Here is a 144,179-nt window from a genome sequence, read left to right as displayed (position 1 = left end):
AACGTATGCAAAGTCAGCTCCCTCGGTTTAAGAGCAACCGGAGAAACTACAACCCATTCCGCTGGTGTTAATATCACCCCAACAATGGCCCTGAAGTACCCCCAAGTCATCTCCAGGCTATCTGGATCCAGTTAGAAGTCACTGCCAGAGTTCAGAAAGGTGTGTGTGTGTGTGTGTGTGTGTGTGTGTGTGTGTGTATCTTTCTTCATTCCTGCAGTATCACGTCATCAGTATTACGACGGTACCACATCACCTTAGAGTCTGCGCACTGAAGCAGTCTTCCTGGTGGTACTCTCTTGTCCTCCCTTAACCATCGTCCTGTTTAAGGAATTGCATCGTGCACATCTCCTTCCCAAAGAGATGTGTTTCCTATCGCAACAAACCATTCTCATCAGCAGCACCCTTAGTCACCCTTCACCCCCTCTAGCTCCTCCTGTGTACACAATAATATTGCGGTTATATAGTAATATTATTGTTTATTATGTCTCCATCCTTTTAAGGGGTGGGAGTTTGTTCATCACAGTACACAGAAATCACAGAATAGCATCAGGCACCATGCTGACATTTGGGATATATTGGCAAAGTATGCTTCTAAGGTCACAAGGCTTAAACGTCCCTGGGTATTGGCACTCTTGGCTCCTTAGCATGGACACTTAACTGCTTTTCTAGTTTATTGTGAATGTTCTTGTGTGTGTGTGTGTGTGAGAGAGAGAGAGAGAGAGAGAGAGAGAGAGAGAGAGAGAGAGAGAAAGAGAGAGACAGAGAGACAGAGAGAGAAGGAGAGAGAGAGAGAGAGAACAGCTTCTGTGGAGTCACTTTTGTCCTTACACCTCTACAGAGGTTTTGGAAACACAACTTAAACTGTCAGGAATGTGTGCCAAGCACCTTTACCCGCTGACCCATCCTGCCTGTACCAACTGTGAATGATTTCACACAATAAAATAGATTAAGAAACTTGACGTCTTCTCTCAAGCTGGTGCAAAGCTAATGGTTCAAAGGGTGAAAGTGCGTTTCTGAACACCCTGCTGTTTTCACAATCCCTAAGAGAGGCTGAAGACACCCAGTATTGAGCTCATTTGCTGCTCTTGCATAGGGCTCGGGTTCAGTCCCGAGCGCCCACAATGGGCAGTTCGCAATGACCTGTAATACCAGCTCCAGAGCCTCCATGGGCACTTGAATGCACGTGCATCCACCCATACACAGATGAAATACTTTCATAAATACTTTCATGAGCAAACCCTTCTCAGATTTCTACCCCCCCACACGCACACACTTGTGGGAGGGGAGCTATGTTCTCTTTTCTTCTATAGTGTTTGTCCAATATTACATACCATTTATTAATTTTAACATTTGTCAATTGCTTTTAATCAAAATAAAAGTTGTCCGTAGCATATGGTCAAAGACCTTTTGTTGTTGTCATGCAGACTACGTCTTCTGGATAGGGGGCATTTGAATTCCCCTGAATGATGGGCCAGTGAACATAGTTTCATTCAGGTAGGTTTTCTTGTGTCCTCTAATACATACAGAGAATCCAAATGAACTGATTAACCTTACTGAGTTAAATGTAAGACATTGGACTCCTCGGGGAGTTAAATGAAATCATGTAACTAAATTATTGACTATTACTAACACTTAAACAACTGTAAACTCCATCAAGAGTGACAAATTCTTCCAGGATATATTTCTAGCACTGTCTCCTGAGTTCTGAGATTTCAGAGTCTCAGACTGAGTAAGTTTTTTCCAAATGTGTCACCTCCATAAGCTCACAGATCCGGGTTTCTCATGCCATCTTTGTACTTCTTTCTTGTCTGTAAGAACTTCCTGTGATGGACAGACTAGGAGATCACACTGTTCACTTTATGTTCCTTCCAGGTCAGGAAAAGCAGCAAAAGCCTAGCTAAGTCATAGCATCTGATTGTTTTCTTATATCTCTAGTAAAAATGGAATCTGTTGTTTCTTCTCATTCAATGCACAGACAAGATTCCATCTCAGAACTGATTTGGAAGAGCTGTCACGGATGCCTGGCCCTTCAGAAGAAACTAACAGTTTTAGAACAAGATTTCAAAGTATCACTTTAGCATTCTCACAAACCTGACAACAGGAGACCAGCTTCCTGTGGGACAGTTGCTGACCTTCCAAGGAATTCAGATATAGAATTATGTACAAGGCACCCAGTGCTTTATAAAATACTGGTGCAGTAGAATGTAGAAGGAAATATAAGTGGAAAGTGTCATGTATGCTAAAAGGACACAGAACTAAAAACTGTAATGGATATTCTTTATCATCAACTTGTCTAGGATTACAGTCACCTAAAAGACACACCTCTCTGGGTATGTCTATAAAGGGGTTTCAGATGAGGTTTACCCAAAAAAGAAAGAGCCACCCTTGAATGTGGTTTTCAGTATCCCCATGGGTCAGTCCAGACATCATGAAACAGGGAAAGGAGAAAACAGAGAGTTTAGCATCATTTTCATTTCTTTGCTTTCTGACTCCAGACACAATGTGACCAGCTGCCTCACATACATGCCTTCATAATTAGATTCACTCTTCCCGGAACCCACCAGGATGGACTGTTGCCTCAAGCTCTGAGTCAAAAGCAATCTTCCTTCCTTGAATTGGCTTTGAAGGGAAAGTTTGTCACAGCAAGAAGAAAAACAACGAACACAATAATCAACAAACAATATAATTATTTTAAAAAAAGATTAAGTTCCAACATTTAGTTCTGGGAGGCGGTTATGGGGATCTCAAATGCATCCTATTTTCTTAGGCAACTCTCCAATTTAACATAACCTCACCCAATAGAAACAAGTCATGATGAGATGAGACAGATATATCTTGAGGGATCCAGGGTTGGAGGGTCATCAGAAAGGGCTGAACCAAGAACTGGAATGTTTTCAGGATACCAGGAAGCATTCTATTTATTTCCTGTCTCTATTCAGAATCCCTCTGCTTATCTCTCCATGACTACTTGCTTTCTTTAACTCTCAAGGTGCCTAAGATGGCTACCTTGGAGCTGCCTGGTTTGCATTGCACTCTGAGATGTGCAGCCCCTGAAGAGACTAACAACGATGCCTCTCAATTCAAATTCCAGACTCCTGTGCCTGTCAACTATGTTCCAGTCTAGCGTGACTGACCCAGGAGAGACGCACGGTATGATTGTGTTTCATCATGAGACATTGCAATTTGGGGGGGGTTACAAAAGCCCTTTTATAAAGCCATTTTAAAACAAACCAAACCAAAAGGTTTACAAAAGAAAAGAGAAAGATACAGAAAAAAATAACTTCCTTCATATGTCCCCAAAAAGAGAAAAAAAGAAGGGGGACAATGACAACATACTCAACAACAAGGGGTTCTTTTCCTTACTTTATTTTTAATACAAAATACAAGCAAAGGATACACATACTTAAAACAAAGTTCAGAAGACAGCAGTCCTGGAAATCCTTCAATCAGAGCAAAGCAGGGGTATCTTTTGTTTATGTAGATGCATACAACTGCGATATGTAAAAATGAAGTATCACATTAGACCATCACACAAATCTACCAATGCATGTTGCATCTATAATTCACAAACATGGTCAACAAAATCATGTTCACTCCAACTTGGTTTCATTTAAAGAAAAAACTTTAACTGAAGTTGTTACATTCAAATGTTTAACTTCCTTAGTACCAGACACACTTACAATTTTATAAGTACATAATTAGCCAAAGATGGTCTACTCTACAGGCTCATCCCAAACTTATAAAGCTTTGAGAAACTTTTCAATACTATACTTGTGACCTCTTACCTCATGACAGCACAGAAATACAACAATTTTCAAGTCTAGTTAAGAATTCTGGAGTTCCCAGAGATCTACAGGGATAACACCAACTGGCAAACCAAGCAATAGTGGAGAGACTACATTAATAGCCCCTCCTTGATGATAAAGTTGATGACTACCTTATATGCCATCCTAGAACCTTCATCCAGTGACTGATAGAAGCAGAGACAGATACCCACAGCTAAACTCTGAACTGAACTCCTGGAACCCAGTGACAGAGATGGAGGAGTGATGAGCAAAGGGGTCAAGACCGTGCTAGTGAAACCCACAAAGACAGCTGACCGGATAAGGGGGGAGCTCTTGAACCCCAGACTGATGGCTGAGGGGCTAACAGGGGACTGATCCAGACTCCATGAATGTAGTGTCAGTGAGGAGGCATCAGAAATCTCTGGGGCCTTGGGTAGCAGATCAGTGTTACCATGGCATACAAATGAACTTTGGGAGCCCATGCCACATAAAGGGATGCTCTCTCAGCCTGGACACATGGGGAAGGGCTTAGGTCCTTCCCTGGATGAAATGACAGACTCTGGAGATCCCCCCAAGGAGGGCCTCACCCTCCCTGGGGAATGATATGCAGATTGGGTGGGAGGCTTGGGGGGGCTGGTGGAGGGACAAGGGAGGAGGGGTGGGAAAGGGAGCTGGAATTGACATGTGAAGCATTCATGTTTCTAATTTAAATAAAAACATATATTGAGGAAAAAACAAAAACAACAACAAAAAAATAATTCTGGAGTTCCAGATTCTTCACTATGAATGTCCCAGTTCTAGAAAAGTATGTCTTCTCGTGGACCTCTTGCCTTCATTTTGACATTAAAGAAGGCTTGAACTATCTCCCCTTCCCTCTAATTCAGAGGTTCTCAACCTTCCTAAAATGCTGTCACCTTTTAATATATTTCCTCATATTGTGATGACCCCTGACCACAAAATTATTTTTGTTGCTACTTCATAACTGTGATTTTGCTACTGCCCTGAATTGTAATATAAATACATGCTTTGTGATGGTCTGAGGTGACCCATGTGAAAGGATCATTCAACCCCCAAGGGGGTCGTGACCCACAGGCTGAGCTAGCCTGTCAAGGAAGAGACTCTGAAAACCAGTGTGTGGTCACACCTTCCCCATTCGTTAGAAAGAAGGACACAGAAAGAATGAAACGGCAAACTGACGTGAAGACCGCAGTCATGGTGGAAAACGTGGCGGCACACAAGATGGAATCATGAACTCACGCTAGGAGTTTAGAGCGAGATTGCAATGTGACACATTATCCAGAAGGCATCAAAGAGGTGGCCGAAACTGCTGGTACTGTGTGGATAAAATACAAGAAGTTCAAGACAGCAAAATGAAATGTAATTGAATCAAATGTTTTCTCAGAATATGACCTATGACTGGGAGATTGAATTTTCTCCTTGCATATTAAAGAACCTTGTGGTAAAGAAAAACAATTAAGACAGCCTTGCAAAGCACGTAATTGTTAGTTCTCTTTCCAAGTTTAAATTGAAAGATGATTTTGGGTTCAATGAATAACAAAATTTAATGAACCATCTTTTGAATGAGTTAAGTGTAAATTAACCAGAAATACTCATGCTTGGCAACCATCTCCTCTATAAAGTAATTTCATTTTGTCAGGGTGTTGCTAATTTAAACAAGATGAGCTACCCCACACATGGTAATCTTGCATTGCTAGCAGATTCTTCTCCAATGGCATCATAATTTCCAAGAGACATTCCAGAAGACAGACACACGAGAGTGACAGAACTTCAACATGCCCCACAGCCATAGCTCATCAAGAGCATTCTAGCACTTCTACTCTGTCACTGAGAATGTAGATTCTACAAGGAATAAAATAGTAGTGACGATGTTGGGGAGGCAAACTGTGATGAACTGGAAGACCTGTTCTTGGAATCACCAGTTCTCCTCTGCAGTGTTCTCAGACATCTGGATTCATCGCATTATCTTTACTGCTGTGCTTCCTTGGAGGAAACTCACACCCGCATTGCCTTTTGCGTCATGTGAAATGGCCACTAATGGGGATGATGACAGCAAACGAGATTAAGTAATCCCGTCGAGTGAGAACAAATGTTGCTGGAGCTGATGACCATTTCTCCAGGTGCTGGCGTTTAGTGAAGCCGTGACGATAAGTTGCATGAACGCATCCTTTGCTAAAAGCCACAGGAAAGCAGATGAAGAAAATCAACAGACAAGTAGGTATTGAGTGCTTCTGGTATACACAGTGCACAACTGTCTTAGCTAGGGTTATTATTGCCATGAAAAGGTACAGTGATGACCACAGAAATACCTAGAAAGGAAACCATTTAATTGGGACTGACTTACAGTTTCAGAGGTTTAGTCCATTATCTTCATGGCTGAGCAACATGGCAGCATGCAGGCAGACGTGGTGCTGGAGAAGATGCTGAGAGCTCTACATCTTCATTTTTCTGGAAATGGAAAGTGAACTGTGAGCCATTAGGCATAACTTGAGAGTTTGAGACCTCAAAGGCCACTCCTGCCTTCAAAGCCTACATTTCCTACAGCAAAGCCACACCTACTCCAACAAGGCCACGCCTCCTTATAGTGCCATACCCTATGGACCAAGTATTCAAACTCCTGAGTCTATGGGAGTCATAGCTATTCAAACCACCTCAACAACAGACTCTTTAAGGCATTGGCAAAATGGCACCTAAGAGAAGCCACAAGTGTGAAAAAATACGAAGAGAAAAAGGAGGTGGAGAAGGAAAAGGAGGAGGAGGAGGAGGAGGAGGAGGAGGAGGAGGAGGAGGAAGAGGAGGAGGACCACCACCACCACCTCTGGCTGTGTTCACCAATGAATGTTAAGAATAGAATTTATTGAGGGGATCAGACAGGCTTGTTAGTATTCTAGGACTGAGTTAAGAATCTACACAGGCATAGCCTCATCTAGTCCTGACAATCTATCAGTGTATTGGTGTTGTTCTCTATGCTTTATTTTGCTAACAATGGCAGCATGCATTTCTCTCCCCTCAGTTCTTTCTCCACCGAAGTTTAGTCGTTTCAAGCTCAGAAGTTCTAAGACTTGTGGAAAAACCCAAAGTACATGGAAGGCACCAGCAAATCACAGCTGAGGCAGTGACAATGGGGTCCAAGGTCTCCTAAAATTCAAGAGTATGTTAATTAGGGTTTCTGTTGCTGTGGAGAGACACTATGACCACTGAAACTCTTGTAAAGGATAACATCTAATTGGGGCTGGCTTACAATTCAGAGTTTTGGTTCTTTATTATCTTGACAGACATAGCAGTGTGTAGGCAAACATGGGGCTGGAAAAGGAGCTGAGAATCCTACATCCTGATCTGTAGGCAACAGGAAGTGAACTGAGTGTAGCTTGAGCAAAGGAAACCTCAAAGCCCACTCCCAAAGTGGCGTGCTTCCTCCAACAAGACCATACCTACCCCAATAAAGCCTTATAGTGCCGTTCCCTATGAGCTTATGGAGGCAACTACATTCAAACTACCGCAAAGTGTGACTTTCCTGCAATCACAACAGTGAAGCCTTCCTGATACTTTAGCTCTTATGGGCTTACTGGGCTGGTGTGCTGCTCAAGTGGAGCTATGACTTTGAATGCCTGGGGAGGACATGGGTTAGTGCAATCTCCCTTGATGGACACGGACAATGTCAGAGTCGGGCATATGAGGAGCAGGCAGGTCCCCAGGCAGGATCCCAGAACTCTGGCTTTTGTGCACATAAGAGAAGGAGCTCTAATCCCTCAGACACTCCTCTGCCTCCATGAGGATGCTGTGAGGGTTAATCTTGATTACCAACTTGTTGGGCTATAGAATCACTGTGGAAACAAATCTCTAAGCATGGCTATGAGGGACTACTGTACTGGGTTAACTGAGATGGGGAGGCCCACCCTGTATGTGAACGGAACCATCCCGTAGACTGAGGTAAAAAGTGGAGAGTGGGGCTGAGGAGATGGTTCAGCAGTTAAGAGCACTCACTGCACTCGCAGAAGACACAATGTGAGCTCCCAGTACCCACATGGTGGCTCACAGCTTTACACAAGTCCAGTTGCAGGGGAGCTGAGGCCCTCTTCTGACTCTCAAGAGCACCAGGCTTGCATGTGGTGCACACAGAACATAAAACAGATGCATCTGAAAAATATTTTAAGGTAGAAAGTAGAGCACAAGCATTGATCTCTCCTCCTTCCTGACTCTGGACATGATGTGTCATACCTTCCTCCAGTGACAAATTTCATCTCCTGGAACTGTAAGCTAAAATAAATCTTCCCTCCCTCCCTTCTTTAACTTGCCTTTGTTGGCCTACTGAGTCAAGCAATAAATAAGACAAGCAACTAATACTGATGAGGCCTTCTGATAACTGGTGAAAAATATAATTACCACAAAAAAGACTGGCCATGAGTCAGGTAAGACAGGGCCAACTAGTCCCCGGAGAGCAAGCAGCGCTTTGTAACCCTTCGCAGCTCCATTCATGCTGGCTTCCACACGGTTGCTATTGTTTCCCTCTTTAGTTCTCCCCAAACACCAACTGCTCACTGTTCCCCTTCCTCAGAAACATGTCAGAGAAAAAAGATGAGTTATGTGTTGCCACCTGTGTCTCTGAATCTTCTTTCATGGTGATGAAGTTGGAGGTATACCTCAGGTGCAGGTGAAATTTATTTCTTCTTGCTGTTCCCCAAATGGAAATCTCTGTTGATCTCTCTCTCTCTCTCTCTCTCTCTCTCTCTCTCTCTCTCTCTCTCTCTCTCTCTCTCTCTCTCTCTCTCTCTCTCTCTCTCTGTGTGTGTGTGTGTGTGTGTGTGTGTGTGTGTGCGTGCGCGCGCGCGCGTGTGCATGCGCATGTGCGTGTTCATTTTACAATTAAGGAAAGCATTGTTGCCCTCCCTGTCGGATGAGTTGCTAATTACAAAGGAGAGTCTTGATCTCCAGTCTCCTGTCCTCTAAAATGGCTCTTTCTATCTTCCTATGGCCTCACCCAAACATATAAAAGAGGAACAGAAGGTAACAGTATTTTCTTAAAGCAGAGACAAGGGTACTTAGTCAACGCTGAAGGATATTAGTGTAAGATTCTTGGCCCATAGAATAAGATCTACCTGTTATAACCAGAGGATGGATGATGGTCAGGATTGCAATAGAAAAAAAGAAAACAAATTCTGGATTTACTCGTAGCTTCTTTTTATAGTATGCCCTTAAATCTCTGTGTCTTTCAGTCTCATGCCCCATATTATTAAAAGACAAGATGTGAGATCACAGCTCCCACACGCAGCTCTCATGCTAATTAATCACTAGCACATGGTGTCACTTGAATGGAGACCTTCTGCTTGTCACAGCCTTTACGGCACTGCCACAGTCGTGTGGAGTCCATGCCGCTGCCCTTCCTTATAGTCTTGAGTTCTTTCACAAGCCCTAGAACTTCTGAGTTTAAAATGACTGACCTCGCCGGGCGTTGGTGGCGCAGGCCTTTAATCCCAGTGCTCAATTTATCCAAAGACCTTAGTTTGTCTCAACTGACCTGTCCGTAGGTCCGTTTTTTGTTCTCTAAAGAGGAACTGAGAAACAGCTCAGTCAAACAAGGAGTGAAAGAGAGAGAGCAGGAGTGGAGAAGAGTTCACAGAGGAGCATTGAGGTCGGAAAAATGCGACTTCGGCTTTCCTCTCTGAAGAAGCCACGTTTGTAGCGCACTCTTGGTGTGCAGCTACGATGGGCAGATTTGCAGCCTCCACCAACTCTTAAGTCTAAGCATGGGGTAAATACAGCTCATGAAGCAAAAAAACAACACAGCCAACCCACTCCCATTTATTAACGTAATGTGTGAACCCCATTGGCTTCCCCGCCTGTCTGAAGCTCACCTACCTCACTGCCTGCTGCAGAAGCTCCTGGAAACTCATGCAAGTTAACCTTATCACTCAGCGCAGCATGCCATTCAGGGTCAGCTATGCCCGCAAGCCAGTTCTGAGTGCCAGTCCCACAGAGGCTAAGATGCCGTGGACAAGGGCAGTATCAGGAGAGGATTTCGATTTTCTGGATTCTCAAGTGTTCAAAGCCGCTTCTTTCTGAAGATGCTGAGGTATCAATATTTAAAATTAATCATGGTTCTTAAAAGCTATCCACCCTTATCATTTACACAAAACACATTCAAATATTTCCAATAATAACAAGTATTCACTTCACTGGCTTCAGAACACTCTAACTTTAAATAATAAAATATGCCAAAAAAGATGTGGAATAGAAGCTATTATGATTTTTGTCTCTTTTGGTTTTTTCTAACTTGCCATGAAAAATATAAGAATTATTAGTAAAATATGATCATTCAAGCTAGTCTGGCTTGTAAAGCACTAGCATTATTCTTTTTGAGGGAAAAATGTTCTTTTAGAAAGAAAAAACAGCAAGGATTAATAAAAGAAGTATATAATCAAACCGGTTTGGCCTCTGATTGAAGGAAGTTTCTCTGGGTGACTTCAGGACCCAAATTACTAACTCAGCACATTTCCATGCTGTCTCCTCTGAACGGCACATTCATTTCCTTTTGGCGATTTCTGGGTCTGTGGGTGGACTAACTTCCCAGGGAAGGGGCCAGGACCAGTGTTCACCATCTTCCTTCTCTATCTTTATTGTTTGCACAAAATGTTGCTTTGTGCTTTGTTATGCTTCTCTGCCAAGAAGGCTTCTGTTTATTCAGTTTTCCTTTTAAATGCCCAACGGTTTAAATGAAGGAAGTCTCCATTGAGAGAAAATGTGCACAGTGGGGTTTATAACACAAGGAAACTGGGGTGGGAAGAGCCCAAAGAGTTGGACATCTAATTCTGGTATGAGTACTGAAGTTGGTCGTCTAATGTACCCCATGAGTAGTGAGGTTGGTCATTTAATGTACAGCATGAGTACTGAGGCTGGATGTCTAATTCTGGTATGAGTACTGAAGTTGGTCGTCTAATGTACCCCATGAGTAGTGAGATTTCATGTCTAATGTACCGTAGGAGTACTGAGGTCGGTCATTTAATGTACAGCATGAGTACTGAGGCTGGATGTCTAATTATGGTATGAGTGCTGAGGTTGGTCGTCTAATGTACCCCATGAGTACTGATAGTAATAGAATGCTGACAGACAGGGTTTGTGTGGAACATATCATTTTGATTGCTTTTGTCATGCAATGTGACATGACCGATATATTAATCAGCTCTCCGTATGAATCAAGCTTTATCCTATAATATATTGCAAATCTCAAATACACAGAGTGAAGTTTTCTCTAAGAACTATTTATCATTCAAAATCCATGCCTCTCAGGACATACCTAAGCCTTTTTGTTTATTTTTAATGTGCATTTTAAATAGTTATCCATTAAAAACAACCCCATATGTTTGTAATATAATTTTCAAGAACCAACAACTCCTTAGCTGTTTGAAGCTCTTTATTCTAATTCACAATGACACTGGTTCGTGCAGCAATATAAAACCTAACTTTAACTGTCATGTATTAATGAGTAAAAATAAAAATAAATTAGGTTCTTCTGGTTTTCATAGTTTCCTCCAACTCCTCAAAGAGCAATTAAGGGGTCACTGAGCCCTGTTTCTTTGAATTTGTGAGACTATATTTTGCCTCTAAAATATTCTGTAATATTGTTGTGACATTAAACTAGAAATAAAAACGTAATTGCGTACTGAGTTCTCGGCTAGGTGTCATGCTGAACTTCTCTTCAGCAGGTCTTAGGAGCGGCTCACCTCCATTTTCTTTGCTGTGTATGGACATTAACATCCAGCTAAGCAGCAAGCGCTGAATGCTGTCAGCTAAGGAACTGTGCAGAGCCAGTTCCTAGTGCTGTACATAAGGCATAAGTTTCAAGGCAGCCTTACTGTCATAGATTGTTATTAATAGATACTTGTATTTAAATAGTACATAGTGAAAATATAAGTATGAATGTGCAAACGTTGAGAAAATATGAGAGATATCACTGTGGGCTATTTCCTTATAGAATTATTAATAACATTTAAGCAGACAAAAATACCTAGAAATCATTCCCTTGACATAGTTCTAATGCCCAGGTTTCTGATAGAGTAACGAGATTATGGGGTGGTGGTGAGTGTGTTCTCTGAACTATAAGCACATTGACAATAGAAAAGTCTTGTAAGATTTATGGGAATTTAGCATAAACACAGGTAGAGATCACATTTATATATAAGGTATTGCTCCAATTTATGCACAGACATTTATATCATTTCCTTGCCTTGTCTACTGTCTATAATACAATAGTGAACATGAAAATGCAAATCTTATCAGGAAAGTGATTTCTTTTATGTTTGCTTGTTTGTTTTGTTGTTTTGGGGAGACAAGGTTTCCCTGTGTAGCCCTGGCTGTCCTAAAACTTACTCTGTAGACCAGGCTGGTCTCGAACGTACAGAAATGTGCCTGCTTCTGCCTCCTAAGTGCTGGGATCAAGGACATGTGCCACCACTACCTGGCACAAGATGGTGACTTCTGTTCTGTCTGTGTTCAGAAGAAGAAGTGCTAGACCCCAGTGGCTACACCTATAATCTACACTTCTCCCAGCTGGTAGGAAAGCTCCATTTTCTCTATATCCTTCCACGGTTTTCCCCTTTTGTAGGGTGTAATAGCTATACTTACAATATGAGGTGGCATCTCATAGGGATTTTATTTTGCATCCCCTGAAAATAATGTTTTAATAAATTGTGTGTGTGTGTGTGTGTGTGTGTGTGTGTGTGTGTGTGTGTGTGTGTGTGTGTGTGGAGGAGGTCAGAACTGGTTCTCTCCTTCCACTGTGGGAGTCCCTGAGTCTGAACTCAGGTTATCAGTCTTGGCAGCAAGCCCCTTTCCACAATGAGTCATTTCACTGGCTGCAGTTTTCAACTCGATTGTTTTCTGCTATTGAGTTGTAAGAATTCTTTATAAATACCTCATCAGATATATGAATTGCAAATGTTTTCTCCCGTTTGGGGTTGCCTTTTCATTTTCTTAATTGTTTCCCAGTAAAGGAGTTTTCATTCAATGTAGTCCTATTTATTTTAGTTTCTGGTGTGATATTGCTAAGGATTATTGCAAGACCAATGTCAAGGAGATTTTCTTTTATGTTCTCTTCTGGAATTGTCATTATGCAAGGTCTCATATTTAGGATGCTATCAATTTTTGAGTTGACTTTTGCATGGGTAGTAGAGTTTCACCTTCTTTTCCATGTGGGAATCCAGTTTCTTCTCTACACAATTTCTTTGGGGGCAGGAGTGGAGACAGGGTCACTCTGTGTAATCATGGATGTCCTGGAACTCACTCTGTAGACCAGGCTGGTCTAGAACTCAGGAGATCCACCTGCCTCTGCCTCCCGAGTGCTGGGATTAGAGGTGCATGTCACCACCTCCCAGGCTTCTACACCATTTCTTTACTCCTTTCTTTCATGTTGGTGTTGTTCTGAGGGATTTCTCCTTGTTTCTTCATCTTTTTTGAGGCAGAGTCTCAATCTGTAGCATAGGCTCGCCTGGAATTCTCTATATAGCCCCATTTGTCACCAACTCATTACGAGCTTCTCTTTTGGGTTTCCCAAGTGCTAAGAATCCAGACATGAGCCACCATTTCCAGCTTCTCAGCACCATTTACTGAAGATCTAGCTGTTCCCATTATGTCTTCTTGGTGACCTTGTTAAATACCAGTTGACATTATTGCTTTTGTGTTACTACCATATTGTTTTAAATGCCATGGAATCTTAGATAAGTTTGTCTTCTTAGAATTGTTTTAAGTATCTGGAGTACCTTGGATTAGTATACATTTCATGGTATTTGCTCTATGTCTCTCAAGAATGATAAAGAGATTTTTATGGGGATTGTATTGACTCTGCATGTTGCTGTTGGCAGTAGGGACATTTTCATACTATCAATTCTGATCCAGATAACTTATCATTTATTTGTGTCTTCTTCAATTTCTTCTATCAGTATTTAGTAGTTTTTCAGTGAACAAATTTTTCACCTTCTTGATTAGGTTTGATTTCTAGTTGTTTTATGCTATTGCTAAATAGAATGATTTTCTTAGTTTCCTTAACAGTTGGTTTATTGCTAATATTAGCAGTTATACTACTGGTTTTGTATGAGAATGTTTATATACTCAAGCTTTGCTGAATTTATCTGTTGGCTCTATTCTTTTTGTTGTTGTTGTTGGATCACTTTGGTGTTGCCAACATACAAGCTCATGGTCATCTACAAATATTGCCTAGCATTTTGTTTTCTTCTCTGATTTCCCACCTTGAAATCTTAGTTGGTGGGGAGAGAAGGCATTTTATATTAGCTCTTTGTTATTAGAAATGGTTTAATTTCAGCTGTAGGGTTTTTCCTAATAGATGTCCTTTATTAGTTGAGGAATTTTCCTTTGTAATCAAACTGCTAAGAGTTATCATCCAGAAATGATACTGAGGGGATGGAGAAATGCCTCGGTGATTAAGAGCTCTTGCTATCCCTCAGAGGATCGAGATTTAAACCAAAGCACCTAAATTATGGATCACAAACATCTGTCTCTCCAGTTCCAGGGAGTCTGACACCTTTTTCTGGCCTCCATAGGCTCCAAGCACTCTTGTGGTACACATGCAGACAAAACACTGATACACATAAAATAAAAATTGAAAAAGAAATGATACAGAGCTCTGTTAAATGTTTGTTTTTCATCATCAAATCGAGATAATCATGTGGATTTTCTCTTTCATTCTGATACTGTGATGCATCACATTAACTTATTTGAATATATTAAACCAGCCTTGCGTGCCTGTAAATGGAGTTCTTAATTGGTCTAGATAATAAAAGGCCAGAGTCAGATATAGAAGGAAATGCTGAGCGATCGGCGAGGAGTAAGCTACAGCACACCTCACCTCCTAAGTGTCTCAGCAGACAAGAGATCAATTTTTGTTTCTCCCTACTTATATCCTGTTTCTGCCCAGCTACCTGAACTTCCTGTCTGTCTGTACAGACCTCTAGAACTCTATGATTAGCTGCTAGTAAGCTCCATTCTCTGACCCCCAGACTATCTTTATTAGTTCAAGCAAGATATCACCACACAGCCGGTAGATTGTTGTGCATGCCTTTATTTCCAGCACTCAGGAGGCAGAGGCAGGTGGATCTTTGTGAGTTCAAGGCCAGCCCAGTCTACAAAGCCACACAGAGAAACCCTGTATTGAAACATTTTTAAAAAAAGATATCACCACATATGCCAGTGTTTTGATCATTATGTATGCTCTTTGTGACATGGTTTGGTATTTTATTGAGGATTTCACACCAATTATCATCAAAGAAATTAATATATAGACACTAATCACCATGTTACTGAATAATCAATGGATCGAAGACAAAATGCAAAGGGAAATTAAAGATACCTTGAAATAAATGATCTGGAAATAAGACATATCAAAACAACCTATGGAATATAGTCAAGGAAATTCTGAGACATTTTTAGCCATGAGAGTCTGTATTAAGAGCTGGAGAGATGGCTCAGCCATTAAAGGCTAGGCTCATAACCAAAAATATAAGAGAGTCTGTATTAAAAGAGAGAGAGAGAAAAAGATGAGCCTGGCACATAGTAATAATAAGAGAACTCAGGGGATAGAGTGGGAGGGTTACAAGTTCACACCCAGCTTCAACTACACAGCAAAGACAGGCTAGCCTGGGCTACAAGTGATCCTGTCCCCCAAAGAATCAAAAGAAAAATATTTAAATAAATAGCCTAGGACTGTGCTTTTGTAACTAGAAAAAAAGCACAAAAGCCAAAGTTAGAAGGAGGAAACAATAACAATCATAGCAAAAATAAAGCAAATAAGAGAACCCACAGGGGAAACATAAATAAGTGAGTTCTTTGAAGATAATAAATAAAATCAGCAATCCCATAGCTTAACTTAGAGAGGGAAGAGAGAAGAACCAAATAAATAAAATTAGATATAAAGTAGAGACATTATAACAGATGCCTCAGAAATAAAATGAACCATAAGAGACTATTGTGAACAATCATGCCAATGAGTTGGATAACCAAGAAGAAACAGACACATTTCTAGAAAATGCTAACATTGAATTGGAAGAAACAGAAAACTTGAGGAGACAAGTAACAAATAAAGAGACTGAAGAAGTAATTAAAACCTTCCACCACCACCAACAAAGTCCAGGGCCAGATGGCTTCGTGGCTTTCATTCTAACAAACATACCAAGAATTATTACCAATACTTCTTAAATTTTTCCAAAAATATATAGCTAAAGGGAACATTTCCAAGTGCATTTTATTAAGCCATCATCTTGATGCCCAAGCCAGAGCAAGAAAAAAATTATAACTCATGCATTTAAAAATAGTTAAACATTTTTGTATTAGTATTTTGTGAGTGAAGCAAGCAGAAGAAATGCACATGGATCCAGTGCCTCTCCGTATTTCAAATAAGAACACATTTGGGGGAAATGAATACCTATAAAAGTATTTAAAAATTAAACAAAAATCTGTGTTTGAATGGCTACCACAATTACCATTTTGCTAAGGTCTTAAATGTTAAGAATCTGATTTTCTCTCTTTGCCACATCTACTGCAAGAATAAAGACCATTCTTAGAAGTCCCACTGTCGACATTCCAGAAAATGTCCACAGCAAAATTACTGTGGAGGGCCCCAGGGGAGCCCTCTGGAGTGGCTTTAATCACATTAATGTAGAGTTGAGTCTCCTTGCAAAGAGAAAGAAGAGGCCCCAGGTTGACAAATGGTGGAGAAACAGACACTGGCCCCTTTTGCACCAACTGCAGCCATGTTCAGAATATGATCAAGGGTGTTACATGGGGCTTCTGCTACAAGATGACGGCTGCGTGAGCTCACTTCCCCATCAACATTCAGGAGAGTGGCTCTGGGGTTGAAAATCAAAATCTCTTGTATAAAATTTACATCCACAGGATTCAGATGAGGGTGGGTGTTGCTTGATCTGTTTCTCAAGCCCAGAAGAATGAATTAATCCATGAAGGAAATGATATTGAACTTGCCTTAAATTCAACAGCTTTGACATAGCAAGCTACAACAATTAAAAATAAGGATATCAAAAAGGTTTTGGATGGCAACCTATGTGTCTTAAAAGGCAACAGTGCAGCAGGATAATAAATAAGACTTGCATTACCCAGCTCTAGAAACAAGATCCTCAGTTGTAATTACAACTTAGGATGTCTTTGGGGTCAATAAAAGACTTCTACTGAAACACAGATCTGCTTTTCATTGTTCTGGGCAATAATATCTGTTATGAGACTAGTTTCCAACAATAGAAGAACTGGAGTGTTCAGATCACCTATGCAATTTCAGTTCTTTCTACTTCATGTGTTCTACTGAAAGTTGTCTAACAATTTTTTTGTTTTGCTTTGTTTGCTAGATATAGTGTTGAAGCCATTCTCTTCAGTCTCACTACATGAGGTCACATGCTCAAGAATTGCTGTTAATTACAGTTAATAAGAATGAATAATATTTATTTTCAATAGTCTTGCTTGTAGCTACCAAATCTTGATATTTAGCTCACATTTAAATGCTATTTTTTTGTTCATCTAAACTTCAGAAACAATATGTACAATAAAGTTATTTAAAAAGAAAAAACATCTTCCCTTTCTCGTAGATCACTATGTTCAGCCCAGGCCACAGTTATTCTATACTGAATATGTGCCACTCATGTACTGTGTACCAGGCTGTGTGCTAAGCTGTAAGAAAATAAGATGGACAAGAACCGATACAAATGATATACCAATCAAACAAATAGCCACTAAGAATAATGGAGTCTGTGGAGAAATTTCCAAGACTTTGGAATCCTGCAAGTGGGAATTACTCATTTGTTTTGTTTATTCTCCTCTCATACATTACAAAAAGATCAGTTTCCCCTCCCTCCACTCCTCCCAGCCTCTGCCTCCCCCAAGTCCTCCCTCCCCCACATCCACTCCTTTTCCCTTCCAAAAACAACAGGTCTCCTAGGGATGCTTTCTGAGCACAGCATAACAACTTACAATAAGATTATGCACAAACCCTAGTATCCAGACTGGTCGAGGCAACCCAGGAGGAAAATAATAAGCAAAGAGTCAGGGACACTCCCTACTCCCACTATTAGGAGCCCCACAAGAACACCAAGCTACACAGACATAACGTAGATGCAAAGGATGTAGCTCAGACACATACAGGCTCCTTGGTTGTTACTTCAGTCTCCCTGAGCCCTATGAGTCTGCTCAGTTGATTCTTTGAACTGTGCTCCTGTGGTGTCCTTGACCCCTCTGGCTCCTACAATTCTTCCTCTCCCTCCTCTGCCAGGTTCTCTGAGATCCACCTAAGGTTTGGCTGTGGGTCTCTGCATCTGCATCTGCTCCCATCAGTTACTGGAGAAGCCTCTATGATGACGAATGGCCTAGGCACCAATCTATGAGGATAGCAGAGTATCATTAGGAATCATTTCACTGGGTTTTGTTTTGTTTTGTTTTGCCAGTAGAATTTGGTCCTATCTGAGGTTTCTGGGATATCCAGCCTCTTGTTCCTGGCCATCCAGGCAGTGTCGGGGGTGGGCTCCTTCTCGTGGGGTGGGCCTTAATTTGGGCCAGTCATTGGTTGGCTATCCCCACAAGTTCTGACCCACCTTTACCTCCAATTCATCGTGCATGCAAGACAGGTTGTAGGTCAGACATTGTGTGGCTGCATTGGTGTCTCGGCCACTGCGCCTTGCCTGATTGCAGAAGATGACCAGGGGTTTTCCTTAGGGTCACCCTCTTAGATTCCAGGGATTTTCCACCACACTAGGTTTCCATATCACTCCCTAAGTGCCCCCCAAGTTAGTACTCACTCCACCGCCCCCTGTGCCTTATCCTTCCTGTTCCCACCCTACCCATTCCCAGTCAACTCACAAAATCTATTCCATTTTCCCTTCCAAAAGAGATCCAGGAGTCTCCACTTGAGTCCTCCTTATTACCTAACTTCTCTGGGACTGTGGATTGTAGCCTGACTACTCTTTACATAACAGCTAATGTTATAAGTGAGTACAGACCATATTTGTCTTTCTAGGTCTGACTTATCTCACTCAGGACAACCGTATCTAGTTCTATCCATTTGCCTATAAATTTCATGGTGTCGTTTTTTTAACAGCTGATTCATACTCCATTGTGTAAATGAAACACATCGACTACCCACTCTTCTGTTGAGGGACATCTAGGTTGTTTCCAGTTTTCTATTATGAATGATGCTGCTATGAACATGATTAAGCGAGTGTCCTTGTAATAGGATGGAGGCTCTTTTGGGCAAATGCTCAAGAGTAGTATAGCTGAGTCTTGACGTAGATCAATTCCCATTTTTCTGAAGAACCGCCATATTGATTTCCATAGTGGCTGTACAACTTTGCACTCCCACCAGCAATGCAAGAGTGTTCCCTTTGTTCCATATCCTCTCCAGCATGAGCTGTCACTTGTGTTTTTGATGTTAGCCATGCTGAGAGGTGTAAGGTAGGATCTCAGAGTCCTTTTAATTTGCACTTCCTGATAGCTAAGGATGTTGAACATTTCTTTAAGTGTTTCTCAGTCGTTTGAGATTTCTCTGTTGAGAATTTTCTGTTTAAATCTATACCCCATTTTTTAATTTGATTATTTGGTTAGTTGATGTCTAGTTTCTTGAGTTTTTTATATGTATTTTGGACATTAGCACTCTGTCAGTTGTTGTAGAGATGGTAAAAATACTTTCCTTTTGTCCTATTGATGGTGTTCTTTGCCTTACAGAAACTTTCAGTTTCATAAGGTTCCATTTATTGTTGATCTTATTGCCTGCATCATCCGTGCTCTGTATAGCAAATTGACTCCTGTGTCAACAAGTTCAAAGCTGTTCCCCACTTTCTCTTCTATCCTGTGCAGTGTATCTGACTTTATTTTAAGATCCATTTGGACTTGAGCTTTGTGCAGGATGACAAATATGGGTCAATTTACATTCTTCTGCATTCCAACGTCCAGTTAGGCTAGTACCATTTGTTGAAGATGCTTTTTTTTCATTGTGTAGTTCTGAATTCTTTATCAAAAAAATCAGATGTCCATAGACTTGTGTACTATGTCAGGGTCTTCAATTCCATTCCAATGATCAGAATGTCTGTTTTTATGCCAATGCCACGCACTTGTTATTACTATAGCTCTATATAGTACAGCTTGAAATCAGGAATGGTGATGCCTCTGAAAGTTCTTTCATTGGTCAGGATTGTTTTAGCTATCCTGGGTTTTTCTATATGAAGTTAAGAATTTTCCTTTAAAGGTCTGTAGAGAATTGTGTTGGAATGTTGATAGGGATTGAGTTTAATCTTTAGATTGCTTTTGATAAGATGACAATTTTTACTACATTAGCCCTACTACTGATCCATGAGCATGGGAGATCTTTCCATCTTCTGATAGCTTCTTCAATATCTCTGTAAAGACTTGAAGTTTTGATCATACAAGCCTTTCACTTGCTTGGCTAGTTATCCTCAAGATGTTTTATATTATTCATGGCTACTGTAAATGGTGTTTTTTTCCTAATTTCTTCCACAGCCTGTTTATCATCTGTATATAGGAGGACTACTGATTTCTGTGAATTAATCTTGTATCCAGACACATCTCTGAAGGTGCTTATCAGCTGTAGGAGTTCCCTGGTAGAATTCTTGAGGTTGTTTATGGATATTGTCATATATCTGCAAATAATGATAATTTGACTTCTTCCTCTCCAATCTGTATATCCTTGATTTCCTTCAGTTGTCTTATTTCTCCAGCTAGGACTTCAAGTACTATATTGAGTAGAAATGGAAAGTATACAGCCTTGTTCCTGGTTTTAGTGGAATTGTTTTGAGTTCCTTTCCATTTAATTGATGTTGGCTATAGGCTCACTGTAAATTGCCTTTATTTTGTTTAGATATGTCACTTTTATCGCTAATCTCTCTGAGACTTTTACCAAGAAGTTGTGTTAAAATTTTGTCAAAGGCCCTTTCAGTATCTAATGAGATGATCGTGGTTTTTTTCCTTTCAGTTTGTGGAAATTACTTGGTGGATTATATTGACTGATTTTCATATATTGAACCATACCTGCATCTCTAGGATGGACCCTACTTGATCATAGTGAATGGTCTTTTTTATGTATCCTTAGATTCTGTTTGTGAGTTTTTTATCAAGTATTTTTGCATCTATGTTTATGAGAGAAATTTGCCTGTAATTCTCTTTCTTTGTTGAGTCTTTGTATGGTTTGTGTATCGAGGTGACTGTGGCCTCCAGAAATGACTTTGGTAATGTTCCTTCTGTGTCTAATTGTGAACTAATTTGAGGAATACTGGCATTAGCTGTTCTTTGAAAGTCTGGTAGAATACTGCACTAAAGCCATCTTCTTTGGGTGATGGGGTTGGGAGAGTTTTAACAACTGTTTCTATTTCACTAGAGGTAAATATGTGTCTTCATGTTTCTCTAGATTTCCTTGGTGTCTGTTGTTATGTCCCCCTTTTCGTTTCTGATTTTGTTAGTTTGGATATTCTCTCTGTGTCTTTTAGTTTGGATAAGGGTTTGTCTGTCTTGTTGATTTTCTCAAAGAACCAACTCTTTGCTTCATTTATTCTTTGTATTGTTCCTATTTTATTGATTTCAGCCCAGAGTTTGATTATTTCCTGCCATTTACTCCTCTTGGATGTGTTTTCTTCTTTTTGTTATAGAGTTTTCAGGTGTGCTGTTAAGTTGCTAGTATGAGATCTCTCCAACTTCTTTATGTTGTTTATATTAGTTTAGAAATCCAGATTGAATCTATGCTGGTCTTATTGATGCAGGGGGTTATTTCAATTTTCTTGTATCTGTTGAGGCTTGCTTTGTGAACAAGTATGTGCTGAGAAGAAGGTGTGTGCTTTGTGTTTGGGTGAAATGTTCCATAGTTATCAGTTAGGTCCATTTGGTTCCTAACATCTTCTAGCTCCAGTATTTCTCTGTTTAGGTTTGTTTGGATGAACTTTTCATTGGTGAGAGTGATATATTGAAGTCTCCCACTATTAATGTGTCAGGGTAAATGTGTGTTGTAAACTTTAGTAATGTTTCTTTTTTGCAAACATGGGTGCCCTTGTATGTGGAGCATCAATGTTAAAAATAGAAATGGCATCTTCCTGGATTTTTCCTTTGATGAGTATGAAGTGTTCTTCCCTGTCTGTTTTGATTAATTTTCATTTGAAGTATGTTTTGTTAGGTATTAAAATGACTATACCAACTTTCTTCTTAGGTTCATTTCATTTGAAAATATTTCCAACCCTTTATTCTGAGTTAATGTCTATCTTTGATGTTGAGGTGGTTCTTGTGTGCAGAAGAAGGATGAATCCTGTTTTCACATTCATTCTGTTAGTCTGTGTCTTTTTATTGGGGAATTGAGTTCACTGATATTGGGAGATATCAATAACCAATGATTGTTAATTCCTGTTATTTTAGTGGTGGTGCTAGAGGTTGTGTGTGTGTGTGTGTGTGTGTGTGTGTGTGTGTGTGTATTCCTTCTTTTGTTTTTGCTGGTGTGAGTTTATTTATTTCCAGTGATTTCATGTTTGTAGTTAACCTCCTTGGGTTGGAGTTTTCTTTCTTGAATCTTCTATAGGGCTGGATTTGTAGAAAGGTGTTTGAGTTTGACTTTATCATGGAATATCATGTTTTCTTTGTCTAAGGTGATTGAAATTTTGGGAGGGTATAATACTCTTGGCTGTCATCTGTGGTCTTTTCAAGTGTGCAGGATATCTACCTAAGCACTTCCGGCTTTTAGAGTTTCCATCGGGAAGTGAGGTATAATTCTAATATATCTGCCTTTGTATGTTACTTGCCCTTTTCCCCTGGCAGCTTTTAATATTCTTCTTCATTCAGTATGTTTAGTGCTTTGATTGTTATGTGACGAGGAGACTTTTTTTTCTGGTTCAATCTATTTGGTGTTCTGCATGCTTCTTATACATTTTTAGACATATCCTTCTTTAGGTTAGGAAATTTTTCTTCTATAATCTTATTGAAAATATTTTGAGTCTTTGGGCTGGGATTCTTCTCCTTCTATTCCTATTATTCCTAGGTTTGGCCTTTTCATATGTGTCAGATTTCTTTAATGTTTCATGTCAGGAACTTTTCAGATTTAACATTTTCTTTGACCAATGTACCTGTTTTTCGATTATTTCTTCAGTGCCTGTGATCTCTCTTCCATCTCTATTATTCTGCTGGTAATGCTTGTGTCTGTAGTTCCTTTCTCTTACTTAGACTTTCCATTTCGAGAAACCCCTTAGTTTGTGTTTTCTTTATTGCTTCTATTTCCTTTTTCATATCTTGAAAACTTCCATTCATTTTCTTCAACTATTTGTCTTTTCTTGGCTATCTTGGTGGGATTTATTCATTTTCTTCAACTTTTTGCTTGGATGTTCCTCAATTTTTGAAGGGATTTATTCACTTCATCTTTAAGGACCTCACTCATCTTCATAAAGATGGTTTTAAGGTCCTTTTCTTGTGCTTTGGCTGTGTTGTAATATCCAGAGCTTTCTATAGCAGGATAACTGGCCTCTGGTAATTGTCAGTCAATGACATATTGCCTTGGTTGTCATTGACTGCATTCTTATGATGGTGTCCAAGAATCTGGGTTGGGGTGATTATAAGTCTGGGTAACAATTTCTGAGTTTGTCTTTGTTGGATGAGTGGTTTGATTCTTGGTGTCTGTTGCCTCTCTGGTCTCCTGGCTGCTATGGCCTGCACTTGAGCAGGGGATGTCTGCTTGAGTTGGGTGCAGGGACATGGCAGCACAGGTGGGGGCTACGGAGGGAAGTGGTGGCAATGGGTTTGATCTTTGGGAACTGAACCAAGTGAGAGTTCTGTGAATAGGCAGCTTACCTGTTCTTCTATCAGGCATGGCCTTGGGAATTAATCCTGACTGGACCTTTAGAAAGCCTTTCTGGGGGAAACTGCTATTTCAATTGAAACCTAATCTTAATTTTCCTCTGGTAAAACTTTCTTTTTATTCTACAGTGTTGGTTTTATCTAGATACATAAATACTTAGAATAAAGACACTCTTCTGGATTTGCAGCTAAATTAAGTCAGAAAACTGGTGTCTGACAAATTCAGTGGGAGGCATGTGTGGAACACGGAAGAGAAAGAACAGAGGTAGTTCAGAGGAAGCGAGAACAGGGTCTTCTGACTGATTAGTAATGTGAGGTGGGGGGGGGGCTGGGGAAATGATGCAGTAGATAAAATGCCTGTGTGGTACAAGCTTGGGGGTCTGAGTGTGGATGCCCAGCATCATAAAAGTCCAGTGTAGATGGAGTTTCTGTTCCTCCTGGTCCCACAGCAGTTTAGCCCCAAATAAACACACAGAGACTTATAATAATTATAAATTATTTAACCAATGTTAGGCTTCTTATCAGTCCACTTCTATTAATCTGTGTATCTCCATGCAGTTTTGGCTTACCAGAGAATGCTCTAGCGTGTTACTCTTTCAGTGGCTACATGGAGTCTCTCTGGCAACTTTCTGCCTTCCTCCTTCCAGAATTCTCCTTGCCTGGTAGCCCCGCCTATGCCTCTTGTCTGGATACTGGCCAATCAGTGTTTTATTCATCAGCTAATAACAGAAACACATCTACAGAAGAACATACCCCATCAATCTAGGGATGGTAGCACTGAGGACGCAGAGACAGGACGATTCCCTGGAATTTGCTAGTCAGACATTCAACCAAATTGGTACATGTTCAAAATAGTCAGAAACCTTGTATTGAAAAAAATAGTCAGAGGGAAAAAATTAGGAAGACACGACATTGGCCTCTGTCCTACACATGCATGAACAGATGAACACATGGACACATCATGAAATAAAAGAAACATGAAATGAGGAAAAGGGACCTTTCCTCACTCAAGTGTTTCTAGTTTGAATGAAAACACCAAGAAATAAGAGTATTGTGTATTGAGATATAGCACATTCAAAATTAGAGGTCTATGTACTGAAGATTACCAACTTAGGTTTAAAGATGCTGAATTTGAAGTGGTTGTGAAATATTAAAATAAAAATGTCAAGAAGTCAGCAAGATAGTGGCGTTTCATGAGAAGCCTGGTCTGTAAGTGTCAATCTGGAATAATCCTAGTGAAAGTCACATGACAGTGTAACACTGTAAAGGGGGAGATTGGAAGGCTTGAGATAGACAGAGCTCAGGGGCGTATGAGGCTTGACCATTTAATAGAATAGGAGAACGTACCTAAGACTGAGAAGCAGCTGACCAAAGAACAGCAGCTGATAGTGTGTTCTGATGTGATACAGAATGGGAAAGAATGGCTTAAGGAAAGAATGGCTTATTTGTTGGATAGTTACGTGGAAGTACTGTCTTCCACAATGATTAGACATAGTAACCGCTGGTAGGATCAGCAGAATCCTGGAGTACAAGCGCAAAAAGAACTCAAAAAGCCAAGGAGGGAAGATACCAAACACTGTGCTACACAACTCTTTCAAAAGTCAGGGTGTTGTAGGGAAAAAAACAAGAAGTGCTTTGCTGCTCCTCCAAGGACCATAGAGTCCAGTCATTTAACACAGGAGGGGTGACAATGTGCATATTGCTTGCACACAGGTAGAAGGCGTGATGTGCACACTGTTTACACACAGGTTATATGAGGATATGAGACCACCATGAGCCCAGACTCTCTCTCCTTTTGTGCCTTTAATGACACAACTGCCTGTGTCAGGGACCCTGTGACACAGAATTAGAGAGCACTTGAAACAGGAGCCAACACATTCTGTTTTAAAATTTAAATATAATTATATAATTTTCTCTTTCCTCCTCCCCAACTCCTCCCATGTATTGCTCTCTCTCAAATTCATGGCTTCTGGCTTCTTTTGCTTTAACTCTTGTGATATATATATATATATATTCCTGAATGATGTCTAATTATAATCTTCTCAATCTGCAAAATGTACTTGTATGCACACAACCTCAGGGCTGACCATTTTATATTAGACAACTAACTGGGCACTCTCTCCTGGGAAAGACTTTTTCTCCTGCTCTCCCAACACGTTCTTTAAGCTTATAGTGCCCAAAACTATATGAACTTAAAGGGGTTTACCACCCCATCTAATTTCAGTTGACACACCCCAGCCAGCATCTCTAGAGCATCTTGAAAGACCCAGCGTCAAGCCTGTCCTCTTAACAAAATTCGAGAAAATGAATGTCCTGTGCTGTAGCTCTGCCGGGCTTGTGTGGATAATTCAGGAAAAGCAAATATAACTAACAGGGAGAATGCATCCAGAGAGAAATGTCAAACCAGAAGGGGCAATAAAAGACAGAGTGCTCTCTCAGCAATAGATGGGTAAGGTAACATGAAGAAGGGGGGGGGGGGACAGGAGCAACTTCCAAGCCACGTTGTGCCGTCTCTTCTACAATGACCAAGAGCAAAGAGCGATAACTGTGAGCAAAGTCAGGCTTTAAAGACACGCTGCCAGAACAGGAGCCGAGAATGGCTAGATGTGTATATGCAGGAAGCTGTGGGTTTAGCTGGATTACCAGAAATGAGCACGATGGAGGGACATCTGTCTGTAGGAAACAGCAATCCCAGCCTGCACCTTTGGAAGCATGCGAATGAACAGATCAGCGTGGCCTTGGCCTTTGTGCTTGCCACAGCTCTGTGACTCTAGTAGCCTGTAGTCATGGGAGATTTTGGTTTTTAAGTGTAAAATGTGTTGAAGTCAGCCTGGGCAGACACAGTGAAAGTTCAATCCCCAGAATCCATGAACAACAACAAAAAAAGCCATACAGGGCTCTGCACCTGCATTCCTGGGACTGGAAAGGTGGAGATGGGGACCCTGGCCAGCGAGGCTAGCCTAACTGGAAAGTTCCAGGCCAAGGAGAGACGCTGCCTCAAAAAACTAAGATGAATGGCTCCCAAGGAACAACACTCAAAGTGCGGGCCTCTAGCCCCAGCACGGATGAGCAGACTTATGCACTCGTACCCATATGCATGTGTGCCCACAAGAATTCACACGCACACATGCGCAGACATGCACGCACACACACACTCACATGCATACACCCACACACACATGCACGCATGTGCACACAACAAGAATGTATAAGTTCATTGCACAATGGTTAAGTCAGATAACTGAAACACGCTTCTTGTCACTACCAGGGCACTTTACGTTAGTGAAGGTTTACATGGAAATCTGATGGGCTCTTCACTGGAGAAACTTGCCGATTCAGAAACTGGACAGAAATATCACATCTGAGCTCGAAGATGGATGGCTTTTAGAAGAAACTGAAGAGCAAACAAACAAAGCCCTTCAATAGCAGAAGACACCGAGAAATCCATTGTGTTCCAGTGAGAACAAAAAGAAAGTGGCTGTTTGTAAAGTATAAGAGGGTAGGCCCAGTTAAAAAATTATAGAACAAAACACTAGGTTATTATTAATATGATCTTGTTTGTCCCTTGAGAAAGAACTAAATTGACATCCATCTTCCATGCAATCGATGCTGTGTTGGGGGGGGCTTTTAGATATTTTCTCACAAGAAAGAAAAACATAATTCTTCAATATGAAGAATCTATATTTTAAAGGGTATTATATAATTATTTAATTATATAATATTATATAATCTACACTCATAGCTGTAGTAATGTACTTCAAGGGTTGGTTGATTTTGAGAGTATGTACATATTTTATATTTTTAAATGAAAAGAAAACTGTTTTCAGTGCTGTGGGCAGAACCCAAGGCCTAGTGTGTTCTGGCAAGTGCTGTACCCCAGCCACTGCCCCTGCCGTACTTGATGGACTGGAAGTAAACTCAAGCACCGGCAGGCTGACTAATGGAGGCCCCGGTCCCGTGACACACAGAGATCTGAAACTTAGAAAGCTTTCCCTTATATTCAACATTTACTCTAAGTTTACACATGTGAAAACATCTGTAATGTCTACAAAATTCCCAGGTGTTTGAACCATTAATAAATGAAAATGTTTGCTGAATTTCATGCCCTGGGGCAAGACATAAAATTTATGCTCATTTTCGGGAAAAAAAACCAAAGAATTTCTTCATAAGTAAGTCATGCATTTTGAAAATAAAAGAATATGCACAATTCATGAATTGTGGAACAAAGCAGAATTTGTGATCGTGAACTACACCATTCAAATAATGCTTTTAGCTTCATCACATGCTGTTAAATTGGGCATTTTGTTGCTCTGAGTTTAAAGAATATGTCTTTGATCAAAAAATTTTAAATGCTATGTTCTTGTTTCAGTTTGTCAAAATAACATTTCAGAAATGTCTCTAACCCCTTCCAGAATAAATAGCCAAATACTATTATGCACACACATAAGCCACACTAAATATTTGTGTCATACAACACCTTCTTCAGGACAATTAACTCTGAGTGATGTTTTAAATGGATTTTTGACATTTAACTGTTTTTGATCATTTATTTAGATTTGACTGCAACCAGGTTTATAATACACTTACCTTTCATATTTTCAAAGAAATGTTTTACTAGATTGTCTAATTACCAAAATTATCCACAACTTAAGATCCTAGACGATTAATTCCATATCTTGACTAAGGTAGCCAGTTTTGAATAAACAAACCCTAGTGTTTTTACATTACTATTTAATTAAAAACATCCTCAAATGAAAGACGTTTTCATCAATCAAAGGTTAAATGTTCATTTACATCTTTTGTCTCAGTGTGTTTAGCTACATGTTTAGCTAAATAATGAATAGGTATCCATTGCAGAATTAAATTTTGCTACAGGGTGGTCTTGATACGAGGCACAGCCAGGAAGCTAATGCTTAGTTTCCAAAACACCTAGTGCACACAAAAGGAATTAACTTGATAGCTGTGTGGGCTTCAGTTCTTGGAGCTTATCACGTCTTCCATATTTTAGTAATTATCTCCATAGTTAAGGTATTATATTTTCTCATATGTGTATGTAGGGTTGCGATACGAATTTAGTTCACTTAATTGATGTAATCATTAATTACTGAATCATCTCAGCTTCAATCATTCTGTTTATGAGGTGGTTTCATGATGTAGACTGTTTTTCATTATTTTATAATTAAGTGCCACTTCTACAACCCTCTGGTCTCATCAGTTGGCCCTTTCAAACTACATCAAATGAAGAAAAATGTGTTAGCGAATTACAGCTGCTTGACTAGTTCAGGTATCCTAGAAAGTTGACGTTACTGCAGTAAAATCTGTCATGTGTGCGCTCTATAAACCATGGTTTAAGTCACTACCCCTAAATCAGGCCATTTCCTTTCAGTCAGCATGAGTTGATATGACACTGGTTTAAGAGACAGCCACCCCAGGAAGCCCACAGCCTTAAACAGGTGCCAAGCGTTCACTGACACTGACCCCAGTCAATCTGCACAGCAAATCAGTTCAGCAAGAGCGTCAGCGGGGCATTGAAGACGCAAAAGCTTGTGGGGGAAGGCTGATCGGACGCTGGAGTGAAAAAGGCAGGCCGTGGCAGCTGCAGCTGCGTCATGATCAGTCCTGAGAACCAGCTGAGGAACTGAGTGAGTCAGCTGTCCATGAGGACGTTCATGTAGTGTCACCTGCCAGCCAGCTACCTGTGAGGACGTTCATGTAGTGCCACCTGCCAGCAGGTGCTGCTGTCCTCGGAATTTTAGATGCAGCAATATTTTTTGCAGCTGGATTTGATACACATGGAGTAAAATAAAAACCGATCAATTGGATAATCAAAATTAGTTTATGCGAATGAAATTGCAGTCGTCCACACCCACACAGTAAGTGGCATGGGGATGAAGACATGAAGCGCAGATAGATGATCAGCGTACCATTTTGGGCAATTTATAAATGACACACTTTAAAATGAGTCTTTCTCTCATTCCTACATTCATCTCTGAGTTCCTTTTTTATGAAGTCAGTATGCTTTTCCTTAGACCCGAGCATGCCAACTTTCCATTGCTGATGTGGTCAAAGTTTTTCCAAAATGCTCTCGTTCTTTATGGCCTGTATGCCATTGCTTTCTAAAAACTGTGCCTGACTTTTCCAGTGCCGCCAAGTTGCACAGATGTGGAAGATCAGGGGCCTTCAGGATTTGGCCTTGGCCATAATCCACCACCATGACTGAGGCAGGCACTGTTGCTGGATGCGTAATGGATGTCAACACTGCTTTACAGGAAGTACCGAAGACCGCCCGCATCCACGATGGCATAGCACATGGCATAAGTATGGCTGCCAAAGCCTTCCACAAGAGTCTAGCCCATCTTTGTGTGTTTGCTTACGATTGTAATGAGCCCACGTACGTCAAGTTGGCTGAGGTGCTCTGTGCTGAGCACCAAATCAACCTTATTAAAGTTGTTGACAAGAAGGCACTGGAGGAATGGGTAGGCTTCAACATTTGATTGAGAGGGAGAGCTGTGAAAAATGGCTGCTTGCAGTTGTGTAGTGGTTAAGGACTATGGCAAAGAATCGCAGGCCAAGGATGTCACCGAAGAGTCCTTCAAATGCAAGAAATGAATAAATAAGCTTTTGGCTCACAAAAATAAATGTGCCTGTCTATCCTCATTCTCCAGACCCTACAAATGTACAACCAATATTTGTAACTTCTCTACCGTAAGAATGCTATTCTAGAAAATTTCCACCACTTATAAACATGGAGCAAGGAACAGACATGTCAACAGAGAGCAGATGATAAATACTCACATTTTCCTCTAGAATTCGAATTTTGTTTGGAATGAAGATTTAAATGAAGGGGTGACGTGAAATGGTTTGTGGCATACAAAAATGATTTTAGTTGCCATGGACATAAAGGAGTAGAGTTGAGAAACAGAAACTAAAAGCATGGAGAATGTAGGACATTTCAAAGCTATTGAGAAAGGGGAACCCAGGTTGGGATACTCAGCTAAGTAAGTGTAGGAACATAAATTTGAACTGCAGATCCCACATAAATGGTCAGCAGTGGCAGTAGGAGCTTGTAGCCAAGAAGCAATGATAACAGGTAGGCCCATGGAGTTCCCTAGCCAGCTAAGACCAATCTTATTGCCAAGCCCTGGGTCATAATAAGGGAGCATGTTCCAAAAGAGTCAATTAAACAGGTGTCCTCAGGAATGGCACCCAAGGTTGACCTCTAGTCTATAATCCAGGGCACACACACATGCATATCTACACCTATGTTCATTTGTACACATGTGAGCACACACATGAACACACTTGTAATAAATAGGTATAAGCACTCCTTCAGTTATGTACCTAGATAATGGTCATTGACATATTTAAAAGCCACTGCATGAAAGCTCAGAGGGATTCTTCATAGTGAGTGAGTTAGTGTAGCAGCAAAGCCACTACAAATCTTATAATTGTAAAAAAAATGAAATGTTCATATGCTTTGTTTCCTGATATAATAGGAACCAAGCATGAAGCAATCTTGCAAAAATTCATATCAAGGTTCCAGTCAAGATGACTCAACCCATAAAGGTATTGATTGCTAAGCCTGACAACCTGAGTTTGATCACCAGAACCCGTGTCATGGAAGGAGAGACCAGACACTCAAAAGTTGTCCCCTTACCTCTACATATGCACCACTACATGCATGAAAACACATGGCCATCACACACACACACACACACACACACACACACACCAAGTTTCTGGGCTGATGATTAGAAGGACAGAGTTTCTATTCATGAAAGTTGAGGTTGTCTGTGGAGGAGCAGACTTAGAAGGGAGGATAGAAAATTTTGTTTGGACTGCACTGGACTTGAAAGACTAGCTGGCTATCTGCATGGAAACATCCAGTCAGCATCCTAAGAAGAGAAGACAGAATTGCTGAAAGGAAAACTCGGTTTTAAAGGGATTGGTCAAGTGTGTCAACGAAAGAATAAAATGAAAACACAAGTAATATATGTATATATATATATGTGTGTGTGTGTGTGTGTGTGTGTGTGCTATGTATGTGTTTGTATATGTATATATATATGTTACATCCCTAGCTAAAATTATATATTTTATATGAAATTACATTTATAATGAAATAAATTTGTAATAAGAGAAATGTATACATAATTATATATAATCGATTCTGTGTATTTTATGTAGAGAAAGGAAGAATATTGAAGTTTATCCACTTTTTTTTGGCGCAAGTTCAGTATGACAGACTAAACCCATTGGTTCCTCCTCTCTTGTTCCTCGGATCCTATTCAAATAATAAACACCAACATAAAGAGGGAGAGGTCGGCACAGGACAAAGAAACAGGAGAAGGGAGCTTATCGCTGGATGAACTGCATTGGTTTTGAGAGTGGAAAGCAAGTGGAGTTTGTGGAAGAGTAGCAGAGGACACCCCCAGAATAAATAGTGGTGTGGGCTAAGACAAGGGGGGAGAGGTATACCTCCCAGGACGAGGGTAGAGCCATCGACCTGCGGATATCAGGTACGGTGGGCAGCAAAATATAACAGCTCAGATCACTCCATTATCAGCCCCAGATTCCAAACATGGAGCTTCTACGACTAGTGTTTTCCCTGATGGATTTTGGTCTTGTTTTGACCTCCTTTTCTTCTAGCATCCTTCCATTCTGCACTGGGAATTCTACTCTGTGCCCTTTATATTGGAAGCTCATAATCTGCTTTACGATGTTCATGAGAGGATTCACGGTTTAAAATGTGCCAAGTGTTTGTAAAGGAAATTTTGGACTTTTAATTGTTGTTGGGCTCACTATAGACTCTAGGTACTTTTAAACACATTTTGCATTATGAGAAGGCCATGTGCATCCAGCAGACAGGGGTATGAGATCGTAGCTCTAATGTGAAGTATCCCACAGGTCTATGTGTCTGGACACTTGGTCCCAAGCTAGTGGTGCTATTTGGAAGGCTGTGAAATTCTTAGGTGGTAGACTTTCCCTATGGGAAGCATGCAGTACAATATTAATAAAAGAAACCTTTCTGTGAAAGAGCCACTCGGGAGGGGCTTAGGGTCCTCACATAGGACTCAGGAAAGTTCTAACTCTGGGAGACAACTTCGTGATAGACAGTTTCAGAAGCAAGTGACCTTACAGAAGATTAAGTCACACAGTAAGCCTTGATGCAGAAAGCTGGAAATTTTTCAGAATAAGCTACATCTTCTTTGATAAATAAGAGTAAATGTGGGGCTGGAGAGAAGGCTCATTGGCTAAGGGCACCTGATGCTCTTTCAGAGGATCTAAGCCCCATTCCCAGCACTTGCATCACTAACAATAGGCTACAACTCTAGTTCCAAAGGACCTGGAACACTCCTTTGGCCCCCTCGAACACTGTACACATGTGGTACCCAGACACAGATCAGGCAAATCATCAATATGCATAAATGGATCTTTTTTAATTGAAATGAATTACCCACAGGCTTGGTGACTAGAGCTGTCATCAGATGGATGTGTGTGTGTGTGTGTGTGTGTGTGTGTGTGTGTGTGTGTGTGTGCGCGCTCAAATGACTTAAGTCAAGAAAATTCAAGCAATGCATCTGGAATAGAACTGTCTTAGTAGTAAAGAAAATAATCCTTCATTAGAGGTGATTCTGCATTCACCAGAAAAAAATTTACGACACACTTGATAGAACCAAACAGCCCCAACTGATTTATTTAGTTACGCATTTATAGCTTAAAAGTGACACTGGCAATAATGAAATTTATGGTAATGAAACGTCAAGCACACAACATCATAAAAGTCACACTTGGAAATCTGTCTTGATTATTTTGTTTCTTATAGTTGTAGGGGTTGGGAGTGCAAGGTTGGGGTCTCAGCATGTTGTTTCTGAGGAAGGCCCTTTCCAGGACATAGACAGCTGCCATTTCCCTTAGGAGGGAAAAAAGTAAGAAAGCCTTCTGGCTGTCCCTCATTCAGGGAGACTTTTTTGTAATTTGCCGCCACACTTTAACAAGTTGCATTAATCCTTCGTTAAGATAACATTAGTGATTTAATGTGTTCTCACGGCACATCTGGATCCCTGCTTGGCCAGGGTTCTTCCTGTGTGAGGGAATGTGGCCATAGCTCTTGTACTAAACTCTGAGGATACTGATCTTATTTTCATCTCTTACACGGCAAGGTGTGCTTTATTGTGCCTCCCCTTTGAGGCTCTTCTCACCGGGTCTAGAGCTTTAGGCTGACAAGTTGTCTGTGTTTGCTTCCCTTCCATTCAGACAGGTTCAGACATAGGTGGGTCGCACTTACAGTTTATTTTCTTGTGTTTTACTTGATGGTGCTGTGAAATGGATACCCAGAATACCTTTACTTTCAGTTATTGATACTCATCACTCCCTGAGGCTACGGGATAGCATGACCCTTGTGATGCATTGCTGGGTAGTAGCGGTGAGTAACAAGTCCCAGGCATGAGAGCTCCTGGGGAAAACAGCCAATCTCTTCCATGAAAACTCTGCCTCAGTACCTAATGACCTCAACAAAGGTCTCCATGTAGATAATATACTACCCAGAGTTTGTGTGTGCCTTAATTAATGACTTGCAAACAGAATGTCATAGAATTTTCTCTTTTTTTCAGTGTAAATGAGAAACAAACTTGGCGAGGGTTCTTCCTGTGTGAGGGAATGTGGCCATAGCTCTTGTACTAAACTCTGAGGATACTGATCTTATTTTCATCTCTTACATGGCAAGATGTGTTCTGTTGTGCTTTCCCTCACCCTCCCCCACCCCCACCAACCCACAAAACCCCCAATCTTCACTCTGCTCCCCAGGGAGGGTGAGGCACTCCATGGGGGATCTCCAAAGTCTGTCATATCATCCAGGGCAGGGCCTAGGCTCTTCCCCATGTGTCCAGGTTGAGAGAGCATCCCTCCATACATAATGGGCTCCCAAAGTCCATTCATATGCTAGGGATAAATACTGATTTACCACCCAAGGCCCCATAGATTACCGAGGCCTCCTTACTGACACCCAAATTTAGGGGCTCTGGATCATCCCATGCTGGCCTCTCAGCCATCAGTCTGGGGTCCATGAGCTCCCCCTTGTCAGGTCAGCTGTCTCTGTGGGTTTCACCAGCCCAGTCTTGACCCCTTTGCTCATCACTCCTCCCTCTCTGCAACTGGGTTCCAGGAGTTCAGTTCAGTATTTAGCTGTGTGTCTGCCTCTGCTTCCATGAGACACTGGATGAAGGTTCTAGGATGGCATGTAAGGTAGTCATCAATATCATTATAGGGGAAGGCATTTAAGGTAGCCTCTCCACTATTGCTTAGATTGTTAGTTGGTCTCATCCTTGTAGATCTCTGAAAATCTCACTAGTGTCAGATCTCTCCTCAAACCTATAATGGCTCCCTCTATTATGGTATCTCTCATCCTGCTCTCCTCTGTTCTTCCCCCGACTCAACTTCCTGCTCCCCCATGTACTCCTCTCCCCTCCTCTTCTCCCCCTCACCAGTCCCCAGCTCCCTCTCCCCTCCCCCATGCTCCCAATCCACTCATGAGATCCTGTCCCATTCCCCTTCTCTGTGTTACCATGCATATCTCTTTTAGGGTCCTCCCTGTTTCCCAGACTCTCTGGCAGTGGGATTGTAGGCTGGCAATGCCTTGCTCCATGTCTAAAAATCCATATATGAATGAGCACATACCATGTTTGTCTTTTTGTGACTGGGTTACCTCACTCAGGATGGTTTGTTTCTTCTAGTGCCATCCATTTGCCTGCAAATTTCAAGATCCCATTTTTTTTGACAGCTACAGAAAACATAATGAGAGTAAATGTCTTAAAACTACTGATGAGGGGAAGCCTGTAAGAAATAACCAGAGGGAAATTTTTTCCATGTAAAATAAGTGAGTGATTTCTAGATGGACAAATATAATTAAGATGATTCAGGGAAGGAAGACAGGAGGGGTGTCTTACAGGTGTTCAAGGTGCCCCTCAATTTACATTCTAATAAACTATAGTAGGAAGTAGGATAAGTAAAAAAATGAACTCAAAGACAAGCCAGAGCTCTAGTTTATACAGAAGACTTAGAGCAAAAGACCCGGAAATCATTGTTGCAGTTGTATATTTCACATGCTCAGGAATGTAAAAGATATACAGGAAATAAAAAAAAAAAAACGCATCTCATGCGCCTAACCTGGAAAACAGCACAGTCAAGCCTCATGGAGAACCACACGGGATCAGCTGTTTTCCCAGGAGACCTCATGCCTGGGACTTGTTACTGACTGCTACTACCCAGCAATGCATCACAAGGGTCATGCTATCCCGTAGCCTCAGGGAGTGATGAGTATCAATAACTGAAAGTAAAGGTATTCTGGGTATCCATTTCACAGCACCATCAAGTAAAACACAAGAAAATAAACTGTAAGTGCGACCCACCTATGTCTGAACCTGTCTGAATGGAAGGGAAGCAAACACAGACAACTTGTCAGCCTAAAGCTCTAGACCCGGTGAGAAGAGCCTCAAAGGGGAGGCTCAATAAAGCACACCTTGCCGTGTAAGAGATGAAAATAAGATCAGTATCCTCAGAGTTTAGTACAAGAGCTATGGCCACATTCCCTCACACAGGAAGAACCCTGGCCAAGCAGGGATCCAGATGTGCCGTGAGAACACATTAAATCACTAATGTTATCTTAACGAAGGATTAATGCAACTTGTTAAAGTGTAGTGGCAAATTACAAAAGAAACTTTTACTCATATTTTAAAATAGAAACTTTTACTCATATTTTAAAATAGTTCTAAAAGATAAATATCTGTCTAGAGAAAATCATAATCACATCTTACATTGTATGAGGCATGTGCACAGAGGTTGGTGGCAGTTGGAATCCATGGGTTCTGAGTTTATGGGCTCTGCATCTCGAGACTCAACCAACTGCAGATTTAAGACATTGCAAAGTTCTCATATCTGTATTGAATGTGTTCTTATTCCCTAAACAACACAGTGTAGCAATTACCCACATAGTTAGAGCTATGTAAGCAATCTAGAGGTGTCTAGAAGTACACAGAACAATGGGCACAGGCCATATGCAAATGATATACCATTTTATAAAGCAGGTTTAGGCATGCACAGATGCAAAGGACATATATTGTCATTTTAACGTTTGCTTAATAAGGTGGTGTCATAGCAACTGAAGACACAATGTGACAAGTTAAACCTTAAAATAGTCACTAAAAAAAGTAAATGAAAGAATTAGCCTGTAACAGACAAATTAGCATAATAAAACATTTAACATCTAAATATTAAAAAGAGTAGCCGGGCGTTGGTTGCGCATGCCTTTAATCCCAGTACTCGGGAGGCAGAGGCAGGCGGATCTCTGTAAGTTCGAGACCAGCCTGGACTACCAAGCAAGTTCCAGGACAGCCTCCAAAGCCACAGAGAAACCCTGTCTCAAAAAAACCAAAAAAAAAAAAAAAAAAAAAAAGAAGAGTAAAAAACAAGTAGATAAGAAAAATAGGAACCAAACAGTAGAAATGAGGTTTTCTGAGCACACTGTCTGTCTCAGTAATTACTTTAAGTAGTAGAAATGTGGGTTTCTGAACACACCGTCTCAGTGGTCTCTTTAAACATAAAGTCTCTAGTCAAGAATTTTAGGGGGAAAATACTCGAAACACAACGCTATGCAGCTTGCAGAAAGTTTTTAATAATTAAACAAAGTAGGTTTAAAAAAGGGGATTAAGAAGATGCTTCATGCTAATGGTAAACAAAAGCAATTCTGACCAGGATGAAGAAATTCTGATCACTTTCATAATGGCCAAAGTGTCCATTCAGGAGGTAAGTCACAAACTTTTATGCAAATAAGCACAGAACTCCAAACAATACAAAAGTTGGTATAATCTGCAAGAGGGAGCAGGGAACTCCTTACTCCCAACTCCAGTAAGAACAGATAAGACAAATAAGATCGATAAGAAAGAGATTTAAACACCAGCTAACAAGTTGGCCTGATCTCCACAACAGAACACGTGTTCTCTTTTGTTGTCTTACCAAGATACAACATTCTCCTGCCCACCAAAAAGACTCAAATATTTGCAAATTCAATTTGTCTTGAATGTACTCTGGCTACAATGAGATCAAGTTAGAACCAACAACAAAAAGTCTTCAAAAAAACCCCTAAGTATTTGGAAATTAAATCAGACCATTTTTAATAACTTCTGTTTCAAAGAGCTTGGGCAGTGGCTGGGGCGGGGAGGGGAAGTTAGAACATATTTTGAATGAAATGGAAAAGAAATCCTGCTATTTCAAAATCACTGGATGTGTCCACAGCAGTAATAATGGTTAAATTACACAAAATTTTCTAAAAAGCCAGAAGCCAAAGGAAGAGGCATAGCACTAGCCCTCTCCTCTGAGTTTGCCGCTTCTGTCTCTCTCCATCAGGCACTTGTGTTATGCAAATAATTGTTTCTTCCGGAGGATTTTTTCCTCACTTTCATTGTCTTTCTGAGAGTCCATACAATCCCTCCCCTCCCCAACTCCTCCCATATTCACCCTCAATTTCCTACTCATCCAACTTTGTGTTCCCCTTTTAAATCCGTTAAATCCATCAACTCTGATATGTGGTGTCCATACATCCTTGAGGGTTTGACCTTCCATTGGAAGATGGTCAACTTTAAAAAAATGTCTGTCTGTGTGTCTGTGTGTCTGTCTGTCTGTCTCTCTCTCTCCCCCTCCCTCCCTCCCTTCCTCCCCCAGCAGTTTCACTTGCCAATGACTCCTCAGCTAGGGACATGGGACTTCCTCCCCACCTCCCCTCTCCATGCCGGGGTTATGTCTGGCTTGATCTGCGGCAGGTTTCAGGCGTGTCGTCACAACTGCTGTGAGATCACATGTGCAAACACTGCTTCCTTGTAATCACTCACCACCTCTCGCTGCTCTTGCAATCATCCCTCCCCACGTGTCTGCACTGATCCCTGAGTCTTGGAAGGAGGAGGTGAGACAGAGATGCCCCATTTGAGGATGGACAGTCCCTAGTTCCTTATCCTTGCACAGTTGCGAGTACCTATTTTTCCACATTTGCAGCAAACAGAAGCTTCTCGGATAAGAATTAAAAGATGCATGAATATATGGGTATAACAATAAGTCATTAGGAGTCAGTCTAACACTATGCATCCTTTGCAGAATTATAGCAGCAGGTTCTCCTGTAGGACCTGTATAACCTGTCTAACCACAGATTCTTACCCCGATGATGGTGCCAGGTACGGATTTTAACTTGTACATTGGGACTTGAGTCCAGTCAGAAAGTGTCTGCTTACTACCACAATGTTAGCACACTACTGTACCCGTGTGCGTGTCTCGCAATGCCAATCATTATTGTAGCTCTCAGGGTTTACATCTGAGTGAATGATGCTTGATTTTTTTTCCTCCAGTAGTGTGAAAAGCAATTCCCCATCTAGGAATGCTAGCTCATAGGGAAAGAAGCTTCCGGATGAGTAGCATGTTCTATGATACAATGTATGGCGTCTTCAGTAAATGGGTCTTACAATAATGTTTTGGAGATCTCACTAGCCAATAACTATAAAAGATGCAACTCACTCCTGACACTGGGCTTTTTGCTTGTTAGTTTATGGTATATGATAGGGGCATTGTTAGCATGGTCAACTTCATTTTAACTCTTTTTATTGCTGTAGAAGCGTATATATTTTAGGGAGCTTCTACCATAATAGGTTTCCAAATGACTAGTGTAGTCTGTCCCTCCCTGTATCCCCATCTAATCCTGTCCCTTATCCCCAACCCTACTTTAACCTTTACTATTCTGTTATTCCCCTTAACCCTTTAGACCAGTGAGTTTTCTTTCCTCCCTCGAAGGTCCCCACACAACGATGCTTTAATAATTTCCTGACCCCTGTGGTACTTCAAATGAAACACGCATACCTGACTATCGAAACTGACGTCTACAGATAAAAGCAAATGTGCAGTATTTGTCTTTCTGGACCTGGGTTACTGCACTTGGAATGATCCCCAGCCCCATCTGTTTACCTGCAAATTTCATGATTTCATTTTTCGTAACAGCTCAACAATATTCCATTGTATAAATACAACACGTTTCATTGTCCACTCATCAACTTATTTATCAGGCATAACCTTATAGTGAGTTAGTAGCTAGAAAATACAAGAAAGAATAGAGATGGGGGAGGGAGAGAGGGAGGAAGGAAGGAAGGAAGAAAGGAAGGAAGGAAAGAAGGAAGTAAGGAAGGAAGGAAGAAAGGAAGGAAGGAAGGAAGGAAGGAAGGAAGGCCAACCCCCAAAGGATTCTTTAGTCCAGCCGGTATCTGTGAAATTCACCTGCTTGGAAATAGTGCCTCACAGATTATTAATATGTGGTTATTAGGATGGACACTGACATAACTAATGTTCATATAAGATGAAGAAATTTAGATGTAAACAAAACCCATCCACAAGCAAGGCACAGCAAGCTCTCGACCTGCAGCCAGGGAAAGGGGTGATGGAAGTTACCAGAAGCTAGAGAAAAGTCTAGGCATCTAAAAGGAACCAGCCCAGAACATCAGATTAATAAGGGATATCTAGTTCCTGAACCGAGAGACAGTAGATTTCTGTTGTTTTAAGACCCTGGCCTGTGGCGTTGGTTGTGGAAGACATTCAAGGGATATCTAGTTCCTGAACCGAGAGACAGTAGATTTCTGTTGTTTTAAGACCCTGGCCTGTGGCGTTGGTCGTGGAAGACATTCTTCTGGCTAGTCCCTAGCCCTCTGCCAGTGTTACCATGATCCTCACGGCCTTGGAGGAGTCAGCACTGGCTATAGGACAGGTTCTGCCTCCATGGCATCTGATTAAGAGTAAAACTTCAAAGATCTTATGCAACCTGGGACCTGGCTACTTCATAATGTTGCCCATTCTTACCGTTTTATGAGACTCACTGGCATCCTCTCTTGAGGGCTAAGCCTCTCTGTTAACCCTTGGACACACCAAGTTTGCCTGCTTCATCCAGTCCTCTCTCCCATTCCTTGGGCTCTGTGTGGGCATGGCTCACTGCTCCAGTCTTCCAAGTGGTCATCCTTCCCATGATCTCTTCTCTCTCCAGCACGCACAGACATTTGGCACAATCTGCTTCAGCTGCTGTCTGTTTCCCCCATTGGAGGAAGTTCCAGGAGTTTTAAACACCCATGTCTCCAGTGCCCAGAGCAGAGTTTGGCACACAGGTATTGATCTAAACATTTTCGGTCTGTGTGCATGTGTGTGCGTGTGTGTGTGCATACACATGTGTGTGGTCAGGCGTGCACTCACACACATGCCACTGAATGCTGTGCTGCATGTGTAAATATCAGAGGACAACTTGTGGGAGCTGATTCTCTCTTCCCATCATTCAGGTCTCAGGGATAAAACTCAGTTTATCAGGCTTGGGGCAAGGGTCTTTACTTGGCCCAAGTGCTATCTTTAACAAGAAAGACTGAATAACTAGCGATAAATTCAACTAGCCACCCCACCATTGTGCCAGTCACTCCACCTGGACTATAACGAGTCTCTAATCGCTAAGTAATATGTGGTCTCTCTCTGAGGAGTCACACTGTAGTCTGTCATTTAATTTGAAAAGATCTTTTAATGTATTTGAAACCTTCAAAAAGCATCAAGTCATGTAAGACGGCCAGTGGGTAACATTTATTGACAGTTGGTCACAGTAAAACCAAATCACACTCAGCTGGGGTGATCAAAAAGAGAAATGTCTAATTCCAGGATCTGGTGCTTACAGCTCATTCACACATGATAAAGTTCCTGATGGCTACCAACAGTGTGTGGATGAAAATGAATGCAGCATGTGCACACTTCTTAAACATGATTTAATGCTGAAAAGGCCCCTTCTGGCCCTGTCCAGGTGTGCACGAGGCTCCAATCCCCTGTGGTAACCCCCAATGAGGCTTCAGTCTTAGGAAACACCCTAGTGTTTATCCTTGATTCCTAAGAAGTTAGATTGTTGTGGAATATTATTTTAAGATGTGTTGCATTTGTTTATGCTGTGGAACATTTGTTTCAGGATGTAAACATGTGCTGCATTCTTTTTATATTGCATCTGTTTAACTCTGTGAAGCTGTGTTGCTTTGCCTGCCTAAAACACCCGATTGGTCTAGTAAAGAGCTGAACAACCAATAGCAAGTCAAGAGAATAGATAGGCTGGGCTGGCAGGCAGGGAGAATAAATAGGAGAAATGTGGGGAAAGAGGGATCCAGGGTGGAGAAAAGGAGGAAAGGGGGACTTTAGGAGCCAGCCGCTCAGCCACGCAGTCACCCAGCTACACAGCTACATGGCAAGTCCACAGAGTAAGAAGTAAAAAAAAAAAAAAAGGAATACAGAAATAGGGAAAGGTAAAAGCTCAGAGGCAAAAGATGGTCTCAATAATTTAAGAAAAACTGTCTAGAAACATGCCAAACTAAAGGTCGGGCATTCGTAAGGAAAAATAAGCCTCCCGGTGATTTATTTGGGAGCTGGGTGGAGAGGCCCTAGAAGAACAAAGAATGAAAACAACCAAACACATTAGATGGTTGATCTGCTGTGGATAAAGTTTTTAATTTGCCTTCTGGGAAAAATTAAATCAGAAGTTAGTCTAACTGTGAAAACACAAGTCAGGCACTATTTGGATTGTATCATGCCAGGCGGTAGTGGTGCACGCCTTTAGTCCCAGCACTCAGGAGGCAGAGGAAGGTGGATCTCTGTGAGTTCGTGACCAGCCTTGTCTACACAGTGAGTTCCAGGACAGCCAGGGCTGTTACACAGAGAAAGCCTGTCTTGAAAAACAACCACAAAACAAGAACAACACCTTCCCCCTCGCCAAAAAAGAGAGACACAAGGAAAAAGCTCCGGTCCCATAAGGGACTGGGGACTTGACTACTTGTGTTTCGTGATGAATCTTGCATGGATCGGTTTCAGTTGCATGTGTCAACACAGAACAAGGGAAGGGGCGTAGCTCAGTTGGTAGAGACTTTGCTTTGTGTGCATGAAACCCTGGGTTTCTTTTTTTTTTTTTTACTTTCAATTTTTTTCACTCATACGATACATCCTGACCACAGCTTCTCCTTCCTCTCCTCCTTCCAGTTCCCCCCTCTCATCTCCCCCAGATTCACTCCCACACCCCCATCTCCTCAAAGAAAAGAGCGGGCCTCCCCAGGACACCAGCTGAACAGGACACAGCAAGATGCAATAAAACCAGGCACAAACCCTAAACCAAGGCTGGGCAGGGCAGCCCAGTAGGAGGAAAAGAGTCCCGAGAGGAGGCAAAAGAGTCAGAGACACCCTCATTCCCACCGTTAGGAGTCCCCCCCAAAACACCAAGCCAACAACCATAGCATATATGCAGAGAACCTAGTGCAGGCTGTCAACTGCTGCTTCAGTGTCTTTGAAGCCCCATGAGCACTGCTTAGTTGACTCCACCTCTGGATCCTACAATTCCTCCTCCCTCTCTTTGGCAGGTTTCCTGAACTCCAAGGGGAGGGTTCCAACGGAGACCTCCAAACTGGGCTCTCTCTCCTCCTGATGTTTGGCTGTGGTCTCGGCATCTGCTCTCATCGTGTGCCGGAGGTGGCCTCTCTGAGACTACTAACGCATCAGTCTGTGAGTATATCAGAGCATCATTAGAATCATTTCATTTCAAAGGTTTGTTTATTTTGGCCAGTCATGTTTGGTTCTATCCTAGGTCTCTGGAAGTCCTGGGATTTTTATTATGAGTACTGCCTCAAGCAGGCATGGCGGTCCTCGTTTGTAATCCCAACACTAAGGAGGCGGATGCAGAAGTTCAAGGCCATCCTTAAAGTATGAGGCCAGCCTGAGATACACAAGACTTTGTCCCAAAAAGAAAAGAAGTACGCTTGTTTCCTTTTGGTCATTTCTACATGTTCGGCATCTTGACATTTAGGATCATATCTTATAACAAAAGCATCATTTTGTGAAACCCAATATTAATTTACTTTAGGTGTCCTTACTCTGAGAATACACAGCACAAGAAGGTCAGGCCTGCCCCAATACTGTTAACATCAATTTATCGCCCATGAGTGGGAGCTTCAGTGACTGAGATACAATTTCAGAAGAATCTTCATTGTACGAAGAGACATTAAACTAAAACTTAGGAATAAAGCCTTAAACACATTCTAGATGGGGTTCTGGGATGTGAATTGCATGGAATTACGCCAGTGGCTTGATACTGATAGAACTTATCTCAAGAAATACTAAACTGACAAATTTTAATGTCTTAAAAATCCTTAGTGGGGTTTATTTTATAGTAAGAGACTTCTGAGCAAGAAGAATGCTATATAAACCACGTGGAAACTAGAGTAGTGTTCACAATAACATGTACACAGCAGTGCATGACGCTGTCCATGTACACAGCAGTGCATGATGGTGTCCATGTACACAGCAGTGCATGATGGTGTCCATGTACACAGCAGTGCATGATGGTGTCCATGTACACAGCAGTGCATGATGGTGTCCATGTACACAGCCATGCATGACGGTGTCCATGTACACAGCAGTGCATTCCAGTGTCCATGTACACAGCAGTGCATGATGTTGTCCATGTACACAGCAGTACATGACGCTGTCCATGTACACAGTAGTGCATGATGGTGTCCATGTACACAGCCGTGCATGATGGTGTCCATGTACACAGCAGTGCATGATGGTGTCCATGTACACAGTAGTGCATGATGGTGTCCATGTACACAGCCATGCATGACGGTGTCCATGTACACAGCAGTGCATTCCAGTGTCCATGTACACAGCAGTGCATGATGTTGTCCATGTACACAGCAGTGCATGCTGGTGTCCATGTGCACAGTAGTGCATGACGGTGTCCATGTACACAGCAGTACATGACGCTGTCCATGTACACAGCAGTGCATGATGGTGTCCATGTACACAGCCGTGCATGATGGTGTCCATGTACACAGCAGTGCATGATGGTGTCCATGTACACAGTAGTGCATGATGGTGTCCATGTACACAGCCATGCATGACGGTGTCCATGTACACAGCAGTGCATTCCAGTGTCCATGTACACAGCAGTGCATGATGTTGTCCATGTACACAGCAGTACATGACGCTGTCCATGTACACAGCAGTGCATGATGGTGTCCATGTACACAGCAGTGCATGATGGTGTCCATGTACACAGCAGTGCATGATGGTGTCCATGTACACAGCAGTGCATGATGGTGTCCATGTACACAGCCATGCATGACGGTGTCCATGTACACAGTAGTGCATGATGGTGTCCATGTACACAGCCGTGCATGACGGTGTCCATGTACACAGCAGTGCAGGACAGTGTCCATGTACACAGCAGTGCATGACGGTGTCCATGTACACAGCAGTGCAGGACAGTGTCCATGTACACAGCAGTGCATGACGCTATCCATGTACACAGCCATGCAGGACAGTGTATGATGGTGTCTGGAAGAAGGGTTAAGTTTGCTTCCAGGGCATTTGCTTTAGCTGGGGGCTAGGCCAAATGTCTCAGCAGGCTTTACGTTTATTCCAACAGGTCACTTCTGTTGCTTAAAAACTAACTTCACACATAAAATGTAATTCAGAATGCAGGCGTTGAAAGGGACAAGGCTCACCTAGCCACTGATGCCACTTTCAAAGCAGTCCGTTACCAGCCTCGGCCACCACCAACTTTCCTAGGAGCTGGTGAAATCTGTCCAAATATGGTGAACATTCCCCTATTGCCAAAATGGGAAAAACAGCCTTATCTCCTCATCAAAAGCCATCCGCCAGGAAATCAGCTTCCCTGTTTAGTACCCAAATAGACAAAAAGCAACTTTCGTGTGCAGCTCCTGGGAGGCTTGTCCCAGTGCCAGCTTGTGGGGCTCCAGTAAGCATGAAATCAAAGCTCTTGGTAATGTCGAAATCTTTCTAGAAACACTCTAGGCAGAACTTGTCCAGTTAGGGGAAAGGTGATTCTATTCTCACATCGGCGACTAAACTCTTCCTCTCCTGTATATGTACACCAGAAAGTCTGTGCACACGTGTGCTGTGTTCGCACGTGTGCGTGTGCACATGCATGTACTTTACAAATACTCACAGGTGTCTCCCAGGCGACTTAGTCTGGGGCTACAGGTGGCCCCTCAAGGCTGTCCTGCCTAAGTCTGGAACACATCCCACATCTGCCTGGAGAAGAACTCAGGTTTAGCCTGCTCTGGGATACCCAACCCTACCGTAGGCACAGTCTCAGAACCACTGCAGCAGCTCCGGGAACGTCAGCAAAGACCCATGGGTGGCCTCTCTGCCCTCACAAAAACCTGCAGCACCTGGGCTCCCCTCTTGCCTCTAAATCTCGGGGATCCCTGGGGGCGTCTGTCTGTACCTGAGGGAGAGAGAAAGGCAGGGACGAGTTCCCAGCAGCTGGCTCCAACCCACGGAGTGCGTCCCTTCCCGGGGGCTAGGTAACCAGACCCAGACTAGCGTGGGCGAAGCCGGGGGGAAAATCCCTGTCTTCTCACTTCGCGCGGTCCCTTCTTACTCACAGGGTCCGGGAGCCTCAGCCCACGAGCAGCCGCCACCGTTCCCCAGGCACTTTCGGCCCAAGCTGGGCACAGCGGCCGGGCCACCCCCAGCCCAGCACAGTGGCGCTCTGGGTTCCTAGCCCTGGAGGCTGGCTCCAAGGGCTCGCCCCCCCACCGCCACCCGCCCGCTCCCCGGCCCCAGCCCTCCCTCCTCCTCCCCCTCTCCGTCCCGCCCGCCCCGTCGCAGCCCGAGGCCACCCTGGGTCCCGGCAAGCGCTAGCTCCCGGCAGACCGCCCCCCTCCCCTCTCCCTACCCCGGGGCGGTGCGCGCGAGCGGCGGTGACGTCAAGGGGCGCGCGGTGGCAGCACCTCCCCGCGCGCTGGTTAAAAAGAAGAAGAAAAGAGGGAGCGAAACATGAGAGGCTGCGTGCGGAGCGGCAGCCGCCGGCAGAGGAGACCTCAGCATCCTCGGGAGCCCAGCGCCGGCCCTGCCTCCACGGGGCCCGCCGCAGCCGCCGCCCTTTCGGTTCGCGCTACCGTCTCACCTCAAGGACTCCCGGGGAGCGGACGACGAGCCACCGCGGAGTTCCACGACTGTCGTCTCCCGTCCGTCCTCCCTCCCTCCTTCCTCCTCCTCTTCCAACTCCTTCTCCTCCCACTTCCCAGCCGCCGCGGAAAGCCCCTAACCCAACTTGACTGACGCTGGCTGGCGGGGCAGCCGCGCACCGTGTCACCCGCACTTCATCTCTCCGCCCTGCCCCGCTGCCCCGAAGGCAGAGCTGCAGCAGCGCGGCGCAGCGCTGCTCCGCGTCTTCTTTCTCCCCGCGCCACCTCCGCCTGCCTCGGGAGCGTCCCGCCGGCCGCCGGCCCGCCGCACTCTCCTGGAGCTGCGCCCTAGTGCCCCTGCTGGGCAGTGGCCTCCCCCCCCCCCCAGGTCCACCCCGTCCACCCCCCATCCTCCCGCGCCCTGCCACTGCTGCTCTGGGTAGACGATGCTGAAGATGCTCTCGTTTAAGCTGCTGCTGCTAGCCGTGGCTCTGGGCTTCTTCGAGGGAGATGCCAAGTTTGGGGAAAGGAGCGAAGGGAGCGGAGCGAGGAGGAGAAGGTGCCTGAACGGGAACCCCCCCTAAGCGCCTGAAAAGGAGAGACAGGCGGGTGATGTCCCAGCTGGAGCTGCTGAGTGGAGGAGAGATCCTGTGTGGTGGCTTCTACCCCCGAGTGTCCTGCTGCCTGCAGAGTGACAGCCCTGGGTTGGGGCGTCTGGAGAACAAGGTAGGCACTCGCAGATGTGCCTTGCTAGATGCTGGTGGTAGCCGCCAGAGAGGGCAAGCTCATCCTGATAGTTGCTATAACTTTCCTGAGTTCGGGTAGGTGTTTGGGGGGGGGTCTGCGTGTTCCTGAGCAGTGTGCGGATAGCTCTCCTTCCCTGGAGTCCCTTGTGGGGATGCTGGTTTAAACTTGCCTATCTCTAGAGAGATGTATCTTGTGGTACCCGAGTCCTGAGCCGGGTAAATGTTTTAAGAGAATGGAGATTAACAGTATATTTTGGACCATATCTAGCACTTGGTGAGGTGGAACTGTAAATTAGGGTGGCTGTGGTTTCCGGTTTATTTTTCTGGGGTAGAAAAGATTTGTTCCGTTTTCTCCACGTGCTCTAACTGGTGAGCGGATTGGATTCTAAAGGCTATCTAGGTACTGTTGGTTAATGATCCCAAGCCCAGGCTGAAGGGTCTATCTTGCATGCCAATGGTTAAACCAGCAGAAGGGAACTCCTGGTACCATACATAAGAACTTGAGAGAGTTTGCTGGAGCCTCCTATTCAGTGGTTTCTCGGTCTTGTTGTAACGTTACAAAAATGCAGGTTTTCGCTGGTGCAGTGTTGTCTAGGAGGACCTCGTCTAGAAACTCATTTTTATGAGCTATGCCATATGCACTTCTCATGCCTTGATTAGTTTAGCCAAAAAGTGTTTGTTCCGTGCAAGCCATCGTTGGTCTTGATTCTGCATGAGATTTCTTACAGGGGATGCAGTGCCGTGTGCCGTCTGCGGGATCCTGTCATTACAATCACTTCACAGAGCACAGGCAATCAGGTGTCCCTGCTCCCCCTGTCTTTGGCCATTTTAGGTTTAATTAAGAATTCCCGTGTTACAACCCTGCAGTTGTCAAGGTCGTAGAGACTCGGAAAACTTGGTGCTTCACTCTTGCTGGCCCAGGCATTAAAAAAAAAATGCCCAGGCTGAATCTAATTTTTATGCTCAGTTCACGGTAGATTTCACCCTATTATCATGTAAACAGCTCCTGCGAATCAACATATGTGTCTGGGTGGTACCTCTCACTTTGTTTTGTAACAAAAAGCCATATTGCATCATTTAATTTGCTCAAGTCATGCAAATAGGAAAAAAATCAATAGGACAAAAAGGGGTCGACGTATCCTCCTCCCCACTAAACTGCTGCCCACACACAGCGTCCTGTTGCTTATGGCCAAAGAATAACAACACCACCATTGTATTTGTTAGTTGGTTCACTAATGGGTGAAACTGGAGAACATCATTCTCTCTCAGTCCCCAGCTCTGTCCAAATGTCCATGCCTTTTGAGGGAGCGTTTGTCCAACTCCTTCTATTCCCTGATGAGTGAGGGCTGTCTTGCGGCGGGTTTCAGCTGCAGCTCTCTCTTTATTCTTACCATATGCAGCAGTAGTCTGAGATGCGGGGAACAGATATTCTGGCGTTTTTATTCACAACAATGTCATTAAGCCCCGGCCTCCTAATTGAATGAAGCTACAGAAACAGCTCAGTCAGAGCATCTCAAAGGCTTCACTAGGAGTCCCCACCCTCAAGGGGAAACTCAGAGGAAGGTGTAGAAATATTTACTCACCATGAAGTGTCCCTGTGTGTAGTGTGTGCTGTGACTACACCGAGGATGCAGAGACCCCTGCAGTCCTGACCTCTTCCAGAAACATGCGGAATGCAAACTTTGCTCTCCACTAACTGTAGTGGGGAGACTGGCCAGGGGGCAGACTCAGGGAGTTTATAATCCTTAAGAGAAGCTACATGAAGAAAAAGAACTTAAAGAAAACAAGTACTTAGGAAAGGTCTGCCCTGTTAGTAAAGCATGTTCCTGTCTAAGCAGTTTCCAGTCTCCAACAAATTCCGATTCCTTTGGAAAATGTGTGTGAATCAAGTTGGGTTCGGTAGTTCTATTGCAAGTGGTTTACAAACAAACAGTACCCAAAGTGTGCAAAGGGACAGACACGTCACAGCCATGCCCATGAGCTCTTCACCTATGATCTCAAATTTTAATAGTTTGAAAAACAGGTTATTTTTATAATAAGCATAAGTGTTTCCCTTTTCCCCATAAGTCTTCCTAGGGTATAATATATGTTAGGGTTTTATTTCATAAATGTGTGTGCAAGAGAGACATTGGCAATTCAAAAGCGCCATTTGTTGTTGGTTTTTTTTTTTTTAAAAAGCACTCAGAAAAGATTTTTGCATTTTCTGCAACTTTTCCAGAAAGGTACTCCAGTAGCTTTTCATAGGGAAGAAATTTCAAAGACAAATAATAGTAAGGAAAGCCAGAGGCTGAGCGTGTGCAGCTAAGCAGTCCAATCCAGTTGCTAGGTTAACGAACCTTCTTTAGTAAGTGAAAATTTGGTTCAGTTCCTTAGACTCCATACTATGTTCTTATGTCTGAGTTTCTTATAGGTTTTCATAATGAGGTTTTTTAAACTACGATGAACCATAAGTGATGCCAAAATTTAGTAGGTTATGTTGTCTTAGAAAAATTGCCGTAGATCCTAAATGTACCATGCTAAAAAGATCTAATTCTCCTTAGCCAAAGTGAACTGAATCTACAACCCACTGAAATACACCATCTCTAAAGCTGAAGGCACAGCCTCTCTCTCTCTCTCTCTCTCTCTCTCTCTCTCTCTCTCTCTCTCTCTCTCTCTCTCTCTCTCTCTCTCTCTCTCTCTCTCTCTGCCTTGGTGGTTTCACAGCCAAAGCTGTCAAGGAATGGGTGAAAAGTAATTGTTTTCAAGTGTGTCCTTTCACAATCATTTGCTTACTCTGGCTCTTGCAGGGACAAAGGCTATTGTTGAACACATCCAACTAAACAAATAACTCATCCTGGGGTCCCTTTAACAGCTGCCTCAGTACAATGATCTATTTACATATTAGCCTAAAATTGAAACTGAACTCTTTAATGACATAATCCAGCACTATAGTCCAGAGCGCGTGTGTTCTGCCCTACAGCAGAACAGTCTTGTAGGCATATGATTTTTTTTAGAAATAGCTTTTCTGTGGACCAAGTGATCTTAAGGCTGCATCTTAATATATTGTCATGCATTTTCTACTTTTAGTCCTTCATGGAACCCATGTGCGTGCCTCTTTAACCTCTTTATTTAGTTATGTGATACATAAAGAGAAATAGAGGGGGTCTCTGCCCCCTATTTCTCTGTTGATAAGCTGTGGCTATGGGCTTTCTCCTATAATCCAGCACTTACCTTTCTTCCGGAGATTTCACTTTCACACGGCTGAAGATTAAAGGACAAGCTACCAAATGTTACAGACTAGTCAGCCACAGCTTCAGTCCTTTCTAGGCTGGCTGTGATCATGTTTACAAGTTTTTTTTACACAACTTCCAAAGTATATTTGACTAAACCACTATAACTTGATGACTTTGTATTTGGCTTTAAAAATTGAAACAGGAAATTAACTTAAATTTCTTCTTAATATCCATGGCAATATGAGGCATTCATTAAATTAAGAACCTGTGTACCTGACACAGACATGATAGAAGGGAGAAAGAAAGAAAAGACGGAGGTACCCCCCTCCCCAAACACACGCTCACACTGCATACACCAGTACTCATCTGCCTAAACCAATGTTGTTGCTTGGACTCAGTCAGTTTAATTGACTTCAGTAAGACTATTGGTTCATTGAAACCAAAGCCAGAATGATGGCTCTATCTATCTTCAAATAGGTGTTTATATTGTAGACCTCACACAGAGTAAAATGTTCCCATCCTGCTGGGCCGGAACAGCGTCAAAGCTTAACAAGAATAATATTATACTTGATTTCAGATAATTTATTGAATCTTATTTGTGAAACTTTTGATGAGGGATCTTGTGGGCAAGGCACATTCCAAAAATTGTAAAAGACAGAATTCTTTAGGCACTAAAAGCAAGCTCTTCTTGAAGAGCAGCTGGTAGAGAACATGGGATCATTCTGTGTCAAGTATTTGAAAACATAGAAGCACAAATAGTCTCCATAAAAGTAAAGGTAATTGCAGCCCAGTTTTCAGGCAGCAGAAGAGTTGGCTTCAGGTCCCTGCAGTTGTTTAGTTCCTGGAGGATTGCTATATGTGAAATACAGAACCAAGCTGACCGCTATTCATATTGAATAGATCTGGTGAGGTCTCCAGGCTGGACAATAAAAGACATTGAACACATTCTTGGAATGCAAATCCTTAGTGTCTGGTGTGTGTTTTCTTTTACAAAACTTGGACCATTTATGCAGTTGTCACTTAAACAAACTGATAAAAATTAAAATGTAAATGCAAGTATGATTAATAACTTTTGAATACTCTAAGTAGTTATAATATACAAATCCTTCTTTCTGGACTAGAGCAGCCTCTTTAGACTCCATGTTTTTAAGTTACCCTGGCCTCTAGATTTTTATGACCCTGTGATATCATAATCCAATGCTGTCCTTTAGATCTAGGGTTTTATGACTCTGTGAATCATAATCCAGAAAAACAAAGGCTATACTATTTATTCAAATTAGCTCAACTTGTAAAAGAACTAAACACTTTTCTAAAGTTTCAAACTTTTAATTTTAATACATTATTCCAGAAAAATACTTAAGTAGACACCTAGATGAAAGCAGTATAAAATTTATACATGTTGTATGTGGGAGGGGGAATCAGGGATTGATTTAGATATCATTAATTTTATCTCCCAGATATTAGGCTGACATTGCCCTCTATACGTATTGAAAGGGTTCCACAAGTCAGGTTTCTGAGTGAATACTGATGCTAAGATCCATTCTACCTACAAGTTAATAACTTCAAGGAACCATCAAGTCCTCCAGGATTAATCTTACTGAAACAAAGGACATATCATTGTAAGAATTATAATAAAAGTATTCTTTTTCATTAAAATTCACTACCCACTATACAAAAGCACTTTCATTAAACTCTGTGTTTATTCATGCATATAAAATACCCAAGGAACTAGCTAGAAAGTTTTTCCTGGCTAAGATATAATGAATATTAAAAATGGGTCTTAAGCCCATTTGGTTCAGTTTTGGGTATTTTTATAGACATGAAAGGCAGTGTAGAAACTTGCATGGTGACATTTGCACATTGGGAACAAGTAGAAATTTACCAAAATGCTGTTTAAGTACAGTTTTGAAACCATGTTAGGGGCTCTAGGAATTAAATGTTTTTGTTTTTTTTTAACCCATGACACAAATAAGCCATGTCTTTAAGTTACACTGTGGACACAGTTGGCTAAAAGTGTAGAATTTTTAAGGAGAAGATATATGCTCTGGGGCAGAGTAAGTGAATCTATAAACGTCTTATTTTAACAGCAGCAGGACAGATTCACACACGTGGATTTGCAAAGGCAAGAAGTACTTCCGTGTGTTCCCCTCTGACCTTTGCCTTCCCGCCCTGGCCTCAAAGATGACATGCATTCTTCTGAAAGACTCTATGTTGTTGGATAGTCATTCCCCCTCCCCCCCCCGTTAGACTTTTCTGCTCTCATGATTGAGAAGGGGGAAAGGAAACCTGACCGGGCTCACTTTTCTCGTGACTAACAAGGTGTGTTTCACACCTGTGGCTTTCAGATCTTCTCTTCCACCAACAACACAGAATGTGACAGACTGCTGGAAGAGATCAAGTGCGCACCTTGCTCGCCACACTCACAGAGCCTGTTCTGCTCACCTGAGAGAGAGGTCCTGGATGGAGATCTAGTCCTTCCGCTGCTCTGCAAGGACTACTGCAAAGAGTTCTTTTACACCTGTCGGGGCCACATTCCAGGTAAAGGGGGAAATTCCCCGGGTTAAAACGTTGCCAGCGTCTCTATAAGACAGCTATTCTCGGAGGCTTGGGTATAGGAGTTGTGAGTTGTGTTCCGTCTTCACACTTCACTTCATGGTCAACTTTCCCCAAGGCTTATTTATGCTTTACTGCTGTGGAAGAGAGAGCTACAGTCTCAGCTGACAAACAGTACACTGACTTTATTCCAATGGCTTATGCTTCTTGTTAAGATGCTAATGTAAATTGGAAACCCTTTGCACCTTGGATTATCAGTATAACTTTATACATGCTGGGTTATTATCACTGAGACCTCCTTTTCTTTTCCTCCCTCTGAATTATACCCCAGCACCGTAGACGTTTCTTGTTGGAACCTTTTATTTTTACCTACCAGCCTCAATATCAAGGCCACTGCTCCTAATACATAGCAGGTATGGGATAAAAAGGTGCCCCCACGGTTTTTAAGATAGTTCTTTAGATAATGGGTGACTAAGAATTCCCAAAAGTAACATCTAACCAAGCATTTTCACATGAAATGACTAATTGTCACCTTAGAAACACCTTGAAATGGGTAGAGCAGTGAAGTCCTGTCCTCTGGACAGAGGAGTAAAACTGAGTCTCAGGAGAACTCTGCTGCTCTAACCAAACCTGTGCCACATAAAGAGAAGATGGCGGAATGGCTGCAGAAGCTCTTCTGCATGAGGTGTCACAGAGACACCTGGTCACCATCACATTCCAGACCCTAATAAACATATAGATCCCATCAAGGCCATCAAAAGCTTATAACCTGGGGAGGGGTAACTCAGTCGGTACCTGCCGCATAAGCATAAAAATATGAAAAAAAAAGATGGGTGCAGTCGTGAACACGTTTGACCTAGGGCAGGGATCACAGAAGCAGGCATATCCCAGGAGCTTGCTTCAGAATCTCTGTCTACATGGTTTGGTCAAGTGGGGAGTGACGGAGGAACATACCCAGGGTTAACCTCTGGCTGTTACATGTATGCATGCACCCACACACACACACACACACACACACACACACACACACAAGACAGACACATTTATAAATTGTGTAGCCATCATTTTAGTTAGAAAAATAAGCATGGAGGAAGCACATAATTTAACAAGACTGACTATTTTAATTAGTCTAAGTTCACACACCAATCACTGCAGTGAACCCTTTATAACGTTAAATGGTATTTAAGAAAGAGGTGAGTCCTAAGTGCAGTAGGATGTGACTCTGAGAAGTCTTTGAAAGTGCTATACACATCTTAGAAGTTTTTGACCTGCAGAAACGTAGCTGAGATTTTTTAATAGAGCTTTCTTACGAATAATAAACACTCTATGTTTTCCTGCTCTCTTTGCGTATAGCATGACACGTACCTAAACCATTCGGATGTGAAAATATTATTGTTTTTATAAACTGTAGCCATGTTTCTGACTTTTCCTAAACTAGTCGTGTTTTTCCCTTTATCACGTTCTTTAATGCAGAGTGGAACAGCTCCCAGTATCCTCAGTGGCCCACAGGGACTGACAGCAGATTGGAAAGCATGGGGGGGGGGTAGCTGCAGACCTCTGCCTTTACAGCCCTTAGCTGATGGAGCAGGGGGCAGCTGCAGACCTCTGCCTTTACAGCCCTTAGCTGAAAGTGATCCCGGCACTTGGCGCCCTCACTTACTGTATCCCTTTCACAGCAAACGCAGCACGCTAGGTTCACAGACTCCTCCACGGTGGTCTTTATGTATTAAAAGTCATTTTAGCATCCAAAGTAGCAAACAAGCCTACAGGACCAACTGAAGGAGCCCAGCAGACAGCTCAGAGCCCAAACTGCAAATGCGTCACTTCCCAGATCAGCATATGTGGTGACGAATGACAAATTTATTTTTCTACAAAGTTTGTGTATATGTAAAACTGCTGAAGTGCATCAAGATGTCAAGTGCTCTTCGTGGCCACCCAGGCTGCCGTGAAAGATAGCCACACGAAAGCTCCACTCCCGAGGGGGAAGGGGCAGTCACAGTGCTGCCTGAAGACCCAGGGAGACCCAGCAGCAAACTCAGGGGACGGCCCTTCCTAGGTCACGTGCTGATAATCATTCTAAATGCTTGTGTCCGAAGTGAGCTGTAATAACACACTCTTTGGCATTTATGTTCATTGATTTATTAGCCAGCCAGAGCCCTGGAAGGTAGGCCACTTTCCCCTAACACACGGTGAACAAATCAGGAGGCTGCCCGTCAGCCTCGCCTCCAGCCCACAAGTGTGTCGAGACTGCCGGGGCACTGGGGCCTTAGAAATGACTGCAAGAACAACCCTGCAACCATTTCACCTCAAGTTCGTTTTATGCTTTACTCTTCGCAGAAATGCAAACCTATGGGAAAGAGAGACTTTGAGATTCCAGGTCATAGGAAACTTGGTCAAGGTATTCCAGCTGCTCCTACTAGTAGGAGCTCTATAGACCAAAACCCTGGAGATGAAGAGAGCCCAAGGAATGTATTTTGTAAAAAAGAAGGGAAATTCTGAATGGGATCATAAGAAAGCAATTTCAGAAAAATTTTTTTCTTGTGCTATACTGCTCACGACATGAAAAAAGTTGTCTTGGCTTTAAGAAAGCATGACCTTTAGAACATTCTTGGAAACTGAAAGATAGCTCATTTCTAGACATTTAAATTCAGAAACAACCAGGCTCTTCTTATTAGAAAAGAGATTCAACAGCAGTAAAATTGACTCTACTCCAGACTTGTGGGCTCTCTGGGGAAGATACTCTCCTAACGTTTCTCCAGTGCCCCAGTTGCTCACCCTCGGGGGTCTTTTCCTTTGGTCTGAATGAACAGAGTGTACACTTTGTGTTCATTAATCTGGTATGATACACTCTAAGAAAGACACATAGAGACACCTGTTGTCATTGCCTTATACTTTGTCCCTATGATCGTAATGATTTTTATCACTTCTAGACAGTCACGTCCCAGTAGTAGGTTTCAGTCGTGTGAAAGGTCTGCACCCAATTAGTTCAATTGGTTTAATCCCGTGGCTAATGAGGCCAAGGTCAAGGGTTTGAGTCTGTTGGGTTTCTCCAGCCCTGACTCCATCAGATACCTAACACATGTGTCTTATTAGCCCCAGGGAGAACAAGCTAGAGGGACTGGATGGATACAGGGACTCAAGGGTTCTTCAGAATCATGATGGATGAAAGGTGGAATACGGCTTCCCTGGGATACGCAGTGAGAGATGAGGCTGGAACATACAGTAACTCTGTATGTTTTTATAGTGTGCTGCGTGGGACAGTAGGGCTGGATTCACCATGGTGGAAAATGGCTAAGACCTGAATATTTGATAAATAACAAATACAGCAAGAATACTCTGCATTTGTAGACCTGACCATAGTGTGGTGATCCAGACTGGGTTAAATACACACCTTCGGTAAAAGGCTCTCAAGTGAATTTTTAGAAGCAAAATGTGTGTGATTGGATACACAAAGTTTATGAAGATACATCCTAGCTTGAAGTGAAGATATTCTTTTTGAAAATGAGTTCTCATTTCCTATGATTTGTCCCCAGCTTACAATGCTCTTAGAAGTGAAACAAGTGGTAGTTCCATTCATTAATTCCCTTTGAGATGGTCCTGGTTTGCAGATACACCAATTGCTTTTAAAGCAAACTCGAGTTTTCCTTTTCCTATTTTTGCTCAAATAGACTTGCTTTTAGCACTTTTAGTTTTTACATGGGTGCTTAGCCATTAAAAAATGGGGAGAGAAAGGTTATCTTTTTCCCAAAGAGGTATTCCTTTCTGTGTTCAATGCTGGCAGATTTTCAAAGGAAGAAAATTTCCCATTGGCACTCCTAAGGAGGATTCTCTGACTGTCCTGCCTCCTATCCCATACCCTACACTCCTGTGTGCACACACCCCTCAGGGCACAAACCATACCCTTCATCCGTATGTGCACACCCCCAGAGGGTACACACAGTACCCTATACTCCTGTGTGCACAGCTCCCTGAGGGCACACACAGTACCCTATACCCCTGTGTGCACACCCCCAGAGGGCACACACAGTACCCTGCTTCTCTGTGTATACACACTCCTGAGGGCACACACTTTCCCCCATCTTCTTTGCCGACTTATGCTATTTCCCAACATCCTTGACAGAAACTGCTCCTGAAGAGTCTCTGTTGGCAATTCAAGAGTAATACATTCCACCCAAAAGTGAGGTTAAAATGTATCCCGAGCTTTATCTTGTGGGACTCTTGCACTCAGTGGCTGGTTTGCTTTGAGGTTTAGGCTGACCTGGGTCAAGCTCTCTGCAAAGGAACTTTGAGTGTCTTGTAAACTCCATCAATAAGCCTCACTTGGCTGAGCTCCAAATCTTGTTCTTAGAAACTCTTGCAAAACCTGAATTTGTTACATAATTTTCAAACTGTGACTAAGTTACCTGATACTGTTATCCCAAGACTAGTAAGTAGAATGAAAAATCCAATTTGTTATATAAAAACCAGAACTTCACTAAGGTGAAGATAGGAGGTGAGAGACACCCTTTCCTCCAGGTAAGCAAACACTCTCACCTGAGCTGACTGATCAAAACAGATCAAGGGCAGTTTGTGCGGCTTGTTTCTTGTTTGTTTGTGAAGTTCAAGCCTGGTCTTTGAGTTGCTGGACAAGTACTCCAGCAGCTATCCTTTGCCCAGACCCTGATAAAGTCTTCCAAACACAGAAGCAATATTATTGACAAGCACAATAAAGCCAGGATCGTATTATCTCAAACTACAGATTTCAATTTTTTTCTATATTTTCCCTCCAGTCTAAAGCTTTTAATTTTGGATTCAAGGAGAACTGTACTTTCAAAAACTCTTTGTGGCCTCAGGGAACGGCTCAATCAGTGAAGTGCTTGTGTTAGGACCTGAGTTCAATCCCTGGAACCCATGAAAAAGCTGGGCACAGAGGAGTGGGCCAGTGACCCCCGTGATGGGGAGACCAAAACAGGAGGTTCCTTGGGGCTCACTGGCCAGCCAGTATCGTGGAATCAGTGGACAGCACACTCAGTGAGAGACCTTGCCTCAAAAACTAAGGAGGAGGAAAATACCAGATGCTGGCTTCTGAGCTCTACACTTACATCTGTGTTCTCACAGACAGGCACATACATATTCACACACACACATATATACATATATGCACATACACCAACAATTTTAACATGAAAGAGAAGTTATCTTTATTTTATCCCCTGTTCAGTAGATCCACCTCTTAATTTTGTTTTGGTTCAGGGGTGTCAGTTTTTCTTCTTAAGAAGATAGATGATCATTTAAATATATTTTATCACTATCCTTAGAGAAAAAAGTGCAGGGAAAAAGGATTCAAAGTATTTGAAATAAGGGGCTTCCTCTCAGCATCAATGGCTTGCTTAGAGATAACATAGTGAGTCATTCACTTTATATGGAGATGTTTGCTATCTCCACTAATGCATTCCATTAAGACAACTGGCAAACAATAGACTATCGCTTTTCTCGTTGCCATGTGTTCTTTTTAGGAAAGTATTTAGTACTGTAGGAAAATTAGACTAATTAGTGATGAGGTAAGCTCGTAAATATAACCCGTGATCAGTGAGGCGTCTTGAGAAGAGTCAACACAGTGAGATTAACCCTGGCTTTTGTAACGAGCATTTCATATAGCCTTTCAAGTAGTCAGCACAGAGGCTGCAGAAAGGGGCTCGCTGGTAAAGATCCCCACTGCTCTTTCAGAGCATCGAGGTTCAGTTCCCAGCACCCACGCTGGCAACTCACGACTGTCTGCAATTCCAGTTCCAGGGGATCTGATCGCCTCCGACACCTGCACACACATGATGCGTGTAAACTCATGAAGGAACACACACACATCATACAGAAGAAGTAAATCTTTCTAAGTTGCTCAGCATAAGGAGACTGCACTTTTACCGGAGTTCTTAAATGTGTTTAAAGACGAAAAGGGAGTCCCAGCCCCCCCTCCCCTTTTCCTTTTATGTTGCTGTAGTCTGGTTTCCCCTGTGAATATTCATAGGCCTTCTGAAAGTCTTCTTTGGCCAGGTGCCCAAATGAGCTGGTTTTGCTAGAACACTTGGTGGTTCTAACAAGTCTTTCTCCGTGTCTGTTTAAAGGTCTTCTTCAAACGACTGCCGATGAGTTTTGTTTTTACTACACGAGAAAAGATGGCGGGGCCTGCTTTCCAGATTTCCCAAGAAAGCAAGTCAGAGGCCCAGCATCTAACTACTTGGACCAGATGGAAGAGTACGAGAAGGTGGAGGAGCTCAGCAGGTCCATATAATCCCCCACCCCCTCCCCCACCCCTCCCCCTCTCCCCCCACCCCTCCCCCTTCCTTCCCTCAAATCCTCCCTCCCTCTCTCCCCCTCCCTTCCCTTCCTTCCCTTAACCCTTCTCTCCCCTCCCCCTCCATCCTTCTCCCCTCCCCCTTCTCCCTCCCTCCCCCTTTCTTTCCCTTAACCCCTCCCTCCAGGTCCCTCTCTCTCCCCTTCCCCTCTTCTTCCTTCCCCTTCTCCTTCTCTCCCTCCTCCTCTCTCCCTCTCTCCCTCCATCCCTCCCTCCCTCTCTCTCTTCCCCCTCAGTGCTCTTTAGTATTAAAGAAAGAAGTAATAAATCTGTGATTTTGACAAGACACACTTCTCTGTGCTTGTGTTCAGGAGCCGTAGACCCCACTAGCATTAACTTCTTTTCCTTCTTAGTGGTTTGCTTCTCTAAAATCATAGCTTAAATGCACTTAATACTCAGTCCCCTAATCCTATGTTATGAGCTTGGCTTCTCCATGACTCATGGGAATTTTATGGGTACAGTGTTCAACTTGAATTTTATGATTGTTGTTAGCTTTACGGCACCATGGAAATATTCAGCAGGGTTATTATTAGCAAATCAGTTTTTCTTCATATAAATGGATCTTAGAACTTTCTCCTTAAATGCCTTCTCATAAAGTCTCATTATTGTGAGTAAAAGCAACTTTTAATTATAGTCACTGGAAGATGAGATAATGAGCTAATGACATTTCAAGATAAACCATCCGGGTTCTCACTTTAACTTTCTGAGAAAATGATATCTTGTTATTTTTCCATTGAAAAGATGGTATGAATTTTTAAAAAAAAAAAGAATCCTATTATAGGGTGCCTGTGTTAGCAGCCCTTCCTGATTTTCAAAACCATTGTCCTTTAGAGGAAATGGATACATTCGGGGAACGTACGGTACCGCGTGCCTCTGTCCGCGCCTCCCTCGGCAGGGGGACTGACGGGTTTTCTCTGATTTGTTCAGAAAGCACAAACACAGCTGCTTCTGTGTCCAGGAGGTCGTGAGCGGGCTGCGGCAGCCCGTGGGTGCTGTGCACAGTGGCGATGGGTCCCATCGCCTCTTCATCCTAGAGAAGGAAGGCTATGTGAAGATCCTAACCCCAGAGGGAGACCTGCTCAAGGAGCCTTACTTGGACATTCACAAACTTGTTCAGAGTGGAATAAAGGTTGGATTTTTCTATTTCCTTATTTTGTTCTGCCTGTGTAGGACTTATCTTAAATGCTCTCTTCCTCACTAGAGATTTATTTTTGTAATGAAATAAAGAATATCTGAAAGGGAAAATGAGATAAACCTAAGAAACCAACAAATGTCAGAGGGACAATGACGTTGTTGTTTGATTTACTGGCTGTTGAGAAATGTAAACAGAATGATATTTTGACCTATACAGTGTTCATATTTAGAATAACTTTTGTTTTTAGATCTTAGTAAAGGGCATAACATTTCATATTCACACTTCCGAGTAGAAGCAGAGATATTGCTTTGGAAATTGTAATTGATTACTTTATCATGCCTTTTATTTGTTTGGGTGATGAGAAAAAAATGTTTCTCATACAATGACCTCTTTGTGCAATGCTTTCAAAGGTAAGTCAAACATTTTTATCACTACGTAGTTATCTACAGACCACATAAGCACACCCATCACTTTCCCACTCCTAATTTGAATTCTCCAGTCAAATAACGTGTTCGAGTCCCATGAGTAGAAGACAGTGATGGCAGAAAGAGTCTGTACGGTAGCTGCAGCATTCTGAAACTGAGACACAGGCACCAGCTAATGCAAGAGGAAATCAAATAAGTCATGAGCTCCATAAAGCCCTGGTTCTCCTTTTTACGTTTTAAGTGGAAACAGAACCAAAGGACAGTTTGCATTCTAAAACTCATGTAGTTATGGACCCCGGATTTGTGTCCCAGTTTCATTGGGGAGACCACCAAACTCAGAAGGAACCAGTAAGATAAAAATATACTCCCAATATCTGTTCAGTAAATACTGGGTGAAAAAAAAAAGCTAGAATGAGTCAGTGAGAATGCAGGTATCCTGGGGTCAGGGAGAACACAGGTATTCTGGGTCACTGAGAACACAGGTATTCTGGGTCACTGAGAACACAGGTATTCTGGGTCACTGAGAACACAGGTACTCTGGGGTCACTGAGAACACAGGTATTCTGGGTCACTGAGAACACAGGTACTCTGGGGTCAGGGAGAACACAGGTCATGCTGTACACATTGGAACCATGTAGACTTGGGATATGCTGATGTATCTAAGACATACTTCACAGAAGAAGCAAACCTGGAGTTGGCATGTGGGTCAGTGGGAGTACACTTGCTTAGCATCTGTGAAGTCCGGGGTTCAATCCCCAGTACCATAAAAGTGAAGCAAAACAAAAAACAGAAAATAAATGAAAAAAAATCACTGGACCAGCAAGATGGCTGAGCAGGAAAAAACACTTGCCATGTCTGTGATCTCAGCATAGCCAAGGCAGGAAGATCTTAAGTTCAAGGCCAGTCAGCATTGGACAGTGAAATCCTGTTGTCATTGCTTGTTGTTTTGGACGGTTTTTTTCAGATTTTATTTTTTAATTTCTGATTGTTTTATATGTGTGGGTGCTATGCCCACGTGTATATCTTTGTGTCGCATGCATGCCTGGTGTCTATGGAAGCCAGAAGAAGGCCTGGATTTGCAGATGGCTATGAGCCATCACGTGCGTGCTGGGAATTTAACCTGTATTTTCCAACAAAAGGAAGGGCCAGTGCTCTTAACTGCCGAGCAACCTCTCCAGCTGCCACTGCGTCCTACTTTAAATACATGCATATATATCCATATCCACATCCACATCCATATCCATATGTCACAAAGGGGAGGGGAAGGAGGAGGCTTCTGACAGGAAGCAGCTTGGGCACCAGGACAAATTATTTGGATGAATCTATTGTTTGAACTTTAATGGTTTCAAGTTTCTCCAAAGGAAACATCACTGGATTTCATAGCAGATAACCAAAAGCAAGCATTAATGGGTTTCTATCTTGTGTTCAACAATACCCTCCGAAATGGGTCTTGGTAGCTCTCTGTGGTGTCACCACAGAGCAAAAGTAAAGAGTGACAAAGTGTGCTTGTTCCTCACGGGTGGTGGCTTCCTCCTGTGAGAGTGAAATGTGTGAAGGAAAAACAGAGAAAACGTGTTAAAGCCATCCGCTGTAGTTCCGCTAGCTCAGTTTCCATACACCTCCTTCTGTTTCTTCATACTAAAATTAAATGACCTTTTTCTTAGGAGCAACTTTTAGCTTTTGTCCCAAGCAACTTTTAAGTAACATTAAAAACAAATTGCACGCACATACATCCTCCTCTACTATATGTTGGGGCTTTCCTAAGATTTGTAAAACCTGCTTTGGGGGCTAAAGAGACGGCTCAGTGGTTAAAAGCACTGGCTGCTCTTCTGGAGGATCCAGGTTTTGGTCCCATCAGGGCCGGTTGTCTCACAAACACCTGCAAGTCCATCCTCAGAGGACCTGATGCCCGTTTCTGGTCTCCTTGGGCACCAACATACAGACACACACACACTTTGTAAATCTCATTGCAAACTTTCTTTTAGATGTTCTAGTTCCTTCTTATTCTTCTTTTGGGATGGCTCCATCGTTCTAGTTTTCCCACTATAAGCAAAGTTACGTATCACTCTTATATCTTTTGCCTAACCTGGCTGATGGACTGTTCTCTGAGTATTCACTCATAAAAAGAACGTTTCTGAGTGAGATATATACCATAAATACACTTTAAAAGATACTCTCAAATACTTAAGGTTATGATATATTGCTTTCCAATATTATTTCAGAAAAATTGTTGAACTTAAAAAGATACATGTGATCAAAAGTAGCTGTGAGAAAGAGCTCAGAACCCCGGAAACTTTGCTGTACAAAGTAATAAAAGTGATCATCTCATTTCTACTTCAATTTAACTCTCTGAAGAACAGATGGCTCCCTTTAAAGTCACAAGTACTTTGAAGTCCTTCTATTCAAACTACACGTGTTCACTGGGATACTGAATGAAAGATCCAGTGAGCTATTCTGTTCTGGAAGGGAAACATTTCATAATGCAATAAAATTGCCCAAGGCAGGACATCACAGTCTAGGGGTCTGCAGTATGTTTGCACTAGAAGTCTCCAGGAATTTTGTGGAGCACAAAGAAATCCTGTTGAATTTGGCATCTGGGTTTCCAGAGGAGTCCCAGAGCTTCTAGAGCTGTTATATAAACTTCAGAATCCATTATCCCAGTGAGCAGATAGGGGGTACTTAAAGAGCAGCCTCTTAATTCTCCTGGGCTCTGACACTAACGATACCACCTAGCTAGGAATCTGTCCCTTAGATATTTGAGTGTTTAGTGAGGACAGAGAGCCCATCCTGATATCCGCGCTGCTTCACCTGCACCTCAGCCTCTAGGGAGCACTTTAACTGCAAGGGTTAAAAGGAGGCTACAGCCAGGATGATGGAGTGGAGTCCACCACGTTCATGAATGGATTGTGAATTGTACCACTTCTTGTGACGGTTTGTCTCTCGGAAACTTAGGAAACAAAGACATTTCACAGCTATTTCCCAGTCCTCTTTAATAACAGGAGTATGTAACAAGTTTCTGTGTGAGTTTTGTGTTTGTCTGCAACTATTTTACATAAATGATACAAATAAGACTTTTAACAAGTCATTTTACATGCCATTTCCTTCCTGTTCTTTCAATTTTAAGAGCCTAAGTGATAGCGTAAAGTCATTTAACTATAACACTCAGATCGCATAATTAATAAAACATTCTGACCCAGCCTCCACATGCCCAATTAAATGAATATTATAGAAACTTCAGTGGAGAACTCAACCACATGACATCAGTTAATGACCTGTGGGAGTAAATCAAATCAGACATAAAGAAGAATCCCTGATTATAAGACTTTCTGAGAGCTAGCTAGTGCTGACTACAAGAATTCTGGAATGTTCTCTCTTTTAATTATCAATTTAGAATGGATCCTGATTCCTAGCCCTTAATAAAAGCAAGTTGAACTCAGCTGAACTCTACCAGTCCCTGTAACTATTTGTATTCAATATCTGAGACACTGAGGCACACTCTTCTCTACTTGGGTTCTGGTGTGTGTGTTGGGGGGGTTGACATATGTGTTCATGTATGCATATTCAGAGGCTAGAGGTGAACATTAGTTATCTTCCTTCATTACTTTCCACATTGTTTTTTGAGACAAGATCTCTCGATGAGCACAGTGATTACTGATTGGCTAGACTTGCTGGCCAATGAGCTCCAGGGATCCACCTGTCTCTGCTAACACAGTTCTAAGATTACAGAGGCGTGTCACCGTGCCTGGATTTTATGTGCTTGTGAGGTAGGCACTCTGCTGGCAGCAAGAGTGTGTTGCCTGAAATTTAAGAGATCATAGTATCCCGAGGAGTTAACTGTGTCCAGTTCACATGACAACAGCGATCTGTGAATACGCAAAGCCCAAACTAAAGAATAGAGTTTCCTGTAGGAAATAATCCTGCAAGCTACAGTTAAGGAGTCGGCATGAAATACAACCTGTAAGTCCATCACTAGTACTGACACTGAAGAGCTAAGGAGCAGACAGTCTCTCTTGTCTGCTGAGACGCTAAGGAGGTAAGGCGTGGCGGTGGTTTGCTCCTTCTCTCTGATCTCTCAGCATTTCCTTCTATATCTGACTCCGGGTTTTTATTCACTCAGACCAATTAAGAACTCCATTTATACTCCGCATTGTCTGACCTTGAGCCCATGTGTTGTTACTGTTGGTCCTGTCGACGAGGGGCGCACAATTATGCTCTCTGTCTCCAGGTCTTTCGATGCCTGGCCTGCGGAGTGTTTGAGTTGACTTCTCTCTGGGTTGAACCCGAGTCTCTGGGGTCCAAGAAGCAGCTTCCCCTGTCTGAACTCCCCTGAGACAACAGACTAGTAGTTCTCAAGAATGAACGCTTGCTTGTCATACTGACACAAGAGCTTTCAAAGTTCCAGCCCCAAATCAGAGCGGGTAGGGTGAGGCTCAGGCAGAATGCTTTCCCACGTCTTTTTAATGGCTGGTGACTTTCACAAAGGATGAGACCCAGGTGCTGGGGCCCCCAGGATCACTGGCAGACACCAGCAGTCTCCCCCTCTTTTGTTATTTCCTCGCACTGTGCAAACAGCTCATCCAGTTGAGCGAGGACATGCGCTAACTGCGGTCGTGGAAAACACTCGACATGGAGTTTTGAAAAATAGTGTTTTTTTGTAATTTATGTGCGTATGTGTGTGCTCGCGCGTGTGCGCACGTGTTTACATGTGCACATGCACACGCATGTAGATGTCAAGGGACAACTTGCAGAAGTCCTTTCCTTTTACCATCTGGGGCCTGAAGATTGAACTCAAGTCATCTATCAAGCTAGGGCAGCAAGCACCCTTGATCCCCTAAACCATCCCATAGGGCTGACATCAGGCTTTGAAAAGAACACTTCAGTTCGCCCATTACGCTCTTATCCTTGTTTATTTTCTCCACGTTGGAATCTGGTGCTTGGCTGGTCGGCAAATTGTGATCATTAGTGTTCAAGTAGTTCACCGTTCTCTCCGTTAGTCCTATTTGCGAAGGACCTAAACCCGGGAAGGTACTCTAACATAATCTCACCAGAGTAGTTTATACTTCCGGGATGTAGAAGTCAGCCATGGCCTTGCAAATGTGCAGAAGGAAGGAGCAGTCACCATTTGGTCCCCATGAGCGGCCAGCAGACAGAGAGGGTCACACATCCCCAGCCCCCAGCTAGCAGCATGCATCCTAGCTGAAAGACTTGTCTGTCACTGGAGCAAGTGTCACCGGACCCCTGTCCCTCTCTGTCTACTTGGAACCTCCCTTCAAAAGATGCTTTTGAATCAATCCTTTTATGGGGGAGGAGAGGACATAAGGCCAAAAGCTGCTGATTGTCCGGGTGACTGAGCCCATTGAGGTAGGGCTCTTGAGAGACCCAGTCCTAGTGCCTGGCAGTCCCGGGAACATGCGGCGGGTGACAGAGGGTGTTTGGGGGCCAGCCCTGCCTGCGCAGCTTCTGTCTTGTAACTCAAATGCAGAATTGTCGGCATTTAAGTTTTCCAGAAGTTTCATGTTTTCCGTCATTGAGTTGCAATCTATGGCAGCCCCTGGAATGTTGGTGTGTTCCTGCTTGTGTGATAGAATTCAAAACGGAAGACAGAAACGATTTGCTGTTCCCAGTAGTGCTATAAGCATAGCATGCATACGTGTGCCCACGCAGCAGTGCCTGGACAATGTGTAGGAAGGTCCCTCTAAAGAGGAGTCAGCACCCATGCTTTAGCTTGAGAGAACGCACACATCTAGTTGAAAGAAAGCAGCAAATTGTATTTGTAAAACATTACAATAGGGACATCACCGCTCTGAAAGGTTTTTGTATACTGCCTGACATTTAAAGGGTTTATAATTGTTTATATGTTTCTAAGATAGGGTCTCTGTAGCCAAGGCTAGCCTCAAACTTGTACCCTTCCTGCATTAGCCTTCCAATTGCTGGGATTGCAGATGTCAGCCAACACACCTGGCTTCAGCTTAGAAGTTCATGACATATCAAATCACTGCCTATAAGTTACTAAACTGCACCAGGAAGAGAATTGCTACGGTGGCAGAAATAAACATATTTTAAATTCCTATGAACAGTGTCTTCCCCCAAACACACACTTTTAAGCACCTTCATTTCTGATTGTTTAGAAACCCAGTCCCAAACCAGTCAGTTAAAAAGTAAACAAAGTTTTTACTGCACTGGGTTTTGTTTCTTTCGTTTTTATCAAAGCCATGTCTTTACCTTATTGGGTATTGCTAGTGCTTTGTGTCAGAATGCTCTGAGCTTTATCAAAATAAGGTTATTTTCCATCTTCAGTGTTTAATCTCATTTTCAATCTAGTACCTAACATTTTTCATAAAACAAAAAGACCCTTGCTTCAAGTTGAACATCTCAAATCCCTAAATCTGAAATCCGAAATGGTGTGATTGGGGGCATCTCCGACTCTGAAGCTTTTCCGTGTACACAAATGACCTAAGATGTTGCAGTCAGATTACCTTCTCCCAGGTGCTGTGGAGACAGCTCAGTGGATAATCACTCACTGTGCAAGCATAGGAACATGAATTCAAATACAGGAAGCACTATGTAAAGCCAGGCACACAGCACAGGTACCTGTCTCTGAGAACCTCTGTAGGGAATGAAAAGTGGAGACAGGACCATCCCTGTGAGCTCATGGGTCAGCTAGTCTGGTGTATAAAGCAGAAAAACAGTGGAAGCCAAGAATTGCCCACCCTGTTGATAAGACCTTTGTAACTAGTAGAAACGTGCTGTGATTGATGCCATTCTGAGTCAGTTTCCTCTATGAACTCTTCCTCATCGTGAATCCCATCTCAAGCCAGGGCAGCTCCCTTGGTGCTCTCTGATGAGTAGAGGAGGGATGTTTTCTCTTATGGGTTGGGGTTGGGGGAGAGGAAGATGAGGAAAGTTCCTACTTGAGTGTCTTTATATTTACTCAAGATTTCAAGGGCTAAGGGAACTGTGACTCTGGTGACTCTGAGGGCAATCAGGTAAAAAGTAAGGAAATTCCAAGAGACAGTCTCTGTCCTGGGGAGGGTTCCACTATCTTCTCTAGACTGTTGACTAGAACAAGCAGACCATTCCCCATGGCCTATGACCTCATGAAGAAGACACAACACTGGAAACAGTTGTAAATGGTAGTCCCTTTCATAGATACTCAGTTGTGACAGTTGTAAATGGTAGTCCCTTTCATAGATACTCAGTGCAATCGTGTGTTGAGTATGTGTGTGAGAGACATAAGATCTATCCGTTCAGTAAATATTAAGTAGCCAACGTATTCCCACACTGTAATCCTCAAGCAAGTCCTGATGTCTACAGAGACACCCTACCCTTTCCTTTAAGCATTTTCTTTTTAAGTCATAGATTGCCTCTGCTGTCCCTACCAGCTACCCCTTGAGGAAGCTATCAATATGTCATCTCACAGATGAAGACACTGGAGCCCAAAAGTAAACTGTGTGAGGTAACACAGCCACAGCCCGGAGCCAGATTTCAGCTGCACATTGAGTACCGACTGATGTGTTCTACCCATAACCCTAACTGTCAAGATTAGATGGCAGCTCTGTAGAAATAAAATTACACAGATACCTGTAAAGTTTTCCTTGCCCTAAATAATAAGTCTGGGATGTGCCTTTTTAAAAAATTAGTTTGATGTGACTTCAGGCCCTGGAGAGGTAGCTCAGTGCTTAAGAACATGTGCCACTCTTTCCAAGGACCTGAGTTCGGATCCCAGCACACACTTCAAGCAGCTCACAACAGTCTAACTCCAGCTCCAAGGAAGATGACACATGCTCTTTGGGACTCCATGGGCAGCTGCACTCACCTGCACATACCCACACAGAGACACACTCATTCATACACAATTAGTAATAATTCTTAGGATTCAGAAGAGAAATGTGACACTTTTCTATAGCCTGTCCTCTGGACTCTAGGTGATGGTGAGGCAGACCCTCCACTCTGGAGTTCCACAGAGTGCAGGCACAGTGGTGAAGGGTTCTGTGTTTACTCTGGAACGTGTTTGTGTCAGTCTGCCATAGAGTCTGTAGATCATGGGATTTGAGAAGGAAATTACGCTGAGACTGAGAACCGAGACCACACATAGCTTTTGCCCATGAGCAGCTAATGCTGTCAGAAAGGGTGGGGCTGTTGAAATTAACATATAACCTCTAGTTACAGTGACTGCTGTACTCAACTGCTGTTTTTTTTTTAAGTGGATCAATAGTACCTTAAAAGGAGGTTTTACAGCCAGTCAATAGGGGCAAATATCAGTAAGTGCAGCGAAAGACACTGGATGCCCAGTACAAGAATGTAGGAAAGGAATGGCCTTCCCTACCTCTCGGGCCTTGACATAGAAGCCCCTATTCCCATCGATTTCCCTCTGTTAAAGGACACTCCCACAGGGTCACCATAAAGCTTATGGTGCACTTTGCATGGGGGACCTTGGGGATTCCATGGAGGGCGAGGGTGACCGAGGCAGGGTACAAACACGCCAGGCAGACAGAGCTTAAGTGAGAAGTTTTGTTAGAAAGGGGAGGGGGGAGGAAAGAAAAAAGAGGTGAAGAGACAGAGACAGAGAGAGGACAGAAGGGAAGAGGGAGACAGGAAAGTCCTGTCTGTCCCAGGGGAACAGCAGGAAAGACAGCGGAAAGAAAGCTTAAGTGGGTGTGGGGGTGTCTGTCTTTTAAAGGGGTCTTTTGCACCTGTGGGCAAACTACACAGTCATGGAACCCTGGGCTGACCAAGGTACTGCCTGAGTGCCTTCTGCCAGGTGACAGGGGCAGGCCAGTGTAATGCCTGAATCCTTACACAGTCTGTAAACAAATTCACACTTTGATTTGTTTTCACATTCCTATGATCATCTTCCATGTTTGCATCTACAGCATGTGATTTTTCAGTTTTCTCTCTCTCTCATACCTAAGTGTGTGTTTATACACATTCTAACAATGTACATACAAGGTATTTTTCAATTATTAGAATAGTGCCTTAATGTAATTATTAGTGATCTCTATCAATTGGTATTTAGTTTTTTAACACTGTAAAATCTGCTATTATACCAAACTGTCATAATATCAAAATCCTCAGACGTGGGGATGTATCTGAAGTATTTTTTTTTAAACTGGATTATTGGTTAGACATTAAAATCACCCTTACTGTTCAGTCAAAATGTGCTTTGAGAGTTTGGGTTCCCATTTGTGAGAATTGTTTTATAGTTATAACCACACAGAAAGTGTGAGAAAAACTTCTCTGAACCATGTCATGTTCTGTCCCTGTGACTAAGAAGCAGCACACCTAGTTACAGTTGTACTCAAAATCACCACCAAAGAGGAGCTCAAATGACATTCCTCTTATCTAGCATACTTCCATTCATTCTGCTGGGGCATGCTGCATCCAGCTTAATATTAGCCTCATCCACTCACGTAATTAGGGTACAGACCTAAACTTAAAGTCACGGGAAAAAGCTATTAAAAACAATTTAAAGTAGTATTCATTGCTCTGTCGGCCCTGTAAGATTTGACCTGCACTAGTGCCTTCATGGCTGGCAACTGAAGTTATTGAATTGAATTATAGAGCCGAGTCTAGGAAGCTGAAGCTAACACAGAAATGAAGCTGAGTCTATAAGGAGCGCATGGCTACGGAATTCCTGGGAGAAGAACATTCCTTTCAAAATAGTCAACTGTGGATAATGCTATTTTTTTCTCTTAAAGACTAGCCAAATTATTTACTTTTTCTTTTTAATTCTAATAAACTGTTTTTAAACCACCCTCTTAGCCTAAAGCACCTCTGATCCAACTAGGATCACCAACCTAAATCAGAGACATCTGTCCTCAGGCTATTTCAATGCACGGCCTCCCCCTCTCCCCTGCCAGCAGTTGGAAGCTGCTAGAACAATGTCTGAAGGGGGGGCAGCTACATCCACACTATGAGTACAAGACGCTCAAGGTTAGAAATAAAATCAGGGCGAGCTCTTCAGAGGATTAGAGGGGTAGCCGAATTTCGTTTCCAGCAAATGCTAGACTTCCTGAGAAAGATGTGGGAGGAAGAAACATCTTTTGTGCGTGAGCATGAGCACACCTGTTCAGGAAAAGTGAGGCAGAACTTGAGCCCTCTTCTTCCCCAACCCCCAGGCACACACAGGTCACCAAACATCTGCCACGAGTCATCAACAACTGTCCTAGACCGAAGTCAGCCTGTTCTCTCCCCGGCCTGTGTCACAATTACAGCTTCTTTTTCCATCTCCAGGAACTTGAAAGGTCAGATCACCCCAGGATGTTAATAATGGATTTATACCCATCACCCTGGGACTGACCTCAGGCTTCTTCTGTGAGAGTTCCACTAAAGATTTCACCTAATAGTTGGGATAGTTCCTTAATTGCAACCTACAAGGTGCCACCACTCTGTTTTTTGTTTTGTTTTGTTTTGTTTTGTTTTTCGGATTCTTGGCTTTGACTAAAATGTGTATGCACATGTGTGTGTGTGTGTGTGTGTGTGTGAGAGAGAGAGAGAGAGAGAGAGATTAAGTATGTGTGTGAGATTAAATGTGTGTGTGATTGTATGTGTGTGTGTCTTCTGAGCAAAATAATAGGTAAATTTAGATGTGGTGATGAGACGTTCGTTTTTCCTTGGGAACAACTATTAGAACTTCTGCTAAGTAGATGACTCAGCTGGTATGCTTGCTGAGTTCAGTCCCCGGAATCTAGACAGTGATGCCAGATAGGCATGGCATGGTGACTCAAGCTTGTAAATCCCAGTGCTGGGGAAGCAGAGAAAAGTGGGCGCTGAAGCTCACTGGCCAGCCAGGCTAGCCACAAATGTGCCGCCATAGATGCTTCTTGGCGCTAAAATTCTGTGACGCACAAAAGGCATGCAAGTTATAAGAGAATCATGGTTAAGAGAAGTGGCCTATGTAACTCATGTTTGCTGGGGCTCAGGAAAAGTAGCCCTTGCTTTCTTCTGATTTAATGATCCAGAAAAGAAACCCAAGTCAGCACTCCCTCAGGCAGGGCTCCCTGGGCATCTTATACTCTGACAGATAACACACACCACCTTTCTGTGTGGTCATCGTTGCTCAGGGTAGTTTTAATAAGCCACGGCACCCCCTCCCCACCTGAGGCTTCAGGTTTCAACTAATAGCAGGGTCATGACTTAAATGTTCAGGGGTAGCAACACGATGATTGTCCAAACCTGGGTTTGAAGGTGAAGACATTTAATGATCTTTCCACAAACGGTGTTTAGCGTGCGGGGTGAGGGGGCGGGATACAGCAGCCTCGTAGAGGTGGAGGGGAGGCATATCGAAGGAGTTTGCAGAGCCAAGCAACTGTGGGTTGGCAGAGTAGGAAGAGCACCCTAGATTGTGAAAAGGGATTTAGACAGAAGAATGACATGACCTGAATTGATCCTTAAAAAAAAAACACAAGATCAGTAACAGTCACGTTGGGAGTAGACGGGGAGAAAACAGGCCATGGGGTCAAACAGCAGCTTCTCCTGCTCTGTTCAAAGTGCCTTGTGCCCGCGGGCCCGCCAGGTTACCCCGCCAGCCTCAGTCATTCACCTGTAAAGGGAAGTCGATAGTAACTGCAGTCTCATCCGTCTTTCTGCTTGTAGGGTTAGTACTTGGAGAAATATTCAGATATTTTCCCTACTAAGCATTTTATACATGGCGTTTCCTGGGTTTCTGCTCCCTTCCTAAGACTTTGAAGGGGCTAGTTTTGAAACCCAGTGCCTTAGCAACCTGAAATGTTTATTGAGATCCAGGAGGATCCCAGGGAAGTGTTGATTGTGGTAAAGAAGAGAGCCCAGTATTTGCCATTTGTAAATGTCAATTCATGAAGACACCGACTGCTTACCCAACACTGGTCAGGACATCCAGGAGGGCAGAGCTAAAGACGCAAGGGGCCTACATTAAATGATAATGAAATTCAAAACGATAGAGTGCTCATAAGACAGATGCAGACCAGCTGTTGTAAGGAACTTCTGACTTTTTAAATTGTCTGATAATTCAGTTAGTTCGGAAATACCTATAATTCACTCTCAGAAGTAGACGATTTCCAAATATTCTCACTAAACTCCCTGGTCACTGACATTTGGACAAATAATCTCAGCACAGCAAATCAGTTTTTCAAGCTGCCTGTTAAGCTCTCAAGAGCGTTTCTTCTCCTACCTGCGCTGAGGCTCCCGAGGTTAATTGGGCTGTGGACAGAGCAAATGGGTTGTGGAAAGCTGAGTGGGGAAGAGGCTGGAGCTTGCTGGTTTTGCTCACACACTTAAGGGTTTCTGTGCTCAGTCTTGCTTTGAGAGAATTCCCTTGGTGCCAATTGACCTAACTTATTCCAAAACGATTCTCTGTTTGGAAAGAATAATTTTCATTGTGGGTGTTCCTTGAAATTGTATGCCTCATCCCTGTTATTACAGAGATGTGTGCTGTGCAATTGAAAGAGCCAGCTTCATTTCCATGTCCCGTGTAGATTAGCGCGATATCCCACACACAGAGCCGAATAATCTGTTTTAATTTTATCCCGTGCACTTGGAGTTTAACTTTAAACAGTTTTTAACGTGCAAAATCCTTCTTTGCCTAATATTAAACCAAACGTTTTTATATTTAAATTATTAAAAAAAACTAAAAGTAGGAAACTTGCTGCAGTCGCAAAATAGCTTTTTTTTTTTTTTTTTACAAATTTTTTTAAAGTTGGCTTTCTTGGACTGGTTTAAATGGCATCTTCATTTCCCTTTGAAATCATGTGAATGCATTTTCCCGGAGTGTGAGAGGGGAAATAAACAGGAAAGTTCAAAAAGACTATAATGAACTTAATCAACGCATTCTTTTTTACTAGGCAGTGTTGTCTGTTAGGGTTTCTGCAGAGTTTTTCTAAACCCCAATAAATCAATTAACCAATATTCATTCTAAGATTTAATTTGGTGAATAGAATATATGTGCTTTTCATCAGGGCACACATCTTTTTAAGTCTGGAACCACCACACACAAAGAATTCAATTCTGACAGACATTTGTTCTCAGCATAAATACTTTGGGGCCAATAGTTGTCCCCACTTAATCATGCCTCTTGAAAGTAAATTCCAGAAAACCTGAAGCTCCCAGTGACCTCTGGGAAGGTAGGTTGTCAGTAAATTACTTTTATGACATGCCCTGGGGAAGCAGGTCTGCCAGGACTTGGGGGTCGGGTGGGCTCTTGCCTGGAGGGGGGTTGGCCTTTTACTTCATCTGACCTTCCACTAGTAATTCCACATTGCCCCTTGGCTGCTAGGCATGCATTGTTGGGTATCGTAGTAGAAGAGACTTATGTGCCAGGAGACTGTGTAAACCACACATTTGTTACTTAACTTCCAGATGGAACTCACTAATGAGCATTTGATTTCTGTGATTAAGTCTGAATCCTGAAAGTCTAATGGTCTGAGATTCGAAATGGGCTCGGAACAGAACTACGGATGCCTTGAATGAGGATAGGAGGGGGGTGCATTGAAGTGCGCCCCCTCATTCTGCTTATTTGAATTTTTGTGGCACTCAAACATTTATAGGAACTAGGAGACATGTATGAAAATAATATGTCAAAATCCTGTCCTTTCTTTCACAAACTATGAAGCTATTGGAGACAAATCTGTGGATTTGTTCATCATAAGATGTTATGGTGCCTTAGTGCCATAGCAAATACAGGAATCCATACTGTTCTAGATTTTTTTAATTAGACTGAAAGAATTACAAAATAATACTTTTGTAGGTTATAGGACCCAAAATTTTATTCATTTCCTGTTAATGGTTAGGTGTGTGTGTGTACGCATGTGTGTGTATGTGTATAGTGTGTGCATGTCTGTGTGTGGTGTGTTTGTGTGTGTGCATGTTTGTGTGTGTTGTTTGTGTAGTATGTGTATGTGTGTATGGTGTGTGTTTATGTATGTGCATGTCTGTGTATATGTGGTGTGTATGGATGGATGTGTATGTGTGTGTGGATGTGGTGGATGTGCTGTGTGTGTGTGTGTGTGTACATCTAAAACACTATGTGCTGAATGAAATAGTGATGATGATTAGCACAGACTAAATGCAGACTATTTCTGTAATTGGTTTGATTTATGACCTGGACTGCCCTGTAAGGGAATCAGGCAGCCCAGGGTTTGCAGCTGATGCCAGCCTTGTCAGGCAGACCGACAGCAAAGCTGTGAATTCAATAGCTCCACAGTGGGGAGGAAAGAGATCAGCCAGCACCTTCCTGTGATGCAAGTTTCTGGCTCAGGAGAGATGAAAACAAAAAGTAAGTTTTAAATCTCATTTACGTGGCACACAGAGAATCTCCAAGGTTATTGGCCCCGAATAGTTGCCAAGCTGGGTGCAGGCTTTCAAGGATTAAACTGATGCCATTAATATTGTAGATGTAGTCGTGTGCCTCCAAATCAGGGTGCCCTTCCCCACATTCATCTCACCTGAGAGAGACAAGGAGAGCAAAGAACAGTATAGATGGCACTCTCTGACAGCACTAGACAGACTTTACTTGAGAAAGCGGTAAACGAGATCAAGCTCTGAAAGCTAGTTTGGAAACAGTAGTTAAAATAGATGTTTCATCAAGATGCTGATGCCAACCTTAGACTTGGTCCCCTTGTTTTCACCCCACCTGTTCATCTGTACTGTGAGACATGGTCAACCCGATGTGTTATGCCCTTGTTGTGTTGAAAATATCCAGGTGGTTATCCATGCATATTCCTTGGAGATTTGCTGTTCAGTTACCATTAAGACATGGCCCAAAGGCTGTGTTAACACTGTAAGATGCCGATCAAAAGGTCCCATCTCGGAGGTCATTCATGGGCCCATTGCAAAACTGCAGACCTGGGATTTGGGAGGCAGCTTCCCAGGTGGAAATGCGGTGGCTTTGGCCCAAGGAAGAGAAAGGGACAGGAAATGCACGGGCTCTAAGATCCCCAGTGTCTGCAGTAGATGCACAGGAGCTGTGTGGTACATCTCGTGTGCTCTGAGATTCTCAGAGTCTGCGGTAGATAACAAGGACAACACCGCCACCCCAAACACGGCCACCCCAGTGCAGGGTCTGGCCTCTGTACCCACAACCCATGAATGCCATTCCGTAGCTTTCCTTTGTCTGGAAGCAAGGTAGGTTAAGAACTGAATCAAAAACTGAATGCAGAGTGAATGTAAGCAGAAACTGAATTCAACTCAGATGGGCTTAACTAAAATAATTCCTGATTTTATTTCCCAGAACTTCGCCTCTCCTAGTACAGACTAAGAGTGTAGCAAGACTTTTCCTCCAGAGAACCAAGGCACGTCCAGTAGGGATGTATCCCCCTCCCCCCATGTAAGGCTTACCTACCTTTTCTGTGCCACGTTGTACGTGTCTTGGTTACTTTTCTATTTCTGTGGCAAAACACTATGGCCAAGACAACTTGTAAAAAGAAAATATTTAATTTGAGTTTACATTTTAAGAGAGTTAGAAGTCAAAGATGGCAGAATGAAAACACTGGGGGCAAGATCAGCTGAGAGCTTACACCTTGATCTGCAAGAGGGAATCCAATCCCAGACACACATCATCAAACAAGGCTGTACCTAATCATTCCCAAACAGTCCCACTAACTAGGAACCAATCACTCAAATGTGAGGCAAGGCATTCACAGTCAAACCACCAATGGTAGGTGCTGCCAATGTTTGCCCGGGCCAGTAACAAAGCCTCTAAGAGCCTCTAAGTGAGCATCAAAGGATTAATACTCAAGCTCAAACTGGAGTGTCATTAGGAGAGAGGACTGTGGGATGCTGGACCGCCTAAATCGTGGCTTAGCATTTGTTGGTAAGATTTGTCATGAGCCTCAAATTCTGTTCCAATCTAGTCTAGATCATAACCTTAATAGTTTAAGCAACTGGAATTTAAGATAGACACCTCCTCATCAGGACCCGAGACACTTGGTATCGGTCTTGGCTTTCTTCCTAGACATGTCATTCCTGAGCTCCTGAGCTTTCTTCTAAGGATTATCTTAGTACACCCTAGGGTTGCAAGGCAACCAGTGGGTGCGGCGAGTCTGACTCAGTATTTTCTCGGTGTGTATATAGTACTCACTCTTCACCTATTTTTAACCTGTCTTATGTTTAACGTCAGGCAGTCCAGATGCCCACATTTGATGCACCAATGTAACAGGCACAAGAAACCATTGCTGAACTTCCAGGTGCAATGCAGTCAAAAGAAATTGATGGTTCAGTTGCAAAAAAAAGGGTCAGCTCCAAACCTTAGGTGTCTGAGGTTTTGATGAAGCGCGTCTACACCACCCAGAGTCTCCTCGGTTTGAAAGGCATTTGTGACATATCTAGTTTTCTTCTGTCTGACAATCATATGTATTAGTAAATCTCCAGAAAAAAATGCCCCCAAAGAACTGCCTCCAAAAGGCCTTCATAGAAAATAAGAACAATCTAGCAAAAAAAAAACAAACAAAAACAAAAAAAATGCTATTGTAACAAGTTTGGGTATTTTTGTACCCTATGGTTTGAAGATTCCCATTTTCTAACTAACGATACTGAGTTCCATCATGTGCAATTTATTTAAACTTGTCAAACAAGTTTGACACGCTTTAATTTGTCCTTAGTTGTAGTGGAATGATTAATGTGCTCATGATTTCTTTACATTTTGAAATATGAGGGGTGCTCCTGAATATCCCCAGAGTCAGTTAGCGTGCCCTTTCTAGACAGCTAATGGTCTTATTAAAATCTGTTCTCATTTACTCAGTTAAGTGAAAACAAGAGAAAGTTTCAAAAGCACGAACCCTGACTCTCTATCCAGGAGAAGTGTGTTTTCATTTACTCTCTAACAACTAGGAAAAATATTTAAATTATTCATTTGTTTCTTTCAGTAACAGCCTTTGTCACATTTATGCATGTTCTTGAAATTAATACTAACTCTACTAAAAAAAAACACATTCAAAACCAAAAATCCAATTTTTGTTTAGTCTTCGTGTATATATGTGTATGTGGGTGTGTGCATATTCTTGCGTGTTTGCACGCACGTGTGTGTGTGTACGTGTGCATGTGCGTGTGTGTGCGCGTGTCCATATTCTTGTGTGTGAGAGTGGTCACACGCATGCCATAGTGTGCATGCGATGGTCAGAGGACAACACGGACTTCAGTTCTCACCTTGTGCCCCCTGAGGCAGGGTCCAGGATGTCCCTGTCTCAGCCCTTCCATCTCACTGAGGAAGATTCAGAGGACAGACGCGGGTCACCACATCTGAATTTTGCTTGGGTTCTGGAGAATTGAACTCAGGACCTCACACTGGGACAGCACACGCTTTATCCACTCATGTGGCCCTTGTGTGGATAAGTTCTAAATAGAACTAGTATTTTTTTATGTAGCTCCTTCTTCCCGAAGGCATGCCTACATTGTCAGGGCGACTTGCTGAAAGTGTCTATTCCATGAGCATACGTTATATGTGTCTGTCATGTTCATTCCTTCTAAGAGTGATGACTAATTTGCTCCCACGGAAAGCTGAAGCAACTTGGCCTTCAGCCTTGTTTTCACTGCTGTGACTCCTGGTCACATCCTGCCCACCGATCATGTAAAATGATGGGATCGTTTCTCTTTAGCATTGTCTTCTCGACCGTGGATGCTGTAGGTGAGATCCAACCACAAGGTGACTGGAAAACCGCTTTCTGTTTAAGTAAAACACAACCAGAGTGGTGGCGTTCGGCTTAGGTGGATAGTTTGCTTCTAGAGGTTTCTGTGTAGGGACTTGCTAGATGCTGTCCGTGCGTTCTGTAGCTCTGCAAAAAGTAACACACTACACGGTTGCTGCTGAGTGGTTTGTTGGTTTGTTCATTGACAGACTTTGGTGAGAAACTGGCTTATTTAGCATCCCCTAAATGAGCCAGTAAAACTGGGGAGAGTCCAGGAAAATGTGTCTTCATTTGGTGAGACATTGTGATAAACTAAGTGTGAAAACTTGAGTGAAGATGTTGAGGACACAGTGCAGCCACGTGTAGCTGTGTCCCAAGATTGCTCTACGGACAGATGCCAATGTCTCCTTGGTTACCTGTCCCTTAAAGACAGCAAGGCTGTGTCAATGCCCCCTCTGTTTACCTGGGAAATAATAACATACATAGAAGTTCAATCTACCTTTAAAAGTGGAGACATCTCGTTAAACTGAATAGTTCGGTTAAAGCTGATGAACTGAAAGATACATGACCGAAAATGTCACTGTTTTGTGACGGTGTCGGGAGATGTGCGAATCATATCCTGTGTGTCTTGGCTACTTTTTATTGCTGTGATCAGACACCACGACAAAGGCAACTTATAAAATAGAGAGAGTTTATTGGGGGCTTACAGTTCCAAAGGGTGAGTCCATGACTATGGTTTGGGAGTGTGGCAGCAGGCAGGTAGACATGGCGCTGGAGCAGTGGTTGAGAGCTCACATCTGAGACAAAGCCACACAGCAGAGAGAGCTAACTGGGAATGTTGTGGGTTTTTGAAATCTCACAGCCCATTCAAAGTGATATACCTCCTCCTTTTTTGTATACTTCTGGGGTGTTTCTTAATTTAAAAGTTTGGGCTTTTAAAACACTGATGTCAGTTACATTTTTGCCTTAGGGATGTTCAAGAGTCCACAAAATATTGCCATGGTTACAATGGTTGGTTCTTGGAACTTAAGACTATAGTCCAACAATTAAATAAGATTTGTCATAAATTATGGCAACTACTTCCACATGTGTGGATATTATGTGAAGGATGTTTAAAATGCAGTGTGTGATAGTGACTATGATTTGGAGTTGGCAGACCATAGATGGAATCTGACCCACTACCTGCTTTTGTAAGTGAGGTTTCATTGGGACACTTACACGATAACTGTGGCAACTTCTGTACGCGACAGCAAAACTGAGTAATTGCCAGAGAGATTCAGTACCTTCTTAGGAAGTCTCCAAATCCTAAATATTCATTCTCTGTTCCTTTAAGGAAGTAGTTGCAAATGCACTCTTTGAATTCATGTTGCTGTAAATCTTTGAAGACACTAAAATAACATTTTAGGGTATTTGAACAAAATTATAAAAACTATAAAGATGCTAGCATTTCTCCACACATTTTAGTATGATCTGAAATAATAAAAATCTCTATTTTTTTAAACAATCTTTTTATTTTACATACCAATCCCAGTTCTCCCTCCCTCCACTTCTGCTCTCCCCAATCCAAGTTTCTTTATGGATTATATTTCTAGGGCTCTGAGATTTTTAGAACATCATTACAATTGATTTTTTTAACTTATAGGCAGTTGTGATACACTCCTTTAATTACAGCACTTTGGGAGCAAAGGCAGACAGACCTCAGTGAGTTCCCGACCAGCCTGGACTGCATGGTGAATTCCAAGACAGTCAGAGCTACATAATGAGATTCTGCCTCAAAAATCTTTTAATGAATGTATTTATTTTTGGTAGCACAAGCCACGGGGCATGTGTGAGGTCAGGGTACAGCATATGGGAGTTGGCTCCCTCCTTCCACCATGTGGGTCCTGGGATTAAACTCAGGCGATTAGGCTTGGCAGCGAGCACCTTTACCTGCTGAGGCATCTTCCCATCCCGTGTGGCTGATCAGAGTGGACACTAGTAAAAAGAAAATGACATAGATACTTGTGCTTTGTAACTCGCAACTCTAAGTAACCTAGACATGATTTGTGTTAGCACATATATATGTATATATATATATGTATATATATGCATATGTGTGTGCATAGATATGTATATGTATACATACAGTATTATACATGTGTTACATACATGTAATCCTCAGTCAATTATCTTGGCTCTGTGGATATACCATTATGCTAAGGCAAAGAGGAGCTATATCTCCATGAAGTCAACAATGCCAGCTGAAGGCACTATAGAAGATAGTGCAAGAAGCTCTCTTCATATACCATGTCACTAACCACCCTGACCTTCACCTAAGGAGGGGGGACTGTACCCACAACATTCCCTACACACCATCCTTCAGCACCCTTGTCTTACAAAACTGACATTTTTATCCAACTCCTTCTCTGCCGAAGCTCAATACTTGAAGCATATGTAAAGGGGTCTGCTTAGTTTATCTTTAAATTTAGAACTCGTAGGGGCACAGTCTGAACAGTTTAACGTTTTATAAACTAGAAGTAAAGCTACGCCAAACAGCACATACATGACTCTGGTTTCTATGGATTTAAAAATTTCAATTCCTTGTCTATGACACATTACATCGTTAAAGTGGCCTTGGTGGTGCCTATGAAATGGCTAAGACCAAAGCGGTTTTTAAGTTGGGGATTTTAGATGGCTTAGACTTAGCATCTTAGGCCTAATAAAGCAACCCACGCCTAAGCCATCCTTTGCTCTCCCACTCCTTAGAGCCTTCTGCTCCGTTTGTCATCGACAAAATCAGGAGTGGTCCTGGAGAGAAGGGCACTTCCTGCTCTTCCAGGGGCCCTCCGTTTTGATTTCCAGAGCCCGTGTCTTTCAGCTTACAGTTGCCTGTAATTCCAGATCCAGGATCTGATGACCCCTGCTGGCATGCATAGGCACCCACACCCATGTGGCTTCTGCTCAGGCAACACACACACGCACACGCACGCACACATGTGCACACATGCGCACGCACACATGCACGCACATGTATGCACACATGCACACACACACGAGAGCATGCGCACAAGGGAAGTGAAGAGAGACGCTGAGATGGGGCTGTATGAGAATCAGGAAGTACTGTCTTGCCCTCATTTCATTTTTCTTCCTCTAATCACGATTTTTAGCATCACAGGGCATTCATCGATCTTACAAGAAGCTTTGCTTATACAGTAAACTTTGAGTACGGCTTAAATTATGCTGTCGACTATATTCAGCCCAGACTTTCCAGTCCACCCAAAGTTTCCAGTAAGTCCTCTTTGACCTTTGTATAAAGACCACCTTCACTAGGTGACTTATTTTTGCTGCCCTCGTGGGTGGTCGAGCGAGGCAGATTTCCCTGTTGAACAACATAAAAGCCTTCTCTTCTGCCAACTGAACGTTACACGGGGATGTGGCTTGGAGGGGCAGTTTCTCAGTACCATCAACAACTGCCTTCTTGGAACAGCCTGTTGCTGAGGCGTGGAGGTTGCTCTTGGGTTTGCCTTGAGTGGTGTATGGATTGGTAAGGAATTGAGTGTGGCTAACCCGCCAAATTACAGGGGCCATGATGTAATTAAGTCCAGCATCCTCCCTAGAGACTTTGAAAAGTACCATCATGACACCAAACCCTAAGAAGAGAAATTTCCAAGAGGCGGGAAGTTAGTGAGGGAACAGTCTTTGGGGAAATATTGGGAAGATAGAAAATAGTAATAATAGTAAAAATTTAATAATCAGTGAAAACACTAAAATTATCCAAGAATACGGCCTGTTCCATATTATTATCTGTGATCCTGATACATTTCAGTCAGCAATTAAAAAAACAAAACTAAGTGGAGTGAAGGGATGGCCAGAAATTAGTGATGCTATTGGAATTATTGAGTGGCATTTGCTCTGTGATTACTCAAATTAAACTGTACTGGACAGTTACAGTAACAACTTAGACTACCAAGTTATGGACAGTATAAACTAGTAAAATGCCATCTGAGGACTGAATGACTGTGCAGAGAGGGTCCGGGTGAGGGAAGGAATGAGAAGGGGGAGCATTTCACCAGCCCCAAACCGCAGGCAAGCTTGCCAGCCTTCTGGTATGCCCTAGTCCGAGCTTAACTCTCAGGCACAAGGAGGCCTGGAGAAGGCTACTATGGGAAGGATGCTTCGCTTGCATTTTGTCCCAGATGATTGTTGTTCAAGGCGCTGCTCTTATCTCTTTAGCATTCCACGACAGGTTTTCTAAAGACGACTCAAGTCTTCGGGTCACAGGTAGCCGCTTTGCCACTCTGTGCAACTGTTACAGTCAGCCAGCCTGTGTCTCACTGGTTGCAGTCTCATAATGTAGGTAATTCAACTTACATTTCACCATCTAGCTTTCAGGGCTTACAGGCATGGGTGGGGCAGCTCCTAAGGCAACCTGCATCCAGGCAAGAAGCTACATTACAATAAACATCACTTCCCAATAAGGAGAGGACCCCAAGTACAGGAGGATGGCCACTTGATACTCAGGGTAGGACTGCATGGGTGGTTCTAATCTAGTACATTAAAAGACTGTATATGGGTGTAGTAAGGTGGCTCATTGGGTAAAAGGTACTTGATGCCTGACAACCTGAATTTGATCCCCATTTATGAAATACACATTATTTTTTAAAAACATCAACATCTGAGTTATAGCACTTGGCAAATCCACCCTTATACAACCATTCCTCCACATTATATGGCCCAAGATAGCTCATGTTATATGTCACACAAAATAAGCATATATATGCTCTTGCAACCTGTAGGCCACAAGGTGGATGCTTGTGGGTTTCACATGCGGGCCTGCAGTGTGGCCTGGAGAAGTGGGAAGGTTGGACACCTGGGCTAGCTTAGAGCCCCCTTCCCGATGCTGCTCTCTGCTATGCCTCCTAGAGGGCATCCCAGCCCCTTTGAGGAGAATCCAAGAATGTTTATTGTACATCACTGAGCCTCTGTGGAAAGGGGTGCAATAGCTTCCGAGTCCCTGCCTGGTTCGTGTGAATCTGCACTGTACTAAAGGTCCTCGACCTGTGGGTCTTGACGTCTTTGACAAGCTTGCGTTTCCAAAAATGTGTACATTACTATTATAACAGTAGCAAAATTGCAGTAATGAAGTTACAACACAATACTTTTATGGTTGGGGTCACCATAACTTGAGGAACCATATTAAAGTGTCTCAGTATTAGGAAGGTTGAAAATTACTGCTGTAGGGGGAGCAGATGCTCTGAGTCTTCTCACACAAGCGACTTAACACTCATCTGCCCCGTGGTAAAGGGCCTAAAAGTGAACGTGTGACACCCTCTTGCTGCTGGCCTACACCAACACATTATAAGAGGCCAGTTTGAAGCTTTATACTCTGCTTGTGTGTGTGCATTTGTATGCGAGCACATATGTGTGTGCACGCATGTGCACAGATCCTTGGGTGTATGCATATGTGCATGTACGTGTGTATGCAGGTGTTCTAATATGTATGGTATGTGTGCACATGTGTGTGTGTGTGTATGTGTGTGTCTCCTGATGCACTAAACCAGAATGTTTAACTTTTCATCTTCTCTAAGCCGCATCAGATAGGAAGTTGCCTTGGGAGACATGTTAAGCCCAGGAATGCCCAGCCTGTGACCTACAAATTGTGAAAACAAAAGCAAACTCTTTTTTTTCCTTGATAGAAATTAATACTCTTTTTTGGTGAAATCCCACTGTGTTGCAGAGACCTCCTAATATATCCTTCACTTAATCCTTGTCAAGGTCCTATTGTCTAGGTTGTATCAACCCAACCCAACTTTATAGACAAGGAAACTCATGTTTGGAGAAGCTAAGCAATCTTCCCAATCACCTGTGCATATAGTATAGTAACTAGAGAGACCAAGATTAGACTCTTGTCAGTCTGATAAACATAGTCCAGCCAATACTCATGGCGCATCCAACCTCTGAACACAGCTGAAGAAATTTTACTCGAAAATCAACACCGATTTCCAATGTGTCTGTCTTCTAGGGACACTGCGTAAGTGAACACAAAGTTAAACGCAAACCATGGCATCCCTGCTGCAAGCAGGCTCTGCTCCTCTGAGTGGTGGACTGATCCCAGGACAAACTGCTTGTTGCTGAGGCAGAAAAAAAGCTGCCCTTGCTCTAGCCCTGAGTGGCAATGTGAATTGTTCAGGAAGTGAGGGTAGCCAGCTAGCCAAGGCCCCAGCATCGTGCTGGTTTGACAGGGTGGCCTTCTGCAGAATTAATTGGTTTGTTTTGCTGTTTCTCAATTTCCAAACAGCCCACAGTTGAATTCATTCACATCTGGGGAGAAGTCACACCTGTGGCCAGATAAGATTTTTTTCCCACCTTGAATGAATGAGCACAAAGTTTGACTTTTCTGCCAATTGAGAGGGGCCGTCTGGTTATACTGCCTTCTAAACATACTAGAAGAAACAGCTCTTTTGTTCTCTTGTTTTGTTGGTTTTAATATTTCAAAAGACTCATCATGAAGAGGTCATTAATTGTCCAAGAAACTGCGGAAACTGGAAGATGCTAGAGAACCCTGTCATGTGAAACAATAAAAATCGAGAAATATAAGGAATGGGGCCTCCTGAGGGTACCATGCTAGAATGCCAGGGTTGAGGACATGCACACAAAACTCAGATCCCCTGTGTCTCCCATTCTACCTCATTACTGTTACTGATACAGTAGACGTATGGATTTAAAGTGGGAACATTCAAAACGTTACTAGAGTGCTCATTTCTCCAAAGAGCATGATGTGTCACCATGACCCATGTCCTATCAGTGGGCACTTAAAGTTTGGATGTGTGTGTGTGTGTGTGTGTGTGTGTGTGTGTGTGTGTGTGTGTGTGTGTGTGTTTGATGACAGATAAATACCTTCCCAAGAATCTGAGCTGTAGAAGTTAGAAGAAAAAAACCTTTCATAAGTTTCTGGATTGAGTCATATAATTATCTCTGTCCACTGTGAATAAGCCACAACTGTGAATGTGTGATTTGCACAGATAGTTTGATTTCCCAGGGCTCTTAGTAATGTGTTTGATTTCACACCAAACTGTTCCTTATAACAAACAGGAAACTCCACTGAGTTTAATCCAAGGCTTGAGCAATGGAAAGGCATATAGATGATGTCGTGCCTTATAAATATTTTTTGTACTTGCTGGCTTATTTCTAAGGAAATGGTGCCGATGACATAATAATGATGACTGACTTTTATTAATGTTTTGCTCTAAAGCTCTAGACCAGTCGTTATAAAGAATAACAAATTGTCTCGTGTTATCCCTTAATACTTTACTTAATGTCTTCTGAGACATTAATCCTGGGAAGTGTTTCTGGGTTTGCTCTATTACATTAGTTCTCTTTATGCTTTTATGGGAAGACACAACAAAGCAGCAAAACAAAATTTCATAAATTTCAGGATGCAGAACGATGACTGTTTGATTTTGTGTGAACTACTCATGTTTCTCTAAACATCAGTTTCACACTGCCATTTTCTGGTCACTATTCATTGTCAGAGAAAGGGCTCAGTTCAATTTTAAACACATTCCAGAATCTAGTAGGAATTGTTGACATATTTTTACTGACTCCTTTCTTCAGTTTTTTTTCTAGATGAATTCCTTTGTTAGATTCCTTTTATGAATTCTTTGATAATTTCATACACTGTATTTTAATCATATTTACTCTAACTTCTCCCCTAACTCCACCCAGATCCACCACTACCTTTCTGCCCACCCCCAATCTCTTTTCTTTAGTAACTCATCAACTCCAGTTGATGCTGCCCGTGTACTCCTGGATGTGAGGCATTCGCTAGAGCAAGCCAACCCTTAGAGAAAACAGAGTGTCTCCCTCACAGGCTAGCCACAGCTCCTCAGTTAGGGGTGGGGACTCATGAGCCTCTTCCTATTCCATCTGAGGGTGTTGGCTGACTTGGTCTTGTGCAGCAATCACAGCTGCTATGTGAGTTCACAAGCACAGAGGTCCTGTCATGTCGGGAAGACGCTGTTTGACTCTGGTCCTCCATGACTCCTCTTCCTGTCTTCCTACCTCCCTTTCCTGGATAGCTCCTCAGCCTTAGGGAAGACACGAGCTGTCCCATCTATGGCTGAGCATTCCACTGGAACTTGTTCTCCGCACTATGGCCAGCTGTGAGTTATCCATTAACCACCATCCAGTACACTGGAAACTTCTCTGATGATGTCTGAGAGCTGCACTAAGAGTAGAGAGATAACTAACTCAGAAGGCAGTTTGATGTTGTGCATTAGAGTCACTCCCTGAGGTCATGAGCTCCCTAACTATGGGTTCTTGGCCACATTTATAGCACCAGGCATGGGTTTCCTCCCATAGAGCAGTAGACCTTACATCCAACCAGAAAGCAATCAGTTGACCCCCATAACATCCATGCGTCTATTGTGCCCATTAGCACATCATGTCATGCTGAACATTATTGTAGTTTGCAGAGGTCACAGCTGGGTACAACTGTTGATGACGTTTTTTTTTAACTGATAAATCCTTTTAAGTGATTTATTTGACATGGCTGTATTTTAAAAGAGAAGTATAAGTGCGATAAAATATACATATGTGTAAAATAGAATTATACATCTTACTGCCTTTCATCCATTCATGCTATTGACATCTGAATGCCCAGAGACTACAGCATTCAGTTGCTAAGTTTTGGGGTAACAGGATAATGAAATGTGGTTTCCACTCAAGACTAGTAGACACAATTACCACAACATGATGAAAGTTGAGTGGTGTCCTAGGAATGTGTGGAAAGTATTAGAAAGAAAAGATAAAGTCATTCAGGACCATTGAGTCTACCCTTATCGGGGAAGAGAGAGCTGGGCCTTAAAATACCAGAAAAATCTTCCAGAGAAACTACAGCTGATGGGAGAGGCCTACCTCCACTAGAAGGAAAAAAAAAAAACAACCTAAGGCACTAGATACTAAAGCTGACAGGTTGTCAAGTTGACTCTTTCTGGAAACACATAAACCTGAGGTAGAATGGCCAAAGTTATGGTTGGAAAAGGAGACTAGAATCTTTTTGGTGAAGGAAGTAAACCTCTTGTGTTCTCTGATAAATTATTTGGTCTTGTTTTGTAGATGATATGAGTCAAAATTTGCATTGGTTTTATTTGAAGCATTGTTTGTGGTCATAGAACTTACAGAATAACTCCCTCTGTCACGCTTGTTTATCATCATAGCACTGACTGACTACATCGGTGATGGACACTGTTATTTATAATCATGAAATTTTAACCCTCTGTGTAGTCAAGGATAGCTCCCCTGTTGCCCACAGTCATGGTCACAGACAAAGCCATCCCATACCTCTGAAAGGAAGAAAGCTGACTGGCTAACGCTGACAGCAAGTCAACCAAGTGCTAGGTGCTTCCACTTTTGCTGTCTTTGTTCTTTCCGGTAGGGTTGGTGCCTTGTAAGAGGGATTTATAATGCTCTGCAACAAGGGAAAAAACCCAAAGCTTTAGGGTGGGTTATTGTCCCATAGTCAAATGGCCTGCAAGCCATAAGGCAAGGGTTAAGCCAGTCAACGGCTAGAACTCAAGTTCTTTCCATTATAGTCACACACTTTCAGGGTCCTGAGACTCACAACCACCCAAAAACAAGAGTTGGAGGACACACATGTTTCTGTGCCTTCTTTTTCATTCCTGTCTTCCCAAAGAATAGCAAGGATTCGGGGACGGGTAAGACTGTTGTCTTACTCCAGTTCCACGAGGTGCCTGGAACAGGCTGCGTTTTGTCTCCCGCCAACCTTCAGCTTGGATACACAATCCAGACAGATCTTTCCTAAGCCCTCAGGATAAATTGATCCCCAACACCACTATTCTTTTTCACAACATCTTATACTTTTCTTTTAGAATTCTCTAAAAGTTAATAACACATTTATTTGTAAGCATCTTTCCTTAAAATCTGACTTCTCAACTAGAACATACTAGTCCAGGCCATGGCACATGAGAATGAGTCAAAGCTATTCATTCATCTTTCTCATGGTGTTTCAGGAGGTAGGAAATGCCCTGGCTTGTATGCTGCAAACACAGGGGTTTCTAAGAACTCCTCCCAAGTCAAAGGCTCATACGTGGGGAACTAACTGTAAACTTTGGTGTCCGAACCGTGAGTCCATGCTCTTTGGTGTGGCAATAGGAATGATTAAGAATTTGGCACCCCAGGCTGTAGAAGCAACTGGTTTACCATATCACACTGATGACTGAGGAAATATGTGGACTCCGAGGGAAAGCTCTTAGAGTGAAGAGGATAAACGTGAATGAAGCTGCCTGTTAGGAAAACAAACACTGTATTTGCACTGTGATGTGGTATCAGAAGCTTTTCTCACTCCTCTGGGAATTAGAATAGGATGCTGGAAATTAGAATGTACAGTATCCATTTACGTCAGTTTTGTCCAGATGCCTCAAGAGTGAAATTATGAGCATGCTAGAAATCATTGTTTGTCTTTCACTAATTCTTTCCTTGGTTAATTGAGAGCACAGTCCCACATGATATAAATGCCAGAAATTCCTGCAAATTGGTTCTGTGGTCCAATCACATTGTCCCTAGCCATCTACAGTAAAGTTTCTGTTGAGAAACTATAGGAAACAGCACTTATTTACATTGAAAACTGGCAGAACTCTGCGGAAATGATAAACAATGATCTTCTAAGTCAAGTAGAGACTCTGTGCTCCTCCTGTTGTTTCTTTTTTAAAAAAATATGAAATTAGGGGTTTGGCAAGATAGCTCAGGGAGTAAGAGAGATTGCCACAAAAAGCATGGTGACCTGAGTTCAGTCCCTGGAACCCACCTAAAGATGAGAAAGGACAGACCAAGTCTACAAAGTAGTTCTCCGACTTCCACATATACAGTGTTTATGCTCTGCTCCATGTCTAGCCCTCTTTCCCTACACACACACACACACACGAACACACACACACCAATAACAGTAATAACAACTACAATAATAATAAATAAGACAACATCCAAGCCCTCCTTTTAATCTTTCTTAATGAATCCTATTCTGATTTTATAGTCTTTAATCTGGAATTTATCCAAATTAATATATATATATATAATTCCCACACTTATATTAAAGATGAGTTTGCTCACAAATATTCATTATTGCTTTCATCCAGAAGTAGTGTAAATACACATATACTAAGCCAGGATTGATAGTGTGTACAGCTGAAGCAGGAGGGGTGTAGCCTGAGCTAAACACAGAGACTGTCTCTCAAAAAATAGCCATAAAGAACAATTAATATAAGTACATAAGATATGAACTATCAACCATATTTGCTCAATTTAGATGCAGGAGGCACACAAGTATTTTTACTAATTATTGATGTCCAGTAAACACGATGCTATATAAAAGTGAATGTTTGTCCTTTGGTTCTTCTGTTGCTGTCACTAGAACTCTGCATTTTAATCATTTTATAAAATGGTGCTCCATGATAATATCAAAGAGTCAAATAATTTGGTTTTTGCTACTTGGATAAATTACAAGTTTAATTGACACATAAATCATATTCATTCAAACTCTAACTCAGAATATAATTTTTAAAGTGCCATAATTTTTATGTGACCTTGAAGTTCCAGCAATCTATTATATAACTTTTCAAGAGAGGTCACATGAAGGGAACCTCATATTTCCTTAAATTTATTAGTGTTCCTTGGTGGTCTAAACTCCAAGGGTTGTTTTCTTCAAGGCTCCCTTTTAAAGCAATAATCTTATTTAATTGCTCAGTTTTTGTGCTCATGTAAGTCAGTGGGAGCTCTTATTTAGAGTCGCAGAGGAAATCATCAGAGGTACGGGAGCACTGAAACATGACTAGGAAAGTCGAATGCATCAGCCTTAGATTTCTACATAACGATGTGAAGATAATGCTCTCAGCTACATAATCACCACATTAGCCACACATCATAAAAAAGCAAGCTTTCTAAATCCAAAAAGTCAAATTCATTAAAAGCAACTTTATACCCTTTGCTAGAGTGAAGCATTTATCTTTTAAATTGTGAGTTTTCTTTTTGCCTTTATTGAAAAAGCCCTAAATCTCTCCTTTTCTGGCAGGAAAAAAGAATTATTTTTCCAACTACACAGATATAAATCACATGGAACTATGAAGGAAATAAACTTTATTGTGTCTAATGTTTAAAACCCAATAGCCAGACTTAATGCCTCAGAGGTTCTAGCGGTGAAGGAGCCTTACAACACCACTTTATTTCATTGGTTTGCTCTATAAAAATAATTCATAGAATTGACTTTCACCCTTGTGAAAGTACAATTCATTAAAAATAGGTCTTTATTATAGAATAAGACATTAAAAAACTAGTTTCAAGTATTAAGACAATAGAATGACATTTCACCCCTGAGGTAAAACCAATTTGAACACAGGCTTGTTCACTCACAGGACCCTTGGAAGTCTGAGGCAGCAGAGTCATGAGTACGAGGACGGTATGAACTACATAGCCAGTTACAAGCCACTCTGGGTTCCGTAGTGAAAGTCTGGCTTAAATAAATCAATACATAACTAAATATATAAATACACAAATGACAAATAGGTAGAATTATAAGGAAGTCTGGAGCAGTTTATGTGTTTCCTGAATTTTCCCCTTTACCTCAAAGGAATTATTTACAAACAAGATTTGCCCAGTGTGTGTGTCTTAGAATACTCTCTGACTGTCCTGACCTCACCTGTTAACCAGAGATCTCTCACCTGCTCCTGCCTCCTGAGTGCTGAGAGTAAAGGCATCAGCCAACACACCTAGCTCAACCTAACAGGGTTTTTAAACTGCCAGTACTTTGGAGAATGGTACTAAGGAGAAGCCCTGAGGGAATGAGAAAAGGCAAAATTGATCCCGCTCAGTCATAGCCAAACAATGTTCATTTCAGTTACATAAACTAATATTCTCATGTGTGGATACTTTTAATAGATAGCACCTCCTCCTAGGGGAATCTCACAGTCTTCCTCAGTTTATAATTAAATATCCAACTTTGAATCTAAATTTAATAAGTGTGGAGTTTAAGTACCCATGGGTTACACTAGCCAACATTGCTCTAAGGTAATTTTCAGAGCTATATGCCACATCAAAAACATATGCTTTTTCCTTCACAGATCTTGGAAGTACCTTTTAATAAAGGAGGTCTTAGTTGTGATGTGGCAAAGAAACCACTGAGATTTGCTGCCACTGCTCCCAGAGATCACAACAATGTTGGGGTTGATTTGTTGCCACAGATCTCTTTGTTTACTAAATAAATTGCTTTATGTTTAACTCCAGAATATATACTATTTTAACTGACAGTGTTTTTTAAAAACTCAACTGAGTTCCTGCAATAGCCCGGTGTATGTGCTTGCAAATCCTTAATAAACTACCATTAATACACATCACCTAAATCTCCTGAGGAGAGACAGATTTATCAAAAGTAAGTGGGGACTCATTGCTGAATAGAAATAGAAACTTGCCTTACCATGCTTGCAGTCTTGTGAAGTCTAGACATCTTTTTGACGGCTACAAGCAAGACAAGACTCCTTCCTCACAGTACACAGCTTCTCATAAGGCTAACGTGGAGGGATTCACTTTTTTTACTTCAAAATCATATTCTCCCATCTTGAATCCCATCTGCGGAACACCTGAATGGCCATGGGGCCTCCATTTCCGCCCTTGTCATTGCTGAGCTCAATTCAAGTATAGCGTTGGCAGTCGGTGTTTTGACATTCCTCACCTCCCCGAGTCTCTGAGAAATCTTGGATGGCTAGTCCCAAAGAGATTCTGCATGAACCCCCGGGCTCCATTAAAGGACCAAAGCAAATCCCACCATGAAATTACCTGTGACTGTCCTGCTCCACTGAGGAGGTGTAACTAGTTTGTGTGAAGGTTCCATCTAGCAGTCAAGGAGGCACACTCTTCTCCTGGTGCTTACTGGGCTGTTTATTTCATCGTTTTAAACCTTTAACCCTTCACAACGGAGTTTGTGAAGCAATGAAGAATGGGGTTTGAAGACAAGGGACTGATGAAAAGAACACGATAGTGATGCAGGAAAAGCGAGTCTAGGTGAGGGAGATGTCCAGCAGGGATGCCCACAGGTGCTAAAGAGCTGACTGCCCACATCTCCCCGCCACAGCAGCCATGACATCCAAAAGCCAGGCTCCACTCGACCTTGGTAACATTATTGATAGCACACCACAAAACTGACACAAGCCAGGACTTACTTTTCTCTGAGAGTTTCTTTATCAATATAACAAACACTACATTGTTAAAGATAACAAAAAAATGACAGTTTGGTGGGGGGGGGAGTGTCAAAGAAACTTAGTTTCATTGTAGCAATACTTAGGGAGGCGATAAAAAAACAGAAGGCAAGCTCAGTTAAACTTGGCCTGGGTGCCTTCCTGCATCCCTGTCGGCACCTCCTCAGTATGGTTGAATTAACAAGCAATATAACTATTTTTCATGTTTAATTATGTCCATGTAGACAATTCTTTGTGTAAATGCCTTACTTCTTCCTTCTATCTCAATAGAGTTGACATTCCAGTTTCTTCTCTTTTGACTTTTGAAGGTCTGTGTTTAAAAAATAAATCGCTATTTTCCCAGAGAGGAAAACATTTTTAAAAGATAACTAGATGCATATATGATTGTATAAGTTAAAAACAGCTGAGGTGTCTAAGTTGAACTACCACCTATTAACTAGAACAACTAAGATGCAGTTTGTCATTTCCCCCTGTAAGACTGATCAAATCTAAACAGCCACACTGTTTCAAAAACCCTCTCAGCTCCGAAGCATCACTGAGGAAGGAAAGCTAGCCCTGCCTGTCTCATTTGTACAGGAAACAGTTGGTCACAGGCTGTGACAGGTTTTAATTATTTGTACTCCAATCACAGATGAGCCCTACTCAGCCATTTCTAATTATGCATTCTGAACAAATTCATTAATCCATTGTCCAAAAAGACCAGGGTACCAGTGAAGTTGCCCTAAGCCCTGGAATTGCTGTGGAGTTTAAACTAGCACTCACAAATTCCTGAGTGCAGTATCTGGTACATAGTAAGGGCGCAGCACAGGCTACTGTTATGACATGTCTTCCCTGGGAGGCGAGGGCACACACACCTACAAGAAGTTTCCAGCCTCAGGGAGAATTGTTCTAATTCCTATTTTACATAACTGACATTCAGTTGTGTTTAACAACGTAATTACCCAGCGTTTCACCCTGTTACAGTTATCTTAAAAATGGCGTGTGTGTGTGTGTGTGTGTGTGTGTGTGTGTGTGCATTGTACACAGAGCCTTTTGTGCAGACTAAGCATATATTCAACTACCAAGCTATGACCTCATTCAGAAATACTTCACAACCTAAAGTCCAACATGTATTTAGCCTGTAGGTCATGACAGAATAGTTCAGCGAACTATAATGCTTTTCTTAACAAAATAATTCTCACTTCTCCTTACTTCTCAATCCTATGGAGTCCCTTTATTTTGCGTTATAATTTTATTTTTGTGTGGCCTAAAATCACAGAATAAGACCTTTACTTTCCCTAAATGGCACCAACATTTCTAAAATCTTCAGAAAAATGTGTGGCACTGTTCCTGAAAGAGCTAACTCTTTTGTAAGATTATTGTTTTGTTCCATTATCATTGCAAATATGTGTTTCAAATAGCTTAACTGTATTGAATCCCTTCATCTTTTGGAAGTGTGTTAGCCAACTTTCAGAATATCTCAAAATCACCACATGGCATACATTGAACCAACACTCCTAGTGTTCAGGCCATTCCCTGACATAACTTAAATTGCTCTAGCACGTATGCTATTGGTATGACAGATAGCCACTGCTTGAACATGGTAAGGTATTTAGTGAATCTACTTTTCCAGGAGGCTGTACTGTACCAAATGAACCCAGGGGATGACATTGAAGTACAAACATAGTTTAGTTCTAATTGACAAGTATAAACTGAACATAAAATAAATCACAAACAGGGTACATAAAGTATTATTACTTTACATTTTCAGTATCTGGATGTGTACTTGTTCCCATGGAGCAAGGAGGAGTCATGAAGCTGAAAATTTTAGAAAGTAGGGACTCTGTAGATGTCCCATGCACTCCGTGGGAGCACTACTCTCACGTGATTCCACTGCTTTAGGAGGGATTTTGTTTTTGTTTTATTGTTTAAATTGTATGTGTATGATGGGAGGGAGGATATATGAGTGTGGGTAGGTGAGCATGTGGAGGACACAGGGCAGCTTCAGGTGTGAGTCCCCTGCCTTCTACCTTATTCAAGACAGGGTCCCTTGCTGTGTGCTGGCCTACAAACATTTGGGGATGCTTCTGTCCCTCCTCCTTATACTACAACAGTAACACTGGGGTTACGTGGGCCATGTCTAGCTTTATGTGGACTCCAGGGGTTACATGGACCATGTGTAGCTTTATGTGGCTCCATGAACCTAAACTCAGGTGTTTGCACTTGCTCGGCAAGGCTGTGCCCACTGAAGAAGCTCTGAAGCCCAGGAGTTGTCAATGGAGGTTTCATTGCACAGATAGAATGGATTAAATTGTTGGCCACTGGTGCCTGAACTTAGTCCTCAACTCCTCTCTCGGGGTGAGGGAAGAGGAGAGCTGAAAGCTTCAGTTCTCCAGATACCAGGCTGCTTCTCTGGGCACTAGCTCCACTCCTGACCTGCCTGGGGGCCACCAATAGTGAGCCCATTAGCACGAGCTCAGGTGCAGTTGAAAGAATGCTTTATAAATAAATGACATTCCCGTCACTCAGGAGTTCTAAGAGGTTTTGAGGCTCCAGGCCAGGAACTAGCGACAAAGACAAATTGTCCTTTTTATGTTGGGTGCATTCCTTCCCATAAATTCTCTCAAGATCCCTATGGAACTGACTCTTCTTCAGGAATTAAATCTCACTTTTAGAACTGTTCAAAGGCCATGCTCTGACCTTTTCCAGAAGGTGTGAAAAAAAAAAAGACAAAGCAAAAAAAAAGTACCTCACAGCATATTTCAAAACTGCAAACAGAGAAAAATAATATAGAACACAGTTTTACGTGCTTAAAATTCTCAGATTTCCTATCAGGCTGCCAGGCAGCCTTTCGCATATCTGGTAGTATTTCCTGCAGTAAGCACAGGGGTTTTGCTCTTAGTTAATTTATACGCACATTTCACTTGCCCAAATTTTGTAAGACCATTTTCTCTTTTCCCTCACTCACAAATGCTCTCACTCATTCTGAAGATCATCAGGGTTATTTCTCTGCTGGCAACTATATTAACAGGTGTGCCCTTTGGTGTAAATAAACTTCACCACTAGAGGCTACAGCCAAAGTGACTCAAGTCTTAAATGCTTAGGGGCAGGCAGATTAAACTATTCTAGGGGTTTATCCCTGTTAAAAAATACGTCCTCTTTCTTATGATTTATAACCTTAGCTGTCAAAGGAAAACTAGGTTACAGAGCGATTAAGAGTGCTAACCTACTCATAGATGGGTAGGATATCTGGGTAGGCTCTTGGTTACTAACAAATTTCTGAAGGCAGAAAGCGAGGCTGGGAGGACTGAGTCAGTGTGTGAGGGTCAACTTGCCATCGCTGTCCCTGCAAATGGAGAGAAGAAGGCATAGACTAAGGAATGTAAGAGGCTGCTAAAATCAGGAGGTGGGGAGGGGACCAGATATCCCCCCCCCGAGACTAGTAAAGAAAGCAGCTCTACTAACATTTGCATTAACCCTTGAAACCTGTGTTGAATCTTCATGTCCAGACCAAGACCACAAATGTGTCTTGTTTCCAGCCATGAGCTTTGCGAAGATATAATCTGGCATTGTGTTTGGAATGACAATTCTATAAATATAGTTATAAAAATCGCTTGTTTTCTCGCTTCTGGATAGCAGAAAGTTCCTGAGAGGAAGCTGTGTTGGTTGCCAAGTCCCCGTTTCCTGTTTCCTCTCATTCTGTGTACAGGCGAAGCGCAGACATGCGAGTGATTACTGCTGAAGGAAATGAGAAGGCATGATGGTACAAGAATGTGTTTAGAGACAACTAAAAATGCATTACTCTGTTCTTCTGTTCGTCTGCAGAGACTCCTTTGGGACTCAGGGAACAACAGGTGTATCCAAGGCCCATGACACCCATGCCCTGGTGCCAAGTAAGAAAATGGTCTCACCTAGCCTGTAGAAACTCGCCTAATTCTTTGGGTGCTAGGAAGCCAAGCTCATTCTCTCTCTCTCTCTCTCTCTCTCTCTCTCTCTCTCTCTCTCTCTCTCTCTCTCTCTCTCTCTCTCTCTCTCTCTCTCTCTCTCTCTCTGTCACTGTGTCTGGAGTACCTGAGAAATAAGCCTTTGGTGAAAAGATAACCCAAATATTTATGTACTCTCTGCATCTCCTGTTGTTTGAAAATGTCCATTTTTTAATGAGGCAGCACTGTTTCGCCACGGGAAAACCTCAGCATCTCAGAGGAGTGTGATAGGAGTGAGACACCTGAAAATTACAATGTCGTCTGCTTCCATGTCTGCTCTTCAAGGAGCCGGAGGCCTTATTCTTACTGCCAGGCAAAACCTGACGCATAATAGGTACTCCATAAACATCTGCTCAACAATGTTACTGTCTATTCATCAAGGCAGTGATTTTTGTTGGTGGTGGTGGTGGTGGTGGTTTTTGGAGACAGGGTTTCTCTGTGGCTTTGGAGGCTGTCCTGGAGCTAGCTCTTGTAGACCAGGCTGGTCTCAAGATCACAGAGATCCGCCTGCCTCTGCCTCCCGAGTGCTGGGATTAAAGGCTGCGCCACCAGCGCCTGGCAGCAGTGATAATTTCTTGACTGTGGGACTATACTTATGCTTCCTCACTGCTAGTGCCCAGGTCATGTTATGGATGGTGAAGTCGCGCTCAAGAAGGCTAAGTCTTATGTGCTCAGGATCCCTTTTCTTGTTTTGTTTTGTTTATAAACAGAGACTCAGCTAACCCAAGCCAGTCTCAGATTCTCTATGTAGCAGACACTGACCTGCATCCCTGATCCTCGCATCCCTGATCCTCTTGCTCCATCTCCCAAGTACTGGGATTACAAGTATGCGTAACCACACCTATCTGTAGTAACCTTTTTAAAAACTAAATAATGGAAATATCCTTGTCCTAATCCCTAGGCACTGTGAGTATGTTAGACAGCAAGGGTTCCAGGAGAAGTGAGTCTGGACTTGCAGTCAGTTAGTTACATAGCAAAGAATACTAAAGAAAAACTATGTAAAAATGAGTCGTGGTGCTTACAGCTTCCTGTTCCATGTTACCCCTTCCTAAAACACTCAAGCCAGCATTCCCCCCAAAGGGCATGGAATCAAATGCAAGAGAAATAAAACTCAGAACAAATTAAGTTTAACCCATATTGAAAGTAGAGGGAGGGAGCTAGAGAGTTGGCTCAGCAGATAAGAGCACTTGCTGCTCTTGCAAGGGACCTGGGTTTGGTCCCCAGAACCCACAGTTCACATCCATCCATAACTCCAGTTCCAGGGGATCCAATGCCTTCTTCTGACCTCTGAGGGCACCAGGCATACATGTGATATACATACATACATACATACATACATACATACATACATACATACACACACATGCCGACAAAACACATAAAATAAAGATAAATAAGTCTAAAATAATTTAAAAGAAAGTATAAAGAGAGTGTTTTCTTTAGATAGCATCACAATGAAAGACAAATACCTCAAAATTTCCCTTAAAGAAAAAAACCATGTTTTCTGTTGTAATCATTTTATGGTTACCTCTCTTTTTCAAATGGACATTTCTTATTATTCAAAGAAGAATACCCTTCCATGATTTGTTAGAACTTTGATCTGCTCAAAAGGGTAAAGTTTATCCCAACATCACAAGAGAAGAGGTGGTCTGTTAGTCTTCAGTACTCTGTTCGGGGACACTGATCTCGTATTCTGGGGACCCAGCGAGGCTGCTCCCAAGGGCTGAGTGACAGTTGCCATTCTATCGAGAGTCCCTGGGGAAGCTTTTCTGACTTACTCAGAAACATGAGTCAATCTCACGATTCCAAACAGTTGAAGGACATTGTTATCAACTCATCCAACAATCCTATTTTGAGTATCCACATGTAGCTGGTGTGGAGCGATCCTGACTTGCTGCACTACGAGGAGAGCCGAGAGAGGAAAAGAGGCTAACCTGAGACACCAGGCTCTAACCAAAGTGGCAAGTTTTTCCAGCCTGAAGCCCAACATGATACCAGGATCTTATTTAAGATAGCATGAAGGTTTCCTTGAAAACTTTTTCTTCTTCCTCCCTCCTTTGCTTCCTCTCTTTTTTAGCTTGATTGGGAAACTCTCACACATGAACTTCACAGAAGATAATCCTGTTTCTGCAATGTCAGAAATGTCTCACTCTGTCAGCTTCTGGTTTGGGTCTCATGATGCTGTGTGCACAGTCACTTGAAGCACAGCTTGCATAGGGTACTCCAATCATGAAGCCCAAAGTTCAATGTGCAGATTTGAAAAAAATCACTGCTATCCACTCACACGGGTGATGATGCCTATTTTGGACATTGGCTAACAGTATGGCACTGTGTTAGAAGACATACTCTTTCTACATGGTACAGCTCCGTCGCCATTCGGTGAGTGTGCTTATATCCTCAGCCAGGTCAACCCAGGTCATCTTGAACAGTTCATTCTCCTCAGACGCTCCCTGCATCAGTTTTTACCTCTAAGCATTTCTGGGTGGAGCTCATGGTTTCCATTCCATGCACTCTGAGCCATAAAGCCACCCATCATGAGGGGAGGGATGAGAGGAGTTAGGAGAAATGTCCGTGTAGTTGGCATAAGGGTTGGTTGATTCTTCCTGCTGAGCCTCAAAAGCGACTTAGCAGAGTTTGCAAGAGAGGGAGAGAAATGTGCTTTGGCCCTGGGGGAGAACAGAGTGAGGCTGGGAACACACACAGCCAGAGCTTGGGTGAAAAGGGCGACATATGGTCACAGGAAGAACAGAGGTCTTAGGGACCGGTCTTCAGCTGCCCCTCATTCTGGGACAGTCTGTTACTGCCTAAAGCTCGAACCACATAAGGGGACCTGAGGCTTTAAATACCCGGTGGTGTCACTGTGAAAAGGCCCCTGACTCTGCCATGAAGTCAACTTTCAGTGCCCGTCAACATGCTTCTTCATGTAGACCTTAAAAAATGAGCCAGACCCCAAAGGCAGGTTTCCATTTGAGAGTTCAGTCATGATCTGCTCATAACATATTTTAATTACATAGACAACATCACAGTGAAAGCTGACTGAGGTGACCCGTCTATCAATATTTCGGTCCCATAGGAGTTAACAGACCTTCCTAATGCCTGAGCTTTCTGCTGTCATTAGAGACAGCCATGGGATATATACAAAACATGAAATGTTCTCACCAATATAACTATGAAGTTTTTTTCTTGGAAATGACTTAAGTAGTCAAATTTCTAAACCAATCGGAACACAACTTTATACCAGAAGGTTATTTGAAGAGAGCAGATGCTATATCCTAAATTAATCAAATGTCAATTGTGCAACTTGAAAAAATGTTGTAGTTTTTGACTTTTTTTTAAAAATGTATTATCTATTTTCTTCTCATTCACAACTCATCTCTTCTCTGAACTCGGCACTTTACAAAATGTCTGTGGTGCTTCTGGATTCGTGGGTGTAAGCCATGTGTTTCCAAAGTGAGCAAGTGTCCACTCCCACTTGTAGATTCATTTGTGGCGGTTTTCCATTGGCCTGCTAATGACCCATTCATTCTCCATCCCTAATTCCTGAAAAGCAACCAGCTCAGTTTGAGCCATGCAGCTCTCTTCCTCAGGCTGACTGGCTCAGTTTAAACCAGGATGCTCTCCTCCTCAGTCTGTACCCCTGACGGTTTAATGCTCTCCTCCTCAGTCTGTATCCCCGATGGTTTGAACCACGATGCTCTCCTCCTCAGTCTGTACCCCCAACGGTTTGAACCACGATGCTCCTCCCTCCCACTGCAGTTCCGGCTGTATTTGATTAGCAGCTACAGAGAACCGCTTTCAGCCGAAGCCTACAGCGACCACAACCACTTATAAAGCAGGCAGGCGGCACTTAACCTGCCCCACAGTTTCAGAGAGAAGTATGTTGAGGAGGAGAACTAATCACAGACGAAATCCACCTGTGGGCTTCCTCCTGCAATCCGTCGAAGAGGTTTAAATGGGCGGACAGTCTACATTCAGATCTGAACGATACGTCTCAGCTTCTGGAGCTTCTGGAGGCCTCTCGGACAGCCAGGGGATGTTTGTCTCCCAATGATGTGAGAAGTGACACGCCAGCATAGAGTCTGCATTAAAACCATCATCACAGAACGGAGGCACATTCATAAATCAGAGTCATTAGCATCTGACTCTAATGATTAAAGCTAAAATCAGGCAGATGGTGACGTGTAAAAAGGTTAACACTTGAATAAATGATTCAGTAGTTCCCGGACATTTCCAGCCGGTGTGTTATTTATGTAATTCTCAAAGTCTAAATATTTCTACTTTGGATGCTATGTAGTCAAGCACATTTATTTCTGAGCAATGAAGTAAATCAAACAAGGCTGATTAAAAATAAACTTTTATGCCTAAATTTTTATGCTCTCAGACTGATGTATCATTCAAGTTGCACCCAGAGCTGTTCTGTGCTGGTGACAGATGCTATAGTGTGGGACTCGGCGTGACAGTCCAGCTCTGCTGACCATGACCCTGCAAAGAGGTTTTTGTATTACAGGGTTTTTTCCTCTGTTTAACACTTCAGAACTTAATTTCTCATCCTATTTTGTCAAAGCAGATGCGATGTTAAAGGCATAAAGGTAAAATTCAGTTTCTGTCACAGGTTGTCACTGCTGTGGAAAACTCACCAGACTGCAGGGGGAAAAATGTTCGCTCATTTCCTAGGTCTCTGATCCACCGTCATTCCAGGACAGACACTCCTACGCTACCCGTGGGACCCAGCGAATGCTAAGACCGCACTGGATTTCCACGAGCTGAATTAGCAGAAAATGAAGATAGAACGCCTCTCTATTTCCGAGCATGATGATGTGTTAATTGCTTTAGTATTTGGCATGTCTAATGTATACAGTCCTTGACGTTCATACAACAACAAAGGAGAGCTGCCTGAGATTTTTCCCTTTAGTCCCTAGCATCCCCTTCTCAAGTTTCTCCCGCCCTCACTCTGGTCCTGCCTTTCACTCTCCTCCCGTCTCTTCCTCCTCCTATTCTCTGAAGTTAGGATGCATGGGAAAAAGACCTCCTCTCTGTGTAGATGGCCAAGGCTGCTGTTACCTCACTGTGATGTACAGACCACCATCGCTGTGACAACCTCCGTGGATGCCCCCGGGTGAAACATAGGTTTATACATTACACAAGCAATTTAACTGCTTTCTAAACGTATTGCCAAGACAGTGGGAGCTGGCAGCCAGCAGTGTGTTTTAGGTTTTGGAGAGAGCTGGATTAGAAGTAACTGTTGATTGCGAACTGTTTTTATTTGTCTCCTGTGCACTGCAAGCAACCTCGTAACCCAGTAAAGAATTCCTCATAGCACTTAAACTGCTCTCCCCAGCTTCCCAAGAGTGCATGCACAGATCTCTTGGCGACACTGGCATTAAGAGTCCCGTGCATAGATAACTGCTCAGACAAGTGTCCTGTTCTAACCTTTAAGAAGCACCACATAGAGAAATGTTTTATGATCCTCTTCTGGGCACAGGACAAAGATAATCCAGAACAACGAAGGGAGTCTTTCTGAAACACAGTAACGAACATAATTAACTTCACAATTCTTTGTGTTTTCCATTTGACTGCAGGGAGGAGATGAAAGGGGTCTGCTAAGCCTTGCATTCCATCCCAATTACAAGAAAAATGGAAAGCTGTATGTGTCTTATACCACCAACCAAGAACGGTGGGCTATCGGGCCTCACGACCACATCCTGAGGGTTGTGGAGTACACAGTGTCCAGGTACCCCTAACTAATGTGCACGGACGTCTACAACCTCTATCGTGTTGTTTTCTCCTCTTCATCTCCTCACAAACTATTTAAAAATGGCTGCCATGAATTGGTAGTAATTAAAACAGAATCTTCTCATGGCTTAAAACACATGCACGTGTGTGTGTGTGTGTGTGTGTGTGTGTGTGCTCGCACGCGTGCACATGTGTAAGGAAAACCAAGGAAAATAATGTCTTTGGTATTTTTCCTCAATTATCTTCGACTTCAATGACATTCCTAAGATGTAGAGATTAATGTCATTTTTCAGTAATTCTGATTAGCTCTGTTGCAAATGTGATTCTGTCTGTACACAGCTTCCTCTCCAGTGGATTCACTTTATGCCTGGGAAAATCATGGTGCTTTTCCTTCTGTCCCGTAGGAAAAATCCCCATCAAGCTGACGTGAGAACAGCCAGGGTGTTTCTGGAAGTGGCCGAGCTCCACCGCAAGCATCTTGGAGGACAACTGCTCTTTGGTCCCGATGGCTTTTTGTACATCATCCTAGGGGACGGTATGATCACACTGGATGACATGGAGGAGATGGATGGGTTAAGGTAACAGACTGCTTACCAACAAGTACTCTTTCACATTCACGGTGCTTTCCATGCCAGGACATGGGGTCTGAACCATGGAAACCGGGTCTGATGATTGAACGCATGGCTATTTTATGCTGATGGATCACTTTGCTTTGTCCTTAAAAAGTTATTGCTACGACACACAGCCTTGGGGAGGGCACCTCTTCCTCTGGGCAGCAGACTCCCCCCACCCCATAATCTGTGCTGCTGCTCCACCCTCTGCCTAATGAACTGACTGGGAAAGATTTAAAAGGACAGATTTCATCTGGGCGGTGGTGGCGCACGCCTTTAATCCCAGCACTCGGGAGGCAGAGGCAGGCAGATCTCTGTGAGTTCGAGGCCAGGCTGGACAGACAGCCTCCAAAACAATACAGAGAAACCCTGTCTCGTAAAACCAAAAAAAAGAAAGAAAAAAAAAAAGACAGATTTCTTTTAAACGTAAGCAGCACACTGTGGCATATCCTTGTCCATCCTCCATCTGTACCCAAACTGCCCCTGGTCTGCCTCCCTGCCGTGTGGAATTTGGAACTCAAGTAATTTTGAGTCAAAGGAGGGGATGGTTTCTTTCTCCTGTGCGCAGGTGAAACACACAACCCGAATGTGAGGTACTCACTCCCCCCCCAATTTCTCAGTGATTTCACAGGCTCTGTGCTGAGGCTCGATGTGGACACAGACACGTGCAATGTGCCTTATTCCATACCGCGGAGCAACCCCCACTTCAACAGCACCAACCAGCCCCCAGAAGTGTTTGCCCATGGGCTCCACGACCCAGGCAGGTGAGGACATCTGCCCATCTTGTCCTTACCTTCAAAAGAAAAAGACAGAATTTGAGATCTAGGAAGACAAATGGGATGTTCGACCACCAAATAGCAAGGGGTGGTAGCACTTTGTACTTCTGAAATCGTAGGGGGGCTATTAACTAAGCAAGCATTTAGCTCATTTTCTGGCACTTACCTGTAAAGAAGGTTAAAAAAGATTAAACAAGGGAAAATATGAGTTCTTAGAGAAAATCAGGGGCAGGGGGATTACTATTAGATGCACTTTGGCTTGCTTGCTTTCTTTAAACACCTCTAAATTTTATTTTCCTGTTGGCTTAGTCCATTTTATGCTGCTTCAACCTGAGGCGGTGCACTGGGTAATTCATAAACAACAGGTGGTTTGGGGCTCACAGCTCTGGACGCTGGGCAGTCTGAGGTGCCAGGACTTGCTCAGCGTCTGCTGGGAGCCTTCTTGCTTCTTCAGCTCATGGTGGAAGGTGAGAGCAAAAGAGAGAGAAGGAGACAGAAAAGTTGCCAAACTCATCGTCCTGTGGAGAACTCACTCCTAGGATAACCAGGTTCCCTCACAGCAAAACCAGGAGTCCATGGTGAAAGTAGTGTTCTCGTGACACCATCTGCCCACTGACAGCAGTGGGAACCAGGGCAACAGGTTGTGTGTTTCACATGATACGGTCAGACAATGTCACACGTGTTAAACAGGAGTGATAACAAGTGTGTCCCAAGGGCTCTTCCAGAATTACATGACAGAGCCACAGATAAAGGCCAGAGCAGACCCTCCTGACTCACACCAGGCATGGTTTCACTTAATACAAGATGATGTAGCATTAATTTGCAAGGAATTGAGGTAAATGTTAATGTCTCTCATGCCTTAAAAACTGACAAATACTAAAGGAATCCATGTTGGCAGTTCTTCTCATGTTATAATGAGCCGTAAAGAACAGAAAAATAAGAAGTCTGTAGAATGAAGGGTTTCAGGCACACTTTGAACTATAACAGAAATTCTCTGATGAAAACCCCTTCCAGTCTGGTCTATCATTCAGACTAAGGGGTATGTGGCCACATTCATTCATTTACTAGCTTAGTTATTATTGCTATTTAATGTTTATTAAGTGTTCACTATGTGCAAGGTGAATATTTCTCAACCTTTTTATTTTTATAATCCCTCATGCCCTTCATCTTCCCTCCATCAAAGCCCAAATCCACAGTTCATTTCCTTTTTGGCATCTCCACAGATCTTAAAATCTGTTCAGCAGGGAATACTTAAGGTGGGGTCAGGATGTGGAGGAAACTGTCACATTCCATTCCTATAGCTCAGAACGCACAGACACCACAACGCAGCACTTTGAAGTGAGGCAGCCTGAGTCGCCACCAGAGCGTTTGTGCAACGTTCCTGGGGGTCCAAGCCTCATTGCAAAAAACACAGGGTGAGGCACTTTCCAGACCCTGCGCGTGGCGGGATGCCTGTGCCGGGAGCCCTGCTTCCTCTGGCAACTGAAGGCTAGAGAAAAGTTCTGTCTGTGTTCTGCTCCCCTTGCAGGGAATCTCAGACAGAGAAGGATTTAATGAAGAGAAAAGAAGCTGAAAGCATTACTGGCTAAAAGCAAAGAAGGCTGTCTTGCTGGCCGTGCTCTGGGTAGCTGTCCATGCAGCACCTGTGTAAACTTTTCATTTGTGTGTGTGCTGCGCACGCACACCCGCACTTCCACACGTAGAGGGTAGAGGACAGGAGGGGCTTAGTCTTCCTCTACCAACGGCCTTCCTCTTTTCCTCTATTTTTCAAGACAGATGTGTCACTGAACCCGGAGCCCAGTATTTCTGTGAGCATGGCTGCTCAGCAAGCTCTGTCTTTCCCAATACCTGCCCCCCCACACACACAAACAACCCACCACTAGTCCCTGGGTTGCAGGCCTGTGGCGCGTTTGGATTTCATGAGGGTGACGGAGAATCAAACTCAGATCCTCTTCGTTTCACAGCACATTTTCTTGCCCACGGATTCATGTCCCCAGTCCCTCGTCTTCTTTATTGGGTTCACAGTAATGTGGCCATAAGGTACGAAGACCAGCGATAAGCCCTTCGCCCACATTACCATAGCCTCTGCCCCATCATCATCATGCCCAGCAGAAAGGCTTTCAGGGAACAACTAACGAAAGAAACGTCATTGCCCCATCAGTCACCAAGAGTCCCTGGTGGACAGGAGCAGCCGCTCTGTGCTGCTTTTAGACTAATGGACGGACACAGGCCTTCACCATCTTAACCTCACCCGGTTAGTTTTACATCTGGCTTCTTTTGCCGTAAGAGGCTGAAGGTCAGAGACTGGAAGGGAACTGACAGCCCCTAGCAACTCACCTCAGAGAAAGCGGGCCTCTGCTTAGACACATTGGCTGCTTCAGGTTGGAAGCAGGTCAATCTTCTTTTTGCCATAAGCTCTCCATCTTCAAGAAAAGGTCCTAGGAAAAGTCCTCTCACCCTCCGGGACTAAAGTCACTAAGTCACAGCATGCCTGTGTCTCCATCCATGCCAGACACTGAGCTGTGGGACACAGTTAGGACAGTGGGGGTCTTGTCTGTAGAACTGTCCCAGCTCCTGCTTCTTTATCTGGAGTGGGCTGCTTGGAGCTCTCAGTTGTAGTAATTGCTAACTGGTTCTCCACCTCTGAAACCCCTACTCTCCACTTTCCACATTTCTCATTCATTTGAAGCCCAGTGGTTTGGCTCATAAGTAGTTAATGTATTTTGTTGGCCCAAACATCAATTCTCAACGGAATGTTTTTGCCTCTGGGGACATTTGACAATGTCTAGAAACAGTTTTGGATTTCATAACTGAGATGACAGGGGCTGAGAGCAAGGTAAACACTACTGTCATCTAATGAGTCAAGGCCAAGGAGATGGCTAAGAACCGTATAAATACCAGAATGGTACCCCCTCAACCCTAGAACAAAGATTACGTGGTCCCAACAAGTCAAGAAGCCTTTCTTTTGTTTATTTGTTTGCTTGTTGTCTTGCATGTTTGAGAAGTTCAGACATTGCAACTAGGCTTCATTCTCCCTCCGATCCTAGCTTCTTACTCACTTGAACATGCTGGGAATATCGTGGCCTCTTAGACCTAGACTAGGTAACAGGAACACAGTGACACTTGATCCTCCTGGGGCTCTATCGGTGGTTAGAACCATGGGGGTCCCCACATTAGATATGGAGGACATGAAGGCAGGAGGAGTTCCAGGGTATGAGAGTGTAACCATGCAGGGACTGATGAGATAGCTTAGAGGGAAAAGGCTCTTGCCACAAAATGTAATATCTGAGTTTGAGCCCAGGAACAGAAGAAAAACATTGTCCTTTGACCTCCACACACTATACACTATGATGCGTGCATGCGTGCACGCGCGCGCGCGCACACACACACACACACACATGCACACAAGTTAGCATTCCTTGTAGGAAATACAACTAGTTCTAAGGCAAATATATTACATACATTGTATGGCACAGTTGATGGTAGCTTTGATTCATATTTCCAAACTCTGCCAATGTGCTATGCATGAGGTAATCCTTACCGATAGGCTAACAAAGGTCTTTAAGACGATGAGCACGTTCATTAGAAGAAAGATAGCCAGAAAAATTAAGAAACACACTCCTGAGGTCATTGGCTGCAGCAGGGTAAACAAACACATCAGATGTTTCCTTCGTTGGTTTCAAGAACATCCTAACTAAATTGCTCATGGGATCCTGGCCAGCCCACAGAGTGGCCTTTTCTATGTCAGGAAGACCCTGGTAGGAATTAATGAGTGTCTGCCTCCTTTACTATGTAGATGTGCTGTGGATCGACATCCTACAGATAGAAACATCAATTTAACAATACTTTGCTCAGATTCCAATGGGAAAAACAGATCGTCGGCCAGAATCCTACAGATAATGAAAGGGAAAGATTATGGTGAGTCAAGCCTGTGGTTGTGCTGTAGGTGAAGATTGGTTTTAGTGTATTAATTGGAGAAAAGGGAGTTCGCGTAATGAGCATTTGAAAATGCATAAAAACAGTGGCCTCTGTCAGGCCAGTGAGCAAATTGCTCCATTTTTAAAGGTTCAAGGACTCCTCCAAGCCCTGAGGGCTTCTCTGCTTAATTGCCTTTCCCATGGATTGTGGTCTTCCCTGTGGGTTCAAATAGTCTCAAAAGTCAGTGGCTTGCATTTTGCTCATCTGAGACTCAAGATGGGGAGCTTCTTTCTATTCCCTTCCCTCTTATATGGGGGAACTTGTCTTAACATCTTCTAAGCAGACAAATGAGCTTAGAGGTAAGAAATTGCTGAACATTCGACATGCAAGTCTCAGCAATTAGGAAAATAATGTTTCTAATAAAAATAATTTTAAAATGGGTTTCTTTTAGAGAAAACAAAGTAATTGACTTATAAAAACAAGTCATGGGAATAAAATGTTTAAACATTATTTTTAATAACATGATTACTGGAGTATTTACAGAGAACTTAAAAACATAAAGTTGGATAATGAAGTCCAAAACACTGAATTGTTTTCAATGCTGTATTGCATACCTCTTTTGAAGGCCACAGTATAGTAAGCATTTTTATGACCTAGGGAGCCCAGGAGATTGAGATTATTAAACTGATTTCCCCTTCTGTTTACTCATTCAACAGAGCTATTTATTTTAGCGCTAGGAATAGGGCAGCTGCGTTAGTTCATGCGGTATTCAGTTATTTTACTTCACTTTTCTTCGAGAACTCCCCCCACCCGTGTGTGTGTGTGTGTGTGTGTGTGTGTGTGTGTGTGTGTGCGTGCACATGTGTGTACACTTTAAAAACCAAAGAATAATGTTGCTTGGAAAAAGCAGTCTAACAAGCTACTAATTCCATTGATTTCGACTATATCAGGAGATGAAGCTGAATTCTACTTACCACATTAACTTCAAGGCAAGACCAGTTAGAGTATAAACAGCCTTACATTTGCATACTTGAAAACACATTCAAAGTGCGGGAAGCTCCCACTGTGAACACATTCACAGAACCCTGTAGGTGGCAGGCACTGTATCAGCCGCCTTGGGGTACAAAAAGGTTAATTATCAATCAAAATTGAGCAGCGAAGGGTGGATTTGAACTGCAGCAGCCTAACTCCAATACACATGGCCTTAGTCGTTCAATCGTTCCTTCTGTCCGGGTGGGGTATTTAAAACTGGTCTTTTCCAAGCTTTGTTTTATCATAGTCATGAGAAGAATAGAACCTTTAAAATGACTGTGTTGTCACGAAGTCACCTACATAAGGTACCTGCTGTGCTTGTGACTTCTTTGTCAGTAAAAGCATCCTCAGGTGAATTTGCCACATGTAATTCAAAGGAACTCCTAAAGCTGCTTTTGTTAAGCCTACAACTCCGTAAAGACTGAGAGACAGTGTTTCTATGAATACAGTAAATGTGGGCTTAAAGACCTTTTTAGGTGCTATGCTTTTATTTTTCACTAAAGTGTGAACTTCTTAAACATTTTATATGATTTGATAGGTATGTTTGAGTTACTAACGCAAGCAGAGCCATTTCTACAGATGTTTATTGTTCACAACTCAGGCCTTAAAGTATTTTGGTTCTATAGTAAATAACACTGATTTCAAAACACCTAGATTTGAATTGTGTTGGTATCTTGGTGTGTCCTGACATAACACTGCAAGCACCTGATGGGCAGTTTCATTTTGCTAAACTTACATTTTGGTGCTATTTAAACAGTTTCATTATTCTCATCAGTATATCTGGAAAGGATCCATGTCTTGCCTTTTGAAACACAATTTGGAATTACTTCTGAAAATGTTTCATTTGCTCTAATGATATTTTTTTTTTCAGAAAGTGAGCCATCGCTTTTAGAATTCAAGCCATTCAGTAACGGCCCTTTGGTTGGTGGATTCATTTACAGAGGCTGCCAGTCTGAAAGATTGTACGGAAGCTACGTGTTTGGAGATCGCAATGGGTATGTTTCCGAATGCCACAGTTTCTTGTATTGTTTGGCACACTACCAAAAAATATTCAAGTGGCTATCCCCCACATGTCAGTCCGTGGACACACGCAGAAGCTTGTGCTGTGCCTCATCTGGAAGCCTAATTGGAGAGCTGCTTCTGAGAGATTCCTCAACAGGTCCAGTCACTTCTATGGGATAATGTTCAAAGGCAAGCAGTCCTGTAAGGGACTTTCCACTTATTTCGACGGTTCTCTTTATCCTCAACCTAATTCCAAAACTTGTTTTATGGGAGCTGTAAAAGCTGTTTTAGAAGTTACCCTGGAAAACTAGGAATTTTGGTAGTGCCAAACTCGCAGGACTTTGAGCAGCGCCGTGCACTTCATGTACATGAGTGGTGTCTACAAAATAAAAATTGAGCCTAAATTTTCAAGGCGTCATGGCGGGTAATTACAAGGAGTCGGTGAAACCCACGCTGCTGGCATTCACGCTCGGCTTCTGCAAGAGACAGGGGGACTTGACTGTACCCACTCAGTGCTCCACCCCGCCCCACACTGGTTTCAGCTGCACAGCCTGTGGTTGAGACCAGCCTGCCCAGGAAGCATCCTCTCCAGGTGGAGGGAAGGGAGGGGCTTTGTCTTACTTGGACTTTCCAGGGCCCTCTCCAAACCCCATCTTATCTTTGAGTCCTGTAGTACTTTCACAGTTCCCATATAGGACACATGAGTGCTCCCACACAGGACACATGAGTGCTCCCACACAGGACACATGAGTGCTCCCACACAGGACACATGAGTGCTCCCACACAGGGCAAATGAGTACTCCCACACAGGGCACATGAGTGCTCCCACACAGGACAGAGCATATTCTTTTTCCCTTGAGAAGCAATGTATGTCTTTGGTGTGACAATTCCTTATTACAATTTCTATTTTAAAACATTTTAGGATGCCTACAAGCCAAGGTGTGTTTTCACCATGGGTTTATGGTGTGTTTTGTTATAGGAATTTCTTAACTCTCCAGCGAAGTCCAGTGACCAAGCAATGGCAAGAAAAGCCACTCTGTCTGGGCGCCAGCGGCTCCTGTCGAGGCTACTTTTCAGGTCACATCTTGGGATTTGGAGAAGACGAACTAGGTACCATATCTGTTACTCCACTGAGTTCTGGTTTCACTCCTTGCTTGGAAAACGTTGTTGTCTTACAGAACAAATGTCTCTTCTTCCACTTGTTGGAAATGTATCCACAGTAAAGATGACCTCCACAGAATCCCAAGATTGTACAGTTAGACCTCCTTTCCCAACAACCTTCCCCAAGGATCTTCATAACTGGTTTATATTTTGGAAGTATTAAAGCAACAAAACAGGAACACAAACCAGGCAGAAACAGGTGTCTCCCAATTAACAGAGCCAGGCTAACACACACTGCAATCCCTAAAACCAGGACCAGGAGCTAAAATAAAACTTTCCTCAGCCGGGTGGTGGTGGCGCATGCCTTTAATCCCAGCACTCGGGAGGCAGAGGCAGGCGGATCTCTGTGAGTTCGAGGCCAGGTTGGACCGATAGCCTCCGAAACAATACAGAGAAACCCTGTCTCGAAAAACCAAAAAAAAAAAAAACAAAAAACAAAAACTTTCCTCAAAAAAAAAACAAAAAAACAAAAAACAAAACAAAAAACATACATAGGAAGCCTGATGAGGAGAAGGGAATTGGAATTGAGTCTGATTAGTGGTAAAGTGAAATTAAGCACTCTCCACTGTTTTAAATTGCAGACTTCAGGGCTGCTTTTGTGGTATTTTACTTAACTACACCCTAACAAGCCATGGGGACTAAGATCCTTCAGCCTCAGAAATGAATTTTAAGGCATAAAAAGAAAGAATGTTTCTTTCCTGAGTCAGAATGTTCTCTCTATAATGAAAGTCCAGGTTGGTTTTCTTTGTCCATTCAATGGGAGAAGTCACACACTCTTCACTTAGATTAGCGGGGGACTAAGCCAATGCTCCCCAAAATGCATAAAAGTACCTGAGAAGCACAGGGATATGATAGTTAGGACAGAGATTTGTCCACTCTTGCTCCAGAGTGAAAGCATTTTGTTTTCAAGATGGGGTTTCCCTGTGTAGCCTTGGCTTTCCTGGAACTCACTGTGTAGACCAGGCTGCCCACTAAGTCACAGAGATCCGCCTGCCTCTGCCTCCAGAGGCTGGGATCAAAGGCGTGCGCCGCCACCACCCGACGTTCCCACTGAAAGCATTTTGATTCTGGGTTTTTTTTCCTTGATGCATTTCTACCTCCACTCAAGGGAGTCAGAAAAAGAATCAGAGTCAAGCTCTGTGGAGTAATTTAAATGCCATCGGCAGACTTTAATTTTGGGAATAAGTAGGGCTATGGGTGGGCATTGGTGGCAGAGCACTTGGTTAGGATACTCAAGGCTCTGAGTTTGCACAAGAAAGAGGGAGAGAGGAAGAAGACAGAACAAGGAAGAAGGAAAAGAAAGGAAAGATGGAAGGGAGGGGAAGGGAGTTGGGGGTTGGAAGGAGGAACAAAGGGAGGGGTTTATCCAGGCAGCTTCACAAGAAGTCAGGAAAATTCCACTTGACCTAACTTAATGCCATTTCACTCTTGAAAACAATCACTGGGTAAGGATAAACAGAGGTAGAGACAAGGACTTCAGGAAGAAGACTGTTGGCTGTGACCCAGGTGAGGGACAATACCCTCCTGAACAGGAATAGTCTGGGCATGGGGGCGAGGTGACTGGGCTCAGGTACACAGCAAAGGAGGATTTGTGAGTGCCGTCACAGCCTTAGGTATAGAGTCCTCCTGAGACTGAACGGAGACCCATGATAACTGCTTGACTATGATGTCATGCTGTGAATTCACTTTGCATTATTTCTCTTTTCAACAGGAGAAGTTTACATTTTGTCAAGCAGTAAGAGTATGACTCAGACTCACAACGGAAAACTGTACAAAATCATAGACCCAAAAAGGTAAAACTTCTTTTTCCATTTGAGTTCACTCGATATCCGTCCTGCAGTCACTTTAGTTCACGCTAAGACGTAGCTTGTGATGGGCTGGAGTGAACATTCGACCCTTCTTATGGAAGAGGGCTGCATTTGACCTTGAAGGACTTGGAAAGCTCATTCGTATCATTCTTGTCCTCTCAGAGCTGGCCTCGAGTTATGGGGACAACATTCCCAGTTAAAAGTCAGGAGAGAGCCCCAAAACATGCCGAAAAGTGGCCTCAGCTCCCATGTCAGGAAATAACAAAACCTTTAATTTTGAGAAAATGAGAATGTTCTGACAGATATCATCCTCCTTAGTATGATTTTTGTTAGATAGGCAAGATGAGTTATCTTAACAGTTCAACACATGATTCTCATTTCCAAATGATCAGACAGTTCACAGCACTTGTGAAAACTGTTTGGTCAAGCCAATGAAAACTAAAGGACTGTCTCATTATTTGCTTTAGCAAAAGGAAGGTGTGAAGGTTTTTGTCCTTTAAAAGATTATATTTGAGTGGCTTAGTAGATAAATATGTTGCCTTGAAAACATAAGAACAAGAGTTCAGATTCTCAGAGGCCACATAAATGTGGAACGGGATGGTAGCTACGTACATACAACATGGAGGAGGCAGAGGCAAGGCAGACTGCCTCGTTAGACCAGCCAAACAGGTGAGCTCCTGGTTCAGCCAGAAACCTCGGTAAAGGAAATAGAAAACGATCAAGGAAGATACATCTGGTCTCCACACACACACACACCCCTAACACACACCTGTGTGTGTGTTACACATGTATCTGTGTGCATGTTCATGTGTGTGTGTGTGTGTGTGTGTGTGTGTATGTTCTGCTGCTCTTCCCTCCCAGTCTGGTCCACCCATCTCGATGCCAGCACACACAGTTCTCCTGTGGTTCCAATCATCATTCATTAGTCATGATTTTCAAACATGAGAACTGAACTTTCTGAAACCATTAAAACTACACGCTGCCACCTGGATATTGGTCATCCAGAACCTAATCATTTTTATAGATACAAGTAGTTCATGACTAACTGGTGCTCCTTACTCACCAACACCATGCTACGAACTTCAAACTTCTGTGAAGTTTTTCCTCAAGAGAATCAATTCTAGTGATTGGAAAGGTCAGCCAAAGGCATCGACACCATTCAATTCTTAAAATACTGTTTGTAAGTTGTCAATTGTGTTTTCCTGGTAAAGCCATGATTTAGTGACTGAGCAGACTACCTTTTCTGTAACCAAAAGAACCATTTCCTTTCCTGAGAAAACTACAGGTTAGCATGGGCTACTGCATGACAAAGAGGAGAACCATGAAAAAGAAGTGGTCCCTGTCCCCTGCTCACCAAGAGCGTGACATCCCTTCTTTACGATAAGAGACACACTTATTGTCACATATGTGGCTGCAGTGAGATTTCTCCTCTTCATGAGTGAAATTGGTGTCTTCTCGAGAAAAGAAAGGAAGTGAAAAGCTATCAGACATTTAGGAGGGTGCTGAAACTGGTACACCACTACAAACACAAGCGAAACTAGTGCGAACTCTAACACAGAGCCCTCTGACGACCCGCAGTGCAGGGATGGGGTTTCATCCAGACCTGTGGCAATTAGCTTCAAAATGGTCACTGCTGCTCCATTATGTTGTCAAGATTGATCAGTTTCTGAAGCTTCCCCACAGTAGGGTAATGAATTCTCTCCCCACCCCTACCCTCCCTGCCACACACAGAATCTCTCTTGATCTGGATTGTTTAGTCTGTTGGTGACTAGAGGTGAAGTTTACACCTTCAATCTATTATTAGGATCTAATTATCAGGGTTGCCACGAGTGACCTTGGCTTTGTGATCTTAGGGCCCCTCTAGTAGGGTGGTCTCAGAGTGACATACCTGAAGGTCTGGCTTCTCATTATGGGGCTGTTTCTGGTGATTCATGTCATGTGTGGGGCCAGGGTTAAGATCTGTGTTTGCTTTGCAGAGGTGGGGGAGTAATAGAATCTCAGAGACCCATCCTCCGGCGTGGGCATCAGCGTATTCTAAATTAAACCAAGTGCAAGAAAGCTAATGTTTTCATAAACGCTTGTTGGGAGCCTCTTACTGTTTTGATGTGAGGGCCAGTGGCAATTATTGCAATGTTTTCCCAAGAGGGGCTGGTGCATGAGCAGACACTTCTGTGCAGACAGGGTTATTTGGGGCAACACAAGTTAGTTGCTAGCATAGGCAGGCTCAAGAGGTCAGGCAGAGTAGAAGTGTCTTTCTACTCTGAATAAAAAGCATCATCAAATTTGTAAATCTGCATATATGTGTGTGTGTGTGTGTATGTGTGTATGCCTTGTTATTTCAAAAAAAAATCTAACAAACTGAACAGTTAAGCTCATTATCTTCTTATAGAGAAGTGCCTAGACTTGTTAGAATATTTTCAAAACAGCTTTCATATACCAATTGATTCATGACCCTGGGAGAGACAAGTACTGAATTGCAATTTGTCATATTTTCGTATAAGGTGTCATAGAAGTTATGCACTTACCATAGTATTTATGCTACATTTTCTTAAGCCCAATGCCTTAACCACTCAGCCATTCTGGTATATGCTACATGCAATGAACTTAGAAATAAAAATGTAATAACTCTTAATCAAATTTGGCAAACATGTGAGGTTCCAATGTTGTCAATCCAATCTGCAAGGACAGTTTAGTCTAAGGCTGTAAACTGCAAAATCATTTGTGTGAGTTTTAAATTATTTATGGTGGAACAGCTCCCTTAGAAGATGTATTGTTTTGGAGGCTGTCGGTCCAGCCCAGCCTCAAACTTACAGAGATCTGCCTGCCTCTGCCTCCCGAGTGCTGGGATTAAAGGCATGCGCCACCACCGCCCAGCAAGATCATTAAATTTTAATTTAGTATATAATTAATACTTTTAAGTTAGTATGTAAAATAGTAGGGCTTCTAGTGCATTCTATACTCACATATATTTGTATGTTGCTCCTCTCACTGCCCATTACCCTTCTTTCTTCCCCTCTCCCTCTCCAACTGGCCATCATCTGTAATGAAAATTTGAAAATGAAAGATGACCAGCTTTCCTAAGTTACTTAGGGAAAAGCCTTCCTTGGGAAGACAGTATACAAGAATGGATTTTGTCTTGTGCCAAAACATGAAACACTTCCAGGACATCTTCAGAGTTGGGAAGTTATCCCTCACCTCAGAATGGAGTTGGGATCAAACCAACAGCTCAGTCAATTCTGAGTTCCTAATCTCTCTCGTACTCAGTTCAGTGTGTCCCGTGATCTGCCCTGATATCTAGGGGACAGGTGTAGGGCACAGAGCGTAGGATTTGGGCAGTGGACCTCATTTCAGTCAGTGGTGCTGAGTCTTGCCTCTGAGTGTTCCTTGAAATTGGACAGTGCACCAGAGAGTCATACACGACCATTGATCACTTCTTGTCTCTTGACTTCTTGGGGCTCTGGAGTTAGCTGAATCACGTATTTAAAGTGTATTCTAATCTCCAGTCTTGTCAGGCCTCATTCTTTGCATTCCATAATTATTTTCAGGTGCTTTCTCAACTTTTAAATTTCTCTCACTTCCAAAATTAGGATGCAGGTGTCCAAGGAGCTTAAAGGGAGCTCTGAACAAATGCATCCCTGTCGTCATTCCTGACATGCTTCCTCTTTATTAGCTCTTCAACCTCAATTGAATGTGTTGGGGGTGGCGTGTGAGACGGCTCGGCAGGCAAAGATACTTGTAGCACAAGCCAGATAGCTGAGTTTGGGTGCTGCCCACTGAGAGGGAAGGAGAGAAACCGATCTCCAAAGCTGTTCTCTGAACTTCAAATTGGAACTGTGTCACGAAACCCAGAACTCCAACCAATGAATGAATAAATAGATACAATTTAAAATAGATACAATTTAAAATAAATAAATTAAAAATAAATAGATACAATTTAAAAGAAGCAGGATCAAACGCTCTCTGGCAATGGTGGGAACTTAAGTTCTGACACAGTTATGTGACTTCGAAGCTTTATCTCTAGAGGCTTTATCTCTAGAGAGCGCAAGACTAGTTTTATTTCTGATGAACTTAACCCCAAATGCCTTTGGTTGACTTTCCCAGGGTTAATTCTCCAGGAACGTGGAAAGACAGACTATTCCTGTTGCTTTCCTTTCCTCTGAACCCCCTCTCCCTGTACTTCAACACCTTGCTTAGCTCTTCTCCAACCAAGAAGCCAGGACCTTCCTTCCCTTTAAGAGGTCTATACATTAATAATGCAAATCCCAACAAATCCCAAGCCTCCCCACTCCCGCGAGGTGCCACATCCTGGCCTTGTTTTGATTTTTTTTTCTTAATCACTTTGTCCTATTCCTCATTATGCAAGATGCTAAAGTAATGCTAAAAAAAAAGTCACTTTACAAGGGTAAGGCAGTCCTATTTATCCTTTGCCTATGTCTGGGAGTCCACAGGCAGCTCCGTCATCCTAAAGGAACTTACATATAATAGAGCAACTTTGGTCCAATAAGCCAGTGGAGTCCCAATTCATCAGTCAAAGTTTTATGCAAGTGGCCCCCCTAAGTTGATAAATTCCCACAGTGCCTGTTGACCCAGCTGCCAAGTCCTCTTGTGGCAGGTGGTGTTTTCATGGCCACCCTGACAGTAATACAAACTGTTTAGCGGCTTCATTGACCTTGTAGCTATTAACTGGGCTACAGGCTGCACAAGGGACTAGTTCTCAAACAGAACAGAATTTCTTAACACTAGGGGTCAGGAACAAGTATATGCCCTGTAAACATCCATCCAGCATGGTCAATTTGAACTCTAAAAGACAGGCAAGCATTTTCCACATTTTTGCCATTATTTTTATGATGTGTATCCAATAACCAAAAAAAATGTGTGTACACTTATTTCCCTAAATTTGTTTTCATTACTGATAAAGTTCATTTCATGTGTAGTTTTTTAAAAAATGGCCTTTTGGCTAACAAATCTTTCTAAGTTGCTGCAGATCATCTAAAAATTTAAAGACGTTTTATTTTTAAAAATCGACGAAATCAAGGTCAAAACTTCTAATGAATGGGTTATCATAGTTACATAATCTATTGTAACAACTTTGATCTGACTAAAATTTCCTCACACTTTAGCAAGATTTGCATTATGTGCATGTATGTGTTTTTACAGGCACACTTAGACATGTGTGAAGCCTGCTGTGTTCCACAGAGCCTCTACCTGCTTCAGAACCAATCTCATATAACCTATGGAAAACTAAGATGTCCATATTATTTTAAATACTTTTTGTGTCCTATTTTTGAAAATAATCATGCCGTTACTCAAAACGATGACAGATCTGTATTTATAAAATGCTAACCTAATTCCATTCCTTCTCCTCTTGAAACTTTACACTGATTTTGTATGCCGTCAGGATGAATCTACACTGTTTTCCCTAGATCTGGTAGGCATAATTAATTGACCAACAAGAATTGTAATGTTTGCAGTGTATGCCCCCATCAAAGCCTTACCCTTGGGGGATTTGTTTCAAGGGCCCTACTGAGTATCTACAACTGCAGATGGCATCTAACCTTGTGTACACTTCTCTCCGATACACACCCATGATGAAGCTTAACATGTAAATTAGGAACAGGGAGATTCACAGCAATAGATAACAGTAAAGTAGAAAAGTTGTAACAATGTGCTATAATGACCTGTTTTAAAGCACTGCTGGTTCACTTCTGGAATTCTCCATTAGCATTTTTGGATCACTATAAACAAAAAAAGGCACAAAAATTTGTAGGGCAACTTGATTATTGATAATGATGTGAATAATGTAAAATTATTAAGTCAAGCTAATTAGCATATCCATTAGCTCCAATACTAAACTTTTGTGGTGAAAGTACATACACATATTTTTTATGTATTCCCTATTTTCTATAGATTTGACATATAACTAATCCTTCAAAGGGTTTTTCCACTGTATTCATTTATAGTCTTTCTTAATCTATCAATTTTGAATGCTGGACCACTAGCCCCTATGATAACTATACAGGCTGCCATGAGATTTTGATCAAATTGCCATCTATAAATGTCATCTATTTACAAATATATAAAGTGGAGAGTATAAATAATGAAAAACATTATCCTTCAAAATAAGATTCATTTATTAAGACTTCAAGGTCCCTGAAGGCATTTCTAAAATTCACATGTCTTCCTTTCATCCACCCCCTGGCTCAGTGCTAGAATCTGATAGTATTCAATCCCCTGAATATCTCACATTTTTATTATACTTTTATTTTTATTATATTATCATTAGATGTTGCCTTAGTGATCAGATGAAAATAAAGTCTAGGTTTCCCACCCTTATGGGGCCCCTGGCTTGGCTATGTGATTTTTCCTTCCTGAGCTTAGAGTTTCCCTTCCACCACAATTTGGTTTTGTGTGTTTCTAGTCTCCCGTAAGGCAAGTGTCTGGCTAGCTAGCTTCCAGCCACAGTTGCACTGTTACTAGAATTGTCGAAAATACCTCCCAACCTCCAGTCCTATGACAAATCTGTGCTTGTCACTTAAGCTTCCTAGAAAATTCCTTGTAAATTCACAAGATGATGACAGCGGGAGAGCTTGGTTGGCCTGAAGCACTAGTCAAGACAAAATGATTGGAGATTTTTTTTCAGGCATATGAACCTTTGAAATGAGTCTTTTTTTGCATTCAGCACTAATAATGATAGTTGATCGACTGCTAGAGTCAGAAGGCTTCAAATATGTCAAGTATCTAAGGGAAGTTCATAAGCTTGTTTTTCTGTCTAAAATCAAATGACAATTACCATTCATTCTTAACTACTTTGCCTAGATTAAGAAATGTTACTTTCTTTTTCTTTTGGTTTTCCCAGACAGAGTTTCTCTGTGTAGCTTTGTCCTGGAACTCACCTTGTAGACCAGGCTGGCCTCAAACTCACAGAGATTACCCTGTCTCTGCCGCCCAAAGAGTATTGGGATTAAAGGTGTGGGCCACCACACTCTGCAATAAATCTCATAATTTTTACCTTTTGATTTTCTCATGGAAAGAGAGGGGTTGGTGTAAACTGGTAAGTTTTAGTGTGAGAGGTTCACAAGCTGTTTTAGACATTTGTGGCCTGAGGTGGTGATTAGACCATTACCGAATTAATAGTTGTTAGCCACACCCAGCCCTCTTAGTGAATGTGTCAGGCAATTAGGTGAGTCCAACTTGTTAGTGAAAAGCTTTAGACCAGGGATTCTCAGAGTGAACATAGTCAGAGAAGACTGCCCAGACCCATTTTGTTCAGAATAGAAGTTTCTAGATACTGTTTAGAAATAACATAGAATCCTAACCCTATCTATCTAAATTATAGCTTTAGACAACATAACACAAACTAAAAACTTGTAATGTGATTGTGTGTAATATGACCTGTATAAAAAGAGTTATTCTTGAGTTGAAGTCTACCCTCCCCTTGAAGCACATGTCAGTTACTCAGGAATTACTGGAAACTGGAATGGACTTAGTACCTCAAAAAGCATTCAGTATTTCATTATGCTCCAAAAAGCAGAAAAACAACAACAGAAAACACGCCTCTTCCTGTTCACACAGACACTGTGTCCCAGGAAGATGGCTGTTTCCTGGTCACACAGGAAGACTCCATCTTTCTGTTCTGGAATATGATTGTGCTCCAGATGAGGAAGAGACCTCATAACCCAACTGAATTAAAAGAAAATTGTTAAGGTCAACTTGAAACTTTGGTACACAGTGTCTGTGGATAGTCAGGCAACATTGTTGCCCATCCCTGGCCTCTAGAATTCTATCCTCTTCAGTACCTTGTAAAAGAAAAATATCACACTGACTAAGCAGACTAAAGACCATAATAAGGAAGAAAAGCCATTTATTTGTGTGTTGACCTTGGAAAACGACACTAAAATGACTTTTGCAAGATAACACAGCGTGCAGGGATACTTTCTTTGTCTTGACTTACACAAATGGAAAACAGGTCTATGCTGTAGTAAGCAGCTTCCCTCCCCCAGCCATCTTGACATAGAAGAGGGGACACTGCCTTTAGGCACAATGAGGGCTAAAGGTGATTGCAGAGTGTCCAAGTTTGAGGAATTCACTAAACCGTAGGATCAGCTGCTGTGGTCAGCAACATGGCTGCCTCTTCCTCTGACTCCGCCCAGTCACTCAGAAGTTCCTGAACACACTAGTTAATGACCACAGAATTGCTCCTGGTTAGGAAATGGCCCCCCAATAGAGAATGCTGTTTGAATTCAGTAGGTCTGAATCTACCATCCTGCTAGTTGCCATTCATCTGAGACTAGACGGTGACTAACAAAGGGTTAGACAATTGATTTCTCTTAACTGTCGAGAATGGGGAAACAATGGAGGAGGAGCAGTTTTACAAATGACAGTAGCTAGGAGACACTTTCATGAGCTCCAAAGTGACTATTCGTAAACAAGTAAGACACTTCTTATGTCATGCTCCTCCTTCAGGAAGTCGATAAAAGAAGCCACAGTATTTTCAAACCTGCTAAAACCTCCTATCAGTCAGTATTTTATAAATAAGTAAACATTTAAGGCCTACATTGCTGGTTTTACAACAGAATGAATTTGAAATGTGTATACCTTTGAAAAAACTAAGAATGAGCCTTTTTTGGTGAAATTGAAAATGGATGTTGACACGACTCATTTAGGAGGACAGGATTCATCGCAGTGTTTCAACACAAGTTGACAGAAGATGTTTCATCTATTAATTTATTTGTTCATTCATTAAATTAAATGGCACTAAATTGAAACCACCCAGATCCCCACTACCCAGAGACTTCCCCCATGGCCTTTCCTAGTCACAGAAAGCCAGTACAGACAATGTGTGTTGTGAGTGAAGTCACTTCCCACTGCCCCTCGTCATTTCAAAGAACTATCCAAACCTTTGCATCACCACACAAAGCCTGCCAAAGCAAGTTTCTAAGAAAATGTCTTAACTTTCTGAAAACAATACCTTATCCATTTAAGTGTGTTGGACAGTTTTCTGCGAGAGCCCCTCAGTGTTTTATTATTTGTCACGTGAGGAGTTGAGGAAGTATGTTTTTCTGCGTCAAATTAAGCTTAGGGGCTGTGAGGATAGCTGTCAGCACATAGGCTTGATATATTTTTTATTGCAAACCCAAACTCCCCGTTGGCTATGTTTTCTATTTTGAAAGTTACTTCTGACTCCATTCAGTAGAACTCAGAGTCCAGAGGCTTTAAAAAAAAAAAAAAGACTGTTTAAAAGAACAAAACCATTCAAATGGCTGTAATTAGATTGCATACGAAACACAGTTTTCTAGCCCAATGAGAATAAGTATTAAAATTAGTTACTCTATGATGAATGCACACTGTGGATTTTTGCTTAGCTGTCACCTAGGTGTAACAAGTAGCGTTTGTACACTGCTTTGCTCCTCCTTCTTCAGTCTGGGCAAAAGCACCTGTTCATTTTCCTGGAAAGGAGGCTGTCACCATAGCAATCATCATGAGGAAGGAAAGGAACGGCTGACTTTGCCAAAGGTCTTTGTCATACTTTATCAAACATCTTCCTAGAAAATGAATTTAAATACATTGACTTACCTCTCCTCTGGAGAAGGAAAGAAATCCATGTCTTTAGGATGTGCTGAACTTGACATCTCTGCCTATGATGTACTAATATTGTAGTCAACACAAAAACACATCATTTAAAAGAAATATAGCTATAACATAAGTAAAAATTGTTAGGCAATAAAAAATACAGCAACTTTCTTAGTTTTATGTTAATGACATAAAATTATACCAGTTTTGTTAGGAGTGGTGGTATACACCTTTAATCCCAGAGCTAAGGAAAGGGAAGCAGTCAGGTCTCTGTGACTTTGAAACCAGCCCAGGGCTCATAGTGAGCTCCATGTCACCCAGGGCTACATAGTGACCCTGTTTCAAAAAATATATGTATACACATTATATATATATATATTGATGGAAGTTCTGTTTCACCTAGTCCCACAGCCATTTAGCTCCAAATAAACCCACAGAGACTTACTATTATTCATAAACCGTTTGACTGATGGCTCAGGCTTCTTATTGACTAGCTCTCTCTTAATTATTGACTCGTTTCTATTAGTCTATGTATTGCCCCAAGACAGTGGCTAACCCATAACCCAGCATGTCACTCCTTTGGCAGCTATATGGAGTTTCCCTGGCCACTTCTCTCGGCCTTCCTCTCCCCAGAATTCTCCTCGCCTGGTAGCCCCATCTATCCTTCCTGCCCAGCTACTGGCCAATCAGCGTTTTACTCATCAAACAATAAGAGAAACATACGTACAGAAGGACATCCATCATCAGATTTCATTAAGTATTTCCATGGGCTACATATTCCTCTGTGTCCTTATGAGACACAAAGAAGAGAGCAATGTTTGTCTTCATAGAGTTTATTTTTAAAAGTTACATTTAGTGTAGCCAGGCGGTGGTGGCGCATGCCTTTAATCCCAGCACTCAGGAGGCAGAGGCAGGTGGATCTCTGTGAGTTCGAGGCCGGGCTGGACCGATAGCCTCCAAAACAATACAGAGAAGCCCTATCTCATAAAAACCAAAAACAAAAGTTACATTTAGTGTATATAACACATTCTGTTTAGTACTGAGCATCAAGGCTCCTGAAACTGACTTTGTTGGTGATCAGAAATGTCACTGGCACACAAATAAAGTAAGAGTTTTATACAAGAAAGAAACAGAGAGAACTCTGTAGGACTTCTATCGATGAGGGGAGATATAGAAGTTTCTATACATCTTTAGTATTTGAGATTTTTAACACATGATTTTAGACCATTGCAGAAGGCCCCTAAATTTGATCACTGCTCCTGTTGGCAGGAGGACATAACTAGTCTTAAGAAAATAGAATCTCACTGGGCAGTGCTAGTGGCATACACCTTGAATCCTAACCATTAGGAGGCAGAGGCAGGCAGATGTCTAAGTTTGAGGCAAACCTGATCTACACAGTGAGTTCCTGGACAGCTAGTGCTAAACAGAGAATCCCTATCTAAAAACAAAAACAAAAACAAAAACAAAAACAAAAAACCCTCAAAGGCTTAGTTCTTTTTCTATCTAGGAAGTCCCTATAACTTAGTTTTTGTGGTTAAACCTAGACTTTGGAAGCATGTGATAAACTAATAACATTTGTTTATACTCTTTGCTGGAAGGTCCTTCTCGCCATGTGGCAACACAGAGCCCAGTGAGGACAGGACACTCCAGGAAAGGAGCCCTGAATAGTTCCCCTAAATATTAGGTCATGAACATCTGGAATCCTGGTACCAGCTTGATCTTGTTTAAATAGCAGTATTAGAAAAGCAGAATCATTAAAAAACCTTCGATAGCTTAGTTTTCTCTATAAATGACAATGGTACAGAACAATTAATACAAAATATATGAAGTTTCAGTTGCAAGTGATGTATTTGTGCTTGCTGTTATTAACATTCTTTCTCTTCATAACAAGAGCTAATTAAGTTATCATATAATAATAAAATATTTTTACTTTATATAATTCATAAAATCTCCATCCTATACACGTCTTTCTTTGCAGTAATAGCTTCAATTTTTATTCCACAGCATAAATATTCACCTGCACCCAGATCAATTTGCATTTATCTCAAAATACAGTAATACATGATCTGGGTGCAGTGGCCCACCACTGTAATCCTGGTAAGTGAGAGCTAAGAGAGGCTCTCCAGTTCAAGTGCAACCTACAAAACACATCTGAGGCCAGCCTGGGCTACATAGTAAGACCCTCTGCCAAGAGGCAAGAGAGACAGAGACAGCAAGATAGAGAGACCCGCCCTGAAAGGAGAGACAGACATGTGATGATACATTGTTTATGATCTAACAAAGCAACTAAAGATGAGAAAAGCAATCAGCAGGCCACGAGCTCTTACCTCTACCTCAGGCTGAAAGGGCTGCCCTGTCCTCCACGTGGCTGGAGAATAAACAACCTCTGAGATTGAATACCAAATGTCCCACTCCTATCTTATATACCTCTCTACAGCTGGGATTAAAGGAGTGGGATCCCAAGTGGTGAGATCTCCTTTGTGTGAGCTGTTTCTCTTTTAGACTGATTCACTCTAATGTAACCCTGGGTGGCCTTGAACTCACAGAGAGCCATCTGCCTCTGTCTCCTGAGTCCTGGGATTAAAGGTGTATACCACCACTGCCTGGCCTCAATGGCTTGCTAGTATGGCTGCTGGAATTAAAGGTGTGTATCACCACTGCCTGGCTCTGTGGCTGTGGCTAGCTTTGCATTTTGATCTCCAGTTGCTTTATTAAATCATCAATAATATATCACCACAATTCCCCTTTTTGACTAATACAAAAAGAAAAAGACTACAAAAGGGGAGGATATAGATCAGTTGCCTTTTAGATCATAAACAATATATCACCACACAGACATATGTACACACACACAGACAGACAGACAGACAGGCAGGCAGGCAGGCAGAGAAAGAGAGATACTTCCTAGGAGACCCTGCCCTAAAGACTAGGTTGTGGGGGAGTAGGAAGAAGGGGAGCCACATAGATTAGCAGCATACATAGCACAAGCCTAATGTGTTCAAAGCTCTGGGTTTGACCCCAAGAACCATTAAAAAAGGAAGAAGAGAGAAAAGAAGGGAACAGAACAGAAGGGATTCATTCCTATGTTTGTGAGTCAGCCAGAGATCACTGGGACAGACGTGACTGGCCCTGTGATATCGCCACCTGGGTCAGACATGAGAGGAAATCTGGGGGAGTTATCCCTAAAAGTGTTTGCAGATCTGAGTGCAAGGAAGCTTCAAAATATGCTTGCCCTTCTATTCTTTAAAATTGCAGTTTGAGAGCTGGCAAGAAGGCTCAGCGGGTAGAGGCCTCACTGAGCAAGCCTAATGATGAGAACCCATGGGAGGGGGAAAGGAGAAAGTTGACATCACAGGGCTGACCTCTGACCTACACACGTGAACTCCAGCACATGCACACCCGTGTACACACATACACACACACACCATCAAATGAAAATTGAAAATTAGAGTTTCTGGAATTCTAGCTAACAAATACAAAGGAATCATAATCTTCTTGTACTTGTTATGGAGAATTTTGATGGTAGTAAAGTTTCTTAGGCCACTTCCCATTTCCAGTGTATTTTTATGCTCTTCTGAAGTTGTGAGTTGACTGTATCCTTTGAAAAAAAGATCTTTTGAAAGCAACAGACGTGCTTCGTAAGCTATAAGATCACTCAGTTTCAGCATACTGATTTTCAACTGATGTGCAATGTCAATTCTTGTTTTGGTGCGCAGACCTTTAATGCCTGAGGAATGCAGAGTCACAGTTCAACCTGCACAAACCCTGACCTCGGATTGCTCCCGGCTCTGTCGAAATGGCTACTACACCCCCACGGGCAAGTGCTGCTGCAGTCCAGGCTGGGAGGGAGACTTCTGCAGAATTGGTTAGTATTTCTGCTATCACCTGGAACCCTGACTGTAACTGGCCCTTGGGTGCTTGAGAAACTAGTATCACCTGTTTCTAGAACCATTCAGCGTGCCGGAGGCTAGTGCTTCACAACTTCTCTTTCTGAAGTTGCAAGTGGAACCCTTCCCATTTTAATGTAGGTCGAACTTAAGTTAATCATGAGCATATGAGACCTCTAAAGGATGAATCCTTTCAAAAGGAAGAAAAAATGAAAACAGAACAGCACAGTCCTGCATTTGGAGAGCTCACACCCGCCAAAGACTTGGTGCTTGCCAAACCCTGACCAACTGCCAGCCTTTTCCAGACGCTGCATGGACGCCCTTTCTGACTTCACGCTTGCATTTCGCTGTGGCACACTAGGAATGGAGATTCTCAGTGCATGTTACTAATTAAAAGGGGAACATGCAAGTATCTAGACACATGTTGTGAGACTATTCTATTCTACTCCATCCCTTGTGACCCATTGTAAAGTGAGCAGCTGCTCAAAGAGAATGGAGCACATTTGTGTGGGTTATTCTAACGTGTCACGTGAGGTTTCCTCAGTTTCCTGCTATGTTAAATTCTAATTGGTGTGAAGTCAAGAAAAATGAGTAAGGGATGGAGAGATGGCTCAGTGATTAAGAGCACTGGCTGTTCTTCCAGAGGTCCTGAGTTCAATTCCCAGCAACCACATGGTGACTCAGAGCTACCTACGAAGGGATCTGATGATCTCTTCTGTCCTGCAGGCACACAGGAGGACAGAGCACTCATTCATATAAATACATAAAAAAGAAAATGAATGAACTCAGAAACTTAAGAATTTAAGATTGGGCTTGAAATACAAATTCAATAAGGAGTGTGCATGCATTAGTCAGAAATGGTTTTAATCTCTACTGTATCACACGTTAAAGTACATCCTGCCAATGAAAACCAAAATTCAAATTAATATTTAATATTTCTCTTGGCTCATAAATCCTGCTTTTTATTCTAAAGATATATGTTTTGAAATATACTATAATCATGACTTGTTTGGCTTGCATATTGTCTAACAAAAGCAACCGACACTTAAGAGTTATATAGACAGTAAATATTTTAAGCTTAAATTCCTTCTGCCATTTAGTAACATCTGATTAGAGTTCGAGCTATAAATCTAGGAGATACATAATTACAACTTGTCTGTGGTAGCTCCACCCCTAGACTTATCATAAGTGACAACTAATGAATATACCAAACTGTGTCTCTCCATACCATCATGGCAGTAAATCTTTACATTCTCTCTCTATATCGCAGGAAGCAAATGACTTAATTAAGAAACTCAATGCTTTAAGCAGCCCTAAAAAGCATTGCCCAGAATGTCCTCTGCCAGTCCCTGCACTGACCCCAGGATGGGACTTCAGGCATAAGCAGAGGTCAATGTGTTCTGTGCATCCCCAGTCGTAGCTTGGGGAAGCAGGGATGCCAGGGAGACCAGATGTTGGATGTTGCATGCAACTCCAGTCCCAAACTGACCTTATTTCAGTGTCACATTGGAACTGCTCCAGCTGGTGACCCCTTTCTCAAGGCCAGTCTCTCTCCTGTGAGGTCCTACCCCGAAGGGATGGAATTGCTGTTGGTTGAAACGCCCTGTGGAGCAGGAGCTGAAAGGGCTGGCATTACTGTGTTACTGTCAGTTCTTCAAATGACTGTGATAGTTTGTCATGAGCCCTGCTTCTCCATGTGCTGACATCTGGACATAAGTGAGCTCGGGCCCTGCCCCTAAAAGCCTTCAAGTCTGGGAACTGTCTGAGTGTACCTTTCTTTGCGCGTTCAGTTTGTGGCTGTTTCCTGCCTTCTTTTTCTGCCTTTCTTTATCCATCAGACACTTGGTCTCATCTACGGCATGGCTTTCTGATATGAAGTTTAAGAATAACACCACGGGGCAGGAGAGATGGCTCAGCGGTTAAGGGCACTGGCTGCTTTTCCAGAGGTCCCGAGTTCAATTCCCAGCAACCCCACAGTGGCTCGCAACCGTTTGTAATGAGACCGGATACCCTCTACTGGTCTGCAGGCATACACGCAGGCAGAACACTGCATGCATAATAAGAAAAATCTTTTGTAAAAAGATTCAAAGAGAAAGAATAATAATGCCGTGTTTCCTTTCTTGCAGCCAAATGCGAGCCGGCATGTCGTCACGGAGGCGTCTGTGTCAGACCGAACAAGTGCCTCTGTAAGAAAGGCTACCTCGGTCCTCAGTGTGAGCACGTGGACAGAAGCATGCGCAGAGCGGCCAGGGCAGGTATTCTGGATCACATCATTGACATGACGTCTTACTTGCTGGACCTCACAAGCTACATCGTATAGTGTCTGGGACAGCCGAATAGTACTTCCTGGTGGGCATTTATTTTGATCTTGTCATTAAAAAGAGACACTATATCCTCCTGCTACGAATGCCCGTGATCTCATTTTCTTCTAGCCATTTAAAAGCAATTTCCAGAAGTGGGCAGACTGAATTCAGTGTGTATGTTGGCCTGTTCATTCAGATACACACGCCCCACACGCGCGCACTCACAGCCCCGAGACCCGAGGTCGTATGGCAGGCGCTTTTGTTTTGTTTTGTTTTTAATACCTACTGCCTGGTGTGGAGTACTTCACACAAAAGTTCCACTGAGAATTAAATTGCAGAATTTTTATGGCATCAAAAGATATCCCTTTAGTTCCCGGAGAATTTCTGCCTGTAATTACTAAAGTTGAGCATAGTAGGGTTTTGAAATGTTGTGCAATGTGGTAGAAATATTTTTATATTAAAGGTCTATAATGAGAGAGCATGTTTCCAAACTCCTCGATGGGTTTCTGAGCAAGCAGCTTGGTGTGATATTGTACTCTGCATTCCTGTTGATGTATCTAATTACAGAATGTTGTGCACTCACCTTTTTATTTGACAGAGCAATCTGGTTACTTCAGCTTAACCTCAAGATGGTTTTCAAATGTCTTATGATTAAATCAGAGCAACCTATCTGAAAAAGCAATCTTCCTGAATGGACTGCTTCTATTGTATATTTTGTGTAACAATAGTCACTGGTTTTGTGTTACATATTTATATTTTTATTTTATTTTTATAATATAGACATCACCTAGATGAAACACCTTTACCCTGTCCTGTAAATTACTAAGGTTACATTCCACCAGCTTAATTGGAAAGAAGGGGATTAAGGCAGCAAACAGCCTCTAATGTGCCTTGGATCTAATGTAGCAGTGTGTCCTTGTGCCAACATGTAACCACCACACCGGTCAGATGGAAAAGCAAGAGAACAGCCAGTCCTTCCAGAACTCCAGCCGCGCACACATGTGCGGGGCTTCCACCACAAGGCTGTCAGGGTCCGGGATTAGAACCCTAAGGTGTGCACCCTGACTCTACCCTCATGGAGAAGAGCCTACACATTCATAGCCACTCCAGGCTGTGCAGGAGCTGCCTAATGTGCAGATTCTTAAAATCTTCATTCTTGGCAACACTGACTTCCGTGCACATGTTCCTTCGGGACACGGTGGCAATACCCCTTGACTGTGGCCTCAGTACATTTCCCACAAATGCTCTGTTCAGATTTTCTTAGAAAAATGATGTACTCCGAGTGACAAGAGTCTGACAGACATTGTTCTTAGTGGTTTTCCATTTGCCATCTCTCCACGTTTGCATTCTAACAAAGTGTAAGGGTTTTGTACTACTGGCCATGATAAGCACACACCCTCTACCGTAGCATCCATTCCTCTGGAATCATGTGAGCACCCGGCACTGGCTAATTTTTGCACACATGCTCCTTATCCTTAGGAATATGAGCTTTAATTATAAAACAACAGCAGCAATCTGTTGTTTTAAAGTAAGAGAGTTGCAATTACATTGTGGATTCTAAGGGATTCTAAAGAATCTACAACATGGAACAATTTGTTGGCTCCACGGCTCCTGTCTTCCGTATATGATTACTTGGGTTTCCAGTGACCTCATACCAATGGAAATGGGTTGAGAAACCTTGGTGCTTAGTGAACAATAGCCTGCATTAAAAAGTGCATGCATAATTTTGCACAATTTAGCTTCAATTGACAGTCTATTCAAAGAAGTCTTGGAACTAAATGAGCATGGAGACCAAATTGCCCTCTTACCCCAGAAAAGGGGTGGTCCCTTCTAGTCTCACCAACACTCCATTGGCCCAACACTGTGACAAATCTTGCAATGAACCATGCAGTAGCCTGAATCTGTAGGTTAATAGCAATCTTTTGTCTCCGTTGCTTTCTCTTCATAGTCCTTTTACTGAATTCCATCACAGAAAGTTTTACAATTAAAAAGAGGAAAAACTGCCCTGACAACCATTTTTGTAAGTGGACCTTACTATCAAATCATCTCTTATTCAATGTGGGTGACACTGACAGAATGTGAATGTCTCCTGAAGGAGCCAGCTGTCTAAATCTGTCAAATCGTACAGTTTTATTACACATACCCCCATTCATAGTTTAAGCAAAAACAAGGATACCCCTGGAAAGCCAACAGAACCTTAAAGCCCGAGTGCTTCGTTTTACCGTTAAAGAGAAGATGTTCCTCTGGTGGGCGCTCTACTCGAACAACGTAGACTAGGCTGGCCAAACCAGAGCTGCTTTACATAACCCTTTCTCAAGTGACTTAGGGATCATTCTGTACTCCAGACGTCATTGCCTTTTCTATAATAACCTATTCAAATGAAATACCAAGTTCTCTTTAAAGAAGATAGCAAGATCCATGGCTATTTAAACCAAGCAAAGAAAGTCTCTAGACTCCTTTCTTTCTGTCCTTTGGAGAAAAGTAAATAGCAATGATTGATGGGTGATTGTGTGTTTTAGACTATGTGACCAATTCCAAAATTGTCTTTGGCCTATTCCTTGAAGTTGATTTTTAAATGTATGACTGGGGGTTATCATAAATGACTTATGAAAGATGGATTGGAATTGGTTAAAAAGTATGAGCTAAGAAAAATCTACCCATCTAACAAAGTACACAATCTAAACTGGAAGAATGTCATTTATGTGAGTGCTGATGTGTATGACAAAGAAGAAATAAACAGTTACTATTATTCCCTGCCCATCCTAGAGCTTAAGCTTTGGGTACCAGCTGACTGTGAAATAACCTTCTTATCAGTATTGTTGCCAAACGTGCCCTGACTTAAAGCCCATAAAGCAATGATATGAAAGCTAAATTAGCATATCATTAAAGTCAGAAGGAGGGACATTTAAGAAAATTCAGTGAAGACAAAAATGTTTCCATCCATACCTTTTTGTCTTAGAATCTTACTTAAGGTATTGGGAAATATTTCACAAGCTTTACTCAGAAGCTTCTACAATTTAACAGATCAATTTCATGAAAGATGGGCAAAGACATCTATGCATGCCCACAAAACCCAGCTAGAAATCTATTTTCTTGTCATTTGCATGCCTCTGAGTAGTCATGGCTTCCCAATTGACTATCCTTGGAATTGCTACCGGAATACCATACTGTTATTTAGCATTTTTGTTTCTGACATTGTTTTACTATCTGGCTGGGAGGTGGGCCCCTGCAGCGGAGGTCTTTCTAAACACATGCTAATCTATTAGGAGTTTCTCCACTTTCTCTTGGCATTCGAAAGAAGCCCAGTTTAAGTTGGTAAGGGAGGGGAATATACCAGTCACATTATGGGAAGTGCATCCGTTTAGTTTCTGAGCATCTTTCTAGAATGTTACCTGAGATTTCCCCACTGCCTCCTTCACCCTTCTTTGCCCCTCCACCTATATCTCTCTACCCATCTCTCTTTGAATCTCTTCTTCCTTCACTATCCTGACCCAGGATAGCCAAAACAACCCTGTTCAACAAGGTTTTCACTAAACAGATACATCACACGTGACCATCATGAGGTTGTCCTGGAACAGATACCTATACGTTTTGTTGGGGCTTGTTTTCCTTTGTTTTCTCTCCTGGAGTCATGTTGACTTAAATTCAGTATCACTAAGAAGAGTAGAGAAAGAGTGTACCGGGCTGGTCTACAGCAGTCATTGAAAGAAATGACGAAAATCACACACATCTACCAGTGTAGGTGCTCCATGTCAGTCTTCTAGAAAAGTCACAGGAAAGACAAATAGAGTCACCCTAGTAGAAAGCGTGAGCTGACAGGAGGGACACGCCTAGCTAGTTCCTACCAAAAATGACAACCATCTCTACAGAGTCCTCTTTGAAGAAAACTATTCCAAATCCATATGGAAGGAAACTAGTGTCTTGGTGATGATGACCTCAGAAACTTATCCTCCTTGCCATGAGGTCTGCCAGTCAGAAAACTTAACCAAATGTATATGCCTGGAAAACGAACACATTTTTATTCCCTGAGGAAATTGGTGGCACTGTTTCTGGGAGTATCGATGGATTCCCATCAGAAAGTTCCTCTTTCTATATTTGAGACATGCGTTTGCTCTCTGACTTTCTTTGTCACACCGACACAAGTTGGCCACACATCCAATTAGTAATATGACATGAAATAAGATAGGAAACCCAAGTGTAGATGCATCTAGATGTTGAAAACATGTTCTTGGAGCCTGTCAGATACAGTTCTCAGCTGAGTTTCTGTATGTCTTCCATGGTGCCTTCTCCTCTGAGTAACTTCTGGAATGGGCTTGAGGTTGCCTTCTAGGAGAAGGCAAAGGACTCATGGGAAAGCAAAGAGTAGTTAACTGCTTGATTCCCAAAATTCTAGCAGCCTTAGAGAGATTCATTCATTTATGAGATTGATATTTTCTTAAGTTCTATTAAATATGAAGCCAAAATCCACCCATCATTTACTTTGTTTTCTCGTATAACTTATTGAAGGCATGTATCAGACAGTTGAAAAATGCAAATAAATAATAGATTCCTTGCATCAATAAAAAACCTTATACCTAAAACTTCTCATTTGTTTTTGTAGGTCAACAACAACAACAACAAAAAATGGTACCAATTCAACATTCATCCTAAGGTAGTCTTTCATGTACATCACAAAGTAAGATGTCATTGTTTATTCAGGGTTTTCTTTTTTGAATCTATAACTCTTTATAGATTCAAAATACATATATCCATATACTGGCAAGTGAACATACCTATATATTGTATATTATCTCAGTTGGCTATCATCTTTTCAGTAAAAAGAATAACATTTTGTCATCTAATATATATATGTATATATTTAATTTTTCTCTATAGTATATGTATATTATATCTCAATAATATATATACACTAATATTGTGATAGGAAATTCACAGTGGCCAAATTTAATATAAGCTTTTTCTTCACAGTTAGAAATTCAGTCTTGAACATTTCTCTCTGTACTGAAAACTTAACTAGTCAGTAGTTTCCATTCACATGAATAAGGTATGATTAGACTTGGTATGGTCTGTGCCAGAATAAACATTGGATGCTACTTTGCTTTATAATCTTAAAATCTGAGCATGACTTTTCTGGAATGAGCTAAGAATCCATGTTCAGAGGGTTCATTTCATAATATTATTTTTGAGAAGCTAAACTGACAGCCTTATGAGATATCAGATATCCTTCATCTTATTCTAGCCAGAGGATGTGTATGGACATGTGTGTCACTAAGAGCCATGAAGTAACAGGATGGGCAATACTGAAGTACTGTAGAATTTTTGGGAACTTTATTCCCCAGGACATGCTACAACAGACTACTACTACTTAAAATAAATCTGTCTAATTACAAAGAAAAAATGGTTGAATCATGACCATAAGCACGAAGGGATTCTAATAGGAAACTCTTGTGTCCTCTTGAATTTGTCTGTGATTGATGTTGTTAAGTGTTAAGGGGTGGTTTTGTGTTCCATCCTTCTCACATATCTTGGTGTTTTGAGTTGTCAATGTCCATTTCCTTACAGGCTATTGACAATTAAAGCAGTCTATCCAGAATCTTATAGGACGTTTCAGAACCAATCCATCTTTGAGGCAGCTGACCGTAGGGACAACTGTCCCAAATGCAAGTAGGGTCAGGGCTAGTGCAGGGATGACTTACGAGTTCTAGAACATTCTAAAAATTAATGTGCGCATGACTCCCCCCCCCCCGAGTTTGAACTAATCTGGTTTACTAAATCAGTTTGTAAAAATATGCAGTTTTCCTTGATGGATCTTCTACTATTCAGCTACCCATTTATTCATCAATGCAATATAAATGCTGAAGTGCCTCGCAAAATTTCACGCTGCAGAGAAGGTTGGGGCCTCTGCAAGGGCAGGGCTGTATGTTCGCTGGCATGATTAACGTGTTTGAAGCAAAAGAGAATTTCACAATCAACTAGCTCCAGTTTGGTTCAGCCTTAGACTCCAGCAGTTACAAGTAGTACAGATGGCCTCCAGTACATCTGTGTGTATCTGTACATGTGCACACACCCATGTATATATATATTTATCTGTCTGTACAAACACTACATATGTATACACACTATCTATGTAATATATAATATATGTATAATGCATATAAATTCTAACAAGTGTATTTGTGATATCTTTAAAATAGAACAACTGTATCTTGAAGAAATGATAAATGCAGAGAATTGGCTTTATTGTTGATCTGTGGATTTAATGTTTTTAGGTGAAAGGATGTTTTAAGTGTATAATTTCTTTTCTTAATTTAATATATTTATGTAAATGCATGCCTGAAATTTGACTAGATTGGCTGTGTTTTGTGTCTTAACATGATCAAATGTATTAAACTTTATCTTATGACTTCATGCTATGTGCCCTTTCAAAATTTGTCTTTATTTTAAATTTTAGAAAGTTCTTCCTAAATTTTCAGACTGGTCATACAAACACTATTCTTGAAATATTATATTCAAGGTACTTATAAATATTATTGTCTTTTGTCATTATTTATGACCTAATTCTAATATTTCCCACCCAAATCATCGCTAATATCAGGGTCAATTTCATTGTGTAGCTATATTAGGCAACCATAAAGATAATTTCTTGGTTTACGTTTGTTCTAAGTTGCAAGTGACTTAAACCTAATCCTTTTAAGTATGAGCTACTGGCCAAGTTAAAGGTAAGGCATAAAGAATTGTAGAAGAACATTTGTGACACTGGGCACCCCACTGAAGGACGCATGGGAAAGAGGGTAAGTCACACACCCCACTGAAGGACGCATGGGAAAGAGGGTAAGTCACACACCCCACAGGTTTGTGGCCTTTGTTGTTTGGCTTTTACCATAATTGAAGCAAACATTTTGTCAAAAGTCTTTGTCCAAAATCTAATCAGTAGCGCTAGAAAGATGGCCAGGAGCCCTGACACAAGGTTGATTCCCAGGACCCCCATGACGGCTCACAACTGTCTAACTTCAGTACCATGGACTCCAATGACATCTTCTGACCTCCACAGGCAACAGGCATGTGTATGATGCACGCAGACACATCTGGCAGATAATCACACGTGAGTGTTTTTAAGACTGATCTGTGAATTAGAACTCGTATTGGAAGAGCAATCTGCTTCCGTCTCACTCCCACGTCGTGTTCCTAAATAAACACAGCTCCCTGGCTTCCTGAAAGGAAAGGCAGCCCCGTAGGTTATTTCTAGGAGAACAAAGCGGGTGAAGATCCACTCACAAAGCGGCCCAGAAATTAGGTTGCTGTCTAGAAGTTTAAGCAAAATGACATCAGGCGAGCATCCTCTAGCTGGTCCCACAGGGACCCAGGAAGCACCAGAGACCCCCTTTCAGCCACTGCCCTTCACATACCCTGCCTCAGCCCACGGACCTCGTGACTCCTGAGTGTGCCTGACACGATGAATCCCCCACCGGCCTAGGGGACTTGCTACACACACCAGTAGGCTAAAAACGCACATACCCAGTTCCAGGTGGAAGCATCCTTGCTTTCACTGAGCTCCTGGGTTCCTTCTTCCTGCCCCTCATTTGGCTTCTCAGCTCTGCCATTGCTGGTTAAACCAATTCCTTGTCTGAGATTCTGTAAGTTATGAACACCTGAAGTTGCTTCTCTGCCCATTTTAAAACTCTCAGTTGATACATGATTAACATGTGTGCTTTAGAGAGGGATGAAGAGAAAGATGGTCTTCCTCCATGAGAGTGGACACAGCAGGGTGGTGAAGCCAAGCGTCAAGGTGCTTGCCTGGCATGCAAAGCCCTTCCTGGGTCCCGTCCTCAATGCCACCAAAAGATAAGAGTAGAATAAACAAATGAAAAGTCAAAAAGAAAGGAAGGAAGGAAAAGGAAAGGAAAGAAAAGAAAAGGATGAAGAAAAACATGATGGAATGTTCTCTGGGATAGCAAGAACCTGCTCTCTTGGACCCCAGTAAATGAGGTTAGGAAAATATCTCCAAGGCTTCTACTGAGGACAAAGGCTCAGCAGCCATCACTGAGGATTTGCATCAGTCATATTTACAATGCAACTACTAGCTTAAGTTTTCTGTGGGCATCATAGTCAGCATGGCAGATATTTCTATGCACTTACCCCTTTTCCGCTTCTGTCTTTTGTTTGTTTTGTTGGTTGGTTTTCTGAGACAAGTTTTCTTTATACAACAGTCCTGGCTGCCCTGAAACTCACTCTATAGACCATCCTGGCCTCAAACTCATGGAGATCCGTCTGCCTCTGCCTCCTGAGTGCTGGTATTAGAGGTGTGAACTACCACCTGGCTACACTTATGTCTTGAAAGAGAGAGAAGAAAGGACGTTTGGGTCTGGGGAGTTGACTCGGGGGTAGCATGTATTAGAATTCCAGCACCTACATAAAAAGCCAGGGTGTGACTACTCAGGCCTGTAATCCAGCACTGGAGGAGGCTGAGATACAGGGCACATGAGCTCGCCAGCCAGCCTAGCTGAAAAGGTAAACACTAGGTGCAGAAAGAGACCCTGACTCCCAAAAATGAGGGAGAGAGTGACACAAGACACCTCCAAATTAACCTCTGGCTTCCACACTTGTATGTGCGTGACTCACACACACAGACACACACATTTACACACACAGAGACACACACACATTTACACACACACATACATGCACACACAAACACACATACACACAAAGGAAATTTGAAACTGATGTCCTATTTCTTGGTAAATACAATTTAAAATACCAGTCACAAGTTAATCTCATGTAAAATTTACTTTTTTTTCCTACTTAGCACTCAAATAAGTGTCTCTAGGGATTAAATTATACCAGCCTTCAAAGGAGTGAAAGATAAAAATAAGGCAAACACTATGGGTGAAATATTTCTAATGTGTTTTCATAATTTGATTTATAGTTCATTCCTATGCACTATTTTTATAATTAGCAGAACTGAAAGCGAAGGGGACAGGGAAAGGGAGCCAAAGGCTGGGCTGGCAGTGACTGTGAGACTCCTTTGGGGACTGTGCCAGCATCAGAAGCCGCTGGAGCTCAGGCTCGCAATTTAATAAGGTGCTGTCAGATCCCTTTGACATGTTTACAGCCTTGTAATTAAGACCCCTTGATACAAAATCCATGTGCTTCATAGAAAGCAACTTAGCTTATCATAGACACTCTGCTCCATGAGCTACAGCTACCAGAAGCCACACATGCCAGGTATACCAGCAAGGACCTTGTGGGGAGGCTATGCGTGCAAATACCAGGTCCAGATCCCTAACGGATTACCTGCTTGGTAGATACACACCTCTCACTACACTTGGGAATCAGCTCTCTTCTGTTAAAAAGAACAACACTGGTTCCTTCCAAGCTGGGGCTGGGGACATACCTTGGTGGTCAAGTGCCTGCTTGATCAGGCATGAGCGCCTGTGTTTGAATCCCCAGGACCACACAGGAGCTCAGCACAGAGGACATGCCTACTGCTCCAGCAGGGGCCCCAGTCATTGCCAGCAAGTCCAAACTAACTAGACAAAGCACCCCCGAGCCCCAGGTTCAGTGAGAGACCCTGTTTCTACAAATGAGGTAGGAAGAAGACACCAACGTGTCTGCACAGCCAAGCATATGCCCCAGACACACACGCGTGCGCGCGCGCACACACACACACACACACACACACACACACACACACACGCACTTCTTCATCTTCCTCTTCTTTCCAACTCCCCCCACACCCACTCTCCCTCCCTTCTGTGGGCCTGCTATTTATTTCTCTGACTTTGTAGCTCTTGCTTCTCCCATCCTAGATGGCTCATTCTGGTTCCCTTCCATGCCCTATCATGTCTGATGCACGCCTCTTACTTCCTTGAGTTGTCGAGGGTGTGGTCACAGAGAAGCTCCCTCCGGGGCCCTTCATGTCCACTTTGCCTCTGTCAAGTGAAAATTGCACCGGAGGATCCCCTAATGACCCAAACCCTTCCCTATACCCCCACAGGGAAAGCCTTTTCATAGCTCCAAGAGAAGAGCCAAGCCTTTAGCTGGAATGCCTTTTCAGATAGCAACTAGAGCGCAGTGGACCGTAGGTTCCGGGGTTGGGCCTCCTGGTTAGAACGTGTGGTAGTGTAAAGAGAAGCCTTCCTGCCAGCCTGGTTCCAGAGCCGCATCAGTCCCAAATAAACACACAGGAGGCTATATTAATTATGAAGCTGTTGGCCTTGCTTGTTTCTTACTGGCTAGCTCTGACTTAAGTATTTGTCCCATAATTGCTAATCTAAGTATTTTCTCTTACCGGAGAAGTTTCCAGGCTTCTTACCCCTATGGCGGTTACATCTTGACTCCCTGTGTTTCTCCTACCCAGAGTCCTCCTGGACTCCTAGTCCCACCTACCTTGCTTCCCTATTGGCCAACAGTGCTTTATTGACATATACACAGGACTTTCCCCATCAGGTAGGACTAAGTTAGCTTGTCGGTGACAGTTGTCAGGCTGCTGCTGCTTCTGGGGGGGATCATCACCGCAGGGGCTGCTCTTATCACTCCACAAACGTGCGATGTCATCAACATGCTGGGGTTGTTCCCATGCCTGAGCTGAACTCATTCTGGGTTGTGTAGTAATCCGCACGGTCCGCTGATAGAGACTAGCCTTAAGCTGTGCCGTCGTGCCGGCAGCAAGTGGTAACAAGAAGGACTCTTGATAAGAGAAAAGAGCTGAAGATGAAAATATCACCACAAATTAATGTGCTTAAAAGAAAAGGCAAAGCTTGAAAAAAATAGAAGTCGGATTTCTAAGTATTATTCAGCTTTTCTTTACACGGTATTTTCATGAGCTTTATTTCTCAGCGTGGTTTTACGTTCATAGCGAAACTTACCAGGAGGTTCGGGAACATCCCCTCTCTGTACACATGCGTTGCCTGCAGTGATGTCTGCACTTGCTCCCCAGAAGTCCACTTGTCACACGGATGTGACAAGTCACACAATGTGTGCACAAGTAGCACGTCACCTGGTTCACACTGAGGTCTGCCTGTGCTGCTCACATCCTACGGGCTTTGAATGACAGGTACCCACAATGACAGTGCAGCGCAGAGCAGTTTTACTGCCAGACAAGTGGCCTGCCCATTCATTTCCCCCTCCACCAGTCTGTTAGTGTCTCCTTTGTTTTGCCTTTTCTGGAATGTTCTGCGCTTGGGTCCATGCAGCATGAAGCTACTTTGGGTTGGCTTTTTACCTTGTCATGCCCATCCTTCTTCCGTCTCGTTTTTTTATGGCTCAACAGCTCATTACTTATTCGTGCCCAATAGTGTTCCTTCATACATCCATGTAGCACAATTTATTTATTCCTGCTCCCACTGAAAGAGACATTATTTGCTTGCAAACTTTTGGCAACGATAAACAAAGACACTACAAACATGTGAGTGGATTTTTGTGTGGGTAAGTTTCTCGGCTACTCTTGGTAAATGCATAAGAGTTCCGTTGTTGGGTTGTGGTCATAAAGCCTATGTGGTTTTATAGGACACTGCCAAACTCCCTGCCAAATGACAGTACCTTTTATATGTCACAAGCAATGTGGCAATTCCTGAGCCAGTGAGATGCGTCAGGGAGTGAAGGAACCCTTGTGGTAGAAGAACAGATAGGTGGCCCCCTGATCTACACACACACACACACACACACACACACACACACGAGTAGGTGTGAAATCAATCAACAGATCAATATTATTTAAGTAAACAGCAGGTTCCCGTGTTTTCCATCTTGGTCAGCACTTGAATTCGCCAGTGTGGACTGAATTTTCAGGAAGGAGGTTTTTATAATACTAACACCAAAATAGAATTATGGCAATTAGGTCTGGAGAGTGAAAAGGTGTCAAGAAAGCACATTTTGAAGAGGTGCAGACTTCCCCCAGTTGTTAGCTGTCGAATTAAGATTTGATCACAGGCAGTTCGGCTCTAGAGAAGCATTGTTCCTTGGAAATAGCATTTGAGACATAGATATGGCTACAGGAAGGTTTAAATGAGTGTGTGTGCATGCATGTGTGTGTGCTTGTGTGTATGCTGTGTATGTGTGTACATATGTGTGTCTGTAGTTAAACCTTCCATTAAATACATTTCAAGGTAAAAAGAAATATATGAAACAAATTGAATGGCTCATTTTCTATAATTCAGCACACATTCAATATTTCAGCATACACTCAATATAAAAACTATTAATAACTTACATTTATATAATAAATAAGTCCTCAAAAACAATTGCACATTCTACACTTACAGCCCTTCTCAATTTGGAAACAAAATTTTCATCAGAAATACTTGACTGCTATCTACTTGGGAAATTCTTCATTGAAAAAATAGACTCACATACCTACATTACCCAATCATGCCTAAAAGTTTTCCAATTGATTATTGAATCAACTGCTCCCTTTTATAGTTCAACTATTGAAAATTAAGCCATGTAGGATCAGAGTAGCCTCATTCCCTGTGCCTAATAACCGTGTGTGACTAGTGGTTGTGAATAAGATAGCAGAACTCCAGAGCAGCTGTTCTCAACCTTCTGAAGTCTATGGCCCTTAATACAGTTCCTCATGTTGATGGTCCAGAGCAGAGGTTCTTGACCCTCCTAATATTGCGTCCCTTTAATACAGTCCTCATGTTAATGGTCCAGGGCAGCGGTTCCCATCCTTTCCAGTGCTGTGCCCTTAATACAGTTCCTCATGTTGATGGTCCAGAGCAGAGGTTCTTGACCCTCCTAATATTGCATCCCTTTAATACAGTTCCTCATGTTGATGGTCCAGGGCAGAGATTCCCATCCTTTCCAGTGCTGTGCCCTTTAATACAGTTCCTCATGTTGATGGTCTAGGACAGTGGTTCTTGACCCTCCTAATACTGTGTCCCTTTAATATAGTTCCTCATGTTGTGCTGACCCCCGAACATAAAATTATTTTCATTGCTACTTCCTAACTGTAAGTTTGCTACTGTTGTGAATCATAATGTAAATATTTTTGGAGATAGAGGTTTGCCAAGGAAGGTCTCAGCCCACAGTTTGAGAACTGCTTCTCTAGAGCCTGGACACATGTCTCTGGTCACCTGCCTCCCAAGGAAAGAACATTAAAAATACCCATAATTCAAACTCAATTCTTCATTCCTCCATCACTTACTAGAGTTGCAGCTACTTATTTTAATGCGTCTGCCTATGAGGTATGGAGAGAAATGAAGAGTCATATTGGAAGGTCACAGTTCAGGCTCACATTCCATCTGACCCATGTTTCATTATTTCTCGTCCCTTGTTGGATGTGTGACCATAAACGTATTTCCTGGCTTCCCTAAACTCTCATTTCTTCATGTTAAACTAGAGTCATAATAAATGGTAGCCAAAGGATAAAGTAAGTCAATTCACGTAAGAAGCCTGGTATACTGTCTACACACAGCTCATGATAACTAGGAGTTAGTCATTATTGGTAAGTAGAATATATTTACCTTGGATGACCAAACGTATGTAGCCCATCTTCAGGATGGCATTTCTTTTCCCTAGAGGGGGCTTACCCACTTATCTGTGTAACCCAATATCTCCCTCTAGTGCCAAAACCCTTGAACAGCAGGCCTTGCTACAACTAGAGATCACACATTGAAGACCCTTGCTTCCCCAACCCCAGACACCATTTCCAGTTCCCTTAACAAGTACTCATTTTAGATGCTCTCCAAGTTCACCAACCCATTAACTGGGGGCCATGTTAAAATGCAATCTATGATGTCCTCAGGACGGAGTAGATGACTTCTCTTAAAATCTTGGATAATCTCCATTACCACAGATCTCTCTGAGTAGCAATGTTTTAGTCAATTCTATTCGTCAGTCAAGCTCTTTATAAAGAAATTACGATACTGTTTGAATAAGGAATTGCAAAGCTAAGTGATACGATGTCATCTTTTTTTTTCCCTGAGAAAATGTGCAAGGAGAAAATACCTGGAAAATTACATAAGCTAAAATGCACCTGAACTTTAAAGATGGAGTGAAAGAGAACAAGCACTTCTAGAACACATTTCCAGCAAGAAATAAGAGTGCGTGGGATAGCGTAGCAATTCCTCCATGCCGTTGACCTCACAATGGGATAGAATGACAACTCTTCACACCCTTGACTTCACAGCAGGATAGCATGGCAACTCTTTGACGCCCTTGACCTCACAAACGGGATAACATGGCAATTCTTCACATCCTTGACTTCACAATAGGATAGCATAGCAATTTTTCCACGCCCTTGACCTCACAAAGGAATCCAAGGTCAAGTGCTAGTCTTCTTAAACTACTCTGTGCCCATAATTTGCCTCACATGGACCCGATGACGATTTGGCAGGGAGACCTTTATCCAGTGGTGGAAGAGGTCACATTAGCTTCTGAGCTTGGGATTGGTGGCCTCTCTGGTGTCTTTGTGCTCAAGAGACATAGAAACACCAACATCCAGAAGACAACATCATCTGTGCCTCATTTCATTTTTCACAGAATGAACATAACAATAACTGTCACGTTTTGCCAACCTTAAACGAGACAGCAAATGAAAGCATTTTGAAGACAGCGTTCTGTCCACACAAGTGTGATTTGCTAAAAGTCTAACAGATCAGACGGGCCTAGATTCTCACACACAGAAGAGCTAACATCAGCTCTTTCTGATTAGCATGGAAAGGGGAATGGGTGGGGCCTGAAGTTTATTTAAATGTGTCCAATCAGTATTTTCTAAACTAATTAAGGACACAATGACTTAATTACTCAAAATTCTGGATGTCTGTGCTGCTTCCTATAATGAGATTACCAAGTTAATGACTATTTTCATCTGTTTTTCAAATATTTATTTCTGCTGATGAGTTTAATATACAGGCACGGTTCATCAGTAAGTTTGCCCTTATCTTGTTAAACTCACTGCATTCCCAACTTTGGGTGAAAAAAAGAGTCCATGTGAGTATCAAACAGTATGTGGAGGTTCCACTGCATTTCTCTCAGGCAATGTGATCAGGCAATGTGATCAGGCAGGAGCTCAAAGTTGTTAAATTCATTTCCAACATCCTCTCTCATGGGTATGCGCAAAGACTAGGCTCCGTCCTTTGTTTTGTGGTAAGAAATTACTTGTTTTGCCTCTATTGGCTTCTTAGAAGGTTGTTATTTGTTAAAAATGGGATTTTTAAAAAAGATTTATTTTAATACTATGAGTGTGAAGGGCAGGGCTATGAGCCTGTGAGTGCAGGTGCCCGTGGAAGCCAGCGAGAGCGCTATTCCTTGATGGGTGCACCGGGAACCAAACCCTACAGGAGTAACAAACGCTATTAACCATCTCTTTGGCCCCTTAGAAGCATGTTTTAAAGTATTTTTTTCAATTTTTTTAGGATCTCATAGTAATGGGTCCCCACTAATTGATTATCCTCTCTATAACACTACATGGCTTTGCATATGTATGTCTGTGTGATGTACAAACTGTGTGTATTCGTGTGTGCGTGCATGCGTGTGTGTGTGTGTGTGTGTGTGTGTGTGTGTGTGTGTGTGTGTGTACTTG

At 42.4% G+C, this 144,179-nt stretch overlaps 1 protein-coding gene, 1 long non-coding RNA gene and 2 pseudogenes across 2 annotated transcripts; 3 read left to right on the top strand and 1 right to left on the bottom strand.

Moving 5' to 3' along the window:
- Positions 1-16,906, top strand: part of LOC101838419 — a 17,970-nt pseudogene extending 1,064 nt beyond the window's left edge.
- Positions 16,907-29,851: 12,945 nt separating this feature from the next.
- On the top strand, positions 29,852-30,248 carry LOC101828292 (annotated as a pseudogene).
- A 16,283-nt stretch (positions 30,249-46,531) lies between these two features.
- On the top strand, positions 46,532-135,061 carry LOC101828564 (hedgehog interacting protein). The gene is given in 14 exon segments (XM_005077726.4): positions 46,532-47,229; positions 47,231-47,380; positions 52,958-53,150; positions 59,264-59,420; positions 60,421-60,622; positions 102,432-102,583; positions 102,990-103,163; positions 103,817-103,960; positions 107,769-107,890; positions 109,794-109,917; positions 110,904-111,034; positions 112,797-112,878; positions 126,180-126,328; positions 128,477-135,061. Coding segments are annotated over 14 exon segments (2,103 nt in total). The 5' UTR covers positions 46,532-47,100; the 3' UTR covers positions 128,671-135,061.
- Positions 135,062-135,539: 478 nt separating this feature from the next.
- On the bottom strand, positions 135,540-138,984 carry LOC121135683. The gene is made up of 3 exons (XR_005872784.1): positions 138,945-138,984; positions 136,169-136,285; positions 135,540-135,864 (listed from the first exon to the last, which is right to left on the bottom strand). It is a non-coding gene; the product is annotated as an uncharacterized LOC121135683 (long non-coding RNA).
- Positions 138,985-144,179: the final 5,195 nt, after the last annotated feature.

Source organism: Mesocricetus auratus, unplaced genomic scaffold, assembly GCF_017639785.1.
Source record: "Mesocricetus auratus isolate SY011 unplaced genomic scaffold, BCM_Maur_2.0 Super-Scaffold_100041, whole genome shotgun sequence".
Classification (NCBI taxonomy): Eukaryota; Metazoa; Chordata; class Mammalia; order Rodentia; family Cricetidae; genus Mesocricetus; species Mesocricetus auratus.
Note: the sequence above shows the minus strand (reverse complement) of the source record. Positions and strands in the feature narration are given on the sequence as shown.